Source organism: Gossypium hirsutum, chromosome A13, assembly GCF_007990345.1.
Source record: "Gossypium hirsutum isolate 1008001.06 chromosome A13, Gossypium_hirsutum_v2.1, whole genome shotgun sequence".
Taxonomy (NCBI): Eukaryota; Viridiplantae; Streptophyta; class Magnoliopsida; order Malvales; family Malvaceae; genus Gossypium; species Gossypium hirsutum.
The window spans coordinates 104,394,466-104,536,561 of NC_053436.1; the positions used below are offsets into that span (position 1 = coordinate 104,394,466).

General features: G+C 32.5%; 15 protein-coding genes, 1 long non-coding RNA gene and 1 pseudogene across 22 annotated transcripts; 9 read left to right on the forward strand and 8 right to left on the reverse strand.

The window, feature by feature from the left end:
- The first annotated feature begins 8,798 nt into the window (after positions 1-8,798).
- LOC107893272 (E3 ubiquitin-protein ligase ATL6) lies at positions 8,799-10,297 on the forward strand. The gene has a single exon (XM_016818213.2). It carries the CDS (start codon positions 8,958-8,960, stop codon positions 10,110-10,112), a length of 1,155 nt encoding a protein of 384 aa, XP_016673702.2. The 5' UTR covers positions 8,799-8,957; the 3' UTR covers positions 10,113-10,297.
- A 4,002-nt stretch (positions 10,298-14,299) lies between these two features.
- Positions 14,300-18,624, forward strand: LOC107893275 (DNA excision repair protein ERCC-1). Its single transcript, XM_016818216.2, has 10 exons — positions 14,300-14,592; positions 14,996-15,122; positions 15,571-15,674; positions 16,095-16,194; positions 16,432-16,508; positions 16,822-16,921; positions 17,098-17,169; positions 17,247-17,315; positions 17,471-17,833; positions 18,249-18,624. Exons 1-9 carry the CDS (start codon positions 14,369-14,371, stop codon positions 17,798-17,800), a joined length of 1,203 nt encoding a protein of 400 aa, XP_016673705.1. The 5' UTR covers positions 14,300-14,368; the 3' UTR covers positions 17,801-17,833; positions 18,249-18,624.
- A 307-nt stretch (positions 18,625-18,931) lies between these two features.
- On the reverse strand, positions 18,932-21,440 carry LOC107893274 (probable serine/threonine-protein kinase PBL7). Its single transcript, XM_016818215.2, has 6 exons — positions 20,851-21,440; positions 20,532-20,773; positions 20,036-20,421; positions 19,799-19,931; positions 19,513-19,602; positions 18,932-19,410 (listed from the first exon to the last, which is right to left on the reverse strand). Exons 1-6 carry the CDS (start codon positions 21,158-21,160, stop codon positions 19,282-19,284), a joined length of 1,290 nt encoding a protein of 429 aa, XP_016673704.1. The 5' UTR covers positions 21,161-21,440; the 3' UTR covers positions 18,932-19,281.
- Positions 21,441-26,108: 4,668 nt separating this feature from the next.
- LOC107893276 (protein YIPF1 homolog) lies at positions 26,109-28,642 on the reverse strand. Its single transcript, XM_016818217.2, has 6 exons — positions 28,411-28,642; positions 28,242-28,281; positions 27,890-27,970; positions 27,330-27,528; positions 26,841-27,108; positions 26,109-26,525 (listed from the first exon to the last, which is right to left on the reverse strand). Exons 1-6 carry the CDS (start codon positions 28,465-28,467, stop codon positions 26,319-26,321), a joined length of 852 nt encoding a protein of 283 aa, XP_016673706.1. The 5' UTR covers positions 28,468-28,642; the 3' UTR covers positions 26,109-26,318.
- Positions 28,643-32,182: 3,540 nt separating this feature from the next.
- On the reverse strand, positions 32,183-35,094 carry LOC107893277 (peroxisomal adenine nucleotide carrier 1). 2 transcript variants are annotated; one of them, XM_016818218.2, is made up of 5 exons: positions 34,798-35,094; positions 33,766-33,997; positions 33,018-33,164; positions 32,771-32,928; positions 32,183-32,677 (listed from the first exon to the last, which is right to left on the reverse strand). In XM_016818218.2, exons 1-5 carry the CDS (start codon positions 34,938-34,940, stop codon positions 32,386-32,388), a joined length of 972 nt encoding a protein of 323 aa, XP_016673707.2. In that variant the 5' UTR covers positions 34,941-35,094; the 3' UTR covers positions 32,183-32,385. The 2 variants fall into 2 exon arrangements, with proteins under 2 accessions (XP_016673707.2, XP_016673708.2); XM_016818219.2 differs by having other exon boundaries at positions 33,766-34,040; positions 34,798-35,087.
- Positions 35,095-45,745: 10,651 nt separating this feature from the next.
- On the forward strand, positions 45,746-47,509 carry LOC107894444 (probable linoleate 9S-lipoxygenase 5; annotated as a pseudogene).
- A 300-nt stretch (positions 47,510-47,809) lies between these two features.
- Positions 47,810-48,870, reverse strand: LOC107893279 (40S ribosomal protein S27-2). Its single transcript, XM_016818220.2, has 4 exons — positions 48,695-48,870; positions 48,502-48,603; positions 48,371-48,399; positions 47,810-48,147 (listed from the first exon to the last, which is right to left on the reverse strand). Exons 1-4 carry the CDS (start codon positions 48,695-48,697, stop codon positions 48,021-48,023), a joined length of 261 nt encoding a protein of 86 aa, XP_016673709.1. The 5' UTR covers positions 48,698-48,870; the 3' UTR covers positions 47,810-48,020.
- A 3,459-nt stretch (positions 48,871-52,329) lies between these two features.
- On the forward strand, positions 52,330-56,445 carry LOC107893280 (uncharacterized). Its single transcript, XR_001682783.2, has 3 exons — positions 52,330-52,571; positions 52,744-52,804; positions 55,953-56,445. It is a non-coding gene; the product is annotated as an uncharacterized lncRNA (long non-coding RNA).
- Positions 56,446-58,098: 1,653 nt separating this feature from the next.
- LOC107894793 (nuclear transcription factor Y subunit B-4) lies at positions 58,099-58,865 on the reverse strand. Its single transcript, XM_016820007.2, has one exon. The coding sequence runs from the start codon at positions 58,714-58,716 to the stop codon at positions 58,306-58,308; it is 411 nt and encodes a 136-aa protein (XP_016675496.1). The 5' UTR covers positions 58,717-58,865; the 3' UTR covers positions 58,099-58,305.
- A 5,187-nt stretch (positions 58,866-64,052) lies between these two features.
- LOC107893281 (acyl-CoA-binding domain-containing protein 4) lies at positions 64,053-71,376 on the forward strand. Its single transcript, XM_016818222.2, has 18 exons — positions 64,053-64,374; positions 64,700-64,770; positions 65,259-65,322; positions 65,425-65,496; positions 65,798-65,992; positions 66,082-66,159; positions 66,404-66,514; positions 66,896-66,962; positions 67,066-67,127; positions 67,578-67,717; positions 68,395-68,521; positions 68,602-68,716; positions 68,948-69,036; positions 69,536-69,619; positions 69,696-69,878; positions 70,169-70,324; positions 70,449-70,508; positions 70,891-71,376. Exons 1-18 carry the CDS (start codon positions 64,219-64,221, stop codon positions 71,074-71,076), a joined length of 2,016 nt encoding a protein of 671 aa, XP_016673711.2. The 5' UTR covers positions 64,053-64,218; the 3' UTR covers positions 71,077-71,376.
- Positions 71,377-71,715: 339 nt separating this feature from the next.
- On the reverse strand, positions 71,716-73,062 carry LOC107893282 (40S ribosomal protein S21). The gene is made up of 4 exons (XM_016818223.2): positions 72,884-73,062; positions 72,496-72,590; positions 72,253-72,385; positions 71,716-71,974 (listed from the first exon to the last, which is right to left on the reverse strand). The coding sequence occupies exons 2-4, from the start codon at positions 72,543-72,545 to the stop codon at positions 71,909-71,911; spliced, it is 249 nt and encodes an 82-aa protein (XP_016673712.1). The 5' UTR covers positions 72,546-72,590; positions 72,884-73,062; the 3' UTR covers positions 71,716-71,908.
- Positions 73,063-94,199: 21,137 nt separating this feature from the next.
- Positions 94,200-98,542, forward strand: LOC107893283 (E3 ubiquitin-protein ligase RFI2). Its single transcript, XM_016818224.2, has 6 exons — positions 94,200-94,913; positions 95,541-95,710; positions 96,203-96,258; positions 96,959-96,984; positions 97,077-97,461; positions 97,804-98,542. The coding sequence occupies exons 1-6, from the start codon at positions 94,706-94,708 to the stop codon at positions 98,279-98,281; spliced, it is 1,323 nt and encodes a 440-aa protein (XP_016673713.2). The 5' UTR covers positions 94,200-94,705; the 3' UTR covers positions 98,282-98,542.
- Positions 98,543-98,873: 331 nt separating this feature from the next.
- LOC107893284 (serine/arginine-rich splicing factor SR30) lies at positions 98,874-103,221 on the reverse strand. 5 transcript variants are annotated; one of them, XM_041085552.1, is made up of 14 exons: positions 102,836-103,221; positions 102,479-102,544; positions 102,319-102,393; positions 102,116-102,221; positions 101,985-102,031; positions 101,715-101,772; positions 101,427-101,476; positions 101,236-101,292; positions 101,041-101,156; positions 100,853-100,951; positions 99,648-99,681; positions 99,460-99,549; positions 99,303-99,365; positions 98,874-99,084 (listed from the first exon to the last, which is right to left on the reverse strand). In XM_041085552.1, the coding sequence occupies exons 1-13, from the start codon at positions 102,917-102,919 to the stop codon at positions 99,351-99,353; spliced, it is 897 nt and encodes a 298-aa protein (XP_040941486.1). In that variant the 5' UTR covers positions 102,920-103,221; the 3' UTR covers positions 98,874-99,084; positions 99,303-99,350. The 5 variants fall into 5 exon arrangements, 2 of the variants coding, with proteins under 2 accessions (XP_040941486.1, XP_016673715.1); XR_005907841.1 differs by lacking the exon at positions 98,874-99,084 and adding an exon at positions 100,173-100,261; XR_005907843.1 differs by lacking the exon at positions 98,874-99,084 and adding an exon at positions 99,787-99,853 and having other exon boundaries at positions 99,343-99,365.
- Positions 103,222-108,090: 4,869 nt separating this feature from the next.
- On the forward strand, positions 108,091-110,187 carry LOC107893285 (uncharacterized). Its single transcript, XM_016818228.2, has 3 exons — positions 108,091-108,264; positions 108,372-108,462; positions 109,839-110,187. Exons 1-3 carry the CDS (start codon positions 108,195-108,197, stop codon positions 109,963-109,965), a joined length of 288 nt encoding a protein of 95 aa, XP_016673717.1. The 5' UTR covers positions 108,091-108,194; the 3' UTR covers positions 109,966-110,187.
- A 3,175-nt stretch (positions 110,188-113,362) lies between these two features.
- On the forward strand, positions 113,363-115,087 carry LOC107893286 (dormancy-associated protein homolog 3). Of its 2 annotated transcripts, none has more exons than XM_016818230.2 (3): positions 113,363-113,716; positions 113,974-114,132; positions 114,790-115,087. In XM_016818230.2, exons 1-3 carry the CDS (start codon positions 113,602-113,604, stop codon positions 114,894-114,896), a joined length of 381 nt encoding a protein of 126 aa, XP_016673719.1. In that variant the 5' UTR covers positions 113,363-113,601; the 3' UTR covers positions 114,897-115,087. The 2 variants fall into 2 exon arrangements, with proteins under 2 accessions (XP_016673719.1, XP_016673720.1); XM_016818231.2 differs by having other exon boundaries at positions 113,974-114,116.
- Positions 115,088-122,732: 7,645 nt separating this feature from the next.
- On the reverse strand, positions 122,733-124,313 carry LOC107894794 (bidirectional sugar transporter SWEET17). The gene is made up of 6 exons (XM_016820008.2): positions 124,046-124,313; positions 123,919-123,955; positions 123,627-123,837; positions 123,357-123,518; positions 123,149-123,268; positions 122,733-123,036 (listed from the first exon to the last, which is right to left on the reverse strand). Exons 1-6 carry the CDS (start codon positions 124,077-124,079, stop codon positions 122,863-122,865), a joined length of 738 nt encoding a protein of 245 aa, XP_016675497.1. The 5' UTR covers positions 124,080-124,313; the 3' UTR covers positions 122,733-122,862.
- A 15,692-nt stretch (positions 124,314-140,005) lies between these two features.
- Positions 140,006-141,768, forward strand: LOC107893287 (60S ribosomal protein L18-2). Its single transcript, XM_016818232.2, has 5 exons — positions 140,006-140,164; positions 140,249-140,338; positions 140,428-140,556; positions 140,653-140,835; positions 141,440-141,768. The coding sequence occupies exons 1-5, from the start codon at positions 140,162-140,164 to the stop codon at positions 141,596-141,598; spliced, it is 564 nt and encodes a 187-aa protein (XP_016673721.1). The 5' UTR covers positions 140,006-140,161; the 3' UTR covers positions 141,599-141,768.
- The last annotated feature ends 328 nt before the right edge of the window (positions 141,769-142,096 follow it).

The window sequence follows — 142,096 nt, forward strand, 5'->3', positions numbered from 1 at the left end:
AAAGTACCTGTTCTCACTGAGTGAAGGTGTTCTCATAGGGCCACAAACATCAGAGTGCACCAATTCGAGCTTGTTTTGAGCTCTCCAAGCACTGTCAGCAGGAAAAGGCAGTCTAGCCTGCTTACCAAGCTGACAAACCTCACAAACATTCCCACTAGCTTCAATTTTTGAAATGTCATCAACCAAATTCAGCCTATGTAACAGATCGATGGATCTAAAATTTGCATGGCCTAGTCTCCTATGCCACAAGTCAGTGCTTTCAACAAGGCTGGTGTATGCCTTTCTTTCTATTTGGCTAACATCCAGCATGAAGCACCTATAAGTCATAGAGACTGTGACTAACTCCAGACCATTCATGTCTTGAACAATACAACAACCATCCTTAAAAACCAATGTATAGCCTTTTTCAACTAATTGGCCTACACTAAGCAAATTCTGGTCTAAGTCAGGTACAAAAAACACATCTGAGATCAGCTTGTTACCTGAACTAGTGCTAATCAGCACACTGCCCTTGCCTTTAGCCTCAATCAGCCTACCATCTCCAATTCTAATCCTCGAGTGGAAGCTTCTGTCTAGGCCCTTGAACAGCTTCTCATCTGCTGCCATATGGTGTGAGCAGCCACTGTCTAGTAGCCAATCATTGCTGGCCTTGGTTGTGCCAACAAAACAAGTTGCTGTGAACACTTGCTCTTCCTGAGCTTGAATGTCCTCAGCAGGTCTAGCTTGTTGCAGAGCAGCCTCCCTTGGTTTGCCCTTGCACACCTTCTCCACATGGCCAAACTGCTTGCATTTTCTACACTGAATATCTGGCCTAAACCAGCAATACTTTTCTGAATGTGTTGTCTTCTTGCAATGAACACATGGTGGGAACACCCTTTTTGCTTCATCTCTTCCTGACTTGACCCTTCTATTGTGCCAAGGCTTCTTGCCTTTTGCAGTCACACTCGAGCCTTCACTGGCTTTAGCTTGGAAAGCAGCTTCAGGATTCTCCTCCTGCCTATTTGCCCTCCATTGCTCAAGTGCATACAGGGAGTTTATCAGCTCAGACAATGAAATGGCTGATAAGTCCCTCGAGTCCTCAAGTGAAGAGATTTTAGACTCAAATTTCTCAGGGAGAGTTGTAATAACCTTTTCAACAACTCTGCTCTCTGTGAAGTCCACTCCCAGGAGCCTAATGCTGTTGACAATGGCCATTATCCTGTCTGAGTACTGCTTGATGGTCTCAGACTCCTTCATCCTCAAGTTTTCAAAGTCTCTCATGAGGTTGATTACCTGCTGTTGCCTTGTCTTGTCAGTCCCCATGAACTCCTCCTTCAGCTTCTCCCAGGCCTGTTTTGGTGAGTCACAGGCCATGATACGAGTGAATATCACATCAGAGACTCCATTTTGCAAGCAGGCCATAGCCTTATGCTTCTTGGCTCGCTCATCAGCATGCTGCCTCATCTGTGCAATGGTGGGATTGGCTCTCAATAGAGGTGGTTTAGCATCATTCTCGATCACACTCCAGAGATCATGTGCCTGGAGGTAAGTCTTCATTTTGACTATCCAAATGTGATATTTCTCTCCAGTGAACACAGATGGAGGAGGTGGAGTGAAACTCATCCTGCTAGACTGAATCCAAATGCTTCGATCTTACCAAATTTTGAACTTGCTGTTGGTTTTGATTCGAACACAACAGATTGCATACAAAGGCCCCTCAAAGACTCGGGCTCATGATACCATTTGTTGGAACAATGGCAGCAGCAAGCATCAAACAAAGTTTCAAATCTGTATTTGTAAGACTGAAGCAAGAAGAATCGAAGCAAAGAAAAAGCAAAGCAATGAACAAAATTGAATACTCAGCAAAGTTGTAACTGAACATTGCATTTTTCATTCAAGATTTGAATATATAAAAGAGCTACAAATTTTGGTTCATTTGACAGATACCTAATGACATAACTACTCCCACTTAAACTAAACTAATACAAGCTTAAGTCAAATACAAAATAAGCTGACATATCAGCTTTTACATCATCAATCCAATCACAAACTTAATCCAACTAACTATTAAAGCTAGTTACAATCAAACTGAACTAAGTTACATCAAAACAAAACAGCAATATCAGTTGCTTCATTTGGTCTGAAAACCATTCGTGCACACCAAGCAAAATGAGCTGAGCTCGATAGCTGCTGGTCTCGACAGTAGCAAGCTTCTGGCTCCATGTTGCATTGCAGTCCAGCTTTCAACAAGGTTCTTAAGAGAAAACCTTGAATCCAATGATTCCACAAAAGCATCAATGTCGACTGATGATTGTCTGTGACTATGATATCGTCAACATAAACCAGTACATATATAAGAATGTTACCAGTTTGTTTAATAAACAAATAGGCATCCGTTTTAGACAACAGAAAACCAGAAGTAACAAGATACTCCCTTAATTTTTGAAACCAGGCTCGAGGCACCTGTTTAAGGCCATACAGGGTCTTTTTAAGTTTGCACACCAATGGCTGACCACTACTGTGTTGTTCAAATCCTGGAGGCTGAAGCATATAGATTTCCTCATTTAAATCCCCATTAAGAAACGTATTATTTATATCGACTTGCCTCAAACTCCAATTGAACTTAACCGCAACAGAAAGCACAACTCGAATTGTCGTAGGCTTAAAAACTGGACTGAAGGTCTCATAGAAATCAATCCCAACTTCTTGAAGATACCCTTTGACAACCAACCGTCCTTTATAACAAGCCACAGACCCAACTACATGTCGCTTAACTTTGAACACACATTTGTAACCTACAGCTCTTCTGTTGAGAGGCAAGGATACAAGCTCTCATGTCTGATTATGCATGAGAGCATCATACTCCTATTGTACAGCTTTAGTCCACTCAAGACTCAAAAACGCCTCCTCAATTGTGACAAGCTCATGATATTCTAATTTAGTAGCATAAGCCTTCAGTTTAAAAATATCACACTTAGACCGTGTTTGTATAGGGTGGGTGTTGAACCCACCAGGTGCAGCTGAAATAGGAGGTACAACCCTAGAATGAGCCACAAAACCATAAGAAAAACCCGTATTAAAGTTAGAAGCCTCGTAGGACACTTCAAGAGAACCACTAGACTGACTAACAGATGAAAAAACAGCCAAAAAACCAAGTTAACCAACAGGAGAGGAGGCTAAACCATGCAGTACACCAGCAGCATCAGACAACGGAGTAACAACACTAGCACCAGGGCAGATAATCGAGCAGCTAAAACACTAGCAATATTAGAATGAGCAGCATATACATCAGAACACCGTGCTGTAGGGATTTTTTGTAACAATGGAACATACGACTTGTAATGGTTCATGGACTGATCAAGCTATGCATGCGGGGCTTCTGTTTTGGCAAATGGATAAAAAGCTTTATAAAAAACCACATGCCTTGATACAAAAATTTGACCATTAGCATCCAAACATTTATAGCCTTTATGGTTAGGGTTATATCTAAGATAAGTGCACGCCCGAGATCAGTATTGAAGTTTATGGTTATTGTAAGGTTGAAGATATGGAAAACAATGACAACTAAATACCTTGAGCAACTTATAGTCAGGTAAAGTACGATATAAACGTTCATGAAGAGGCTGCCCTTTAAGAACTGACGTGGGAAGTCTATTGATCAAGTAGACAGCATGTAAAAATGCATGACTCTAAAGATGCATTGGCAAGGAAGCTTGAGCAAGCAGTGAAAAACTTGTCTCAACCAAATGTCAACCTTTCCTCTCAATAATTCCATTTTGTTCAGAAGTGTGAGGAAACTTCAACCGATGTTTGATACCGAGGCGAGAAAAAACAGTAGTTAGTGGCCTGTACTCACCACCCCAGTTGCTTTGAAGCATTTTGATTCTGCACCCAAACTGAACTTCGACAAATTTATAGAATTGAACAAATTTGTCAAGAACTTCACCTTTTGTTTTTAAAATATAAATCTATGTATATCTACTATATGCATCAACAAAGGACAAATAATAAAGACATCTTTCAGAAGAAATAGGTGTTGGTCCCCACAAATTAGACATAACAAGTTGAAAATGGGAAGTATATACAATCTGAGAATTATCAAACACCAGTTTGTGAGACTTTCTTAGCTGACAAGGAGCACACACTCTAGGTGGTGTGAATTTATTCGGTGAAATATTACAACTTCGAAGAACTTGAAAAAGAATTTTTATGCAGGGATGGCCAAGCCTTTTGTGCCATAAGTCGAACTCAGAACATGAGTTATCTCGAGCTTGAATTTTGGCAGTATGTGCATATTGAGACCCTTCCTCAAAACCAACAAAACTTCTTGGTTGTGATGATGTGTTAAATCAATATAATCCTTTATGAATGTGACCCACCAGCAAAACCTTCATTGTCTTGATGTTCATAAAACAACGAAAGAGATAAAATTCGAAAAACACCCAATTATCCCTTACAAACTGTGCTACAAAAATCAATTTTTTGCAGAAATGGGAAACATGTAAAACATGTTTAAGATGTAAGATCCTACTACCAGTACAAATAGAGGAGGTCTCTACATGAGCAATAGGAATAGGAGCACCATTGCCTATCAGAAGTTGCCTCATACCTGTATATTCAGTAGGATAACTGAGTGTCGAGACATCATTGGTAATATGGTTTATGGCACCTAAATCTGGATACCAAAGTTGACTATCATCATTTGGAGAAGATGCTGGAAAATGACAGCTTAGTGGACCATAACGATCTTGAGAAACAGGAGCTTGCTTGCAACAGTGATGCATAACAGACTTTCCTACTGGTCTTGAATCAGAAAGTTAATGACAATTTATAGATTTGGATTGTCCATCAGTAGAAACACCTACAAAATTCTCATCAAACCTATAGTAACATTTTTTAACAATATGGCCAATTTTACCACACAGTTGACAATGAGGACAGTTATAAGAAAATCGACCCCTACGACTCCTACCACCATGAAAACCTCTCTATCATTGAAAACCACCACGGTGTTGTTCTCTGTGATCATAAGAATCAAAATTCTTTGAGGGTCCTGTAACTGCACGAGACTGCTTACTAGCTAAATTAGCTTGGACATGAATATTAGCCAAGAATTTAACTTGTCGAGCTTCACAGTCTAGCAGCATTTTAGTCACTAAATCAAGAGAAAGACAAGTGGCTGAGGCGACCACTCGAACTGACTTATATTCAACCGAAAGCCCAAATATCAAAACTAGTGCAGGCATTAGTAAGATGGATCACGATTTCATCAGAGACAGTCGAAAGCAACCAAGAAGCTAATAGCTTGTCTTGCTGGACATGCAACACATAATTATAATTCTTGACCAACTGCCCATCAGTATCAACAACAAACTGAGCTAGAACACTGATAGTCCCTAAAACAAAATTTTGTACAACATAACCCTCAAGAATCAACATGATTTGGTGTTTCTATAAAAGAAAATTGCCCTCACAAAGTTTAACAGTATCATGCTTAGGAAAATGTTCAACTTTCTTCCCAACAACAGAATGACAGAAATAGGATCAGAACAAGGAATTTTAACCTGTTCTCCAACGCCATTAGATAAAGATGATGACTATCAGTAGCTACCTTTGATGCCATAACACATGAAAAAAAAAACCTTAGCTCAATACCATGTAGAGAAATGCAGCAAAAGAAAGTAATAGGAAAATATATTTCATTTCTTAATATATTTCAAGATGATTATTAGAGACTGAATGTACTATATTTATACATGACTTAAACTGCTTTAACAACTTCTTAACAATAAACTACTAACTACTGTAACTACTAACAACTTAACAATTGTCTGCTTCCTCAGCCCTTAATAGTCTTGGTTTCCACTCGTGGCTTTTTTTTACTATTACATAAAGGGAAATGAGTTACACCTTAACATTTTTCAAAAACCTCTATTTTGTCCAGTTCTCTAATATGTAGGGTTAGTAGGGACTTTACTATTCTCAACAGCATAAATGTGTTGTGTGCCTATAATGGACAAGCCAAACAACTAGCATCAAAACTAATGCAGGTATATTTATGTGGAATACCAATTGGATGTCTTCTCCTTTTTAATGTGTGGAAAGAATATAGAACTCAAAAGTTTATCGAAAGGCCTAATCTAGAAGATAAAGTTGCTATGAGCCAATTCAACCGTTACAAATAGGACTTATATTCTCCATTACCAAGTTATTAATGTTAAACCTTATTCAAGTCTATTGATTAGAGGGGAAGAGTCCTAACAGTGTAGCTTCTACTCATGCTGTGAATTTTAGGGATCTACTAATGAGTTGGGTTAGATGATAGCATGCATAGTAGAGGAGACTGAAGGTCCGCAAAAGATGAATTCTATAAAGAAAAAAAAGGGGTTGTGGATACCCCTACGCAAGGGTTCTATAAACATAAGGATTTAAGTTTTCTAATATACTTTGTTGTAGTTGGTAGATAAAAATGGAACTAACACTCCTATTGAGGTTGCTAATCATAATCTCCTCGATTACCCTTCTAGCCATGTTAGCTATAACCTACGTAATCTCAGTACACTACTTCTAGCCATTGCTAACAATATTACTCTTAATCATAGTCATATTGGTAATAATCACTTTGGCCATACTAGTAGCTTTTATATCCATACTGGTTGTAGTATTGGTCCTATTAATACCGATCATCCTACACATAGTTGACTAATTGACTTGTAATCCCGGGATATTTCAAGCTAGTTGAGCCATAAATTTTCAGTCAGTCCCTACAAACGATGCCAATTGTTATAACTATTAAGTTATATAAGGTGTAGAACAATATAATGGTGGTGGTTCACACCATAAATGGTGAGGAAAATCACTAAAAATGATTGCAAAGTGCACTGTAGATAATGCGAAGAACCGCTAAAAATGATGATGGTTCACACTATAGATGGTGTATAAGGTTGCTAGAAATTGGTGGTGGTTCATCCCATAGATAATGCGAAAAGCAACTAGAAAATGTGGTTTGAGGATGGCGAGGTTGTACTTTAATAGAGTGTGGACATTATATCTAGACTTATCCTTCCTTTTAGAAAGGGGTATGTATAGGCAGAGTAGGGATTGGAGTGAGCCCCTTATCTCATGATTACCTCTTTGGTAAAGTCCAATTTCAACTAGATTAAAAGATGGCTTGGATAGTAACACCTTCAAAGTTAGTGAGCTTAAGAAGTTAGAAACATTAATAAGATCATACATGGTATGATAGCTATCTTTGGTAGTGCTATGGTGATTCTGTTTCCATAAATGCATTCATAATGGTGTGGGATGCTTCGGTGCACGAGACATAGAAGGTAATCAGACGTAGGTATATAACAAATATATAAGGGTGCGTTTGGTTTGTTGAATCTTAAATTACATTTTGAAATAGATTATGGGAATGTAAGATTACATGTGGAATATAAAATTACCTTATTTGGTTTCTTTGGTTGGAATGTAAGATTCATATATTTTGTTGACAAATTATAAAATTACCTATTTTAGTCTTAAATTTTTCATAAAATTATAATAACTTAAGAAATTAATTTTTATTATACCTTGATTTTATCTTATGAATTCAATTTAAAAAGCATGAATCTAATTATGATAGTTTATTTATGGTTTATAATTGTTTATTTTAGAGATTTTGATTTGCTTTTAATATGAAAAGGGATGGTTTGAGTTCTCAACAAGTTTAGGAAGACTGAAGGTTTTATTTGTAATTTTTTTATGTAAAATAAAAAGAAAAATGGAAGATTTTATTTCAAAAAATAGAACAATATAAATAAACTAATAATTAAGATTAATCAAATAATTTCATAAAAATAATTAATTAAATAAACCCAAGTTCGTAATTTGACCTAATATTAAAATTCAAAATTTATATATAAAAAAACTCCGCTCAATATATAATTTATTTTATAAAAATAAAATTCTCTTAATAATTAATACAATAATAAACCATAAAGTTGTATGAAAATAAAGTATACGTAGAGAACAAGTAATATGAAGTTAAAAAGAGTAATTTTATTTAAAATTTTAAATTTCGGACACAAAAAGTTTTGAAAGTTTATATCTGATTAAAGGAATTAAATTTCCAACTAATTAATTGTACTTTTGAGTAAATGGGGTGAAAGTGGAGCTAGTTGAAGTAAACAATTATTTTTATCAATCAAAATCAGATTGTTGAATGGTTTTAGTAAAAAGTACATATTAGAGATAAGGTGGGGTTCATGGATTTGTCGGAGGTTGAATTTATGGAGTTGATTTATGAGTCCTGTTTAAGAGAATGAAGTTCATGAATCTGAATTTAAGAGTAAGTTTGAATAATGATGTGTTTATTTATAATTAATTTAAAAATAATAATAATAATAAATAATAACAGTAAAATTAAATATTATGATGAAATTTTAACATAAAATAAAAAATAAACTAAACACAATACTCATCATCTAAACTCACTCTAATTCACTAAAGCAAACTTTATCATATATTTCCCCCTTCACTTCCTTACATATATATATTCTATTGCCCTAACTTCTACAATTTCCTCGTGCCTCCTTCGCATCTAATCTATATATTATTTACAAGTAAAGAAAGCAAATGGATTATGGAACTCGGTTTATAAATTGCAGATTAATAATAGGCTACTCTACCTAGCATCGAGCAGTCAATGTGTCAATAGGCATGATTAAAACAGTGGCCACGTTTCTGGAGGGTTGTTTATTTATTTATTTATTAGGAAAATATAAAAAAATTCTTATTGCATAAATTAATGAATCATCACTCAGCAGCCCTAATTTAGATAATATTTGTTCTTATTGTTTTATCAATTATATATAATACTCTAGAGCTGGATTCCTCCTTCGCACCTTCTTCCATTCTTTTTTTTTTTTTTTGTTCTTTTCTTTCATTTGAAAGTTTAAAACCCCTTACGCTTCTTAATTTCCTCTCATCTCGCCATGTCGTACACCGCCCACCATGGAATTATCTCCTTCCACTTCCATTTCTTCGTCCTCTTGCTCCTCATGTCTCCGCCACCTTCCACTGCCCAAGTCCAACCCACCAGCCCAAACGACGAACAATACTCTTACGCGCGTTTCAGCCCTTCCTTGGCCATAATCGTCGTCGTTCTAATTGCTGCTTTGTTCTTTTTGGGTATTTTCTCGATTTACATCCGGAACTGCTCCGAATCCAGCGCCAATGGAAGCAGCGTCAATCCTGTTAACGGCGGAGCCGGCCGTTCGCGGCGTGGGGCGCGTGGACTTGAAGCATCGGTGATCGAGACTTTCCCCACCATGATTTACTCTGAAGTTAAGGTTCATAAGATCGGTAAAGGAGCTCTGGAGTGCGCAGTTTGTTTGAATGAATTCGAAGACGACGAAACGCTGCGTTTAATACCGAAATGCGATCACGTTTTTCACCCTGAATGTATTGATGCTTGGTTGGCTTCTCATACGACCTGCCCCGTTTGTAGAGCTAATCTCGCTCCTCAACCAGGTGATTCTGGAGTGAGTCAACCCACTGAGTTGAATGAGACCGCCACCGAGATAGACCTCGAGGCTCCGAACGACAGCAGTGACTCGGAAATGGAAGGAGAAGAAAGGAGAATAAACAATAATAATGTCAGCAGTGACGTTGAAGGTGGTGTTGCTCCGGAGGTTGAAGTAGTTGACTTGAACAAAACTTTGAATAGGAATCGCACACGTGGATCAATATCTAGCCGTACACGTAAATTCTTTTTTCCGCGCTCTCACTCAACTGGCCACTCTTTGGTCCAGCCAGGTGAAAACACCGACCGATTCACCTTACGCTTGCCGGCTGATGTTCGAAACCAGTTAATGAACCGGAAATTGAACCGGGCAACGAGCTTGGTTTTGCCTAAGGAAAAGGGTTCCCGACCCGGGGAAGATGGTGGAAGTAGTAGAGGGAAGTCTTCTATTCGGCTCAATAAGATGGACCGGGGAGTTAAGTCAGACCGGTGGCTTTTTAGTATGTCACGATCATTTTTTAGTAGAGCATCTTCCGTAAGGTCACCAAAGGTGACCAATGATGGTGAAGGAACATCAAGTTTGCCGGCTGGACCCACGGTTGGCTCAAGTCGTCCTCAGGTTTAATGCCTCTCTTTTTTTCCCCAACAAATTTAATAATATGTACATTATCTATGCTATGTTTAGTTTTTCCTAAAAAAATATTTTTTGTTTATTAATTTAATTTGATTTTCTGGAACAATGTATGTAAGATCACATTCACGATAGACCATTTCAATTGGAAAAAAACAAACCTGACGTTTGAGTTTGAATATTCTTTTCGTTCAATGGTTATTTTTATGGGGGTGATGTATCTGTTTTATTATTGTTATTATTATTATTTTTTTAAAATAGATTATTAATAGGAATTCTTAACAATAACAATACAAAACATGACATATAATATAAACTATAAATAAATCTATAAATATTATATCTCAAAAAAAAGGATAATTTGATAATAACTACAACACCTTAAAAACAAATTAGATATGATCAATTTAATTCAAGAAAAAACTGACAAAAACCCTAAGAGGCGCACTCCATCAATGACACACAAAAAACTTAAGTCTTAGATAACTTATACTCCTCCTCATCTTAAATCTATCATTATCACTATGATCTACTATGATAAAGTCCTTCGAAAATAGTTGCTAATAGATCTGACGATATTCTTATATTGACAAATCTCATATATATGTCAAAACATAATTAAAGACTAAAAGCAAAATAAAATAACATTTGCTTTTGAAGAAAATAAACTGGACAAAACAAAAACTACAAAAAAAAATGTGGACAACCATAAAATTATAGACAAAATAAAACCATGAAAATATAAACTAAAATTAAAAATAAAATAAAACTAAGAAAAAAAATAAATGTTAGAAAAAAGATTTAGTTTGAAAAAATTAATGGTTAAAAAGTTTTTATGTAAAAAAAAAAGACAAAGGAAGAAGAGCGTTAAATATTTGTTTTTGACTGCCACCTTATTTCTTTTTCTTTAGAAAATAAACATATTTCCTAGAAGCTACATAGCACTTTGATATGATAAGAAATGAATACGAATAAAAGAGTTAGGAAAAAAATCATGAAAATGGTGGACATCAACTGAACTGGTGTTGTTACCTATATTTTTGGATTCCTGAGTTATAAAATAATCTGATTTATAAATAAATAATAATTTTATTTAAATATAATTAGATCTAAGATATTAAATTCTAAGTTATTAATATTTATTTATAACATTAATGTTTAATTATGTTTCAATAAAACTATTAGTATTTATTTATAAATTCTTTATATTTTTTGTTAATTTAACGATGGTGTATCATATTATTATTCACTGATGGTGCATGAAACTTAAGCACTTATGGTGCATCGATTATTATTATTATTTGATATGGTTATTTAAATTTGATATTATTGTATTTTTGTTTTGTTTGGTGTACATATCTAACAACACGAAAAATTCTGCCAAGGGTAAACTACACTTAGTGTATTAAACTATTAGTAAATTTACGTTTTGGTCACTCGAATTCAAAAAGTTACAAAATGATCACTGAACTATTCAGAAGCTTTCATTCCAGTCACTAAACTATTTAAAAGTTTTTATTTAAGTCACTGGGCTATTAAGTTTTTTTTATTTAGTTCGACTAGTGAGCTCAAAGTGACAATTCAATGATTGGTAAGGTGGATCCATCGATGAGTAAAAGAACATACCTTAAATCCAAGTCGATCTGATGGTTATTGTAGGAGATCGAAGAAGACAACTATTTTGGATTTTGGTTCGTGGATTCATGATATTCAAAGTTGTTTCTTTAAAAAACTGAACTATAGAAGAGAATGGGAATGAAAACTTTCGATTAGTTAAGTCGATCTGACGGTTAGTGCAGGCTGCGCGAACAAAGAAGGCCATACCACAATAATTTTAACAGCTCGGTGATTTAAATGAAAACTTTTAAATAGTTTAGTAATCATTTTATATACCTTTTTGAAGTTAAGTGACAAAACACAAACTTACTAATTATTTAACGACGTTAGATATGAATTAATCTTTCTAATAAAAACTTTTTAATATGAGGTTTCAATGGGTTAGATAAAAATTATCATTATGAGAAATTAAGTAATTTGTAAAACATGAAAACATTTATTAGGTCCAAAATCAGTAATTGCAAGAAAATACTTAGCAATGTCAACTACTTCAAGTACTAGTGAAAAATAGGGCAAAAAAAAATGAATACTCAATATATTCACGTAATTTTATTTTCCTCCGTATGGAGGACCTTACCCGGAGAAATAATCCACCATGTTAACACCTTTTACAACAAATAATAACAAGCACTAACACTCACTAAATTAGTAATCTCACTTTTGCAACTAAGATCTAAATCATTCTCATCTAAGTTTTCCTCTTAAAAACTTAGGCTATCAACTAAGTGACTCACCTTTGTGTTATTATTAATTAGTTTCAAACCATACATTTTATTACTTATTATATGTTATTTTTAAACACATCTTTATGTTTTAAGTATGTATACGTATGTGATAAAATTCTTATTTTTTTTAATAATTAAATTGATTTTACTAGTTACCTAAGAGAAGTGAGTTCATAATACTAGTTAGCACTAAGGCAGTTTTTTTAAAGCAACCTAGTAATTGGATTTTGATATAATTGCTCGTAATTACATAAGGGTGGCATGTTTGAATAACTATTGTGATTAGTGGGTCTTATCGAATTCGGTGTAATCAGAGCACCCCAAGTATACTTTCCAATTCTTAAGGGGGAGGGTGAGAATTGGAGTTACACAAGTAATTACACCTAAATCTAATTTTAAAAATTATCTTTATATAAGTTATACAAATTATATTATAAGCACGAACACGTATGGTTGTTTGGGATGCTTATGGCCAAAAATTTCTCATATTATAAGTCTTAAAATTTTATATTATAAAAATAATTTGTGTATTTTATAAAGTTATAACAAAAAATTATATTATTTAAATCCTAAAAAATTCTAAAGTTATGGCCAAAAAAATTTATTATAAAAAATAATAAAATTTATTATAAAAAATAATTTACATGCTATAAAAATATTATAATATATTTATTTATAAAAATTTATGACCAATACATATAAACATAACTTATTTATCTGACCATGCTATATATTATAAATATAATATACTTATTTATAAAAAAATTGTAATTCTTTTTATAACAACTTATTAAAAAAGAAACTTTCTATGACAAAAAATTGTGTTATTTATAAGTAGCGCTATAAAATGTTTGAACAGTTTATAGAATTCTTTTTTTATAAACGTTACATATCATAAATTTTATATTATTTTTACTTAATTTATGTATTATAAGAATATATATAACTTAACATAAGTTTTTCTCCAAATTAAGTTTATAAAAGTTTTTTATAATTAAAGCTACAGCTTATTTGAATTGTGAACCCGAATACTAAAAGGTCAATATTAGTTATGCAAATTGAAAAGATTTTCTTGTACCATATAATAGGGGTATGATACCATTTGAGAGAATAGTGTCAGACACAAGCACCATAAACAACTTGTAAACCCTTTAATACGAGATATTTAATGTTTCAAAATATGGTTGAGAAGACATTTATTGTTCTAAGAAGATATTTCTCATATTAACAAAATCATTGTAGTATAGTATAAAAAAAAAGGGGTTAGATCGTACTAGTATGTTGCATATTTCATAACTTCAATCATAAGTAGGATTGAGATAATCCATACTTCGGAAAATACATGAAAGAATGGTATCTTGATAATCTTATTGATACAAATTCAAATCTAGATGATGATAAGGAACATATGTTAAATATTAAAAGGGAATAACCCAACAAATATGTACTAGAACAGTTAGATAAAATTGCATGTGATATTTACTTTTCTTACTATTTTTATTAGTAATCGTTTTAGAAACTACTTAGACTAACATAATATATATGATGTTTTGATTTTAATTTTTGTTACTTGTTCATACTAATTTTTTTTATAGTAATTAATACTTTTATAAATATAAATTATATAATTATGTAATTATAATTTTAACTATCAAACATGACACAAAAATTTATAATATAATTAAGCTATGTACGTCTAATACAAAAGAGTTGATTTCATTTACCTCTCTACATGGAAATGGAAACAGTTTTGAAAGTACCCAATCACTAATAAGCCTTTGTTATTGGGCCTAGAAACCACGTAAATGGGCCTCAAAACGAATACCTTAACCTATGGTTTTTCACTTCATCTCTAAACCAAAAGTCAGCAGGAGAAAGAGGAGGAAGAAGAAGAGAAGAAGAAGCAAGATGGAGAAAGATGAAGAAAATCAAAACAAGAAAAAAACACAAATTGTTATAGGAATTCCATCTTATAAGGAAGTAATTGAGAGCTCACAAACAAAATCAACCCCGCCCTCTCTTTTCACTCCTTCTCAATCTTTTTCTCAAGCCTTCAATTTCATTAAATCCTCTGAGTTCTACACTCCACCTCCTCCTCCTCCTGCGCCCAGCTCCCCTCTTTCCACCCCAAGGTGATGTCTTCTTCTTGATTTTAACTTACCCCTTTTGTCAATTTTCACAATTCATTTCAATTTAACCGTAAAGTTTTCTTCTTTCTATTGAAATTGGCTCTATTCTTTCTGGGTGTCTTTTTCTCTTTAGTTTGGTTTGAACCCTTTTGGTCAATTTTCATTTTTTATTCCCATTTATTGGTCTAACTTGTTTGAGTCTCCCATTACTAAGTGCGTTCTTTTTCCTTTTTCTTTTTTCCTAATTGAAATGGTTTGTAGATAATTTTCTGTTTCTTCATTTTAGTTAGACTTTTGGTTTAGCTTGTTGAGTTTGATATGATCAGGAAACTAGAATTCATAAAATTTTGTTCTGTTCAATTGGAATAGCTTGTAATTTTTGTTTGAAACTTTTGGTTTATTTTAGGCCAACTGGTGGAGCCAATGTGCCTTCTTCTTCTTCAGCTGCCTCTACCTCAGCTTCCCCTGCTGCTGCTGCTGCATCATCGACTTCGTCTCAGAGTCGCAATGCTATCCTTGTCAGCCATAGGCAGGTGATGTTCTTCAACTTTGGCGGCATTAATTGTTACATCGTCTTTACTGGTATATTTTTCATTTTCTAATGAGTAAGTTGTCAGCTAATTCTCTGCCATCTCTTGTTTTAACCTGACTACCTTTGATAGGTAATACAGTTCACTTTACAAATGTTTAACCTTATCTGATACGGGTATATATATAACAGTCGTCTTGAAATTTTAGATGTCATGCATCATCTCTTGATTTTTTCTCACTTGGTTTTGATATTGTCATGCTCCTTTGATCCATTTCAGTTCATTATCAATGTAAAAAATTACCTTATAATCATAAACCTCCTGAGGAAGAACCTAGCTTCACCAAAAGTTGTTATTAGAACAGAAATAGCGAGACTTCAATAAATATAACTTCGATTCTTCTACTTTTACTGCATTAGCCTAAATATAGAGGTACTTTCACCTCATGCAGAAGGGTAATCCCTTGCTCAAACATATCAGGAATGTGAGATGGGCTTTTGCAGATGTTGCTTGTGACTACTTGCTTGGTCAGAACACGTGTGCTCTCTATTTAAGGTTTGAACTATTACCATATGGCTTGGTAGCACAATAGCGCTCTTTGTGTGAGTTCAACAAGAAATGTGTTAAGCATTTATTTGAATATGGTTAATTCTTATTATGTGCCTCATAAGATATAGGGTAAGTCTTACTTGCATCCTAGTTTTTGTATCTTTCATAAGATTTCTATATGTACACAACCTTCTAGAAGGAGCAATTTAATAAATTGAAAAGTGGTTTGGGTTTTTGATAAGATTACATGCTCTTTCAAGTTTTTAGTATATTTAAGTGGGAAAAAGGTAACTTTGGTTTCTAGCAAAAGGGATTTTAGGCTATCTTTTATATTCAATGTTTTCTTTCGTAGATCTATTAAATTTTGTGCTTCTGTTGAAATTTTCTCTAATGCATTCAGCTCATTGAGTTGACTACTTGATGCAGTCTTCGGTATCATTTGCTGCACCCTGACTACTTATACTACCGTATAAGGGAACTACAAAAGAACTTCAAGCTTCGCGTTGTGTTATGCCATGTTGATGTGGTAACCTTCCTTCACTTTGAGGATATTCTTATATGCCTTGTTTATGGTTTCCTATAATTCAAGATTTCAAACAATGATTAGGTGCATTCTGGACATTATAAATATGGCATTTTGGTCCTGTCTTGCTTTGTGTGATAAATGAACATCTACTCATTGTTACTTGCTTGTTCACATCTCATGCCAACAAGTAAAAAAGTGAAACCTGGTTGCTCATTGTTTAGAGCTCTCTTTACACAGGAGGATGTTGTTAAGCCTTTGCTTGAAGTTACTAAAACAGCTCTGCTTCATGATTGCACTCTATTATGTGGTTGGAGGTATGATTAAGAATTATGGATGCATTGTATGGTAAATGCAAAATATTCTTTTATGAATCTATGAATGTTTCCATTTGCTACAGTAGTATTATCTAATCATTTAAAGTTCTAACCTAGTTAGGTCTTATTTATTTTGTGAATTTTATGTTAAAAGATAAGTTGTGCTATTTATAAACCTTTTTAAGACTCTGGTTATGCATATTTTTTTTTCCTTCAATTGAGTTGGGATAGTTCTATAGATGAATTTTTTCAATAGATGGCTAAGAAACTATGTCGTTTTCTTGATAAATTTTCTTGCTATTATTTGGTGTAGCTTAGAGGAATGTGGTCGCTACTTGGAGACCATAAAAGTATATGAAAACAAGCCTGCAGACCTCATTCAAGGCCAAATGGATACAGACTACTTATCAAGGGTATCAATTTTCCTTCTTTTGAAGCTTCAGTCTATGAATAAATATACTCACTATGTCATGCCAGACCGTTACGGTTTTTTATTGACTAATTTGCAAAACCCAAATTTAATGTGTAATCATTTGTTTCCATTGTATTTGGTACAATTGATCTGAGACTAGTTTTCTTGTAATTGTAGCTAAATCATGCTCTCACAACTGTTCGGCGTGTTAACAAGACTGATGTGGTCACTCTTGGTTCTACTTTTGGGGTGCGTATGCTGTTTTACATCTAAAATGCAGTGTTTTATTTGTTGATTTATGTGACCTGATTATCATGTTTTTGCAGTCTCTGTCTAGTATCATGGATGCATCCTTGGAAGATCTTGCTCGATGTCCTGGAATAGGAGAACGGAAGGTAATATATATATGTCTGTGTGTATACATATGTATGTATTCGGACGAGCCATCGTATGCCTGTTGATCCAAGTTATTGACTACAAGACTATACAGCCTCTAGTTTCAGCTTAACATACCCTTTTTTTTATTGTTTTCATGATCTTAATGAATCAGGTAAAACGCTTGCACGATACTTTTCATGAGCCCTTCAAGCGCATAGTTTCCAGTAACCCTTCTATTCCAGAAACTCCTGTATGCAAAGATGCTGAACCAAGCTCAGCAAGTGAAGTCATAGAAGCAGACAAATATACTGAAGATACGAGCAAACGTAGGAAAAAGGAAAATGAAATTAACATTAAATCGGCTCTAACTGCTGCATTTGCCAAGTGTGCTGGTAAAAATAGTAAAATGAACAATAAATCCGAGGGTAATAAGGGAGGAGGAACTGCTGCTGCAGTACCAGAACCAGCAACTAAAACTTCTGGGGAAGAGGTCGAAACATGAGCTCTGTTTGCTACTTCAATCTATCTCCAACGGGTAAGCATTGACCAATGCAAATACTCAATGATACGTTGTGCTTATGCTTAGGCATTGAATTTTTGGTGATCTCTTACATAGGTTTGAAATTCATTACTTTCTAGCGTGTATATTTATTTGGAACAGAATCTGTCAATATTTGTCTCAAGTAATACAAGGATTTTAGAAAGTTGCAGAATGAAGTGATCATTTCCCTGGTATTTAAAGTTTAGGTTGAACAATTTCACGCTTCATCTCTTTCAGCATTCATAATCCTTATAGTTGGTATGTTTGAAAGGATCTAATTATGGAACTTTGTTGTGATTAGCTGACAAATTCATAGGAGGACAAATATATTCGTCAAACGTAACTCTTATAGAATAGTTCAAAATTATGCTGAATTTTCTGAAATTTCAGTATCGTGATTGTTCATCAGGTTTGGGTTGAAATGGACAACTACACAAGTCTTTCGGGGTTTCTCTACTTGCCTCGTAGCATCTGACGTAACATAGCCAATATTCTCTTTTATCAAGCTGACAGTCTCAAGTTGTTTAAGGAAACCAAGAAATTTGTGCAGAGACTCGCTCTCAATTTTCGAGGTATTGTTCATTAGTTACACGACATCGGACAAATTGTCCTGGTTGATTATTATGGGTTTTATCATTTATGTGGAGCCAACAAGGCATTGATGAACCTGGTAATAGGCTGTACCTTTTTTAGCCCTTCTCAGATTTTGTTATCTTGTAATTATATTGAAGCTAGGTTCTGAAGTTTGCATTATTTCATTGCAAAATTTTGGTACTCTTTGAATACTACAAATTCTCCTTTCATATTTATTGGCATCTTACGAAATTATACAAAAAAAAAAAGTTTTACGTGGCAAATGAAAGACATTGAACTCAGACCAGGGCTCGATCCGCAAGTTCGTCAATGAGTAGTTTAGTGTGTGCGCGTGGGTGGGTAAGTGTGAGTTTGAACTTTGTATATGTATAAAAAAAAAATTACTATTTTCTAATCTCCAAGACTAACTTATGGCTTCTAAAAAGAGAATGATATTGTCTTTATTAATCATTTTACAACAAATTTATACAATAATATGAATGTAAAGAAGCTTATTTGTGGCCAAGGGAAAATCAACTTATATTCCAGATATGAGTCCGTTACTTAACCGATTGGAGTCTGAAGCTTTTTTGTTTCTCGAAGTACCAATGGCCGACAATTTCAAAAAAGAGTACAAGGATACGAACTTCTAAGCATATTAAAAAAAAAAAAATACCCATGGAGGATATATGCTTGTATTTAACATTTACTTTACCCTTGAATCCGGATAATTTGGATTGATAAGGCTGTTTTTGTCATTCTGACAATGTAGATTATTTTCCTATTTTATGCAACAAGAAGAAAAGGGAAAGGAATATGTGGCTCTGCAATTCTCAAAGGTATTAATAATTCTTGTGACTGGAGGTTTGTCAATGAAACCTAATGGAAGCAGAAGAGTTAAAATTTTTAACTAAAGGGATCAGTGACTGCACAACATCCACCATTAGAGGTCGATAATCAGCTGCTGGTTGCACACACATAGCAGCAATGGCAGCCACCTGTGGAAATATTGTAAGTTTCATCAGCAGCTTGGTGAAGGCATTCATTTGATGATATGTTGATTTAAAAACATTAATAAATATCATAGAAGTAAACCTTACCTGAATTAGATCCTTCTTTGAATACTGTCCTTGTATAGCTGGATCAACCATTTCGTCAATTTTCTCTCTGTTTGTTAACCTTGGAAGTGCCTGTTAAATTATCAACAATATCTAAGCTATTTATGGCATTGAAATTAGAGACTTATTTTAATTTCAAAAAGTTGATCATGTTCTAGTTGTCTTTTAAACCTTGCAGGTGCAAGGTTAAATTGTAAAAAGCTATACATATCCGACAGTTGTGTCCAATACATAAAACTATATAAGAGATTCCGTATCTGACACTAACCCATGAAACAAGGACATGTTCTCCAGGAGGCCTCTTGATGTCAACCGGTACGCGGCCTGTTAAAAGCTGTAAAAGCACCACACCATAGCTGTAGACATCTGATTTTGTGGTAAGTTTGCCTTTGGAAGCGTATCTGCAGTGCCAAAATTGATGGACTGAAAATTCAAGACCAAGTTTGTGCACAAATATTTGCTTATTTATTCTGATAATGAAACAGATGCATGATGGAGCACTCACTCGGGAGCTAGATAGCCGGTGGTTCCCAGCACGCGTGTCAAAATCTGACCATTGATCTTGTCTGAGCCCATTTTGGCCAATCCAAAATTGGAGACCTTGGCTCGAAGGTTTTCATCGAGTAATATATTGCTGCACTTAAAGTCACGGTGGATAACAGTAGGGGAGGCATGTTCATGGAGGAACTCAAGGCCTCTAGCACAATCCAGTGCTATGATTAACCGGTTTCCCCAATCCAATGGCCTATGTTGATTGCTGGGATGATGAAGATGCTGTTGAAGATTACCACTGGGCATGAATTCATATATTAGTATTCTATGGTGCTGGTCAGCACAGTAGCCTAATAGCTTCACTAAGTAAGGACAGCTCAAGCGGCTTAGTAGATCCACCTGCAGCATAAAATGCAGTAATTTGAGTGAGCTCGATCGAGTTTCATTTTTAAAGTTTGAACTCGACCAGAGATAAAAATAAGAATACAAGTGGGGACAAATTAATTCACCTCCATCCTAAAACCACGCTCCCCTTGCTTTCCATCTCTGTGAAGCCTCTTAATGGCTGCCATGGTTCCATCTTCAAGAACTCCTTTATACATTACACCCAACCCTCCATTGCTGATCACGTTTGCCTCACTGAACTTATCAGTTGCTAGCTCCAACTCTTTGTAAGTAAAAACTTGGACCCCACCATACCTACTTGGAGGTGTACGGATGCTTCCTCCATATAGACACCTTGCCTTCACATCTGCTCCATTTTCAGTTGAAATCAACGAACAATGATCAATCTTAGTAATTAAATAAGCTTGGAAAATGGACACTTACCAGGACTACAATTCAAGCTTATAGTAGTATGAGCAATGAACCTGCTACTGGTACCATTGTTAATGCTACCACTTTCATTGCAACTGTCATCATGTTTTCTGACAGATTTAAGTCTACGAAACATTACTATAAGTAGAAAGATTGCGAAAACAACGAGAATCGAGATGATTGACGCGATGATTATGACAAAGGAGTTGAAGGAAAGGTTGGGTTTATGTTGAGGCACGGAATGGAAACGATGATGTGTATGGTTTTTTGGTGTTGACATTGCAGGCGATGTTGCAGTAGCACTAGTTATGCTATCTTCCATGAAAACAGAAAGCAATATAAGAAAAATGAGTTTTAAAAAGGAAAGTGTTGGGAGAAAAATAATAAGAAAACATAAATATGCCAAAATGTATATAATCAATCATGACTGCGAATTATCAGATCATCTGTATGGCCAAAAACAGCTCTTTCTCTGTCTGTCTCTCCCCCGTGATAAAACAAGAGTGCCTTACGTACTTCATTCGTCCATTCTATTGTAATCTTCTAAGGAATTGTCATTGTCTTTGTATCAGTCACTGTCTTATATCCAAATCATATGCAAATAATTTTATAAACTCCACTTCATTCATGTTAACTTTTGGTGTTAAAAACCATGGCTATGTACAGGCCGTAAAAAGCTCAGTTGGACCTGATCTATGGTGGAATTTGTCAGACCCACCAATCAAATTGTAGCTTTGAGCCATGTGTAGGAAATTTAACTGAGCTTTCTTTTACAAAGACAATGCTTACCTTCCAAGTTTCTTACCAGGAATCTGAAATGGAAGTATTTGGGTTTGTTTTGTCATAGGAGTTTACTTTTTGTTTTCATAGGGAAGTGTTGAAGCAAAAATGGTACAAAATACAAAGTTCCTAGATTGTCACACGCTCACATGTGACATTAAAGTTTACTAAACAATCACTGCCTAATTCAATCACGAGACTTTTTTAGATTCCACAATTTAATAATTAAATTTCACTATCTCAATTCCATTCTACATCACTCAATGATTTGATTAGAGTAAACTACTTCGTTTTACTCATTTAATTTAAAAAACATTACGATATCATCACAAAATTATTCAAATTTTTATTTAAATTTTTGAGTTGTTAAAATTGATGTTATATGATTTTCTTTATTCGCGCTGTTTAAATCGAAAGCACTATTTCTTATTCTCTTCTACAGTTTAGTTTTTTTTTTCATGAAACAACTTTGGTTTTCTCCGATCTTCAAAATTGACTGCCAAATTGACTTTGATCTAATCTATGTTCTTCTACTCGTTGATGGATATTGATCTACCAGAATGATCGTCAAATCATCGATTGAAGCTCATCGATGTAACTTTAATTTAAAAAAATACTTGACAATAGAGTGACTTAAATAAAAACTTTCGAATAGTTTAATAATCATTGTAACCAAAACAAAAATTTATCCATAATTCAGTGACTAATAATATAATTTACTGACATTAAATTTTTTTTTTGAATATTAAAACTCGATTATTACCTTTTTAAAAATGATTACCATTCACCAGATAATCCTACTTGGTTGACTTTGAGGCCAATTTTTATTTGGCAAGTTGTTGTTACGAGGTCCCAATTTTACCCTTAAGCAAAGAAGAAGAAAAGACTCATTACATAATTATAACCCACTTAGAATTGATTAATTTCCATAATTATTGTCACAAAAGGACAAAGCAGCAATAAAAAAAATTTAAATCCCGAAATCAGTGGGTCAAGTGTGAAATAAATATTATTGAAATAATCCGAGAGAGTTGATTAAAGTCATTGAAGACGAGTAATTAGCTGTTTCTATTCTAGTTTTAGTTAAAATAATCAAAGAGTTGTTAAAATATGAAAAACAGTTAATTTTAAGTATATTTTCAAGAAGGATAATCGAATTATTGATGGGCTTGTTAAATTGACCACAGATAATAAGAAAAATGTATAGATTTACAATGAAGCTTCTAGTGAGTTATTAATAAATTTATGTTCGGATAAAATAAAAAGTCTATTTATTTCTAGTTTATTTATTTCTAATAGTTTGATGTAATAATTTTGATTTTATTTTTCACCAAAAAATAATAATTTGCAACATTAATTGTGTTGTAGAATAGTTGTACATTTAATCTACTTTGATTCATATGTAAATTTATATCCGTAAGTCAATATGGCCATTATTAATAAAAATTATCTAAAATGTTTGGAATTTAATCTTTAAAATATTAAATATTAAATTCAAAATTCATATATTAAATTTAATATTTATCCCTTAATATTATAATACACGCCTATATCTAATAGTATTATTATATTGTTGCAAGTGATTTTAGGGTGAACTACTTAGTTGTCACCCAATTTTTAAGGTGCTTTTATTTTAATCTAGTTAGTCACCCAATTTTTAAGGTACTTTTATTTTAATCATTAAGCATTAAATCTCTAAAGGTGGTTAACTGTACACGTCATATTATGTTTGCACTTTCATTTTGGTCACCCAACTTTTAGGCCGCTTTCATTTTGGTCACCCAAAAAATATTCTTTTCAAGTATTTATTTGAGTAATAAAAAAAATCAATGGTTAAAGTGAAAAAGTGGTACAAACTAAAATAATACACAAAATTCATCAAATTGTACTTGTTGATCTCATTGTCGAAAATTCTAAATTTGGGTTTCGAAATATAAATTTTTAAATATTAAGATTCAGAATTATATTAACAAATTGATTGACATTATCAATGAATAAAAATGTTTCAACAACTTATTTAATTTATTTCCATATTTTAAAATTATTTTAAAAAATTATCAATGAAAATTATTATCTTTAATAGTTGTCTATGAAACCCAAATTTCTTTTAACTGTATGATCTTAAATCTTTCATACTAAGCTAAAAGTAAAATATATATATATTCTAATTAAATAAATTAATTAATTTTATCTACTGTGCTAAACAAAACTCATAAAAATTTTCATTACTTATTTACCCAAATGAATAACAAGAAGATATTTTTCTTTACTTTTAGCATGGATTCGAATTATATAATAAAAAAAAAATTAAGTTTCTTTTGAGTTGATTTCCTCAATTTAAAATTTGAGTTATTAAATATAAGTTATTTAAGTTGATTTCGTTAATTTTAAAATTTAAAAAGAGATTAAATTAATTATTTTGAATGCTATATTAACAAATCGGTTGACATTATCAATAGATAAAAAAATTTCAACAATTTGTTCAATTTATTTTGATATTTTGAAATTTAAAATTTCAACAAAAAAATTAGAACTTTTGGTAACGGGATAAACAAATACAAATTAATAATTTTTGTGTATTATTTTAGTTCCTATAGTTTTTCCACTTTAATCTTTGTTTTTTTACCCCAATCAATATTTAAAAAAGATATTTTTTTGGATGACCAAAATGAAAGTAACCTAAAAGTTGGATGACCAAAATAAAACCGTAAACATGGTGTGGCGTGTATAGTTAACTGTCGTTAGATATTTAACACTTGGATGGCCAAAATGAAAGCGCCCTAAAAGTTGAGTGACCAAGTTGCAATAATTTCATTTTGAATGGCCAACTAAATAATTTACCCTAAATCTTAAGGTAAGACCACTTGGGTATATTCAATCGCGCTAACAAAAAAAACCATTTAAAAATTGGTTAATTTAAAATTTGGCCCTTAAATTTGGTAATTAGTTTTACTTTGATTCTTGTATTTTTTTTATTTACTTTGGTACTTAAACTTGACAACTAGGTCCACTTTAATATCAAGACTTGAATTTCATAAAACTGCGATAATGTGTCACTTTGAAATTGTGTCATATCACCACCTAAAAATAAAAAAAAAATATTTTTTAAAAATTTCAGGTTATGATGTGGTAAAATTTTAAAATGTTACATCATTATATTTTATGGAATTCAAATTTAGGAACAAATTTAAGAAATATCGTCAAGTTCAAATACTAAAATGGACTTAATTATCAAATTCAAACACAAAAATTTACATTAATCCTTAAAAAAAATCATATTTTAAGTTAAACCAAAACACTTTTTAAAACATCTCAAACAAATTCCAATATATTTCATGAAAATGGTAATTTCACCAAAACACCAATTAGAAAAAGGAAGAGAAAAAAAAAGCAAAAACGAAAAACAAAACAGAGGGTGAAACTGAATGAAAATAAGCGTCTGACATTAATGGTTAAAATGGAAAAAGAAAATTATAATTGGTTTCTCTATTTTTAGAGTGCTTTTGATATTTTTATCTTCAATGGTCTACCCACATTCTTTCTACTCGGATTGGATTATATATCAAGCAGACTTAGATTTTACTTTTTACAAATCTACTTTGATCTCATCATGGTGGGGCCGGATTCAAGCTGAATCGACACAAAATTTTAGACTCATTTTCTAGGTTTGAGTTCGGCCTAGCTTAAAAATAGACTTAAAATTTTGTCTAAATCCAACCCAAATTAAAAATGCTAAACTTGAGTCTGGCATACTTGTATTAACTTTTTTTAGATTATTTTTTTATATAAAAATAAATTTTAAAAAATATAATACATCAAATACACAAAATATTAAAATAAGTGTTTTCCAACAAAGTAAAAATACTTATTCGAATCGTGTCGAGCTAAAAAATCATACCTAAGACTTGGTCCATTTAGAAAAAAAGAGCTTTATTTTTTGTCCCAAATCTATTTTTCTGACTTATATTTTTACTCAAATCCTCTCATTTTTTGAATTAACTTTTGGACATGGATAGATAACCCGGCCAATGATTCAGTCTAAAGGGCCCAAGTTGGTTTAAATTAAAACATAGTTGGAAAATGCATGCTATGCTAGGCTTTTTGAACAAGAGTCTTCACCATTGAAGTATCATGGTGTTTACACATATTAAACAATTTTTATGTTAATGCTAAGGTAAGGAGTTTTTATCTTTCGAGAGATGGAGTAAAAGAATGATGTTATTCTGATCTTACTTTACCTTTGCAGGTAGGTATAAGGGTAACCAAAACCTCTATAACCCTTCTTTCGTAATTGACAAATCCAGCGCACATCTCTTCCAAGCACTTCTCCCCATGCTTACCAACATCATGTCAGAATGTCAAATGAGGAATGGATTCATTGACCTCGACGGATGAGAATGTAGTTACTATTATTTAACTATGTTTACTGATTTATTTACTTACTAAATATAAAAAATATTACTAATATAATATAAATGGTTTTTACCCTCTTAAATTGAAACTATCTCACTAATTTATTTATTAAAGCACAACGCAGTCAACTGTATCTATATTTCACATAGCGTTACAAATGAATGAATACAAGATGTAATTGTTGATCAAGAATAATAGTTAAGCCAAAAATCTTCGTAGCAATTAAAATGCTCTCTCTTTCTCATCTACAATGATAATGAGTTTGCTTCATCAAAGGAAGTTTAATCTTACACTGTAACGGTGAACAAATAGAGTTTGAGTACAACAGCTAGAGCCAACTGCAACAGAAAGATGCCAGTGACGATCAAGAACCATCTTTCTCCAGCTGAATTAATATGAGCTTTGAGATTAAGTGCCACAAAAGTTGCTGACATGAACCCAGCTACACCGGCAATTACCCATCTGAAAATTTCCAAGGGGACAACGGATAGACACTGCAATCAAGTACAAGCAAGAATAAGTTATGTTGTTCGGATAATAGGCCTCACTTTAAAGAAATCTCTAAAAGTCCAGGCATTAGCTTTAACAGTGTTTTTATTCGGATTGTTTTCTCAGCTTTTTCAATGTTTGGAATCTCTTTAAAAGTTGGGGGGCAAGGGAGTTGGGGCGGGGGATCAACTTGGAACTTTAAGAAATAAACTTCCAATAAAGTTTATTGAAATCCAAAAAGTAAAATGATAGAGAGCCAAATGAACTATCTTCGCATTCAGAGGGGAAAAAGAAGAGAAAAAAAAACCTAGAGAGCTTACCAGTGCTGGAATAAAGACAAATAATGAGTATCCATACAGACAAAACAGCTGGACAAGGCCTGATGGTGCTGAAAAGTACTTGAGAATAACATACAAGATAAGAGGAACCACAGTGACATAGCCATAGAACACACCAGCAGACCAAGTCACTAGATTTATGTCATAATCCCATTCTTTTTTCTTGAGCTTGTGTGCTATGTAAGTCACAAAAGTTCCAATAGATGCTGCTACAAATATAAGAGTGGTGCATATCCAGAATGGTCCATATCTGCACAACATAAAATTTTCAATCATGCATGATCAACTCTGTTTTCTCTTGTTTTAGGGTTTTACACACCTATTCTTAAAGCAAATTTTTTTTACCATGTGCAACAGAAAAGAAACTTTCTAGTCTCAAGCTTGAAAATTTTACCATATATCTATGTTAGACAAATATTCGATGCTTAGAACATCATTTAAACATGAATGAGTTACAGGGAGAAAACTCACAAATCAGGGTTGGTAGCCGTTTTCTCTGTAAATGTTCCTCTAAATGGAAAGAGTGACTCCTTAAGTCTATCAATGATGTCAGAAGTGTCAACATCGAAGTATGGCTTGTATGCAGCGATGGTGAATGTACGAAACCAGCCGCTCCCTTGTGGTTCACCAGATCCAGGTTGAGATCCACCACCAGGTTTTGAAAATGTATCTGCCTCAATAGCAAAGTAATAATTTGCCACCAGCATGACACCAACCATTGTTCATGTGAAAATCTAATTAGATTTTTCATTGAACTACAACATTGCAGATACTACATCCGATCTATTTGATCTATTAACTGTTGCTCAACTATTTGTTTTATGCATAGCAGATATTTCAAACATGTGATCAATGACTTGGATCATCTTTCATGCTATAAAAACTTTATAAACCTAATCTTTAGATCACTAATGAATTTATGAAAAATGCCACTGAGATCATGAATCCAAGATATATAAGCACCAGGATAAACAAATCAAAGCATAAGCACCATCACAAAAGGAATTCAAATCAAATGGAATCAGAAATACCATCAGCATCATGAGGAGGTTGAGTTCCACCAGAGATCTTCCCTTGTGCACCCGATGGAGGAAACGTTTGAAGGTTCGAATCTATAAATTTAAGCAAATTAATTAATAAAAGTAGAACTAAATCCACAAATTAGCTACCTTAAAGCACTAAACAACACTTCATTGACTTTACAATTTCATTATACATTAAAACACACATTCAATTCATTCATTTTAAACTCCGATTTCTTTCCCTTTCCTACATTTTCCAGCAATCAATCAACTAATACTACTACATATAAAATAAAATGAAAAGGAGAATTCAAATTCAGATTCAGATTCGCAGTGACAACTGAAAAAAAAAAAAGTTCACCTGTAAATTTAACGGCGACATGACTGGGATCTGAAACCGCCTGTGAAATTAAGGATTAAAAAAGCAATAAGCAAATGAGATCTGGTTAATTTTAGCTTGAAAAAGAAAATTAAAAGCAAAAATTAAGAATAATTAGACAAGATACGATGAATTATGAAACATAACTTACAGGAACAGATCCAGAAACTTTCTGATTATCAATGCTTGTATAACCTCCGGACATCATTTTTTGTTCTCTTTGTTCAAATAGATCTCTCTCTTGCGCGTGTTGAAGTCCAGAGGTTTTAGCTTTTTGTTTACTTCTTCTCTTTTAAGAATTAAGACAGGATTCCAAATAAGAGTGGAAATTTGTCTCGCATTTGTTTTTAAGTTTTTTTTTTAATATATATATTTGGTAAACTACAGTAGAAAGATTTGGCTTTATTTATTTAGTTTTAAAAAGTTAGTATGTGGATATTAAATCATTTAATTATTTTTATTTAAGTCACTGTTTAAATCATCCTTTTATCTTTTTTGTTTGTACCGTTTGTAACAATTGAAAGTTTTTATTTTTTTTTCTATAGTGTAATTTCTTTTTATAAAACAGTTTTGAACTTCACGAATTTGTTAACTAAAATACAAATAGCTTTGAAGATCGAGAATTTACGAACCAAAATCCAAAACAACTTTTTTCTTTAATCTTTTAGTACTGACCGTCAGATTGACTTAGATCTAATGTATATTTTTCTACTCGTCAATGAATACTGATCTGATTATCGTATCATCGCTTGAAGATCGCTGATCCGACTTTAAAAAACTCTTAACAACTCAATAACTTTAAAAAAAAACTTTCAAATAACACAGTGATCATTTTGTGACTTTTAGAAGTCGAGTTACTAAAATGTAAACTTTCTAATAATTTACCATTGTTTTGGTCGAATTTTATTTGTATATAGTTAACCGTGAATTTTAAAATTTTAAATTAAAAATCCATACTATTATTTAAGTCCTTAACTAAGTTGATGTCACGAGTCAATCAGACACTAATTCGATTAGAGAAATTACAAAAATATCTTTTTTATATTTAAAATAAGTTATATTGTCAAATACATTGGTTTAATTTTAAACTTACCACTCAACCAAGCTTTATTTTGTAGTTTTATACATTTTAATTTTATTATGCGTACTTTATTACCTTCATATATATTGAAAATGTTGTTGATTGAGATAGTGTCATAAATTAACTCAACACCAACTTCAGATCGATAAAAATACCATGATAAATAATTATACTCATTTAATATTCTTAATATTATATATTCATGTATTTAAATTTTGTTTTACTTACAGTTTAATTTAATTTTTTATTTTAACATCGTACATATTTCACGTGTTATCATTAATTAGTTACAAATCGTACATTTCATTATTTATTGTATGTTATTTTTAAACACAAATTTGTGCTCTAAATACGTGATTTTCACACGCATACATATGTGATAGATTTTCTTATTAATAATATTGCAGATTAAGTTGGTATCACGATTTAATCTAATTCTTTTTATTTTAGCATCATACATATTTCATGTATTATTATTAAATACTTTCAAACTATATATTTTTATTATTTATTGTATGTTATTTTCAAACACACTTTTGTGTTTTAAATACGTGGTTGTCATAAACATACGTGTGTGATAAAATTTTTAGTATTTGTATATGCATATATATACACACTATAGTAATATAAAGTTTAACAAATGGTCATGTTCACATTACAGTTTTTTGACACGTGACACTTTCTGTTTAAAGCACTTATTTACAATTTAGATAATTACTCTTTTATTCCTTATTTTTTTAATATTTTTAAATTATTCCATGCATTTTGTTTAAATATTTTGTTTATAATTTTTATAGATTAAATATAAAGTTGATGTTAAATACATTATCTTTTTATTTTAATATTTTATTTAATTAAATTAATTTTTAATGATGTATATTAATAAATATTAATTGTTAAAAATATACTTATTAGTAATATTTATTAAATTTATATTTTTCATGATAAAAGTTAATTATATTTATTGATTAAAGTAAAGCAAAGATAAATATAAAATTAAAAAAATGAATATTAATAATTTAACATTAAAGCAAGTTAATTTAATTATATATAATAAATAACTTGTAAGAAATTATTAATAATATTATTTAAATTCTAATATATTAATATTAATATTTAAACCATGATGAATTTTTATATTATTTTAATATTAAATATTTTTAAAATTAATTAACACTAATATAATTAATTTTAAATTTATTAATTAATTTTAAAAATATTTTGTGATTACATCACTTATTCAATTTATTAATGATTTTTCAGAAATTTATTAAAAAAATTTTAAACAAAAACTAATATATTTGTTTAAATATATATATGTTTGTCTAAAAATTATTTGTATACAATAATAATGTTTAATTTTATGACATATTATTTTATTAATCTCGTTTAAATAAATAATTAACTAAACTACATAATATTTGTTATAAATTATTTATACTAAAGTTAATTAAATTATATAGTACTTATTATTAATTATTTTACTTGATTAAAGACCAAACGATGATAGCAAACAGTAAATGTTTAATGTTAGAGAAAACAAAACCTAATCAATATTGAATGCTAGAGTATATGTCAGCATGATAGGTCACTTGAGAAACGCCCGTGACCAATCCTTCGGCTCTACACGGACAGCTCGTTGACTAGCCCTCCCGAATTCCTACCCTCTGTTTGGCTCTTAATCTCAATAAGGGACCTAGGCCACTCGCTTTCTTTTGAAAGACTTGAGCCTACGCTTTCAAGGATAATCCACCTGCTTGACAAACGTTCTTAACAAGAACCTGCTTTTTAGGTGTGAAGTGTAAACATGGCCCTGAAGATTATTAGGCCCCACCTGAACATAACCTCGTATTGTCATAACTCAATCAATAGAGGCAATAAAATGTGCATAATACAATTTAAATGAAAACATTAGATTAAAATACGGTTGATAGTAACATCTTAGAGCTGTGATCGATATATGATTTTTGCAAAAAGGATTGACAACTCAAGTTTCGACATGTTCCACTTGACCATAATATACTGGCAGATTGTATGGTTAAAGCTGTCAATAGTAAGCTTAACAGGTTGTCGATGTTTGATGTTATACCAGCTCATGATCGATCTGTCTTTGAAGATGATTTACACTAAGTGTCGAATGCTATAGGTCTTTAACAGGCACCCTATAACAAGTTACTTTAAACTAATCCCCTTCATTTACCAAAAAATAAAATAAAATATTGGTTTAATGGAAAAGTTAAAGATTTATTGATGTAAATGACATGGGTTAAAATCCTACTATATGTATTTTTTTATATAGGTTTTATAAAAAAACTAAAGTACCATTAAATAATATTACTTATTTTAAATACAGAATAATAGTTTCATAATTTACCTAACCGAATTGGTGTCCAATTGACTTATGTCAACAACTCAGTCAGGGGTTTAAATAGTAGTAAATATCTTAGTTCTTTTAATTACTTTTTCTAAAGAAATTAAAATAACCTAAAGTAAGAGGAATAATATTTGATGCACTGCCGATGTATAAATCTCTTATATCATCGACGAATAATAACATGACACATTATCATTAAATAAAATAAAAAACAATAGAGAATTTATAAATAAATACTAAAACCCTAAACTCAAGACTCTAAACCCTTTAACCCAATATCCTAAATTTGAAAGTTATTAATATTTGTTTATAATAGTTATGATTAATGTTTAATGATATTTAAATAAAATTATTCGTATTTATTTACAAATCCTCATTTTCTTTTTGTTAATTTAATAATAATATGATATATTATGGACTTGATAGGACTGAAATAATTTATCGAAAAATAAGGCTAAAATATCATCGTAACAGAAAAGGCAAGAGTATATTATACAAATATATAACTACAGTGGGTTTCTTTGCATTGCATTCCTGCATCAGATACCAACGTATTATTTGGAAGATAAAGCTTCAAAGAATTCAGAACCTCACTCTATGAAATACAAATGATTTGTGTTCAAATGTTGCATTATTCTTTTATCTCCAAATAACAGCTGATATTATTCTTTTCACACGTTTTTTAATCTCCCATTTCTAAGCAATAGAGACCTTCGGATAGCAAGTATAAGAACCCAAGTGATGGCTGTGATCTTCTCTTTGATCATCAGAAGCAAAGCCGAGCTTAACATGGTCTTCGTGATCTGTGCATCTAATCCCTTGAAAAACCCGAGAATCCCTTCTCTTCTCCAGATAGCACTGACAACTCCTGACACTGTTTTGCGGGATTTCGATTGAGCTCTCTTAGTTTTATCATCGTCATCATCATCTTCAGGATCTGCAGCTTGAATCATTACCTTGCACCTGCATGGAGTATGCATAAATATTGTTACTTCCATCTAGTAAAAAATGCATCATGCTTCTATAATGCAACAATTCGAGAGAGCGGCTATGGACCTGATTGCTGGATAAGTTAAAAAGGTTGCGATACTCTTTGATATTGCACCTAAAAAGAAAGCCGTGAAGGCAGATTGAACTACTGGAGATGAATCATGGTCCGCTTTCTTCAATTTTTGCTTGAGTAGTCGTTGTTTCAGTTGATCAAAAACTGTATACTGCAGTTTAACATATTTCTAGCCTTAGTTATGATAAAGATAACAAGAAAGATTTAAAGGTGAAGGTCTGAGGCAAAACAATGTAGAACCTGAATTGCAGGGTTGGAGGTCAGCAAAAGCGAGATGCCAAGGCCATCAAATGCATCACTCAAAGTGCCTTCTGTGAGGGTTTTCCAGAGTCCTTTCGATTTTCCAAAGGCACTTGTCTGCATCCTTGAGGAGGCTGTATCCAGGGGCTACAAAATCGATAAACCAAGTATTCAACATTGAACTCCACATAATAAAGAAAAATAACTGAAACTGTGATTGCAACATCATCATTATCTTTGCCACCTATTTTCATAAAACAATAATATTATTATTGTTGTTTATGATTTCATATTTAGGTCACCTCTCTTAACTAAAGGAACATTTGTTCTAACTCGTAAAAAGAGGTAAGTCATACCCTTTTGATTTACTAAGCTAATACAATTCTCAGGATCAATAGTTGCATTCTAAAATGCTCAATGGCGTAAAAAGTTTCACCCTCTATTCCTTTCAACATTTACATGGAAATAGTAAAAAAGAGCACAATTTTACTTTGCAACAACCAATGGAAGGAAAGGAGTCCATATTTTTAGACCACATGGAATTCTGCCAGGAGAGTAGAAGTGTAGATGGTACTAGGGCAGTCTCACAATTGCACATTGTCGGAGAGGATTCCACATTTGACATCATAAAATTCAATCTCAATGTACTATGCAATAAACGCGTACAACTTTTGCTTTGATGTATGGAACTTGGAAGCATTTATATATTCAAAATGGAAAATAAGAAACTTGTCAAGCGATGTCCCACCTGAGTGACAATAGCAGTGCAAGCCCCTGCTCCAGCAGCAAGAATCAAGTTTACTTTCGTTCCAATAGACTTGGAACCACTGTTTTCTAGGTACAGTCTTTTGAAGTAGCTATATCCATAGAAGTAGACAAATTGTGCAATGAATGACTGCAGGTTTTTTGTGCCTAGGCCCTGGTATAAGGAAAGAACTTGGCCGGTAGATACTGCTTCCCATAATACATCAGAGAGATTCCTATATAAGATGAGAAATTGAGATCCAAGAACTTCATGATGCACTGCCAATGAGCCGAGAAGTACAGAGGATTCATTGATATGCAGCACATAACAATAAAATAGGAATAAACAGTTTCAATTTCTCAACTCCTCTCGAAAGATCTTAGATGACTTAATACGGACAATTATACTAACAGGAATGATGATAATTCCATTAGATGTCTACTACAACGTTGAACTTATTCCACTACTTCACCATTTCCTTTCTCAGTGATTGACTAGCTCCAAAGAGTTAGGCAGAGTCAACTCTGAACTCTCCTTACTCCATTAGCAGGTCATCATCTGAAACCCACCAGGCCAATTTTCCACATCAACAACTACAAAAATGCAAAGACAAGTATATGACACGGCAAACAGTAAGGTGAAAATGAAATTAAGGTCATATGATCCAATTCAATTAACATATATAACTCATTATGCTAGGATTGTTATATTCTGTCTTAATTAATAAGAAAATCAAATCAAATCCATATTATGAGTAGAAAATTTTAATTCATTCATAAACACAAATACCATGAAAAGTAACAGCTTTAAATTATAAAGAGAAGAGATAACTTTGATCCTTTGAAACCTCACCTATCAATCAACATACCAAATATTCACAAAGAAATTAACTCATGAATTCACACACCGACAAACAAAGAATCCAAATTTACAATTTCCTGGATCATGATCAGTGATCACAACAAAGAAAAATAAACCCAGAATTACAAAACATGTAAAAACAAACAAAGAAAAGAATAATAAGAAATGGGTAACCTGTATTTTCGTTGACCATGGGTTTGAACCTCGGCTTGATACTTGGTTTTGCAGGTATCAAGAGGGTACAAAATCGTTGTGCTTAATAGTGATCCTATGGCACCTGAACTTGCCTCCGATATCGACTCTAAATCAACACCCATATTAAAAATATTCTTTATCTCTGTTCTCTTTTTTACTTGGAATCGGAAACTGAATCTATGAAATCATTTTAGCTGGTCATTATGTATATATAGGAAGAAGAAACTGGAAAAGGAAACAGTAAACAGTAACCCGAGCCACCAAGAATGATATTGACGCCGATGGCGTTTTTCATTGGGATTTGAAAAAACGTGGAGTTCTCCGTCCATTTTAACGGCCAGCCTTAACGTCGTTTATTTGGTTCTTCTAGGCTTAATGCTGTTTGAGCTGTACTTTTTCCACTTTGATGCTTAAATTTATGATTTTAAAAAATATATATAAATGATAAATAATTTAAATAAAAAGTAATTAATATTAATAATAATTTTTATTACTTGTATGGTATATACAAATATAAGTTTTTTAATAAATATTTTTTTGTTATCCCGATTTATGTTTGGTAAATATATAATAGTTTATACCAATTAACTTAAATTAAAAATAATTTATTACTCGTTTATTAAATAAAATGACGAATAATTATATTAATTATGGTTATGGTCAAATTATGACTAATAATTATTATTTTAATTAAGTGATAAAGGATTCTTTATATACTTATCATTTTCAATACTTTTTCGTTGAAAAAAAATGAATTATTAAATATGTTTAAAAAATTAAATTATTAAAAATATTAATTTTAATTGATTTAATATTTTCAATGAATTATCAAAGAAATCCTTAGTTGATCTCATTTCCTTTTTCAATAAAACTTGTTAAATAATGATAATTAAATAATTTTACATAAAATTAATTCAATGAATATATATAATTAAATTAATCATAAATTTAAAATATTTAATTTTAATTAAAGTCAAATATATAATTTTTATTTAAAAAGTCAAATATTTTTTAAAACTTCAAAAATTATTTTATAATGAAGAAAACTAATAAATAACTTGAAAATACATACATAAATAATAAGAGCATAAACTTTTTATTTTAAAATGTTTTTAAGTAAATAGATCTGATTTTTTTTTAAGCCAGATAGGATAAATGGATATTATGATATTTTTTAGCCCAGTGTTCTTTGAATTGGATTGGACTAGTAAGTCGAATCAAAAATTAGTAGGAGATCAATTTGGAAAGTGATTTTAGACCAATTAAATTGAGAATCGATATGAATCAATTGAATTGACTAAAAAACTAGTTAAACTGACAGTTAAATCGAAATTTTTAATATTTTATTTTATTTTTTAATTGAACGAATAAAACTAATAAACCGATGACAGCTGATGGGTAGCGTAGAGAGAAAATAAATGTATTTTTGCAATAAATCTTAAAAGAGAGTAAGTTTGTAAGATAGGAAGTGTTAAAGGAATAAAAAAATTGACGAATTAGTGAGAAAGTAGGTGTCAAAATTTTCAAATAGTTCCAAGATGGACCAATCTTCAAATTAAATTTCGTTTGTTAAGGAAACCAATGACTACGACCTTTACACATTGTATGAAAGGACCTCAACATCCCTGCGTTTGTCATGTAGCATTTCATTATTCATCTGTTTTTGGGTAAACTGCACTATAAGTCATCTAAATATGGATCATTTTCTTTTTTGGTCACTCAGTTCATTTCATATTATGTGTTCGCCAATTTGTTTTTGGGTTAACTACACCATAAGTCATATAATTATGAGTCATTTTCTTTGTTAGTCATTCAATTATGATTTTTTTTTAAATTGGTCACCTAACTAATTGAGATTATTTTTTTAAAATTTCCATTAATTGCACTAATGGGAGGGTGATGTGGTAGTTAAAAAATTAGTATAATAATAAATTTAGCCATTAACTTTTACATATTATATGATTTAATCATAATTTAAAAAAAACTACAAATAATCTCAATTTGATCTTAATTCTAAAAAATTCAAAAAATATATAAATACATCAATATTTTAAAAAAAATATTACTATATTAATATAAAAAAAAAATCCCTCCCCTCTCTCCCTCTCCTTCTCCTTCTCCCTCTCCCTCTCCCCTTACCCTACCATCCCACCACCCCCTCTCCCACATTGCTACTGTTGTAGTAGGAAACATGGATTCTATATACATCCACCAACTTTTTCTTTTCTAAGCCTCAAATAGCAGCTCTTGTTGTATAAAATTTTTTTAGTTAGATCTGAAGTCGATATTTTGTAAAAGCAATGTGTTTCTAAGAATCTATCTGAAGAATAATGTATTTCTCTTATATTATGCAAGACATTCAGAAAACACAATTCTCAAGATATAATACATTTCATCTTAAGTTAGAACAATGTGATTGCAATCAATTGTTGCAAGAGATTAAAATAAACCTAGAGAACACTCAAAAGTAAAGAAAGAAATATTTACTCGAAATTAATTAACTCAATTCCACCACCAATTTTCGATCATTGTGTCTATGTATAGAATATCAAAAGGTACAGATGTGTCTCTTCTTTTCTTTAAAAAAAATTATAAATGAATAGTTGCGTCCACTAAAATATAGATACTTCTATTTAATTTTATATCATATTTTTTCTTTCTTTTTCACAATATATACACATTATATATATATTATAAATAATATAAAACTTTAATTATATACAACAATCCCTCACTTATTTTCAAATAAAACCCAAAATTTTCTTTGGATATCTAAGCGGCACATATTCAAAAGTGACCAAGGCTTGAACTTTTGAATTGAAAGAAGACCACAAAGTAAATCTTTTGTACCACAGAGTCATTCCAATTTCTACATGATAGGTACTGGTAGGATTCAACGAGTCAAATCCGTAAGAAGCAGCATTCCACTTCTCCACTTGGAAAGCAAGTTCATCAAAAGTGTTTAGAACAGTCACTTTACTTATATATTATATGTTATGAGTCTAGTTAAGGACTATAAATCCAAACTACCCGTTGTGAAAAGGAGTGCATCGACCAAGTAGAATAGTCTTTTCCCCAGTTATTCTAAATATATTTGTCAATTGCATTGATATATTCACACAAGATAATCTTTAATAAAACATCTTTGAATTCTAATACATACGTCTTTAATCAACATCAGCATTTAGACAAGATTATTTTCACTAACAATCTTATTTATTTTTCCACTAAATAATGGCTTGATTATGAGCTTTATTCCGTTGGAACTAATTGACAGTGGCTCATGCTTACCAACCATGCCTTTCCTCATTTATTTATTTCTTTTATTCAAAATCACGCATTAACGAATATAATCACATATCTATTTTCTAGAAATGTACTATTAATTAAAATCACATCATTATTATCAATCCTATTGATAATATCACATCTTTTGGCATAAAAATAGTAATTATTTGTACTCTTAACAGGAAAATGTAGGTTCAAATTTTGAAGATAATATTATTAGGAGGGACTTCCACGAACCTCGAACATGAATCATAAAATAAATTTGTAATATCAATAAAATAATAATTATTTGCATGGTCAATTTAAATCAAAATTTAAAAATTAAATTCGAATAACTGTTCAAAATGGCTAGTTTACAAATTATTTTTGTTTTCAAATTAATTCTTTCTTTCAAATAAGGTCCAAGTCCAGGTCGCATAGCCGCAACCCGATTAAGCCCTATTGATGGATACGCACAAGCTTTACAGTGAGAAGTCAATAACGAGAGCTCGCTATTTCAACTCACACATGCCACAGGGTGCTTGCAAAGGGAGCTCGCAGTCTTAACTCGCATATACCTAAGGAGTTTGCATGTGGGGGCCACGAAGTCCAACAGGCATCCCAAAACAGTATACGTGTCTACCATGCATAGAGTCTATTAAAAATGCCAATTTTATGAACAGTAACCATGTATATAAATATTTGATTGTCTCCTTTAATGAGACACGACGGAAAATTATTTGTTTGATTGTCTTCTTCTATCAAGGTCTCCAGCAAAATCAGCATCAATATACCCAATGACTCAATCTCTAGTTCTTCCAAACTGTAAGCAAACATAAGTAGTACCTCGTAAGTATCTTAAAATCCACTGAACTGCTTTCCAATGTTCTTTACCAGGATTCGTCATATATCTGCTAACTGCACTAACTGCATATGATAAATCTGGACGTGAACAAACCATAGCATACATGAGAGATCCCACTACACTAGAGTATGGAACATGTGACATGTACTCAATCTCATTATCTGATTGTGGAGACAACGCTGATGAAAGTATGAAATAGGCTGCTAAAGGAGTACTAACAGGCTTAGCACTCTGCATATTGAACCTGCAAAGAACTTTCTCAATGTACCCCTTTTGACTTAGGTACAATTTACTTGCTTTTCTATCTCTAAGAATCTCCATACCAAGTATTTTCTTTGCTGGTCCCAAATTTTTCATCTCAGATCCTTCACTTAGTTGGGCTTTGACCTTTCTTATCTCCCCTTTATCTTTTGCTGCTATCAACATGTCATCAACATAAAGATGTAGATACACAAAAGAACCATCACTGTTTTTTTTAAATTAAACACAACTGTCAAAACTACTTTTTTTGAAATCATGAGAAGTCATAAAGGAATCAAACCTCTTGTACCACTGCCTTGGTGACTGTTTCAAACCGTAAAGGGACTTTTTCAGCAAGCAAACATAGTCCTCTTTTTCTAAGACTATAAAACCCTCTGGTTGTTGCATGTAAATATCCTCTTCAAGTTCTCCATGCAAAAATACAGTTTTTACATCTAACTGCTTAAGCTCCAAATCATGCATGGCCACAATACCAAGCAAAACTCGAATCGAACTATGCTTCACAACTAGGGAGAACATATCTGTGAAGTCCACTCCTGGAATTTGACTGTAACCCTTTGCAACAAGTCTTGCTTTATATCTAGGTTCTTCAACTCCTGGAGTCCCTTCTTTCTTTTTAAACACCCATTTACAACGAACAGTCTTCTTACCTTTAGGAAGTTTTACAATATCCTATGTTTTGTTTTTGTGGAGTGATTCCATCTCCTCTTGCATAGCAAATATCCATTTTTCTGAGTCTTCACAGCTAATCGCCTCAGAATAATTAGATGGCTCTTGATTTGCATATATATCTTCAGCCACATTTAAAGCATAAGTAACTAAATCAGCTTCGGCATACTTCTTTAGAGGTTTAATTTCTCTTCTAGTTTTATTTTTGGCGATAGAGTATTGTGGTGAATAAGCAACTCTATTCTCAATTTTTGTACTGGCTTAAGGAGTTGACTCTGTATTAATCTGATGCTCCACCTACTCTTGATTTTCTTTATTTGAAGAGTCTTTAAGAGATAAGTTAGGTAGCATAGCAGTTTCATCAAAAACATCTCTGCTAATCACAACTTTTCTATTTTCAGGACACCATAACTTATACCCTTTGACACCAGTTTTATAACTAAGAAAAACGCATTTCATGGATCTCGGTTCCAATTTTCCATTATCAACATGAGCATACACAGGACACCTAAAAATCTTTAAATCAGAATAATTAGCAGGATTACCAGACCATACCTCTTGTGGAGTCTTTTTCTCAATGGCAACGGATGAAGATCAGTTGATTAAAAAACATGCAGTAGAGGCTGCTTCTGCCCAAAGCGACTTTGGTAAGTTGGCATTTGACAACATACTGCGAACCTTCTCCATGATCATTCTGTTTATTCGTTCTGCAACGCCATTTTGCTGTACAGTATAGCGAACTGTCAAGTGTCTCACGATCCCTTCTGACTTGCACAATCTATTAAACTCATCAGATCAAAACTCTAAACCATTGTCTGTGCGGAGGTATTTATTTGTTTTCCCGTTTGTTTTTCAACCATAATTTTCCAAGACTTAAATGCGGAAAACACATCGCTTTTCTTCTTCAGAAAGAACGCCCAAACTTTTCTGGAAAAATCATCAATAAAGGTTAGCATATAATTAGCTCCACCTCTCAAAGGCACTCTGGATGGCCCCCACAGATCAGAATGAATATACTCCAATGTTCCCTTCGTGTTATGGATTCCTCTGGTGAATCGAACTCTCTTTTGCTTCCCAAAAACACAGTGCTTACAAAAATTCAGTTTGCAAATTCCTTGCCCATCAAGAAGTCCGCTTTTACTTAATTCTGTCATGCCATTCTCACTCATATGCCCTAGGCGCATATGCCAAAGTTTAGTAATATCATCATCTGACAATGAAGAGGAAGCGACAATTGCATCACCAATAACAGTAGAACCCTGCAAAACATATAACTTAGCAATCTTTCTCTGCCATTTCATTACAACAAGGGAACCTTTGGAAATATTTAAAACCCCACTTTCAGCTGTGTATCTGTACCCTTTTAAATCAAGAGTACTCAACGAAATTAAATTTCTTTTCAATTTTGGAACATGTTGTACGTCACTAAGTGTTTTGACAACTCCATCAAACATCTTAACTTTAATTGTTCCAATACCTGTGATTTTACATGAAACATTATTTCTCATCAAAACAACACCTTCAGACACTGTTTCGTAAGTTGTAAACCAATCCCGATTGGGACTTATGTGGAAAATGCAGCCTGAATCAAGTATCCACTCCTCGCTTACTTTAGAATCGTTGACAGAAGCGACTAGAAGTTCACCATCGATGTAGTCTTCTACAACATCAGCTTCACCGAAATTTTCTGGTTGTTTTTCCTTTTGATTCGTAGCCTCCCTTTTAATCTTATTTTGTAGCTTATAGCATTCAGATTTAATGTGCCCTTTCTTCTTGCAGAAGTTACAAGTTTTACCTCTATTTGAAGACTTTGATCTACCCTTAAATTTACCGCGAGGATTCCGTTCCTGTGTCCTTCCACGATCATTATCAGCATTATGATCTTGTCTCCCACGAACAATAAGACCCTCTCCTTGAGAGTCGATTTTAATCACAAGATGTTTTATCTTATCATACGAGGTTAAAGAATCATAAACCTCATCAACTGTGAGAGACTCGCGGCTATATAAAATTGTGTCTCTAAAGGTTGAATAAGACGGAGGCAACGAACAAAGTAGAATCAACCCTAGATCTTCCTTATCATACTAAACATCATCATATCTTGAAAAATTTTGTTAGACAAATGCAGATGTAATTGTGTTAATGTCTTTCGATCTTTACGCTTCTTCTCTTCCTCTGTCAATGTCGAAGGCATCTTATCTATCCCTTACAGGGCTTTCTCTAGATCCATCTGCGCAAGAACTGCTTGCATCTTAATCTGCCACAACGCAAATCTGGTATTGCCATCCAACAGCGGAATTTCATACTTTAAAGACGCCATTACGTGATCGAGATAAATAACCCGGAAGCTCTGATATTAGTTTGTGAAAAATAAAATAAAATAAAATATAAAAAACACAAAGATTTTTACGTGAAAACCCTTTCGGGAAAAAACCACGGGTAGAGGAGAAGAAAATTTACTATGTCGAATTCCAATTGTTACAAGAGGAATAGAATATGTCTATTTATAGGCTTGTAAAGATTGAAACACCTTATTCTAATCAATATCAAATAGATAGAATTTAATAAGATTTAAAAAACCTTATTCTAAAATAAAATAAAAGAAGTGTAATTCTATATGGATTCTTCTTTTGTTTTATGTTACCACTGTATTTTATTTAAATAAGGATTCGGGTCACTTAATTCTAACATCAACTTAATGCAATTTGGTGAGTAGGTAAGCAGATTAAATAACCACAAAATTGAATAAATAATTAAAAAGATCGAAACAATTAAAGAGGAAATAAATTAATTAACTAAGAAATAAGATTCATCATTGTTCCAAGAAAATAGAGTTTAGTTCATAAAGAGTTGATAAAACCACACAAAAAGAGATTCAAAACAAACTTGCATCAATAAAAAAATAAAATCTAGAGAAAAAAATAGTTATAAAATTTACGTGGAGCGCTCCAGGTATCATTTTCTTCTTATCTTTACGAGTTTTTCTTGATGTAGGAGATTTGTTCTTTAGCCTTCAAACGATTTCTCCCTCTTTTCATCATTTTCTTTCTCTTAAATCCTATCACCGTTTTTTTAGGGGTTTTAATCGTGCTGCTCCACCACACGCAAAAATTGTAGTGGAGCAAACTTGCTTGTTGTCAAATTTTCTAAATTTAAGAGCATGCTCCACCGCACTTAATTAAATCTAGTGGAGCAGAAGATTTCTCTTCACTACTTAAAATGCTTAACCCTACCCCATATGTGTTTGTTATATGGCTAGCCCCTTTCCATCTTACTTTAATGGAATCATACCAAAAATTTACCCTGTCAAGGCCTATCACTTTGCTATTGATAGGAATCCTACTGTGTATTATTTGTCACTTGTGAAGTATACTAATCCATCATGAAAGGATATGTGGCTTAAGAACTGAATCTTAACACGTGAAAATAAGATCCTATGGCTCATTCCTCGCGTATTGGCAGAAAAACACTTGTTCAAGAAACATGTGATATATATATATTCATTCTATACACAATGATTTATTTTCGTCCCATATTCATTCCCCTTCTTTAGTTCCCTTCAACTCTACATCAACAATACATATGCACACGCTTTCAAAACATCAATTTCTTTAAGAAATCAATCATAGAAACTCTCAAAAACTTTAACAATTTTTTAAATTGATACATGAGCTAGCTAAATCAAATTCTCACGACCTCAAAAATATAAAAATTACAAAAAAAAGAGGGCTTAAATAGTTGACCAATTTGAGGACTGAAAGTTTAAGCTCTCAAAAGGTTTTCTCTTTTCTTTCCTTAGCAAATTTTGGTCATGGAAGATGAAAAGATGATAAAATTCTCTTTCTTTCCACAAATTTAACTATATATAGAAGTTTTGATCATTAATTAACTTAATTAATTATTAATCAAGCCTTAGTGCACAATCTATCATCATCTACTAACCCAATATGTAAAATGATTTGATTTCCATTTTAAACCTTTGGCTAATTGCAATTTAAATTTTTAAGTCTTTGCCTAATTAAAAATCTATAGGGATTGAACTTTTACAATTTAGTCCTTATACCTTAATTAACCACCAATTTAACAAAATTATTGGACCAAACTTTAATATATTTTTATAATAGGCTCGTAAATATCAAATACTAATATTTACTGGCCCAGTTTACGAAAATGGGATTCTAAAATCGTATTTTTTAGCATCACTGAAAATTAAGTTGTTACAACTCAATTCTAAACTTAAATCAAACAAGAATCCAACTCAAAAACATAAAGAATCCTAGGATCAAAGCTTTCTCCCTCTAGTTTGAAAATTGCTGAAAATGCAAGATTAAGGTTTGAAAACAATTTACTTTTATGAAAAAACAAAGATTGATTCAAGAAATCAAAAGTTCATCTCCTACTCCTTCTTCTTCCCTCCAAAACCAACATCAAAGTTAAAGAAAAATGTTGATTTCTTGATTGAGATATCTTGTTTATTGAAATTATTTCATGAAAAATGAACTCACCAATCTATAATCTTGTAGAGAAAATCAAGAGTTGATGAAAAGAGTTCAAAGAAATTTGAGAGAAATATTGGTATGGAAAAGAAAATGAAATCATAAAATAAACTAATTCTAATCATTCCCTTCATAGTGCTCAATTTACTATCTTGGGCTTCGTTTCTTTACCAATAAGGACCTTTCCTCATCTAAATCATTTTTATTAATTTTCATGCATTGGTCCCACTAATTTTACTAACCATACAATTTAGTCCATAGGTTTTAATTAGTAAACTCTCTATATTAATCTATTAATAATTCTAATTAATGCCTAATTAATAAAACTCTATTCCATTTATCCATTCTCAGAAACATTTTGGTTAAACTTCTCAAAATAGCTTGATTTAAGAAATCTGACCCAAAAATGAAATTCTCTGACATTAGTGAAACTCGGGGTATTACAAAGTGTCTAGCTCTAACACAAAATTAAAGTTCGTTGAGTTTGCCTATCAAATATTTGTTTGGTTGCAACAAGACATAGCAACTAGTAGTAGGAAAATAAAGTTGGACACCAAAAAATTATTCACGTAGTTCGAAAACTTCCTACATCTATAGTACTTTGCCAGAAAGTAATTACTATAACAAACAAATACAAGCTGTGGTTTAGGTTTAACTCTCTCACTAAATTGTAACCTCACTCTTATGCTTCGAACTAGATTACTCTCCCTCTAAGACTATTCTCTTGAACACTTAGTTGTAAATTGAAAAAACTCGTCAATTTCCTTACAATTTTGCACTCAAAGAAACAATTCCTATTTGAACAATTAAAGTGTTTTTCAATTCATACTTCTAACCTAAACAAGCTGTCTAATATATAAGAATAAAAGGCATGTTGAAATACAATCATTTAATTCCTCTAAAATAACCATTTAAATAGGTCTTTAATTGAAGAGTGTGGTCAAGAAATCTTCTTGTCATCGAACTCCTTTGAAGGATCAAATCTTCTATTTAAGGGAATTTCGATTGTTTGAAATTTTAAATTTAATCCTCACTTGATTTGATTCTTCCACATAAAGGCTTCACTAATGAGCTGATAACAGTTTACAAAAGTTAGCAATTAATGATCCAAACAATTTTAGCCAAAATATGCGAATCAAATAAGGCAAGTCACAATGTTGTCCAGCTTTTACTCAAGTTGCACCTTGCATCGTAACCGGCGCTAATACAATCACTAAGAAAAACACTAGAAACCACTTAAAGATGCAAGATAGTTGCTGAGCACAAGAAATTTCTCAATTCTGATTAACCTTGATATCATGCGCCGAGAGGATTTCTTTGACCCCTCCCGGTTGACTCCAGTTTTTGACATTTGATGTTAGAAGAGGTGATGTTTTGTAGATCCTATATCTTAATCCATACTACTTGGATTCCAGATTCAGATATAAGTGCTAGATGTTCTTATATGTACTACACGAGTATGTTCAGTCCTTTAAAGCTTGTCCATGTATTTGAAGAGTCGTTAGATAGTAATATCATTACACTCTTATTTTAATAAGTATTGACCATGGATACTTAAAGAAAAATGAAGATTGTACTTCCATTCAAAGAATAGTATACAAAATTAGTGCTTCAAGAATGTTTTGACATTTGAAAAGATTCGGTTGAACAGGCACTGGAAACCAACAGATTGTTCAAATTGGATCATCATGATTGACTAATGCCATATCTCAGAAGGATAAACTCTACTTCCGTAAAGACTTACGTGTCCAGTACCGTGTTGGCTTTGAGTGATGATGGAACTTTGAAGCCATTGGCGATTGAATTAAGTTTGCCACATCCAAAGGGGGATCAACATGGTGCTGTGAGCAAGGTTTATACACCTGCACAACATGGAGTTGAAGGCTCTTTATGGCAGCTAGCTAAAACCTACGTAGCTGTAAATGATTCTGGTGTTCATCAGCTCATAAGCCATTGGTAATGTATACCCGCCACTGAAGGCCAAGTATTATACGTTGGTTAACATTAAATTTGAGAAGTGGCGGTTCATGCATATGGCTTTAATTTGATTACAGGTTGAAAAACTCGTAGTAATTGAGCCATTTGTGATTGCAACAATCGGCAGCTCAGTGTGGTTCATCCAATTCATAAGCTTCTCCACCCTCACTTCCGTCACAATGTATATAAATGCAATAGTCCGGGGCATTCTGATTGATGCAGATGGATTTATTGAGTGCTCAGTATTCCCTGAAAAATATTGCATGGAATTAACGTCATTAAATTACAAGGATTGGAATTTGGTTGACCAGGCCCTCCACAGAGATCTCAAGAAAAGGTAAATCTAATAAATTCTGATAAATCCATTGGATATTGAAATGATATTCTTCCATTTTGCTTTATTCAGAAGGGTTGCAGTCGATGACAAGGATTCACCAAATGATCTGCGACTAGTGATAAAAGACTATCCATATGCTGTTGATGGATTAGAGATTTTATTTGCAATTGAAAATTGGGTAAGAGATTACTGTTCATTTTACTACAAGAACGATGAAATGGTTTAACAAGACCCTGAACTTCAAGCCTGGTGGAAGGAAGTCCAAAACGAGGGTCACGATGACAAGAAACATGAGCCATGGTGGCCTCAAATGCAGACACGCGAAGACCTCATAGATTCATGCACCATTATCATATGGATGGCTTCAGCTCTCCATGTTGCTATTGACTACGGCCAATATGCTTATGCAGGCCACCACCCTAACCATCCTACCATAACCCGCAGGTTCGTGCCTGAGAAGGGCACTCCCGAATACAACAAACTCAAGTCAAATCCTGACAAGGTTTACCTTCAAAGAATCACTGCTCAGGGGAAGACAGTGATCGCAACTTCTCTGATTTAACTTTTGTCAAGGCATTCGTCGGATGAGGCTTATCTAGGACAAAGAGACGCACCTGAATGGACATCTGATGGAACACCGTTTAAAGCTTGGAACTCGGAAACAAGCTTTTGGAGATTGAGGAAAGAATTGTGCAGATGAACAATGACAAGAAAAATAAGAATTGCATCCGTCCTGTTAATGTGCCCTACACGTTGCTCTATCCTACAAGTGAAGCTCGAATTACAGGCAAGGGAATTCCAAACAATGTCACAATCTAATGATTTAAATGCAACCAATTAGTTCTATTTAAGGTGATTGATACTTGTGATTAGTTTGTATTGCACGTGAATTTATCAAATCCTTATACCGTAAATTGTCATGTGAAACAGAGGATCTACTACCACAAAAGATGCAACCTGCCTGCAACAATATGCCACGCATAGAGCTTTGAAGAGATTAAGAAATGAATTCAAAAACAACCCAAAATACTCCGGATTAAAGCATCGACCTACATAAAAATGAAGCCTAGAACTTGGAGAAGTTGAAAGTGAATATACATAGACATGATATCAATCGAATGAACTCAAAACATTAATTGTAATAACATCCATACTTGATCAAAACCATTAAGTAACAAGCTTAGCATCAAATCCTTAAACTTACAAGAAAAACCAACTCATCTTGAAGCACAAAGACAAAAAAGAAAAAGAAAAAAAAAGATGAAATTCAGACCAATATCTCAAAGATAAAAAAAAAAAGAACCCATATTCAAAGCAATTGTGTAGCAAATCAATCACCCTTCTTCCTGAAAGAGCATCCCTCAGTGAGTCTAGCTCGACCTCCAGTCGGCTGGCAAAGGACAGTCTGACAGTTACCACATACCACCACAGTTTGAGAGTGGCTAAACACAGTTGTTCTGTCGAAAAACAAGAATGTAAATGTAATGAATTCCATCTATATTAATGTACTCTCGTTCCAAAGCATGTGCTCCATACATATTTGGACATAAGTATAAAAATATGATACACTAAAATACTAAATATATAATAAAAAAATTATAAACCATTCTCATTTCCAAAACTTAACAGACTAAATATTGTTACATGAATAAAGAAGAATCAAATTATACAAAGACTTACATGTTGAAGCAGCCTTGGCATTTGACATCCTTCACAGAGAGTGAAAGAACAAAGTTAACCCCCCCGACATAACATATTTATATGAAAAAGATAAGACATAGATCACAAAGAAAAAGGTTTTAACAAATTACCATGAAGAAAGAATTGGGGGACTGAACGAGACGCTTGAGCTTGTGCTTCTTCTTCTCAAGTTCTGCTGGAGGATTCAACAAATCGATATCGTTTTGGAGAACCTAATAATTTCAAACATCCGCGAATCAGGTTCTATTATAAAAACAACAAAACAATATAGTCAGAAGAAACCAAGCAAGAGCTTTAACAGACCATTTTCGCTTGGCTTGCTAGATGTTTCAAGTGCAACGTGTAAACCCTCGAAGCTTGCTAGGCGGCAGAGGTGAAGGAGGAGGCAACCAACTGCCTATGTGATGTTTTATATGTAGATTGGTTGACCTAAGTCGGTTAAGACAGAAAACCCAGTAAAACCCAAGGTTTAAAACATTAGCCCAAATTTTTTCCAACACTAATTTCGGATTTATGTTTCAGCCCAGTCTTGTTCTAGCAATTGGGTTTTCGGCCTTGGGGAACTCTGAGAGATGGATTGGATTCATCATCTTAATTATGATCATGTTTAATTTTTTGTAAATACTTCTTAATTCTTTGTTAATTTTGAAGTTAAGAAATTAGTCCTCTTAAAAAATAAATAGTAGTTTAGCCTAGCATTTAATTACGTTAACAATTTTTTTAAAATTTATCATAATTTAACAATAATAAAATTAAATTTAAATAGCGTGTCAACTATTTAGATAATTTTTTCGCTTAATTACTATCTAAAAAAAATTTTGAGTTCATTTGAATTAAAACCTAGGAAAAATATCATCGATATCCTTCCATAGTAGAAGTAATTAAAAAAGACATGTGTTTCATATGTAGATATGTCTAAAAGCAATTAATGCAGTGGTTAGTCTAGTAGCAATTGGTTAGACCACTTCAAATAGTTGTATCAATTGGTAGAACATGAGGCGACCTATCAATGACTCTCTATTGGGAACAACCCATAAGCAATCTTTTGTTAGATACCCTTTGTAGTGACCCTTCCCATAATCATCTGGAGTTAACCTTCCGAGTATCCTACATGATCCACTTTAGAAACGATTCGCTATTGATCCTTCATGGGAACCATTGAGAGACCAATAAGGCACAACAACCTCATACAGATCCAGTAAGGAGAATGTCAAAGTAAGACTGTATACTACCACATATGACAACAATTGACCTATAAGGACCTTGCCACCTAACTGACCATAGAGGCAAACCTACCATTCGTATTATCGATTACGTGGCACACCATACAGGAGGACACTCTCCTATATATACCCAAAGTAGGGCCAAGTCAAGTTTAAATACTGTCAAACTCGAGCTTGAGCTCGACTCAAAATTTGGAATACTTAACTCGAGCTTAATTGAATGTCTATGTTTAAGCTCGAGCTCAACTCAAGATATAATCGAGGTACTCAAGCTCGAACTCATTAACCTCATTTACCAATATTTGTACTCAAGCTTGATCTTGGGCTTGACTTAATAATTAAGCTTAGGGTTAATAATATATATTAAGGGCAATAACATAATTTAGTCATATAAAATATGAAAAGCTCAATAAGACTTGCAACCCGTTCGAGTCAAGTATTACTAGGCTCAAATTCCACTCGATCGGTAGCTCGAGCTACTCAAGCTCAAGCTCAAGCTCAGCTCAATAATTACTGAATTGAGTTCGAATATTTTTTTAGCTGAACTCAAGCAGCTTAGGAGAATCAATGTCTCATTTACACCCCTACCCAGAACACAAAAGGCAAATGATCTCTTTCCTCTCAAGAAAACCTAAGTACCTTACCTTATTGCTTAATTATCGTATTCTTAATTTTCCCCATCTACAACCTCTTATTCTAGCTCGTTGCTTATCCTAGGTGAATTGGCCACCCTATCTCCACCATCATCTCCTTATTGTAAACTCTCTTGTTGAAATCTTGTACCAAAAATTGGTGCTATAAGTATGAACCAAACTACCATTGCATATTCTTCTATTGTTGTCCTTGAAAATGTTGCAAACCAAAACCCAAGCACAAAAATAACAGCCTCCCCAAGTCACTCAACAACCACTTCTTAACCTTATCTAGCAACAAAGTACGCAGCACTAATTCAACCTTTATCGGGCATCTCCTCCACTACCTCACGTGATAACCCACACTAATCCTTCATATTACCAATTCCCACTTCCACCCTAATGGTATGCCCAACCTCCTCAAGGCAACATTAGTGTCCCTCCCAATGAGGAAACCTCCCAAAACCCCAACTTCAACTCCCAATAGTTCATTAAGATGCAAGAGAAAATAAGGCTTCTTAAAATTCAATTTTTAGAGCAACAATAGATTTATCAGAAACAATAAGAGCTTCAACGCCTATTGAGCTAAAAGAATTCAAGGAATAAGCATATTACAAAAAAAGCTCAAATCTAGTAGAAACCCTTCTAGAACCAACCACCCGGCCTAGGAGGAGGAAACCGCCAGTCCTTCCTCTAAAGGCATAGGAACTAACGCTTACCAAACAACCCTCAAGGTAACCTCCACCTAGCAGACTCTCAAAGCGAGGCCCCTCATAACCAAGATGTTTCCTTGGAGGAGCAAATGCTAGCACTAAGAAGAGAGTTATTATAGGAATTTTGAAGTGTTAAATCTAATGAAACCTCTTAGAGTTATGCCAGTGAACCCCTTTCAATGCAAGTCTTAACCCACAACTTATCATCAACCTTCAAGTTCCCCAAAGCTTCTTATGGGTCAAAGAGACCTTGAGGACCACTTGACTCACTACAATAACCATATGAACATTTTGGGGGCCTTAGATGCAATCAAGTGTAGGGTGTTCTCTATGACCCCTACCCATACAACCCGGACTTAGTATTTGTCTTTACCGAAGGGTACCGTTCACATATTTGACCAACTAACCAATCTATTCATGAATAGATTTTTAGCCAACAAATCCCTTCAACAATCCTTAGAAAACTTCTTCTTGATCCGCAAGATAGTTAAGTTTTTATTGAATATTGCTATTCAATTTTAATTTAAAATAATTTAAAGACAAATAGAAAATACAATTTTATATTTTACTTTAACATTTAACAAGAATAAGTTATTTAATATAATATTAAAATTAAATAACAATGGTTATTTTATAAAAGTAAACTTTTTTATTATAAATCTATTTTAATTTTTCAAGTTTTTAAATTTTTAATTAAATTTATTAATTTTTCATATTATAGGTTAAATTATTGTTAATTATTAAAATAAAATATTTAATTTTTTTTATTAAATTATGTTTTTCAAATCATCAAAATTAATACCAATAAACTAGGAATATGCAGTCTGAGGCCGCAGCTGCTGGTGGTGTTGTGAGCATACGGGCACTTGGTTAGCTGATTTTCTGCGAAATATACACTTGTTCGATCCTTACTGCTGAGGTAAGGGGGGCGCATGATGGGCTTCTGCAGGCGTAGGAGTTGGGGGCTATGTGAGTTACTCTAGTGATGGACTGCAAAGCAACAGTTCAGTTGCTGCAAGAACCGACAGCGGAAAAATCGTGTTTCGCCACTGTCCGAGAGGTTCAACGGTTGTTGCGATGACAATGGGAGGTAAAGATTCAACATGTCTATAGGGAGGGCAACAGGACAGCGGATGCTTTGGCTGCACATGCACTTCATTGCCCAGTTGGTTTCTGTAATTGGATACAACCGTCAGCTAAGATTTTATCTTTTTTACATGGCGACTTGGATGGTATACGGCATTCACGTTTGGATGCTGTGTGAATTGTATTGTTTTTCTCTCTATTATAAATAATAATAATATTGAATTATAACTTTTTTAATATATAATGAAAAAATAAACTGAGAAATTTCACAAGCGTACAACAAACACAAAAAAAAAAAAAAAGAAGAAGCAAAACTCTACAGTAATCGGACTAGCTGATGATACTACCTCATCCTGATGCTTTTTCTTTTCTTATTCGTTCTTCTTTGGGAGCATTGTTTTTCTTCAGCCTTAATGGCTTAAACCCAGAAGCCTCTCTAATTATTTCTTCCACTGGAACTTCAATGCCGAGCTTCCTTTCCTAAAGCTTCTCAATTCCTCTCCATTCTCTCCAAAACCCACTTAAGGTAAGTCCCTCCACGAAACCCCAAATCCCTTTCTTCAAAATTCTCTCCCTCAAACCGTTTTTGTGATCAGCTAAATAATTCTAGAAGAGTAGTCTTTTATTAAGATCACATTTTAATATTTTTATTTCTTTTGTGGGTTGGATGTTTGATTTCTTCTTCAACTTTTATTCAGGGTAGATATGCAAATAAATCAGCTTCCTCTAGACTTCCAGGCCTCGCAACCACCAAAACAGGTTACTTTTTTTTTCCTACTTATCTTTCTTTTTTGTGTAATTCTCAGCCATTTTTGTTAGAGTAAAATAGTGGTGAAAACAAGTTAAAATTAAGTGAATTAAATGTCGGGTTTTAGGCTAGAATTTAGTTACCATTGAAATGGATGGATTGTCAACTGTGGTTTTTCTTTGAATGTTGAATTGTTGCTGATTGATGAAATTCTTTCTTTTTGAATTCATAATAGTGGAAATCTTTGTTCCGATGACAACTTGAATTATGTACCCTTGTTTATGAAATTGAAACTTTCAAACTAGCTTTTAGAATCAAAGGTACAGTAATAATATTCATCAAGCAGTAAGTTACTCTCTTCTTCTCATCATCATCAGCCCATTTTAAATGTATGCTACAAGTTAACAAGCCTTTCCTTTTGGGAGTTTCAATGTAAGCCGTAAGGTTGCCAAGAGAATTTCAGGAAAATGATTAAAGGGTAATATGGGAAAGTGAAAATGAAACCTTTATCCGTAAGGTAGATGAGAATGTGTCCAAGTGATTGACATTTTTGGAACAGATATTTGCATTACCGCTTTGATTTGCAAGAACAACTGAATCAAGCTATGTTACTCAGATTTTGATGTGAGTGTCCAGTTTAGGCATGTGTTCAACATTTGTATTTTATGTTCATTTTGTCTAAGTTCTTCAATGTGTTTGGAGGGTCATATCCCCATAAATACTTCATAAAGATGTTTGGATACAGAACCTGGACACGGGTATGGCCATAAAATTGAAGAGTCAAAGCAACATAGGTGTCAAGAGCGACACAAAACTTGGTAAAAGCCAAAGATTAACACTGTGAACAGATTCTCTTTTTGCTATGTTCAAAATCAAAATACAAAATAGTATATTTGGTTATACGGTTGGTGTTTGTTTTGGTCATTCCCTTGCCAGTGTGTGCTTTTGTAAGCTGATATTGTAAGTTCCTACATGCAGCATCAGCTCCCTGCATCTCAAATAAAGGCATATGTTCTGTCAATGGTGAACATCATCTGATTAGCCCAACAAAGCATTCTAAAGATATTGATTCATGTAGTTTGAATGTAAGTCCTTGTACTTCCAATTGTAATAATGGGTTATTGGGTAGGACCAGATATCGATGATGGTTGGGGATTGTAGAAGCTTGTGTCTACCAAAGTAGGTGATTCTTTTTAAAATTGCATCAATGATTTTTTGCATGCTTCTTCTGGTAGCTGGAATATTAAGGATAAAAAGTATAAGTCATCCATTGTCAGTATATGAATCTGGTAATTTCCAAATTGTTCTCTAAGGAAACTTTTTTTTGTAAAGAGAAATTTCTTTACCCTTGGAAGACATAGTTATTGAAAATTACATATGATTCTGATTTTCCAGTCTCTTTACGTCTATAGTCATTAGCATATTTAATGCAAGGAAAAATTGTTGTGGAAGGTTATCTTATCCAGGGTCTTTAATTTCCTTAAAACACTCTTGTCAAAATACATATTCGGAGATGAGTACGGAGTATGATCCTCAAAATATATAGATAAAAAGTTAGAAAAAATTGAGCATACTCTATTAGATGCATATTTGTGTCCGTACTCACCTCTAATCTAGGTACCATTAATTGAAGGGATGGGTGAATGCATGGTTTAGAAAACAAAAAATAGTGAAGAAATGTTTGTTATCCTCTATGGAGTTTCCTAATTGAAGGGATGGGTGAATGCATGATTTAGAAAACAAAAAATAGTGAAGAAATGTTTGTTCTCCTCTACGGAGTTTCCTTCTGTTCTCATTCCGGTTTCCTTCTATGCATGTCACATGTATATAAGATGGTGGCCTAGAGGCTTACCTGACGAAACTCTTAAAACTATAATTTGTTAGATTGTGGCCAGAGGTTTACCTTACCTGCTCCCCAGTACTAACTTCTAAATAGATAATCACCATGGTTCTTGGCTTCTGAAAGGGAATCAAGCTCACAGGAACTAGTTCGTGGGCTCCTACTACGTTCTTTTTAGGTCAGCTGGCGCTCACCTTGACCCAATCCTCAGTTAATAAAACTTGGGTTTTCAGCTCTCTAGTTCTTTTTTTGGGGTCATTCAAGTTCTCCAGTTCAATGGTTTATTTTAGGTTGAGTAACCATTTTTCCTTTTGGACAATGGTTTAGTCAGATGGGTTGCAGTCACTTTTGGGTTTGGGCTCACAACAATTGATAAATCTTCAATAGAAGGTTTATATTTTATAACTTTTTATGTGTATATACCTAATAATTACATTAATTACAACCCAAATTGTTACATCTTATATCAGAAAATTTTATAATACTTAAAAAATAAATAACCTTAAAGTAAATATTTAATTTTAAGGGTGTTTTAAGTTTTAATTGGCAAACTGATTGTGTATATATCGTTTATAAACGTATAGTTCATCAAATATAAATCAAATAGATAGGATTAAATTATCACCAAAAAATTCGACAAGTCATAATAATTTATCCTTATTTTTGTATGACATGTCAAATCAAAATTAAAAAATAATGCCTAAAACAAAAATTAATAGGAAAACGAAATTGCAATATATTCTAACATTAGACATCAATATTTCAGGAAAAATGAAAATAAAGGAAAGAAACACTTATTGTTGAACCAAATGAGTGAAATATTATCAGAAAAGGGTGATTGCTGTTTCTTATACTTCTTGTATGTTTGGATTTAGCTGGTTTAGATAATTCTTTTAATGGTGGTTGAATATTTACTCTTATCTAGACCTTTGTCTTCATTACCTTTAAGTTAATGAACAATCATACCTTCAGAAACTAGGACTAACTGGTTAAACTAGCAAGGTAAACATTTGCTTGTCATTGCCTTTGAATGAACTTTACACAGTTTTCTGTTGATTCAAATGCTATGGTAGATATTTGAGGTATGTGAAAGTTATATTGATAAAATTCAAAGTATTGATATAATTAAAAATAAGCATTGGTTTCCTAGTATTCATTATATGCATGGAGCAAATGAACATCTATGTATGCATATTCTTAGACCATTGTAATGTCATTACATGCATCAACTTTGTTGTGGACCATCAGCATTTCTCATTGATCATATATTATATCAAACTTTTAATACGATCAATGCATCTCTTGCTATGCATCTGAAGGCACATTGCAATTTGCAACAATGTTGCACTTGCCTACTCTGAGTTGCTGAAGCTCACATGGACTATTCATGAGCCTCCTGCTTTCTGTCCTGAAAAATGGGCGCACTGAATGCAATTACAACACCAGATTGCTTTAATTTATTGACATTCACCATTGCCAAAGTTCCAGACAGCACTCACAGACAAGGGATGCAGGCCCTTCAGGAGTTCAGGTTATGGAGCTCAATACCGCAATTCCGTGGTCGGAGCCAGCGGCAACAACATTTATCCTTAAATCATTATATCAAGAAAACTTCACATAATACCACATTGATATAGTTGGTCCCTGAGTTTTGAGGTTTTCAAAATCATCCTGTACTCAAGAATACTGCTGCAGATTAGTACATTGGTATAGTTAGACTCAAAGCATTGAGGCTTTCAAAATCACTGTGTAACCATCACACAAAATTCTGCAATGGTTATGGTTTGATGCAAAAAGTTTGGGATTTAATCAGCTTTTGTCTCCTGTACTACCTCATTTATGTATTATTCTTCTCCTTTTGAAAGCGGAAACATTTTGAGTTGGAGTTTCTTTCACCCCTTTTGGATGGAAAGAGAGTGGCAACATGCCATAGTTGAGAAGTGGTCCCAAGAGCTTATAAAAGCCCTAGGATTGATGCCCTAAGGCCTTGACAGATATTCTAGATTTATTAATTAGGGTTCAAGCAATCATCTTTTATGGGAAAACAGCCTGAACCAATTGTATATATAGTAAAAAAAAAAAAACAAACAAGCATGCCTGAAGATTTAAATTGCAATTTTCACGATTACTCATGTAATGTGAAGCTACAGTTTCAGTGGTCCCCGTTTCTAGGGTTTAGGGAATCCTTAACCTAGTATATTTTAGCCTGTTTTTGACTATTCTTTTGCTGGAGATCTATGTGGAACATGGCAACAGTGCTTGCCAATGCTAACACAAACATCCAGAAAGGGTATTCATTGTTTCAAGTCCGGATTTACTGAAAATTTTACGTTTGGACTTTGGAAAAGAAATGGGAAAATGTGCTTGGGCTCTTGTTTTCACCAAGACTACTAGAGAAATGATGCCAATAGTGAAGAAATGTGATTTGCACCTTTGTTTCACTTGTTTATTTTTAATTTTTCTCTTGCTTTTTCTTTTATTGGATATCCTTTTTCTTCCTTACAAAGGAGGCCAGGGAATGGATTAGCTGCAGATGGGATCTAAGTTAAGGGTGCCAACTAGGATAAGCCTTTTTTTTCCTTTTCCCCCGTTTTTCTTCTTTTATATTTCCCTCTTTTGGAAGGGATAAGAAGATTAGCAAAACGAAAAAAAGGGATAAGGATTGAAATCTTAGAACCCCCCCCCCCAAAAAAAAAATTAATTAAAGAACTGATATGACTTATCATGTGTTTTGATTTCGGATTGTTAAAGATCAATGGTCCTTGTTCTATACATCTATAGCCACATTCTCCACCTAAAGAGCCTTGTATAGGTTAGTGAAGCATACAGCTGAATACTACTACTATAAATGGTGCCATACACAGTACAATTAATATTCAACTTTATTTTTCAGATGGTGCTTTGATTGCAGACCCTAAACCTAAGTGGAAATCAACTACTGTACATTATGATTTATAATTGTATAACTCAATGATAATTACACAATACTCATGACATGTTCTGAACAAATCATTTGATGCATCATCAAGGAAATATGCAGGAAAAACAGCTTTCTTATTAGAGTGACAATTGTAAGAAAACAGTTAATCTGACAAATTCTGATCTCATTTCTCCAAAATTGTATCTTTAGGTTCTAAAATTACAAAGAGATTAAGATTCTAATTATCAATTCAAAGAAATCTAATTTCTCCCTTTGGTGTATCTAACATGTTTATGCAAAAAATCCACTGACTAATTAATATTCAGCAGTCTTCTCTAAGCACTCAGCTCAAACTTGAGCTGCATCAAACTCAAGTACAGATAAAGCAAAATATCAATAAATTCCATTGAAGTCTCATTTCTAGCTAATATAAAAAGAAACAGACAAAATACGGATCATTCATTTCATAATTAACTTCACAGAAGTTTCCCTTTGCTGCAAAATGTAGGGAACCAGAGAGAGAAGAGAGAAGGAAAGAGTATGTAAAGGAGCATAAATCAAAGAAATTAAGCTACAAATTAACCTTATAGTGTAGTAAGAAAAAGCTAGAGAAGATCGAAATCAATTGATTACAACCTGTCGTCCTTGATCTTGCTCATTCATATCCCACCATTAATTCACCACACACACACACACACACACGCATACATACTATATATGTTTGTTCAGGCCTTTTGTCTCAATTCTCAACTCTAAACTCTTGTGCTTGGAGCTTCAGCCTGTTGATGAGGTGGTTGGTTACTTTTATCTTCTGATGATTCTTCATCTTTGTCTTGAGAGCTTATGCAGGTAGCTTTGTTTTGGGTAGCTTTGTCTCTTTCAACCTCCCTATATTTATGTAAATACCTTACTATAGCATCAGCATAGTTGTCAAACCCTAGAGCACCCAAAGCCCAACAGATGTCATCTCCATTGACAGTCTTACGATTCTCTTTGCGACACTTGTCAGATGCCTCGCCAGTGACAAAGCTTATAAACTCTGTTGCACATTCTTGCAGTGTTTGTTTAGCCTCTTTTGAAACCTTGGCACTTGGTGGCAGGATTTGTTTCATAATCCTGCCCACGTTGGCAATTGGCAGCAATCTCTCTTGTCCATCTACCATGCTTGCAACTCAAAAATCTGATGATGAACTTTATGTTCTCAAGCTTAGACACGTAGCTCTTTCTGATCCGTAGCCTTTCTTATATTATATATAAATGAGGATCTGCACATTTATGTATGTATACATGCATGTGTATATGTACTATGAGCTAGGATGCAACATCATCATTTGATGACATCCTGTTTTCACGATCATCACATTCACTCCATTGTATTCAAATCACTCTTAATCTCCAATATGCGTATATGTATCTTATACATAAAAGGTAATTAAAAGGTCTTGAAACAGCCTCGGGGACTTATCTATTCTAAATATTCTTTTAAAAGTTAAGAGTTCGAGTGGATTTAAGCGCGATCTGAATATTAATTATTAATCAAGTATTTTGAGGATAGGTTAGATAATGAAGAAAAAAAAATCTTCACTTTTTATATTTCAAATCTGCTAAGCGAATGAGATTAAGGATATTCGTTCTTACTTATTTACTTCAGATTTTCTTTTTGTCTATTGAGCAAGTACTAACTCAAGCATCAAAACACTTACCTAATCAAAGATATGAAAATTTTGAACACCCTAGCAAATCCTAATCAATTTTAAACATGAAATACTGTCCCAATATCATGCCATTAAGACCTTCATTCAGGTGGTTTTATCAGATGACATCTCAAGAAACCTTCAAACTTTCACCTTAAGTAGCATCTTAATTAGGTAAAATGAACACAACTTAGGTATAAAACAATGCCAAGTGGAAGCTTTTATGTCAACTTTACTAATTAATGGTCAGTATTATCCTTAATCCAAATCAAGCTAGATTATACAACTAATGCAAAATTCTTAAAGTTCTGAACTATTTAAGCTATCAACATGACCAATCAAAGTTCAAGCAAAAGTGATCAAGTGGGCTTTTTCTACATAGAAAATCTTGATATATCTACAGACCATTTGCAGCAGGTTCTCCAAAAAAAAAACCTCAAACCCTAAAAAGACTTAACTATGGTCCCCCCATTACATTCCCCCCACTATCACCTTAAATGGCTTCAACTCTACCCTCAAAAACTGCAACTTTTTTATCCATTTTGCTCTCCAAATATCTCCATCTTTAGCTTAAAATATTATTTATAGACAATATATTCAAAATAAGCAGAGGATATTTTCGCACGTTTGCATGTTTTAGTATTTATTATACTTTATATCATATAACAGCACACCTAAAAATAATTTGATTCATGCGGATTGAGTATTAATTCATTCTACTTATAATATTGTAAAATCTTAAAAATTGTGGGTTCGGGTAGACTTAAAATTGTAATGTTCTTTTCAAGTAAACATAATTAGTTAAGGGTTGGGAGGGTAAGAATAGATTAGAAAATATATCACCAAAAAAAATTGATTTATAAACTTAGTGTTTGAAACCCTCATATTAGCTCATAAATTATAGATTAAATTCAGATTTTGTCACTATTTGGCTGCAAAGAATTCCTTTTTTTCATAAAATCAGTTTTGTTAGGTTTTGGTCAACTTTAGATAATAACTCTTAGTGTAGAAGTTAACATATGAGGCCATATACACTCCATATTGAGTACTTTTTGGCAGATATTTACATTTAAAAATACTAGTTATCTCATTGTGGGAATTCTTGTGGGGTTCTACATGCATCAATCTTATAGCTGGCTCCACTAACAATTCCCACTAAGCTTGAAAAAGTTCTCTGCAACCATAATATATACTATATATTACGGAATTTTGCAGCAGGTTTTTCATTTGGCTAGTAGTTCACATTATAATTAGTGTCACTTATGCATAATATTGTTCAAGAATAACCAGTCTTAGTCTTTAGAGTTTGATTTTCAGTAGATATCAGTGCTTCCACTACCTCTTAATCTTTCCCACTCAACAAAAGGTCACTTCTATGTTAAGCTTATCCATTTTCTAATGCATTTAAAACAAAACACTGTTAAAGAGGCATGACTAACTAAAATCAGTTCAATTTGCCTCAACAATTTATTGGATTTAGTTAATGGACTGTACTTACTACTTAAAGCTTCGAGAGTAATATTGCAAGCAAGTCTCAGACCGAGATTTAAGTCCAATTGATTCAAGTAGTCACCTAAAAGGATTAATATATCTAAATCCTAAATTGAAAGTATACATCTTTAAATTAAAGACTGTAAAACAGAACAATCAGATTCCATCTTTTTGAAAGCAAGAGACATCCTCATATGCCATATAACACACATTTGACATTAAAAGTTAATCATATATAGTTTAATATATTAATTGAGCTAAAGGATACATTTTCTTATCAAGCTAGTTGCCTGTTACAGCAAAAGATGCTTAGAATAATATAAATGCAAAAGCTGCCCAAACCTTTCACCCAGTCACTTGCATCAAGGGTTTTCAAACTTTATTATTATAATCTAGCTGGGGTTCCATCCATAAGGGATTAAACAAAAGGGCATTAACAGTAGAACCATGGAAAAGGGGGAAAACCCTAGAATGTTGGAACTTTTTTTAGTCTTTAATTGCGGTAATAATAAAATATACAATATTTTTCCTGGTTTCATCTTGTTAATTAGGCCATAACCTAACTTTGGTATGAATTCCTTTCACTGTGTCTGCAATGCACTTAATAATCTAGAATCTGATTTGATTTAATCTAGTTTTGTCTGAAAATGACATGTTTAATTAATATATAAAAGAAGAAGTGTATAATTAACTTTCTAGAGTTAGGGTTTTATAGCCTTGGTTAATAGGATAGCTCAGAACTTGACGCTTTTCTTGTTGTTGAAGAAGGTCAATTTTTGTAGCTTTATTATCTCATTACTCATTGGTTATTTGTGCAGAAACTTTTGTGGAAATTCATGTCACATTGGTTAACCTGTTTTCTTGAAAACACATTAAAGCTTCTTTGTTTTTTTTTGCTAAACCAAAAGGTTACAAAACTAAGAAAGGCAACAGAAAAAACCCAACACACCAAAAGGACTAAAATATACTTAAAAAGACACCTGAAAACTCAAATATATACATTTCAAGGACCTTACAGAAATCACCTAAAACATGGATACACATCACTTAAAAAACACTTCACACTCACTAAAACCAAATGTCAAAACACTTAACATTGTATACATAAAGCTCTTGCAAATTAAACCAGTCAATGCCAATCTCACCTGGTCCGTTGCTTGTAATGGCATAATTCCTTCCATCACAACAGCATGGTTATTAGCTAGCAATCAAAACCAAGAAGGAAACGCATAATCATCAACTCCCGGAGTTAGTAGGAAACCAAATGGTCTCCATCAGTATTCAACTTTTATAGAGTAATTGGCACCAACTCCTATAATCCACCCCTGCAAATCACCATGGATTGAACTTTAACACCCATATCACCACATGGATCAATTCACCACCAAGACACAAAGCTTAATTAGGGGTAATTAAGTACAGTGATTATGTAATATGGTCAGCAAGCTGTTGTAAAGCGATTTGGACATGTATAGAATCAAAAGTACTTCAACAAAATGGATGAGTGTCAAACGGTTTGGTTAGTTCTATGACTTTTGGTCTAGGTTATATACATGAAAAACTTGAAAGGAACGGAATATATATGCCCCAGTTGATGACTTGATATACACATATACATTTACAACTCTGACACCCGAATCTGAATTTTATAGCTTTTCTACCTTTTCCTTTTCTTGAATGAATAGAAGCCATTGAACATAGCATACAATTTATATGGCAAATTAGCTAAGATTGCAATGCTGTTTAACAGATCGAGAGTAACACAATTTTTTTTAGAATGGTCATTTTCTTAATATCACTAACAGTGTATTACATGTATATACATATATTATATATTTGAAGTCCAAACATGAATAAAATCTAATACTCAAGTTCAAGCTTCTTTCACGTTCCACTAGGCTTTCTTTGTTTTGAGAAGATATAAAGATGCCACCAAGGGAGATTTAGCCAGTTTCATCTACTCACCAATGGGCTTCTCACTTAAAAGAGCCCGTAACTTTTGCCACTGAATTACCAAAATTCTAAATACCAAGATGATGCTTTTGAACCGTAAGTCATGGCCCATGGGCCTTATGGCATCTTCTATTTATTTATTTTGGGTTAAAACATATTTCGAATCCGGTACGCTTTGTAGATCTGAATTTGTCTTTTTATTTTTATTTGAAATAGTTAAATTATTTTATTTTTTGAATTTAGAAATGTAAGTTTAATTGTTAATACGGTTAAAATTATTTTATTAAATTTAAATAAACTATAACATCAATTTTTGTTTTGATATGGGTACTAATTATTTTTTTTATTTTAAAATCTATACTATTATTTAAGCTTTTAACTGAGTTGGTGTCATGAATCGACTGGATACCACTCGATTGGATAAATTACATAAATGTCTTTTCGTAATTAAAATAAGTTATATTATTTGATGATATTTTAATCTTTTTCATTTTAACAAAAACTAATAAAATTATACATATAGTGAAATTTGAATGCACACTAATTAAATTAATAAAACCTTAATTTTACCACTCAATCAAAGTTTTGTTTTGATATGTTTTATATGCACGATTTATTATCTTCACTAGTTGTATATTTATTAATAATGTTATTAATTGAGTTGATGTCGACATTAACTCACAATTGATGACAATACCATGATAAATATTTTTAGTGCATTTAGTATTATTTATCTAATCTATTTATGCGTTTAAATTTATTTTTACTCATAATTTAATTTAATTTTTTATTTGAATATTATACATATTTTGTGTGTTATTATGATTAATTAGTTTCAAACTATATGTTTCATTATATATCAACTTTAAAGACACATTTATGTTCTAAATCCATAAGTTTCACATGTATACGTGTAATAAGGTTTTTAGTGTAAATAATTTTTTTTGTCAACAAATGAATTTGCTGAAAATAAAAAGTAAATGGCATACTAACTTTTTTGTTCTTTAATTTAAAAAATAAATTATTTTAGTTATTCATTTAATTTTATATCTATTTTAACCTTTAAATTTCTATTTTTTTGTTAAATTATCTTAATATAAAAGATTTTAATTTTACTTACACGAAATACACATAGGTTACTGCATAAATAACATGTAAATATTTAATATTTTAAAAAAATTAATTAAATGTTGATATATTATGACAATCCACGTTATCAGAGTTAACAATTTTTTTCCTTTCACAAAAATTAAATAAAAAATTAAATATATTCTTCTGTAAGTTGGAGGGAAAAAAATAATTATGCTAAAGTAAAAAGGGAATAGTAACTTGAAGACAAGGCGCAAGTGCCAAACCAAACAAAGCTAACATATCCGAACACCTCTCAATAAAACTACGTTACATTTTTAAACATTTCGTCGCTAAAAAACATTTCTCAAGTCTTAAAACTGGTACGTATATAAATCTCGGGTCAAATTCAAATCTCCGAGACGAACACAGAGGATAGTCAATAAAAAATTGGCGACGATGGCGAGGGCAAGCTCTGGCCTCGCGTACCCGGAACGATTCTATGCGGCGGCTGCTTACGTTGGCTTCGACGGATCTCCCAATTCCAACGACAAGGACATTGGCTCCAGGTTCTCCAATGACGTCGCTTTGATCCTGTACGCCTTATACCAGCAGGTAATTTCACCGTTCTCAATTCCTTCTCTCTTATTTCATTGGATCCCGCCTTCTTCAATACGAAAGCGACTTGTTTTTGCTAATTTCCGGCAATGTGATGTTTATCTTATTTCGGATAAGGATTTCGTGTATTAGGATTGCTTTTGTATATAATATTTTTGGAGCATTTGAAGTGTAATTATTGTAGATCTGGCTTTATACTCTGAATTCAAGACAATTCGGATGTTGATCTACCGAATAATTGAATGAATATTTATGTAGTACTTGAATATGAAGCTCGTGTTTTGTTAGGTTACTAATTTTCCGAATTGCTATGTGATTACAGGCTACTGTAGGCCCTTGTAATGTTCCAAAACCGAGTTTGTGGAATCCTGTCGAACAAGGCAAATGGAAAAGGTCTGCATGCTCATTTACTTCTATTTATAATTTTACATTTGTAGTCTTGTTGTTGTTGTGTTGTAACGGTCATTTTAATTTTGTTATGGTTTTTCCTAGGGTGATACTTTTTTGATCCATTTACTCAAAGTGGTGCTGATGATAGCAATGTTTATTCAGAGAGATGTGAATGGATAGTCACTTATATGTGGGATGGATTTTTTTTGGTTGTTTCAACATTTGGTGGCATTGTGGCATGGTGCATAGTTTTTATTGCCTGCTTCTACTGGAAAAAGCATGGAGATGTACTTCTGTGTTATTTATATTTATCAGATCTAGATTGTTCCAATTTTCTCTCTGCCATATGCTTGTTTTTTATGTTTGTTTATTATGTAACTCGAGAATTAGAAGCAATTTATTATATGTCAGATGGATGTTGTCCATGATTTTTTTTCCTTCTTTCTTTTTGATAATCGTTCTTCTGGTAAAGCTTTTTTTTATTTATACAGCTGGAAGCAGCTTGGAAATATGGTGTCTGCAGAAGCTATGCGTCTCTTTGTGAAAATTTTGGAGGTACAGGCCATAACTTTTTTGATATTTTGCGTTTATATGAATCATTTTAGTTTGACATAATTGTTTTCTATTTTGTTCCTTATTCTTTGACTCATTGTTCAGGAAGAAGAACCAGGATGGTATTCACGGGCATCTAACTCTGTTTTGGAGCCTGTTACAGATGTACAAATGAATGTGAGTAATCTGTTATTTTCTCAGTTTTGGGTTTCTGATTTTAACATTTCCCATTGTCTCTTATTTTCACAATTTAGGTTGGGCATGTACCTCTGTTACAGGTCTTGTTCTCAACTTTTAGAGAAGTCTGAGTTTGCATAATTGCTCTGTTCAGTCAGTAGTTAAAATTTGAATGAGAGAAGCGAAGTTGCTTATTGGGAGGTGCTTTTAGTTGGGGCCTGTGGTTCTCTTTACTTACTTTTTGGGGCCTGTGGTTCTCTTTACTTACTTTCACATTCTCAACTTGTATGCATGTTCACAGCATAATGCGATTGTTGAGCCTATCATCGAAAACCGGAATTCTTTTGCTGAGAGAAAGACCATTTCTGCTGAAAATGGAGGCCTGATAGAAACTCAGGATATAGATGTTGTATCAGAAGGCCTTGGCTCAGTTGTTGTATATGATCAGTGGACTTCACCTCCAATAACTGGTCAATGTCCCAAAGGCCGATATGAGGTATTGACACCTCTATCATTTAGAAACAAGTCCTTCTTCTTCTTCTTGCCGTCTTCCTCATCTAAAGAATGTTTACTCTTACTTGTCAGCATGCAGCAGCAGTTGTCGAGGACAAGATGTATATATATGGTGGAAACCACAATGGTCGTTACCTTAGTGATCTTCATGTAATTTATTTACCTTAACATGCAATACACATGTATTTTTGTAACATCCTATTTTTTCTAGTACAATTCAGTTTACTGTATAGTTTTGGTATTGGAATGAAGTATTACCAAATTATAATTCTCACTTTCCAGGCCATTGCTTGAAAATTCTAATTTAATATGTAGTCTTGCTAAGCTTTAATTTATTGTTTGTAGACTATAACTACACATGACAGTTTTCACCATAATGAAAAGTTTGATGCAGGTTTTAGATTTGAGAAGTTGTACTTGGTCAAAGGTTGAAGCTAAGGTTGAATCTAAGTCTGTGGAAAGGCCATCTCCTGTAAATATAACCCCATCTGCTGGTCATTCATTGGTTAGTAGAGAACTGAGTTTCTTTATATTTTCCTTTGGTTTCTTAAAAGCAATGTTCTCTAAGTAAATATGCACATTTCTTTGGAATTTGGCTAAAAATTCTTGTATTCATGCTTAATTCTCTGTCCCTTCTAGTGTTTCCCCTAGGCACCTTGGGAGAATCAGTTTCTTTAATTTCTGGTCATATAGAACCGACCAACTTCTTTCTTTTTCATTTTTTCATTTTTTCCTTTTACCTTTTATTTCTCAAAAGCAAAATTTTCTAATGGAAAAACTTACATTTCTTTAGAATCTGTTCGCTAAAAGTTCTTGTATTAATGCTAATTGTCTTTCTGCAGTCATATCATTTGACTCTCTCCCCTCTCCTATTTTTTCCCCATAGATACCTTGGGAGAACAAGCTTCTTTCAATTGCTGGCCATACAAAGGATCCTTCTGAAACCTTCCAGGGTACTTGTTTTATCCCCTTATTAACAAATTAAAAAATTTGAGGACTATTTTTCTTCTCCGTATTTCAATTATTATCTTATTCTGTACTGTATTCTTATGGCAGTGAAGGCATTTGATCTACAAATTGGCACATGGTCAATGTTGAATACTTATGGAAAACCACCGGTATTCATATTTTCTTCATGTTAACTCTCTTTCTGCTGTACCAACTTGAAAATTATAGCACTATATTTAGAAATTTTAGCAGGTTCGTGATTGTTGTACTATGCACAAATAATTAGACCAGCCTTTGGTTTTTCTTAATGACTTTGAGATAGTGATCACTGGTAGAATTAACCTTTCTTTGTTAATTGAATATGGTATTTAAGAAACTTAAAACTAGATTATTGTATGTTGATTTCTGGCTATACTTAGCTGAAAGTTTATTAGCATATAGGTATGCTTGAACATAGGCTGAAGTTAAACCTTGGCAAATAAAAAATGTATTGAATATGTGTGCTTATACGTTCTTGTGCCCCTTTATTTTCCTCATGGTGGATTCTTTTATTTTATTTTTTTCTGAAAATTTCATTTCGAACTGTTAACACTTCCTTTCCTAATTTGAGTGCCTTACAGGTCTCTCGTGGAGGTCAGTCTGTGACCCTTGTTGGAACAACCTTAGTGATATTTGGCGGACAGGACGCAAAGCAAACACTCTTGAATGATTTACATATACTTGACCTAGAAACCTTGACCTGGGATGAAATTGATGCTGTGTAAGATTACTTTTGGCAATCTGATTAATGGATTTCTGAATTCTTTTGTTAAATATGTGCTACTGGTACTTCTATAGCCTTTAACATGGAAAATGTAAATGAATTTTCACTTGCCAGCTTCCACTTATCAAGGGCTGACTTGAACATGGGTCTGGCTGCATAGTGCAAGCAGCCTGGTCCATTGTTGGTTTTGACCTAATTAAGGTTCAGTTATCATGACAGCTAAGAATCTGACGTTTGAATTTCAATCCGGTTCCTAAGACTAGCTTGCGACCGAAATTGAATTCATAATTAGGTCTGCTTCGTTATGGTAAAGAACTTAATATTTAAATTTCCAAAACTGTTATATAAAACTGATACTGAGGTTGTGGTCCAAGATTACTTCACATGCTTAAATTCTTCTTTTGCTTTTGGTGTATTGACATTTTGACATGCATCATACTTGAATTCAAATTCTACTTTCTAGTACTATATCTGAGCTTCATTTCTACAACATTAAAATAGAATCTAACCTGTTTACCAAGGTACATTTTATGTAACAGCATGATATAATCCTTTTTTTGCACTTCTATTTTGAGCAATCCCTTGAACCCAATTAGTTTATAGATTTGAAGTGTCATTTGAATTTTATATTCCTTGGTAACTCTTAATATTTGTTTATTCTCATTGTCATGCAGGGGGGTGCCTCCCTCACCGCGGTCTGGTCATGCTGCTGCAGTGCATGCAGAGCGTTACCTTCTTATTTTTGGTGGGGGTTCACATGCTACTTGCTTCAATGATTTGCATGTCCTTGACTTGCAAACTGTAAGATGATTACTCTTTTGTGTTTTTGCATGGCCTTTTGAGGAATTAGTATATGTATCTTTATGTACTTGGATTTGTAGATGGAATGGTCAAGACCCACGCAGCAAGGTGAGATACCAGTTCCTAGGGCTGGTCATGCAGGTGTGACTGTTGGGGAGAACTGGTTTATTGTTGGAGGTGGAGACAATAAAAGTGGTAAATGTCTCACTCCAAAATCTAATAGAAGATCGCTATTGCAGATTGTTCCTTGGATGACTTTCCCATTCCATGCTTAGTTTTAGTATTATTATAGTTATACCATCAAGTGTCTCCATTTCATATGAAGATAAGAAAGGGCTTTGGTAGGATATTTTGATTGCGTGAAAATGTTTACTTTTTTATTACTGCCCCCTAGTCTTCATTGCTTGTCCTATTCTTGTCTTCCAGGGGCATCAGAAACTGTTGTCCTTAACATGTCAACCCTCGCTTGGTCAGTCGTGACATCAGTTGAAGGGCGCGTTCCTCTTGCTAGTGAGGTATTTTACATTTTACAAATGCTTGTTACCTGTAAAATGTTTACAGGTGGGATGTGGAAAATCTTTGTTTGGATTACTGCAACTTATGTATATTGGTTTAACTGTAACTGCTAAATGTGGATCAATAAGGAATGGTAGAGATGATGCATGGACTCTCTACATTTGATTTCGTGCTTCTCTGTAATTACTATGACGATTTTACTGGATTTCTTTAGTAACATGTTCATCATTTTCATTCTCATCAATTAATATCATTGGCGTTTAGACTTAAGAAACAATTATTCCATGAAAATGATTGGAACTTTGGAAGCTGTGCTTCTGCAAGAGTAATGTAATATTTTAATAGGTCATGAGTAGAGTTTCTTTCTCAGTTGTATGTAATGCACGTGTTAACATTGAATGGTATATATAGTTGTGTTATGTTGGTCTTTATATAGGAGATAACTCAGTGTCAGTGATCTAAGATGCAAAGTTTCTATTTAATTGTCTATTATTGTAGGGTTTAAGTCTGGTTGTGGGCTCTCTTAATGGGGAAGATATACTTATATCTTTTGGTGGATATAATGGACACTACAACAGTGAGGTATAGGTGGTTTTGACCTCTTTGTATATGACTTTGTCTTTTTGTTACTATATAATCATTTATGGTTCCCCATCAGGTTAATGTTCTTAAGCCTAGTCACAAGTCAACCTTGCAATCAAAGATAATGGAGGGTCCTGTTCCTGACAGTGTCTCTGCTGTGCATAATGCTACAAATCCTACCAGAGATTTAGAATCCGAGTTTGAAGTTGGTCAAGAAGGAAAGATACGAGAAACTGCTATAGATAATTTTGAGCCCATGGTATGTGAGTATTTTGAGAGACAATATCACCATTTTACCTTTATTTGAAACCTGCTGGTTGAAATCTTCTGATACAAAAAACCATTCTAGCTCCATTTATGTGTTGCTGCCTCTGTTGCAAACATATGATTTTGTGGTTCTAGTTTACATCATAACATTCATACACAAGATCAAAAGTTTTATAACAGTAAAACCAGTCCATACAGTACTGAAGTTTTAAGGAGTTCAGAATGTCTTATTTAATTTATCATCAATTCTATTTCTTTCACTTAAATTTAGAGTACACGCAGAAATCCAAAGGTGGGGAGACTAGTGAGCACATTCTAGCAATGCTCAAGGCGGAGAAGGAAGAACTAGAATCATCACTCAATAATGAGAAATTGCTGTCTCTCCAGCTAAAGCAAGAACTAGCAGATGCCGAGGCTCGAAACACAGACCTATACAAGGTAGTTTTTTATCTGTATAATAGCAGGTCATGTAGTTCTTCATTGTTCCAGTTGCGTAAGTTCGGAAAACACTGGTGTTTATTAGCTTAAACATTTTTCTCACCAAGTTTCATTTACATCTTAGGAGCTCCAATCTGTACGTGGTCAACTTGCGTCCGAGCAGTCAAGATGTTTCAAATTAGAGGTATTTTTGAATCAAGAGACCCATGATATGGCATATTATGTACTTGATCTGTTTTCTCCATATTGAATGGGCATCCAAACTATGATTTCCTTTAATACTACTGTTACCTCACACTTTACAACAAGAATTTAAAATCAGGCTCACAAATACGGAGCATGCCAAATGAATTTGAAATATTTCTCAACTTTGCTATTTGTATGAAATTTACTTGGAAAATGGGGTTATTATGGTTTGCTTTGCGACCTTTATTGCTGACCATTTTAGCTACCATACTAATTAAAATTTGGTTCATACGAGGACTCATACACCTCCAAAGTACAGAACTCTATTTGTTGAAGGGAAAAAAACCTCTAATTGTCTTTTTATACTCTTGAATCAACAGGTTGATGTAGCAGAACTACGACAGAAGCAACAGACAATGGAAACACTACAAAGGGAACTTGAACTCTTGCAGCGACAAAAAGCCACATCTGAACAAGTTGCCATAAATGCAAAGCAGCGGCAGGGCTCCGGTGGCGTATGGGGTTGGCTTGCAGGAAGAACTCCACAAAATGCTGATGATGCTTGAAAACCTAATTAAATAGTGCTTGCAGGGAAGTCATACCCGGTGCAATGTTCTATTCACTTGATCAAGAGCTCAAACCATGGATACAGCCTCTTCTTGCAAAGCCGGGGGGAGGTTGCGGACATTAGGACCTTCTGCAAATCCTTGTTTTAGTAGGAACCTAACGCATTGGGCACTCTCTTTTTGTCAAAATTTTGGGTAAAATATACATATATTTCCTGTTCTACTTAAACCAGTTCTTTCTATGATCAGAATAATAAATCTAGTTAACTCAAATGAATGCCTTCGAGAATTTTGGTTGAATACATACCTAAGGAAAATTGTTTCAGTTTTATTTAGTTACATATGGCTCTGGACGCAAGGTATACGTAACCTGATGCGTGAAAATATAGGTTTCAAACCGTTTACCATTAAAGTTTTTTAAAATGGTTTTGTATGTATTACTTTGGTAACCCTTTATTAGAAGGCAATGTTGTTTCACGAACATTTTAGCTTCTCGGAATTCATGACAGACTTAATTTTAAGGCAGTGTTCAAATTTGGCCTTTTTCCCAACAAAAATAGTTTAGGACAGCCCTCATCTTCAACCGACGTTTTGAACCTTTGACATTTCCTCCGAATACAAGATTTAATGCAAAATTAATAAGCCAACAAAAAGATAATATATTAGGTTCAATGCAAGCAAATTAGGTACGAAACATCATCAGATCAAATTCAACATAATCCATTTTAAAAAAACCAAGATAGAACTTAAAGGTCACTGATTTAAAAAAAAAACACATTTTCCCTCCAAAATTCAGAGACCAAGCAAGTAGTAAAAAGCAATCCAACTCCCACTACTGCTGTCGGACTTCAGCTTTCTTCTTCTGCCAAAGCCTGTCAAGTGCACTGTCAGCATCACCCTACAAACATGAACAAATCAATCAGCACTTGACTTATGACACAACTCAACATCCTCACAGACCTAAAGTTTGTCTATAAACAATCACCTAGAAACACCAAAAATGCCCGAATTCTGATCTAACACGATTACAAGGATATAATATTTCAAATATATCGAAGAATTTCCAAGTTCCGCATATACCACAGAAATATGATCCAACACTTAAACAGCACGAAAATAATAATTAAGACCTACAACCCAATATAACCAATTTGGTAATAGAGATCCAACACGGACCTGGGCACGGACAAAACCACAAAGAGCAAAAGTGGAGAAAGTTCCAGTGTATCTGCCAAGCTCATCCAAATGCCCAACATTAATCTGAACAGAAGCATGATCCTTCGAGGTGATCAGCCTATTAGTGGCCGAACTGCAACAACAAACAAACATACACACCACATATAAGCTTCCGACATAAACAACGTGGTGAAAGGGAAAGAAACTAACATTATGAAACATAGGCCAAGTAAAATTAAATACCATTTTCTGGGGATGTAAAGATCCATGTTTTGACCCTCTTCGTTCTGCATCTTGGCGAATTGCTTAACCCAACACAAACACGAAGCTCAAATCACCTAATACAATACCAGATTCATTAATTTTTAAAAAAAAAAGCTAACCCGAATTCAACTTCAATACTCTGTAGATCACATTCTAATTCGAATACCATGAATAATGAAACAATATTTTGGAGAAAACCCAAATCCAAATTTAACTATTGCTATTTAAGAAAACATTAACAGTTACGTTAATATTAAGAAATAAGAGTAAAACGAATGCTTATTAGAAAATCCAAATAACATAAACTTTAGATAAACTTAAAGCTACGAAACATGAATATGGAATCCAGATAGAGAGAGTAGCGTACAAGATGAGAAAGAGAGGCTGCTGCTGCAAATGAGATTTATGGCTCTCGTTTGCTGAATTTATATGCGAAGAAGAAGAAAAAAAACCCTAATTTCCTTCCAGATTGACCAGGGCAAAAATGCCCACCTGTGACGTGGTTTACTCCCAATCTGAGCCCGTTTTGTTCTTGAAATATGGCTCAGTCCATTGAGCCCAGCTGAAGCCCACAGTTTAAAAGCATAAAAGTCAAAACCCTTGTCATATTCATTTTTATAATTAAAATCTAAATTTCAAATATTAGCTTCCAAAAAAAGAAAAAAAAAACCTTGGTTTGGATCTTGACTAAGGGCCAGTTCTGCATTGTTTTTCAAAAGCACTTCTAGCTCTAAAAGTATTTCTGGAAGAAAAGCTGTGTAGAACAAGCTGCTTTTGACTGCAATTTTTAACTTTTCAGAAGTGCTTTTGAAAAGTACTTCTGAAAATGGAAAGTTAAAATTTTTAGTTTTTTCTCTCCCAAAAGCACTTTTAATGCTTAATTACATTTTCACCCCTCCAATAACATAGTACTTTCTCTTTTTTTCTTGGTACTTAATTACAAATGTGTTAAAATCATTAATTAAAAATAAAAAAATATTTTTTAAAATACTAATTACAAATATTCAATAGTTATATATAAATATTTAAAATATAGTTTATATATTCTACTTAAATTTTTTAAATAATTAATATTTATTGCTTAAAAATATTTTGAAATTTACATTTTATATATTAAAATATTAACAAGAAGTTATAATAATTTTTTTATATTCTTACTAAAATATAATAATATTAATTAATTTAAATATTATTTAAATACATATTTGTTACTTGATAATAACATGTCTAAAATAGACATTTTATTTCTCAAAAGCACTTTTTGACACTTTTGACAGCAATGCTAAACAGTCAAATTTTAAACCAAACTTTTCAAAAGCACTGTAATAGCCTAAATTTTCAGTGGTGTCGAAACAGTGATTCAATATCACTAAATCCGACAAATGAGTAGAAAAATATTAATAATTTAGTGAATATAAGTTAAATGTGAAGTTAGGAAAATTTTTGAAATAGCGAATAGTGTACTCGAAATAAATATTAAAAAAAATTAGAATCGAAAATGAGGTATCGAGAGTTTGAAATTTTTAAAACGAGCCATAAATATTTTTATAAATATTTATGGAGTGTTAATAAGTTAGTATTAAAGTTTCGTCAAGAAATTTTAAAGTTTCGATGGTTAATTGAATAAAAAGAACTAAATTGTAACAAATATAAAATTATGAAGAATGATTAAATAGCTTAAATGATAAAAGAAAGAGGGTTTAAAAGGCAAATAGACCTAAGGTCTATTTGGGCTGGACGGTAAGGGGTTTGAAATCAGCAGGAAAACTGATGAATTAAGGGTAAAATTGGAATATTGCAAAATTAACTAAATAAAGCTAGGACTAAATAGGAAATATCTAGATTTCTCTTCATTTCTCTTCAATTCCAGCAGCTAAAAACGCCATAGGAGGGTTATCTAAGCTGGTATTTCATAATTTTTGCACCAAGTGAGTTAATCCTTGCCTTTTTCTTGTAATTTTTGTGTTTCTAAGACTTTTACAACTAGGTCCTACTATTAAATTCATTAGTTTTTGATTTCATGGATGAAATTGAAAGTCACCATGGTTGAGTGCTGTAAGTTTATGATGAAATAGAATGAAATTAAAGTATTAATTTGTTTATGAGATGATTCTATTAGGTAATTTCAATAGAAATTGATTTTTAGGACCTAATTCTGAAAATGTTTGGAATTAAAGTATATTTCTGAAATTTTGATTTCTAAAGGTTGTAAACTAGTTAAAGGTGATAGAATAAAGTGTTAATTGAGAAAAATCAGCTCAATTGAGAGGCTAATTGAATAGGGACGAAATTGTTATTTATTAAAAGCTTAGGGGAAAAATGGTAATAAACAGCTTGCACTAAAACAGTTTGGACAGCAGCAGTAGACTAACTTTTAAAAATCACCATAAATTGTAGGAATAGAATTAGAAGGTGAACAAAAATGAAATTAAAGCTTATTGAGTCTAGTTTCTCATAGAAGAAACGGTGTAAGTAAAGGATTTGTAAATCATGAGATATAATTAATTTTGTGAGACAAGGTCATAATGAATTTGAGTTCCCCTGTTCTGACTTTGAAAAATCATAAAAAATTGAATAAAAATAATTAGGGACTTAAATTTATATGTCCAGAATTCTGAATGAGTCTATTTTCAAAAGAAACAAACGGGAATATCATCCGAATTCTGTATGAAGAGATAATTAATTTTTAGTGAAGAAGGGTTAGAACTGTCAGACAGCAGAACAGGGGTGACTTTAAAGAATAAACTGTAATTATTTACTAAACCAAAAATTCTGAAAATTTTATGATAAGAAGATATGTGAGTCTAGTTTCAGTGAAAATTAGCGGATCCTAATTTGGAGTTCTGTAGCTCAATATAAAAATAATTTAGTGACTATGACATGGATGGACAGCATTGAATATACATAGGTAAATAGTAAAATTTCAGATAATGTTACTTGTAAGCGGGTTATAAACATTAAGGATGTAAAATAGAATGAATGTGAAGTCAAAACTGATAAGTGAAAATTTTATATTATAGATCAAGAAATTGAGGATAAACGAGGAAAAGAGAAAATTCCGGAATAGTTCAAAAAATCTCTACAACTATTGCAAATTTTTCCGGGTAAGTTCGTACGGTTAAATTATTAAATTTCAATGTTATTTTATGAATGGTGATTAATATTTATGTATGTTAATTGTTGAAAATAATTAAATCATGTACAAAAGTTACGAAATTGAACTGAGTAATTCGGAGGAACGGAACACAGGAAATGAGTACGATCGTTTGGTAAAAAAGATGAATTGACGGTAAATTACCCAAGTAAACCGAGATTCAGCATTTGTTGCGAACTCTTGTGTTTGCTTTCTGTTTAGCTCTTACGAGCTTCCGTTAACTCATATGAGTTTCAGTTAACCCTTTTAGGGTTTCAGTTCAGCTCTGATGAGCTTCAGTTAGCCTTCGGGCTTCCGTTTAGCACTTTTGTGCTTTAGTTAGATTTCGGGTTTCAGATCATGATGTACTCAAGTCCGTAAGTCGTTCCTTAAATTGACAAGTCAGTAAGTCGTAATTGTAATGTGTGGAAAAAGAAATGTAAATAATGTTATCATTATTTTTTAGCTCAATTAAGTAAATTATTTTAAAAAGAAATGTAAATAATGTTATCATTATTTTTGAGCTCAATTAAGTAAATTATTTTTAAAATGAGATTATAATTTACAGGATGAAAGTAACTTACTTGAAATGTCCATATGATTTGAATTTTTGAAACTAATATTGGTAAGGTTTATGGTTTAGGCCGACGAACTTACTAAGCTATAGTTAGCTTACCTGTAATGTTTATTGCTCTTTGTAGATTAACGGGAGGGTCAGAGGATCAGATCATCATGCTCAAATCACACTATCTTGATTTTCCGGTAGATTTTGTTATAAATACTTTAAATGGTTTATATGGCATGTATAGGAGCTGATGTGACTATGTTTTGTATCAACTCATGAATATATTAGTTAAGTTAATATAAGTTGATATATGATATGAATGGAAATTAATTAAGATGTTTAAATACTACTTGAAAGTATGAATGAATATAATGTTAGATAAAATAAGGATTAATGATATTGTTATAAGACGAATATGATTTGGATGAAGATTGTATTTGTTGAGTTGTTGTTGTGTTGAGTTAGTTGCAAATTTGAAATTGCAGGGAAGGTTAGATGTTTCTAAAAGGGTTATATTGAATTTTTTTTTAAATAATAATTATTATTATATTACGAAAAATTTTCGGAGTACTTGAATAAGTCCCTATTCATTTATAATATATGATTTAGGCCTCGAGAGTTCATAAAAGAGACTTAATAATTTAATTTTAATATATTTGTTGTTTATTCATAAAATTTTTTGTAAATTAACCAATATGTTCGGTAATGCCTCGTAACCCTATTCCGGTGACGGTTTGAGATTAGGGGGTGTTACAAGGACTTCTCAAAAGTATTATTTCACAGCACTTTTTAAAAATATTACCAAACTAGCCCTAATTACAGTGGACAATCTTCCTACCTCTGGTCGAACTCTCATGAGTTGAAACCTGGTTATTTTGTTAACTATTGAGGTTAGTAAGGACAGCTACTTGTTATTTAATATTAGATTTTCGGATTGCATTTTAACATTTTATTTAAAAATGGATAAATTAGTTCTTGTAAATTAGAGCACAAAGCAAGTTAGTCTTTTTTATTAAAATTTTCATCTATTTTTTAATTAAAAATTGACATAATTAACAGAATAATCAAATTGTGACACGTGGCGTGCAGCATATACCTCATGCTAACATAAAAAGACTAGTTTTTAATAGTAGAAATGAGTGAATTTTTTAATAAAAAAGACCAATTTACTTCTTGATTAACATACAGGAACTAATTTACCATTTTTTTAGTAGAGGGAGAAAATGCAATCTAATGCTTAAGATAAGGCTCTCCATGGTATCTTTACCATATTTTGAGGTAAGTATATTTTATTTTTGGCAAAAATACATTGAAGGTCACTAAATTATTAATAAATTTACACTTTAATTATTCAACATTATAAAATTATAAAATGATCATTAAACTATTTAAAAATATCCATTTTAAGTACTTGAGTTATTAAATCTTTTAACGGAGAATTAATGTCCCTTTGAGAAAACTATTTATTATATATAATGATAGATATTGCTTTAAAAAAATGTTTTGTGTGTTTTTTTCTACCCTTTAAAGAATTAACCTAACCTAAACTACTATGTTTTAGGTTTTTTTAGGAGCGTATTTAAGTTAAAGTTTATTATTTTCAGAGAAAATAGGTTAAGTTTTTTTTAGATTCAAAAACCTTGTAAAAATAACGTGGTAATATATATATATATTATAATAAGCAGTGATTTAACAGCTATATCAGCTTTACGTTAAAGATTTCATAGTATAGTGATTTAATTAAGTTTAAATAATTTAGACTATTTTATAACTTTTTAAAGTTAAGTGATTAAAATGTAGACTTTTAAATAATTTAATAATTATTTTATAACTTTTTAAAGTTATTAAAGTGTAAACTTATTAATAATTCAATAATTTTAAGTATAATTTACTCTTTTTTTTTACGTATTCAAAAGGCAGTACTCTACCGTCTACACTTGGACGTATAGTTTTTGTGTCGTCTGTTTGATAAAAATATAAGTGATTTTATTCTTTTGTTCATGCACACACATATAAATACAAGGATGAATAACAAGGCAGCTAACTTTATATGGTATTTTATAGCGGGAAAATCAAGGGGGTAGAGTAGTAAATTAGCTAAAATAGATAGCTCCCTAAAGCCTTTTAACAGTGAGGTAACTTGTCTGGTAAAAAAAAAAGAGGGGTAAATTTCGATGACATCAATAGATTCTTCTTAATTCCTTGGACACGTGGAGGACAGCTGATGCTATCCTTTTTTTCGTACTTTAGTTTTATAACCGCAACTGGTTTCAGAGACAGAACACAACTCTGGTGTTGTGCGCTTTGCTTTTGCCGCAATTCCGACATTTCTTGTCCTCATCTAGGTCCCACCATATCTAAGTTCTAACCCTTTTCTTTTAAGGAAAAACTGTAAAAATAGTTACTCATATTTACAATGTTACGTTTTAGTTATTTATGTTAATATGTTGTAAAATTTTAGTCACTGAGCTATTAATTTTCATAAATGGTATAACAATAAGTTGATGTGGCATATTCAATCATCATTTCAAATAAAAATTTTAGGTTAAATTATACAATTAGTCGTCATATTTTTTTTTATTTTGAGCAATTTATTTTTTTCTTTCATGTTCTTTTAACTTTCTTTTTTTTCTTTATTTTTTATTCTCTTCTTCTTCTTCTCCCTCTATTTTTCTCCCTTATCCATCTCTTTTAATGTAAAAGAAAAAATTAAATTACTTAAAACAAAAAATATATAGGGACCAATTGTATAATTTAACTTAAAATTTTCGTTTGAAATGATGATTTAATGTGCTACGCCAGCTTACTGTTACGCCGTTAATGGAAATTAATACTTAGTGTGTAATATCCTGATTTTGGGCCTAGTCGGAATAGTGGTTTCGTGACCACAAAATCTGAAATAGAAATAATGATTTTATGATTATTTTGAGGTCTATGATATGATTGCATGATTGTGTGAAAATTTCGTGAAGAAATTTTATGCATAAAGTGCTTAAATTGAAATTAGGGACTAAATCGAATAATTTGCAAAACTTGCATTCTAGAAGTTTCTAGTATGAAATTGTTTTGAAATATTAATTAGGAGGTCTTAAATAACAATTTTACCAATTTCTAAGTCTATGGACAAAAATTGGACATGGATGGAATTTTTGGAAAGTTTAGTAGTAAGGGCATTTTGGTCATTTAGGGGTAAAATGAATTAAAATACAAAATTAAAAGCCAATTTTGCTCATCTTCAACCCCATGGCCGAATGTAGCAAGGAGAAACCATGGCTAGGGTTTTTCAAGCTTCCAAGCTCGATTGTAAGTTCGTTCTAGCCTCGTTTTTAATGATTTTTACATTTTTTGAGTCCCGGTAGCTCGATTAAGCTTATGCTAGCAATAATTCAACCTAGGGTTCATATTTGGAAAAATACCCATAGGTGAAATTTGTGTATTTTGGTGTTTTATGATAGAATATGAGGTTTTAAATTATGTTAGACAACTTGTACTACTCGGTTTTAAGCGAAAATGAGCAAAAGGGCTTAATCGGTAAAAACACCTAATAGTCATAAGTACATGTTAGAGTGAGAATTTTATGTTGCCATAGAAGGGAAAAATGATCAGCATGTCATAAAACATAAGAAAATAAGCTGAAGTTTAATTTACGAGCTTTGGGGCAAAAGTGTAAATATGTGAAAGTTTAGGGGCAAAACTGTAATTTTTGCAAAATATGAGTTTGGGTCAATTTGAATAATGTGAGTCCTAATTAGACTATATTTTAAATGATAGAGCAAGGAAAACTAAAATTCGGGCTAAAATTGGGAAAATACCAAGTTGTGGACGAAATGGTAAAAGTAGCCATTTTCGCATACGAGGTAAGTTCATGTGTAAATAATGTAGTATAATTGTTATTTTTAAGTTATTGATGTCAATTATATGATATGCTGATTTTTATCATGAAAATATGCTTTGTGGTTATTTTCGAATAAAATGCAAATTATGTGAATTATTTGTTAAATATAAAGTGCTACCGAGTATTGGTTTTGGTATTTTACGGAAGATGGCATGGAGATGTGTTCGAGGAAAATCCCGTTTGAACCTTAGGCATAGATTAGGATACAAGTGACATGTCACTAGGATATTTGGGCATCCGAACTCGTTGAGTTGAGCCCGAGTTCACTTATAGATGCGAATGTCCGAACTCGTTGAGTTGAGTCCGAATTCGAGAGATGTAACTAGGCATCCGAGCTCGTTGAGTTGAGTCCGAGTTCACTTATGGATGCGAATTTTCGAACTCGTTGAGTTGAGTCCGAGTTCGAGAGATGTAACTAGGCGTCCGAGCTCGTTGAGTTGAGTCCGAGTTCACTTATGGATGTGAACACCCGAGCTCATTGAGTTGAGTCTGAGTTCACTTATGGGCGGGTTACATGGTAGCTTGGCTACATATGTGGCACTTATGTGCAAACTTTCCATGTATCCGAATTATATTCCGATGTGTTCAACGGGTAAAATTCTACTCAAATGAAGGAAAACTCGAGATGAAAGGGATGTATTGGTAAGTGTTGTGAAATGAATACTTTGAACAGGTATGTCCTTAACCCTCGGGTTGAAAACTCGATATAACAACAATATGGTAAGATGATAAATGAAAATGTGATATGAATGTCTCGGTGATGATTATGCAAATGATGTTTTATGTTTGCTTATATAGTTGTGTTACTTGCTATTTGCATGTGAGCTTACTAAGCATTTATGCTTACTTCCTCCTTTTCATTCCTTGTAGTGTTGACAAGCCAGCTCGGAAATCGGGAACGATCGGAGGCATGCTCACACTATCCGTATACCATCTTGGCATAATGGCTTGCATATTTTGAGTATGGCATGTATAGCATTATAATCATTTTGTATATATGGTCTTATGATATGGTTATTGAGTGGTATGGAAATGCTTGGTAATTATTGGCCATTGGAATGGCTAATCATGATCATATTTGGTGTTATGTATGCTAAATTGCTAGCTAATTCATGGAAACCATGAAATAGGTAAAATTTACCATAAAATAGATTCAGACAGCAGCAGTGACGTGAGTTTGAAAAATCATTAAAAATAGTAGAGATACAATTAGATGATGAATAAATATGGAATTGAAGAATTATGAGTCTATTTTCATATGGATGGAACAAAACAGGTATATGAGTTATATTTTATGAGATGTTTAAATTTTTGTGAAACAGGGCCAGAACGATTTCTGGATCCCCTGTTCTGACTTTGGAAATTCACCATAAATTGTTCAAAGATAATTAGAAGTCATGATTTATATGTACAGATTCCTTCTAGTTTTATTAGAAACAAACGGCATAGTCATTGAAACTCTGTACAGGGAGATATCTGATTCGTAATACACAGAGGTCAAAGCAGTCGAACCCTGAAACAGGGGAGATTTTAACTAATAAACTGTACTAATTTGCTCAACCAAAAATTCTAGAAAAAAATTAGTAAATAGATATATGAGTCTAGTTTCAGGAAAAATTTACGGAATTGGATTTAGAGTTTTGGAACTCAAGATATGAATTTTTAAGCGACTGTGATGCAGATTGCTAGCTTGACTGAAAATTTTAAAAATAAATTGTTTGAGCTGTTTAAGTAATGAATTGAGTCTGTTAACACCTCGTGTTCGACTCCGGCGACGGTCTCAGGTACAGGGCATTACATTTGGTGGTATCAGAGCAGGTTTAGTCGGTTCTCAGACTAACCTAGCATGTGTAAAAGTTTAGCTATACATGCCACTGATCTGTGATAGTGTGATGTCTTCCGACGCGTATGAGTACCGTCTTATTTAGACAGGGTACTCTCCAACCGAGCTGCGCCGACCATGTTCAATGTTATGTGAAGGTATTTGAGCAAAATTATGATTATGATAAGTCTCGGTTCAGAAAAGTATGAATAAAATTTTATGTTACATATGTGATAAATATTCATATTTGCTTAATGCTCATATGATGTAGTGTATGTGGCTTACTTGATAAGATGAACGAAATAAATAGAAAGTAGTAGAGGTATGAATAAAAGTCATAATATTATGATACGAATGAAAATGTCCTTGTCTTGATTTGGATGTCTAATGTTGATGAATGCTAATGATATATAATTTTTATGAGATAAAGGATTATAATGAAATGAACTTATCTATGTTAATTAAATTGTTGGATTGAATTATATGATTGTAATGATATGTACATGATGATGCACAAAATGAAAGTTGTGATTGTGATGCAAATATCTATGTTTGTTTGGCCTTATATGATGTCATGAGCCTGAATTAATTTAATTAAATGAATGGATAAGTAAAGCTATCTAGAAAACATAGAATGTATGCATAAGTATATTGACTAAATGGGACAATAGGAAAATTTGTGTAAGCCAACATGAATGTTGCATTGCCTGAATGAATGACATGATTTTGATGATGTTGCTATGATGATGGAAGTTGTGTCATATGTGTATGTATAAGAAAGTCGAGTCAGAGGTCTTACAACCCTTTCCCCTTACCGAAATGGTACTTATAATGGAATTTCATGAGATTTGTATTGAATAAGCTTCCGGTTGAGAACCCAAAGAGTTCAGTGATAGAATAATTATAAGTATGATCAGAGATTGAAAATGAGCTGATAAGTAAAGTCAGAGTCAGTAAAGTATCGGATTGATATAAAGATTATTGGAATTATACACTGTCCCAATTAGAGAAGGAATTCTCTTTGGTAAATCGAATTACTCAGGTGCAAGGTCGAGAAAAGTGTAAATCGAAATTTATTCAGAACTGGCCTTCTTTAGTGAATGGTTTAATATGAAATTTGTGATGGCAGAACTAGTTGGGGAAATGATATTTGAAATGTGAACTATCTGAGTATGACAGTTATGACTGGACAGATTTAGCAGTCTCTTTTGAGATGTTCTATGTGTTTACCCGTTCTCAGAAATATTTCTATGGCTATTGATCTTCTGAAGAAATTCTTGTTATATAGGAATGTCTTCTAATTCTGGTGTTGGATGAAAGCATTGGTAGTCTGACTGGTTTATAATTTATATTGCTCTATTTCATCGGGGTATTTTGTATTTTGTCTATGAGTTTGGTTTTCGATTTTCTGGCATAATATCGTATCTTGGGTTTCTTTATCCTGGATCTCTTTAATCTAGATTTCTTTATTCTGGGTTTCTCTATCTTGGATTTCTTTATTCGGTTTTCTTATTATCTTTGTTCCATAATTTGTCAATTATGACTCATGTTCGAAGTACGTTCTTTAGCTCGTGATAATCATGTCAAATATGACTATACTTCTAATTTGATCTTGGTAATGTGGTGATTTTAGTATTGGGATTTTTTCTAATTTCTGTGTAAGGATTTGACATCAGTAAAGACATAGGTGATAAAAGCGCGAGTTTCAGTCGGTATGGTGAATTATTTATTTGAAAGATTTCATGTGATAATTATGTCAGGATTATTTTTCTCAAGTCTGATAATATAATTTCATTTTTGTACTGATAAAAGAGTAAATAGTCTGAACGAGAAGTGTATATTTATTAGAAAGAGTTGGATATTAGTTAAAGTCACTACGAATGATAAGGTTTTCGTTTTGTGAAAGCTGAAAAGTTTATTACATGTTGACAAAGTTTGGATAGATGAGAATATTGGTAACCGAAGCGTCTGAACTAGACTAGTCTACATTGAGTAAAGACTTCCTAACTTTCAGTAATGTACTGTTGTATGAATTGTGATGTGTTTCAAGACAGTGAGGTAATGTGATAGTTTAGAGCATTCGATGTTACATAAAATCGGAGTTGTTAAAGGGGTTAAAGCCGAGCATTGGGATCTATCAAAATTATCCTTGTCAGTGTTGATATTGGGATAGAAATGAGAAGGATTATTCTTGAGGCCATATCAAAATTATTTCCATAGCGGAAATAGGAAAATGTGATGTATCCTATTGTTAAATGTTTGGCGAGATCTATAAATCATATTTATATTGAATGAATTCCTACTTATCAGATTCATGGAATTTCAGGTCTCTTTGATTGTTGGATTTCTTGGAATTTCGGTCTCCATTAATCAAGTTAAGATCCGGGTTTTATGTCATGATATCATGGGAAACTGAGAAGGGTTGAAAATTTAAGAACAGTTGAGAGTTGAGACTTTAAGCTTTCAGATCATATGAGAAATTAAAGAGATGTATTGGAGGTACAGCCTAAGTGAAAGTTCTTCGGCACCGAATATGAGATTAAAAGTGAAGACCACTTTTCTGGTAAGATTTTCGGGGACGAAAATCCCTAAAGGGGGGAGAGTTGTAATATCCTAATTTTGGGCCTAGTTGGAATAGTGGTTTCGTGACCACAAAATCTGAGATAGAAATAATGATTTTATGATTATTTTGAGGTCTATGATATGATTGCATGATTGTGTGAAAATTTCGTGAAGAAATTTTATGCATAAAGTGCTTAAATTGAAATTAGGGACTAAATCGAATAATTTGCAAAACTTGCATTCTAGAAGTTTCTAGTATGAAATTGTTTTGAAATATTAATTAGGATGTCTTAAATAGCAATTTTACCAATTTCTAAGTCTATGGACAAAAATTGGACATGGATGGAATTTTTGGAAAGTTTAGTAGTATGGGCATTTTGGTCATTTAGGGGTAAAATGAATTAAAATACAAAATTAAAAACCAATTTTGCTCATCTTCAACCCCATGGCCGAATGTAGCAAGGAGAAACCATGGCTAAGGTTTTTCAAGCTTCCAAGCTCGATTGTAAGTTCGTTCTAGCCTCGTTTTTAACGATTTTTACGTTTTTGGAGTCCCGGTAGCTCGATTAAGCTTATGCTAGCAATAATTCAACCAAGGGTTCATATTTGGAAAAATACCCATAGGTGAAATTTGTGTATTTTGGTGTTTTATGATAAAATATGAGGTTTTAAATTATGTTAGACAACTTGTACTACTCGGTTTTAAGCGAAAACGAGCAAAAGGGCTTAATCGGTAAAAATACCTAATAGTCATAAGTACATGTTAGAGTGAGAATTTTATGTTGCCATAGAAGGGAAAAATGATCAGCATGTCATAAAACATAAGAAAATAGGCTGAAGTTTAATTTACGAGCTTTGGAGCAAAAGTGTAAATATGTGAAAGTTTAGGGGCAAAACTGTAATTTTTGCAAAATATGAGTTTGGTTCAATTTGAATAATGTGAGTCCTAATTAGACTATATTTTAAATGATAGAGCAAGGAAAACTAAAATTCGGGCTAAAATTGGGAAAATACCAAGTTGTGGACGAAATGGTAAAAGTAGCCATTTTCGCATACGAGGTAAGTTCATGTGTAAATAATGTAGTATAATTGTTATTTTTAAGTTATTGATGTTAATTATATGATATGCTGATTTTTATCATGAAATATATGCTTTGTGGTTATTTTCGAATAAAATGCAAATTATGTGAATTATTTGTTAAATATAAAGTGCTACCGAGTATTGGTTTCGGTATTTTACGGAAGATGGCATGGAGATGTGTTCGAGGAAAATCCCGTTTGAACCTTAGGCATAGATTAGGATACAAGTGACATGTCACTAGGATATTTGGGCATCCGAACTCGTTGAGTTGAGTCCGAGTTCACTTATGGATGCGAATGTCCGAACTCGTTGAGTTGAGTCCGAGTTCGAGAGATGTAACTAGGCATCCGAGCTCGTTGAGTTGAGTCCGAGTTCACTTATGGATGCGAATGTCCGAACTCGTTGAGTTGAGTCCGAGTTCGAGAGATGTAACTAGGCATCCGAGCTCGTTGAGTTGAGTCCGAGTTCACTTATGGATGCGAACGCCCGAGCTCATTGAGTTGAGTCTGAGTTCACTTATGGGCGGGTTACATGGTAGCTTGGCTACATATGTGGCACTTATGTGCAAACTTTCCATGTATCCGAATTATATTCCGATGTGTTCAACGGGTAAAATTCTACTCAAATGGAGGAAAACTCGAGATGAAAGGGATGTATTGGTAAGTGTTGTGAAATGAATACTTTGAACAGGTATGTACTTAACCCTCGGGTTGAAAACTCGATATAACAACAATATGGTAAGATGATAAATGAAAATGTGATATGAATGTCTCGGTGATGATTATGCAAATGATGTTTTATGTTTGCTTATATAGTTGTGTTACTTGCTATTTGCATGTGAGCTTACTAAGCATTTATGCTTACTTCCTCCTTTTCATTCCTTGTAGTGTTGACAAGCCAGCTCGGAAATCGGGAACGATCGGAGGCATGCTCACACTATCCGTATACCATCTTGGCATAATGGCTTGCATATTTTGAGTATGGCATGTATAGCATTATAATCATTTTGTATATATGGTCTTATGATATGGTTATTGAGTGGTATGGAAATGCTTGGTAATTATTGGCCATTGGAATGGCTAATCATGATCATATTTGGTGTTATGTATGCTAAATTGCTAGCTAATTCATGGAAACCATGAAATAGGTAAAATTTACCATAAAATAGATTCAGACAGCAGCAGTGACGTGAGTTTGAAAAATCATTAAAAATAGTAGAGATACAATTAGATGATGAATAAATATGGAATTGAAGAATTATGAGTCTATTTTCATATGGATGGAACAAAACAGGTATATGAGTTATATTTTATGAGATGTTTAAATTTTTGTGAAACAGGGCCAGAGCGATTTCTGGATCCCCTGTTCTGACTTTGGAAATTCACCATAAATTGTTCAAAGATAATTAAAAGTCATGATTTATATGTACAGATTCTTTCTAGTTTTATTAGAAACAAACGGCATAGTCATTGAAACTCTGTACAGGGAGATATCTGATTCGTAATACACAGAGGTCAGAGCAGTCGAACCCTGAAACAGGGGAGATTTTAACTAATAAACTGTACTAATTTGCTCAACCAAAAATTCTAGAAAAAATTAGTAAATAGATATATGAGTCTAGTTTCAGGAAAAATTTACGGAATTGGATTTAGAGTTTTGGAACTCGAGATATGAATTTTTAAGCGACTGTGATGCAGATTGCTAGCTTGACTGAAAATTTTAAAAATAAATTGTTTGAGCTGTTTAAGTAATAAATTAAGTCTGTTAACACCTCGTGTTCGACTTCGGCGACGGTCTCAGGTACGGGGCGTTACATAGTGACTAAAATATTACAACACAATAATATAAGTGACTAAAAGATAACATTTCAAATATAAGTGACTAAAATGTAACATGAGGAAAACAAACCCATTTCTTTTAATTATTAAACTCATATTGAATTTTTCTTTTTCACTAGAAAACTATTCAACAGGAGGAACAATCACCAATCACCGGTGACAGACGCCGGAAGCAAAAATGGGCATAACCCATCAAGAAATCACCGTCACAAACGGTGTAACAACATCATCGTAACTTCTTCAAGTTTACGGAAAAAGATTTGACGGAAATCTTGTAAACTCTTTTGATATTATTTATTTATTTTTAATTATATACTAATAAAATTTTAGTTACCATTAATGAAAAAAAATCATTAAAATATAAAAGTAAAACAAATAATCTCAAAGTTGATATTAAAATTAAATATTTAAATATTTAACATATTCAAGTTTTTTCCTTAAAATATTATGTTGAATACGTATATGGAGTACAAATTAAATACTTTAGAGAAAGTGAAGAATTGTGAAGTCAGGAGTAAAATAAAATTAATGTAGAATAGCTGAAATAAAAGTATTAGTAATGGGTAGGGATCAAAAGAATAGTGATTCCATTTACCCAGAAGACTGTGGTGTAGCACTTGGTGAACGAGGAAGGGTTGATGTGGTTATGATTTTCATAGCATCACATTGGGTATAAACCACAAAGAAAGAAATGCTTTTACCATGAAACTAAAATGTTGATGGCGTCCAAAAATGAATATGGAATCCGACAGAAGCCGTGCAAGCAAAGCATGGCTGGCTTCCTTTCCTATTCTCCACTTAGGTTACGTACAATTTATATATTTTTGAAATGGGAAAAATGGAGGAAGGCGGAAGAGTAATCAAACATCATTCCATTCCATAATTATGATTACGTAAAACAGAAATATGGTACCAATATATATATATAAAAGTTATAGAGATATTAAATCTTGTATTACTTTGTAAGGAAAAGATTGTATAAAACAATGACGCCACGTCATTTGTATCTATTTCCAATAGTTTTATGCCACATCAATATTCTTATCCTGAATTTCAAGAGTTTATCCTGAATTTCAATATTTTAATTTGAATTTGATTTTTTTCAAGATAAAATCTTGAAATTCAGGATAAGAATACTGATGTGGCATAAAACTATTAGAAAGGGATATAGATAATATGGCGTCACTGTTTCATATAATCATTTCTCTAATTTATAAATCTTAAATATAAACACAATCCTAAAAAATTATATAAATTTTTTAAATGTTGATGGTAACATGGAAATGTTTTTGTGGGGGGTGCCTTACGGGATTAGCATGGATTTACATATTGAGGTTTAATCATTATTTGAGAAATGCACAATTTTGTAGGTTTGACTATAAGGCAGGCCGGTTTTTGACAATTTTAGGGCTTTAGTCAAAACAATAAAATGGAGTTTTAGGTTATTTAAAAATTAGAGAAAAAATTTTTTTAGGTCCCTTAAAAGTTGATGAAAGAATTTTTTGGATCCTTAAAATTTAAATTTTTTTGGGCCCCTTAAAAGTTGGTATTTTTTTTGGACTTTTAAAAGTTAAAAAAAAATATTTGCGCCCCTTAAAACTTGAAAAATAATATTTTGATCCCTTTCAATCTTTGGTCCTGGGCGACCGCACCTCCAAACGACCCCTAGGGCCGGGCTTGTTATAAGGCATTTTAGATGGATTTCTCATGTTGCTTAGTACAAGTTTCAAAAGAGTCACAATTCAGATTGATAATATAGAGGTGGTTAGAGGCTTAAAGCCTTACAAGACAATATAATGGCGGATTTAGGAATTACAGTGCTTAGAATGGCCCAACAAATTTCGAAAGTTGAAGGACAATGGTAGATGCGATATGTCTCTAGAAAAAGTAATCTTGTTGTTAACTGTTTAGTTAAGTTGAATTTAGCACGAAGGATAAGTATATAGATTTTTGATGATGCACCCAATAAAATTTTAAAATATTACAACAAGAAAAAGCTAGGGACACCTTTGCTGATATAATTTGATGTTTCTTATAACAAAATTATTGATGTTAACTCTGCAATTAATATATGTTTGTCATTGTTGTATGCCTTAGATATTTATAAGTCAACTCGTCATTTCATTTAAATTAATATGGCGGCTGGTAGTTTTCTGTTCTTACACCAATCAACTCCATAAATGTATTTACAATTAATTTATGCTTTATATTGCTTTTAAATCTATAGTTTATTTTAGATTTTGATTTTTCTAATTTAATCGTAAAGTTATGTTTTTTTTAAGGTGAATAGTAAAATTATTAAAAACCTTTTTTTCTTTATAAGGGTAGATATTGTTTTTGTTGGAGAAATATGACTTCAAAGTAAAATTGTTAGTATCAATTGGAAATAAACCAAACGTAAATAAAAGAAAGAATCAATATACTGTGGAAGAATTATTGCCTTAAAAACAAATTCATTCTAGTCAGTATAATCGTGTAGTGGACGTTACTTTCAAGGTTAATACAGAACTTCAATATTCGTACACCTGAATAAGAAAAATGAAACACAATTGGTATTGCTCTTCTTCGAGGAATCAGGAAATAAGATAAAAATAAAGCTTTAAATCTAGTTGGAAAAACTTGGTCAGAAAAATCACATTAGATTCAATTCACATGAAAGGTTGGAGGAGTTATAGATAGTCTTAGATAGAATTTCCTTTAATGTAATTGTAGTAAGATACCAATATTTTAGAGAAAAGACTGTCATTTTTGTTACTTGTAAAAATGAGGAAAAATTTCTCCTATTTATAAGATTCTCAAAGGGGTAAAGTGGTAAAAAAAATTCAACAGCCATATCGCAATAGCCATATTGTGATGATTAGATTCCAACGGTCATTTTATAAAGGTCAAATTTTTTGCATTACCAACAGTTTTGAGCACAAACTTATCTTTTCATATAAAATTTTAAAAAAACTTGTACATGATAAAATTTAAATACAAAACATCATATTTTTAATATCTCAATTTTACCATTTCAACCAAAATCATGTTTAATTTCATCTTTTTTTAAAAAGAAAATTGTTACTTTAAATTTTCACTTGCATCTTGAGTGTGTCATAATCTCGTATTATTTTATGAAATTAATTTACTTACATCCATTTAAACTTGAAGTGAATTATTTTTAAAATTTTAAATTAACCATTTTAACTAAAACTTTCACGAGTTTTAATATAAATTATCTATAAATATACCTTTACATAAATTGTTTTATTATTATTATTATTTACAACTTGAGTATGGCATAAAACTAGTATTTATTTTGAAGTAGTAGTTATATATAATATTTTTGTTAGTCAGAAATCAATTTTTTATTAAAATATGGAAAGAATATCTTCCAAATTTGTATAAGGCATGTTTAAGCAACAATAAGATTTTATTCCATTTTTATTGAGATTGTTGACAATATTTAATGCAAAGATAATCATTAGTCAAGAATAGAGAATTCTTCCAGAACCATCCTTATATCCAAATTAAGCATATTCTTTCAACCAACATAAATTAATGTTTGTTAGAATGATTTTTTAAAGGGAAAAGAACAAAATAAATTGCAAGGAAAAAAAGAGTGTATTTGTTAAACTACAGCATTATATTTGTTTTTTAAGTCTTGAAATATTAGTAGGTTTTAGGAAACAGAAATTAACTTTGTTTTCATTTTCCTATAAACGTTAACACAAAACCTTCCAATAAACAGTAGGTTTGCTCTACCTTGAATGTGGATTATCTCTTAATGATGGGAGATATTTAGGGTTTCCTTCTCTTATCGGAAGAAACAAAAAACAGATATTTTTTCTTTTATTAAAGAAAGATTGGCGAAGAGGCTATTTAGCTGGAATAAGAGCTCGTTGTCAAAGCCAGGTAAAGATGCAGTCTTGAAGACCATTGCTCAAGCTATTCATGTTTACTGTATAAGTGTATTTATGTGGTCATTGAATAATTTAGTGGGGTTCTAACAGTGACGTTTCTCAAAAATTGCACTGGGCTTCGTGGGAGGCTCTTAGTGCACAAAAAAAAATATGGTGGCATGGGTTTTCGTGGGAAGCAAGGGTAGAGAGTTTTATCGGACGACGACTCCTTTCGTTGAAGATTTTCAAACTGAGATATTTTTATCTCTCATTTATTTGGATGAATATTATTGCATCGAAAAGTTTGTTCTAGGTGGAGATTAGTTGATGGTGCCACAATAAACGTTTTTAAGGACCCTTGGCTGTGTGATTCTAGTAACTTTTTTATTCACACAGTTCCCTTGCCCGGTTTGGAGGATATGAAAGTTTGCAAGTTATTCTTTGTTGATGGACAGTCTTGGGATAAAGAAATGGTGGAAGGGGTACTTGCGCCTTATGTTGCTGATAGAGTCTTTAGGCAACTAATTTCGGTCACGAATGGGCCGGATAGCTATGTGTGGCATTATAGTTCGAATAAAACTATACAGTGGAGTCTGCTTATATTGTTGCACACTCTTACATGTCGGCTCGGCTGGTTATCCATTGGAGGACGCGTGGCAACGTATCTAGCATAGCTCATTGCCACTGAAAGTGAAAGATTCCAGTTGGAGAGGTGTATGAAACGTTTCCTTCCTTGCAAAGGGAGTTAATGTAACGGCCTAGTGTTGCAGATGTGGGGGAATAGAAGATCTAAATCATGTCTTTTTCAAATATTGTTTCTCTTTTGCTGGCGTCAATGACGTGCATGGTCCCTTGGAGATAAACTATATTGAGTCTATCTTGTTCAGTCAGGGCAATCCCAATAAGGAGCGCGCGTTAATGCTTCTTTGATCTGCTGGAAATCAAAAGAGGTTTTAAGTTCTCACATTGTTTACTTCGTTAATTCGTATATCAATAGGACTGGCGTGATTCCTAGTAGGATTTTGGTAGATTGCTAGCTGCTAATGATGCTTTAACAGTTGCTGCTAAGCAGTGGAAGAACCCACCAAGGGGAAGACTAAAATGCAACGTTGATGCATTAGTTTTTGAAAGTGAGAACGTAACGTCCTGGGCAGCGGTCGTGCATGATTTCGGAAGCTGTTCTGTCCGTAACCGTTCAAGTTCTCAATTAACCGAAGGGATAGTGATGCGGGAAGCGCTTTATCATAGCTTAAATTGGTTAGTTTGGATGACGTTATTACGGGAACCGACTATTTTGCGTTCTGCTAATGCTTTGAATCATAAAGTGTTCTACAACTCAAAGTTCGAGTTGGTCGACTCAGGTTGTTTGGATACTAAAAGGAGCTAAAAAAATAAAATTTCAGATTTTAATATGAAAAATGAATTCCAAAAGAAATAATTTTTTAGATTTTAACATGAGAAAAAAATTTTAGACTAAAATAAATTAATTAAATGTCTAAGATCTTTAATTTTTTAGATAAATATTTACTCATAATTTTTTTAATTTTTATTGTATTACATTTTATAATTTTTTTTAAAAATGACTCTTAGGCATAAATTACTCCTTCAGAATTGTATTGAGTTAAAGGCTCATTTTCAGTCTCTTGATAGGGTAATCTTATTGTCGGCTTAACTATTTTGATTGTAAAATTACTCCTAGGTGCATTGTTGATGTTTTAAATAATAAAAATTTTAATATAAATTTCAATATTGATAAAAAAATAGAATATAAATTTGGGTGTAATAGATAAATTTATTGGCTCGAGTTAAGAAATCCTCTAGTTTTATTAGTTTAATTATTCTTATTTTATCTAATCGTAATAATGCAACTTTCCCTTCAAAAAATAATTATTAGATTTAAATTTCTTATCATGTATTAAACTTCACAATACAAACCTTTTATGTGTTTATAGCTTTTTCTTTTCTTTTCTTTAACACAATCGGTGCATTTGTATAAATTAAAATTACACCACTAAGATTTCATTAATATAAAGAAACTACTTTATAGTTAAATATGTCTTCATATATATCCAATACACAAAACAAAAACAATAAAAATTATATCATATATGTATAGGGATGACACGGAAGAGGAACAAATGTTGCTAAATCTATTATTACTTTGTACTTAACACACTTTGCTTTATCACCTCTCATTCGATTATCAATGTATGCATCCATCCTTATCTCACTATAACTTAATTTTTACTATTTTTAAAATCTTTAAACTAAATAAATAATTAAATATAAAATATATAAATTTTTTATAACACGTCATTACATTTTTAAAGGTAAGTGATAATTTCATTTAGTGGAGTAGGACAGAGTCGGATAAGTAATTATCACAACCGTTAAAAAAATCCCACTCTACCTTTACTTTCCAAAAGAAAAAAAGCACTTCATTTAGAGTAGGTCGGTTCAAAATCAATAGAATGGTTAAGGTTTTGCTATCCTTATATATCACATATATATAACACAATTGCTTAGTAAAAATAACATACAATCAATAATGAAATGTATAAATAATATAAATTAATCTAATATATTATTATTATTAAATACAACAAACTATAATTTAATTTAACTTAATATATTTTAATAATTAAATACAATAAACTTGTATGATATGTAAATTAGTATATTAAATATTTTGTATGAATTACATATCATACTTATAAAATTATTTTATATTAATTATTATTTTTACATAATACTCATAAGTTATCCGATTTTATATCCTGTTTAAAATTATGAATTAACTAAATACAACTAGACCTAATTCTAAAATTTGGTAGCCCAATTTCCACCCACTGATTTTGTGAAAAAAGGGATATTAAATTAATTTATTTGGCAATAACAAATGTCATGAAAAGCAATCCAATCCGTTGAACAAAACGTTGAAAAGGAATCTAAACCTTCGGATGATTGTTTTTCAGACAGCAGTTATTTTGTAATCCAACCCCTTCATCGCTTAAGATAAAAAGGAAATTGAAAGAAAAAGACAAGGAATAAAAAACATTTTTTTTTTATTTTTTTAAAAAAAAGGCAAAACAAAAGATAAAAGAAAGGGATTTTTCAATTTTCAGTTCGTTTCTCATTTTCTTTGAAAAATATCTAATTTCGCTGTTTTTGTTTGGTCAATCAGAAAACGAATTTAAGGCTAGAGTTCGGTTTTTGTTTTTGTTTTTGTAAATTTATCCGATTGGAATCTGAGGTTGAGTACGTAATAAGGGGGGGAGAGGAGGTGAAGGGAGAAGAGGAAGAGGACGTTGATTTATACGGTGTCCTATTGTCTTTTAAAGGAATTTAGGTTTTGCGATATTGGGGTTGGATTAATTTTAATTTTAATTTTAAGTTTATAACTGTTTTGATTATGGGATTAGGGAGTAATGGTGGGGAGGATGTGGTGGTGGACGACAGTGATGGAGGAGGTGGTGGTGGTGATGGAGGCGATGGTGTTGATTGCGAAAATGGAGGGAAGTCTTTCGGCTCGGTTTCATGCTCGATTTGCCTCGAAACGGTTACTGATAATGGGGATCGGTCTTGGGCTAAGCTTCAATGTGGGCATCAATTTCATTTGGGTAAGTCAAAATTGTCAAGATTCGGAACTGATTTTTGTCAATGAATTTTTTTTTCTAGAACTGGGCTGGAAAGATCTGAGCTCTGGTTTGCTCATTTGATTTATTGGGTGTGTTTAGTTTTGGTTTGATTGATGATGGAAATGAGGAAATCATAAGGATTAAACCATTTTTATCGCTTATGCTATTTTATAAGCTGAAAAATGAAAATTTAGCTTTATAAACAGTGATGATTAATTTTATCAGGATCAGTTCAATGGAGCTTTGATATTTCAAATAAGTTGCTCTTTCTTTCTTCTTCTTTTTGTTTTTTTCCTGTCAATTGCTATGGCTGATTAACTTTAAGATGTAATTAGTTTTTGCCTTTCTTAGAGACAATTAGTAACCAGGACTCAAATTAGAAGCTAAAGTTTATCTTTGCTTGGATTAGCTATATTATATATTTTGGATGAGCTGCAGCCTGGGAAATGGCTACTGGCAGGACATTAGTTGAATTTTGAAAGGATTTGAGAGTAGGTTGTATGTTATTTTTGTTGGTTTGGTTGGGAGATAATGTTAGAAAATGATTGTTTAAAATCTGTTTTAAAGGTTCTAATTGATTACTATACTGTTTGTAATGATTGTCATCAGACTGCATTGGTTCAGCATTCAACGTAAAGGGTGCGATGCAATGCCCTAATTGCAGGAAAATTGAGAAAGGTCAATGGCTTTATGCCAATGGTTGCCGTTCATATCCAGAATTTAACGTGGATGATTTGACACATGATGAGGACCTTTATGATCTAAGTTACTCTGAAATGGTAATGGTTTATATTGCCTTGTTTGGATTTACATTTCTTTTCTGCATCTCGAAATGTTTAACCATCTCATCACTCATCCCTTCCCTTCCACTCCATATCAATTTAAATGAACATCAATTTTGTTGGTTATTTAGTGAGTGAACTTGATTTTTGAAGCCTGTAGTTAATGAACCAAATTTCTTTTTACTGAAGCCGAGTCGGTCTTCTTCATTTGTGTTCCTTAAGTGCAATAATTTCTGCCTAAATGGGAATTTTAACAGATTATGGTTTGAATCACACTGCCTCTATTCACAGCTTTGCAAACCTATACAATCCTGTCTCCATGTTAGTGTTTGCTTTTTGCCTTCTTTGGCTTTACATGTGCATTCACTTTAGACTTGCAGATAAGTCAAATTGAAAGCTATTTGCTGCTTACTAAAAATAAGTCAAATTGAAATCTATTTGCTGTTTACTGATTTAGTGTTTTTTTTTTTTTTAATATTCTTTTTGCAGTCATTTGGAGTTCACTGGTGTCCATTTGGAAGCTTAGCACGACTTCCTTCATTCGAGTAAGCATGCACCCATTAGACGTTAAATCTGCGTAGTTTGCTGGTTCAATTTTTCATAGCTGAAATGTGGTGGTTCTTTATCTCTTCTTCAACATCGAATATCTGCCATCTTTTATTTTTTGCATGTAATCTTTGTGACAATAACTGCAAGAGAGAGAGAGTATGGTGGAAAGCTGGTATCTTCTTAGTTAAATACTGATTTTTGGTGGCAAAATGGCATTGGAGATCAAGAAAGTTGTGGATCTGCCTTTCACCCTAACAAAATTCAACATAATAGCAGCTTGAGTGTAATGCAAGTATTGACAATTTAAAATCTGAAACTGATGCGAGCCAACTTCAAAAACTTATGTTGATGATTTTCTCTTTCAGTTGCGAATTCACTCTGTATAAGATACTACCAATGTTTAAGAGGTTTAAGCACCAGACTCATCTTTGGGCTGGAAGTATTTCCTGATCTTAAAGTTAATGGAGTATAGAGTATCATGACATAACTACAGCCTATTGTTTATTTCATTGGAAGTTACAAAGTGCTTATTACTCTAGGTTGGAAAAGCTGCTGTAGTATAATGTTCCCATTTATTCCTTTAACACGCATCATTGCAGTTTTTTTTGCCTAAATTCTTGCCTTGTTCAAGTTTCAATCATGTTCTCTCCTTAACATATCTTTTTTTCTCTCATTTTTTTCTTGTTTTTTTTTCAGGGTAGGAGAGTTTTCATCAACCTCATGTAAGATTTTTCCTTGTTTTTCAAGTAGTGCTTGTCTGTTGTGGGTTTTAGTGGGGCCTGATTTGCTGATTATAAGTTACACTGGAATGCAGATCATGAGTTACTGGGACAGCAAGCCATCTTTGCTGAACATTCAGCATCTGCTGGTCATCCATGTCCGTATGTAGCTTACTTTGGACCAACGGTTCATCCCTCATCCTCAAATTCCGGTGGAAGTGTTTCAGATAGTTCTAGTTTCAACGGTCACTGGAATGGTCCATCAGTGCCTAGTGAGATGCCTACATCTTATGCTTTTCCTGCGATGGATCTCCATTATCATAGTTGGGAGCATCAGTCCACTCCATTCTCCACATTTAGCAGCCGAATTGGTAGTTCTGATCAACCTCCAAATCCGCCTATAAATCAAAGGTCCACCAGGAGCAGTTCTGATACACCAAGATCAGCATCTTTTATGCATCCGTTTGTTGTTGGCCACAGGTATTCCTCAACATGACTGACATTTGTGATTCAATTGAGTTTTTACCATTCTTTATGGAAAATAGAACATCTGTAGAAAATTTCACCATTTTGTTCAGCAACAGAGCAACCATTTTCTAGAATAACAGCATCGATCTCTCCCCTTCAAGGGTCAACTCCTTCAAAAAAATTGCTTAAATGAGACACATAGGGAGCATAGAGCTTGATTTTATGTCTGCTGCTTCCTGTTGTAGACTTAAATATCTTTCAGAAAACAAAACTTTTGTTGCATGGTCTCATTTTTGTATGGAAGCTTTTTTATCTGCTGCTGATTATTTTAATCCAATTGCTGTATTGCTGCAGTTCTGGTGCAAGAGCAGGGAGTTCAGTTGCTCCGTCATTGATCCCCCCTTACCCAGGTAGCAATGCTCGGGCCCGTGATAGAGTTCAGGCTCTCCAGGCATACTATCAACAACATCCCAGCACTTCGCCAACCATACGGACACCCATTGTTTCTGGCTCCAGAAGATCAAGCGGTCATAGAAGTCATGCTCAAGCTGGACCCGCAGCCTCATCATCTGACCAAGTGGGTGGCTTCTATTTTATTCCGTCTGGTACATCAGGCCGTAACTTTCAAGAGGCAGAAAATCGCCTATCAACTCGGTTCCATCCTTGGGAAAGAGATCATCTTTCTCCGTTTTCGCTAAACCAGGTTGACACAGAATTGGGTTGGAATAGATTCCATCAATCTGCTACTGGTGCACCAGATCCCGGCATAAGATCCAGCAGTTTCCGCCAGAGGCACAGATCTGAGAGAATGCAATCACAAAATCATTCGTAGCTTATATCTTCGTCCTTTACACCCTTATTGGGTGAAGCAAACTACCCTACTATGAATGAAACCAAAAATGTTTTATGTATGCTTAGAGAGACGATATATCGTGCTTGAGACTGTCAATCTTGGCAGGCTAGAAAACTGAGGTGGCCCCCGAAAAGAAAACAATCATTTGGGTAGGCCCATGGTGTTTGTGCTGGATTTGGCTTCCCTTTGGCTTTGAGGATATATCTAATAAAATCTCAGGAAATCGATTATTTGATAGTATAACTGGATTGCACATTAATAATTGAACCGAATGAATCCAGGGTGGATCCGGCCAACCGCTAGCCACATCCTTAGCTTACAGTGAAATTACGATATTCGTTTATAAGTAGGCTGGCTCTAGGCTTAAGCAAATTGGCAAAAGTTCTGATTCAGGTGTTCATTGGCAAAATTAAAAACCAAAATTTCAGCGCATTTCTTAAACTCTTTACCGGCATAGGTGTGTGAACAGGACGAATTTACTTGGGTTTAGTTCACTGGAACCAGTTGAACTCAAAAAGTATCCAAGCCACTACTAATCCAATTAGAATCATAAGTCGAGAGCTATTTTTAAAAAAAAATTTATTTAATATTAAAAAGCATCAATTCGGACTGAAATTTGAAAAGAAAAATGAACCCACATTGCCAATGCCGTGACCTAGTTGATTCATAAAGAAACTCCTCTAACAGGCACAGCTAAAGGATGATTCAACTTTACAATCACTGGAACATACTCTCTTATTTCCTAAAAGAAGAAAGACCATTCAAGCCATTCCTTGTATCTCCTGAAAATAAGCAGTAAAAACCGGGTGGATATTGAGGGTTTAAAAAAGAAGATCCATACAAATGGTTATAAATTCAAGGATTCAATTATGAAGTACATGCCATAATAATGAATCATGATGCAGCAGTTGATGTTATAATCCAGCTCAAGTTCAAAACTACCATGCATGATTGGTCAAAATATGAATATAAACTCTAGTTCATGCAAAGAAAATATTACAATCAGCTGAAAGAGATGATCTTGTGATCCTCGCAGCTCAATCCAACTTCAATCAGATTTCACCTGTCAACCACACCGCATTTATCAGAATCAAGCAGGGATAAATCATTGATGGGAAATCTATAGGAAATTGAAATTAAGATTCAAAGTAACCTACCGATGGTGAACGAGAACGAGATAATCTGCAACTCCGGCTCCAGCTAGGGCTGCGGTTTGGTGGAGTTCTGCTTTCATGTTTACTGCGAGGCTGCATGTGAAGTAATTGCAAAAAACCAAGCTTTCAGAACAATGATAATATCTCCCTAACAAATCGAAATAACAACAACTGAATTAGATTCAACTTACAGATGGAGTTGGTGATCTGGATATGGAGCGAGATCTGCAAAAATTTCCACAAACAATTAAGTAAACACCCAAAACAATCTCTAGTTTCAATGCCACTTCCACCTCAGAGTAGGCATAATTGTAAAAATGGAATATATACCATTGATATTAAGCAGCAACCAGCAGAAGAAATTAATCCACTACATCTTTACAGGAGGTCATGACAACTAAAAACAAGAGAGAAAACCAGTAGAACAATGAAAGAAATACTAAAAGCAATGGAGAACATCATCTAATTTTCTATCGTCAAACACAAAAGATATTCCTGAGCACAAATTAGACAAATGTTGGAGTCCCAAGTTTCTGTCATATTCCCTGATTGAGGAAAACAGAGTAGCAAAACTAAAAGAACTTAATTCAAGACGGTCCATCTAACCCCATGCATTATATGCTGTTCCAGTCAAGCTCTCTTTGTGTTCTATACATCAGAACATATTAGAATTTTTAACGGTTTCCATAGGTGCTCGACAACAACAATAGAATTACCTCAACAAGAAAAGAATTGCAGGCATTCGAGCACCACATGCCATCAAGTTCCTAACATCCAATCCCCAGATTGCCGCAAATTGCCAGATCTAGCAAGGAAACAAGGCAGCCCTTATGAAAAAGGAATGAAAGCTGGCGAACTAAGTAATCCTTTTTCTCAATTACCCCCCCCCCAAGTTTGGGTTCTTTTTCTTTTTTTAATTTTAATCTGATAAAAGATGCTTTTATCTCCCATTCGATGTGACAATAGGTAGCTGAAGCATCCCTATAGGACATGCTCTAGGACTTCTAAAAGCAGTAGCATGAAATCTGATAAAGACTTGGCTACTTTTAAGGAAGCTTAGATTCATGTAGTGGTATAAGCAATTCAATGTCTACACAATATCTAAGGTTTCTAATCCTTTCTTTCTCAAAGCCAAAAGCTAGCATCCAGTAAAACACCAAACAAATTATAAAAAGTTGACACCATGCACAAAGAGCATGAAAAATGCACCTCAAAATTATCAATGAAGTACTCCAATTATATAAAAGGGCCAAAAGAAAAAGAACCGAATGGCAAATAGTCCAATTTCTTCGGTATAAAAGAAATTTTTGCTTTTAGCAGTAGAGAAAATGCCAATAAAAACCAGTTGAGAATAAAAGCATCAACAACACAATGAAATAATAAACTTACGCAATACCTTGAATTGGAGCGGGCTGGTGACACTGAATGGGAACATGGCGAAACCGATCTAGATACAGATGGAGACTGACTGGTGTATCGGGCCCGAGGAGACTTGCTGTAGGATAGGTCACATAAAGTAACGCGAATATGGTGAGAAACATAAATATCCAAACATTTATTTTCACAAAATGATGAAAAACTAACCTCCTGCTCCTGCTCCTACTACTATAACTGCAGCTACGACTGGGGCTTCGACTATACGGGCTACGACTTCTAGAGTAGCTGCGCCTAGAATCATATTTTGAATCATATTCCTTCACCTAAATAAAACAATTAGATACATGATCAAGCAGTGTAGCACAAGCATCAACCAAGAATTAAATATACAACATAGCATACCCGTATGTAAGCCCGGCTAAAAGCATTCCGAAACTCAGAGTCATCAAGCTTCCTTATCTGCAGCACAATAGAAATCATTTAAAAAAGTATCCCCATTCATTGTTAAGAAGGTTAAAACACTACGCAAAACCCAATTCCAGATAAAAGAAGTTAAAACTTAAAAGTGACAAGGTTAAAGCACAGCAGCTTACAGCATATTTCATGTCATCATAATTTGTGTAATCTACAATCCCTGTCATGCCTGCAAAGAAATTGCTATAATATTTAGGAAACGGCCACATAACTTTCAAGATTAACATGCAGGTTCAGCTTGCAATGCATTATGTTGATATAAATACAAAGAATCTAATTTGTATAGCCCTATGACTCTCACACGACCAATTCAGTGTGATGCTACAGAAATCTGAGCTTTTTCAACTAATAGTAATGGAATGAGGTGATGATGCAATAAATAGCATGATAAGGATTATTCCTCTTACCTCCACGATCACGAAACACTTGAGAGAAACAAACATCCCCCGCTTTGCGCATGTGATCCTGATCATAGGGCAAAAACCATATAACAAGTACAAACCAGATCAAATGACCTACTTCTATGCCTTTAAAAAACCTTAAGCAAAGTTACTTTAGTACTCCAGATGGAGGATAATTAAAGAATTCTACCAAAATTTTATTATCATTCACCATATTATTATTTATGCACTTGTAATCAAAACAACTGAAGAAGAAACATTAGTTAAACAACTCACCTTTAGGTCTTGCCATGAGGCAGAAGAAGGCAAACCAGTCACCAGAACTGCAGATAAAGGGATAATAAGATTAACTTGAACAGCAAGCAATTTTGCAAACGACAAAGACAGTGTTGAAGGCTATAACATACCACGATAGTCAGTGCGTCTGGAAGGTCCGCGGCTACTGCTACCACTGTAACTGCTATGGCGATCCACAGATGATGACGGCCTTCGACCACCATGAGCAAGTTCAACCTAAAAACAGAATACACATGGTTAGAGGGGAAAGTTTTTAAACTAAAAAGAGACTATAACCTGAAAAAAAAAAACAAGGAAAGATTTAACTACTAACCCGTAAATAATACCCATCAAAGTCATAGCCATCTCGACCACGGATTGCATCTTCTGCATCATGAGGATCCTCAAACTGCAATTATCCATTAAGAATACTAAAACCCGAAAATTGATTTCTTCTTTCCTTTGCCTCGCAATAATAAAATATGAAAACTCACCTCAACAAAAGCATAACCAGGTGGCCTTGGTGGGATCTTCAAGTCAATATCAACAATGGGCCCATACTGCAATATTGAAAACACAAAAGAAGCAACAAAAACAAATTAAACAAACAAGAGAAAAGAAAATGCATTGAACAGTTATGGAAACCCATTATTGTAGCTTTAAGCTAAAATTGTCGAATATAAAGAAACCTTCTATTATTTTCTTCACCCTCACTACCCACAAATAAACCTATAAAAACAATTCAAGACAATTTTTACAGTACAGTACTGTTTGCATAGATCCAGTAAACAGTGAAGAATTAAAAATATAGCTTAAATTAAGAAAACGGAAACAAGAAAAGAAATTAAAACCTTGTAAAATAAATCTTCGACTTCTCTCAAACGAGTGTCACCAGGCAGATTGCCCACATAGAGCGTACGGCTTGAGCGGCCCATTTTCCCTGCAACAAAACTCAATTTATTATAATATAAAATTAATTTTTATTCTCAGCTAATTTTAATTGCAAAAAAGTTATATGAAGAGCTTTTCAATCACCATTAAACAAATACTAAAGAAAGCTAAATACACACAGAAAATAAATATAGTAAGAGAAAAAAGAGTTAACTTGGAAGAGAGAGTTGAGCGAGAATGGTGTAAGATTAAGGGAAGTTTTGGTTTCAAAGGTGATTAGATTATTCTGGAAGGCTTTCGTGGCTTTGGAGGAGTTGATATTAAAAGCGCTACTAAAGAAGGAAGAGAGACGGGATTCTAGTTTCTTCTTACGTTGTTGTCACGTGTTTTTTTTTTTTTCTTTTGTCTCAACAGTTTCAGATTCGCAACCGTTGGATTTCCAGATATAGCTAAATTACGGTTTTACCCTCCACTTTTTTATGAAAATTACCTATTGCCTTACTCCTGGCCCAGTTCATGTTGGCCCATTGAAGTCCCCTCTGTGTATACTAACAATGTTGTTGAAATCAGATTAAATTATCTTATTCAATATAATAAGAGTAAATTTAGATAGACATTATGTTTACCTACAGCTATCGCACTATGCTGCTATTCTATAGATGTTGGATGGATTTATCCAATGGTGAATTTAAAAAATATTTTAGAAAGTTAAAATTAAATTGTAATTTTTACGATAGTAAAAATATAATTTTACTATTTGAATAGATTGTATTTTTATAAATTTTAAAAGATTAAATTAAATTTTTATCATTTTTAGAGAAGATAAAGTGTAATTTTATCTTTACTTGTAAAGACCCAAAATTTAAGGTCATTGGAAAAGTGAATTTTCGGGTTTTCGATTTTGAAAATTAGATTCGTAAATATTTCTAATAAATATTTACGAAGTTAAGTGAGAGGTTAATTAGATTCTAATTAAGTAAATTTAGCTTAATTAAAGTTAATTTAGTGAAAGGACTAAATTGAATAAAGTGTAAAAGTTTAATTATAAATTATAAAAAAGTTAAGGAACTAAGAATAAACCTTAAGTGACAAGTGTGTGGTAAGTATAAATACATATATATTATTTTAATTGGTACAAATGTATGAATATAGTAAATTATATTATATAATTAATATATTAATTAAATAAAGAATGAATAAAGAAAATAAAAGAAATAAAATATAAAGAAAAAGAGAAAGAAAGTCACGAATAGCAGGGAAAGAAAAAAAAAGGAAAAAGGGAAAGAAAAAGGAAAGGAAAATTTAGGGTTTTGAAGTTTCAAGTTTGATTGGTAAGTCAATTTAATCCCTTTTCTTGTAATTTTGGTGTTTATGGAATCTTAGGAAGAAATACTATTTGAATTATGTTGAAATTTAGGAAGATGGTGAATTTTTAGATGTTGATTAAGTTGAATTATTGAGCAAATTATGAGATAAAATGATAGAAAATTCAAGTTAGAAGTGGGAGAAGGATTAAATTGTAATGAGAGATATAAGTTTTGAAATAGTAGGGATTGAATTGAGAGAATTCTATAATTAATGTTTTATGCCGTAAAATTTAAGAGTTGAATAGTCTAAAGTGATAATTGAATGAAAATATAGAATTTATTTTGAAGAAAAAGAATTATTATGGTGGAAGGACTAAATTGGAATTTATGTAAAAGCTACTTGGAAATAAAAGAGTGTGTTATTAAATAACATACATTGATAATTTTAAATATTAAATTTTATGTAGCCAACATAGTACCGAAAACGTCATCAAAAAAAGGGAAGGAGAGAGTGAACGAGGATATCGAGTAAACTCGAGAATTACGGTTTGTATTTCTATAAACTATGCTTAATAATTTAATAAATGTAATTGTTATTTCTTTTTAATTGATTAGTATGTATGATAAATACTGTGATAGAAAATTGTTACTGTTTCTGTATTAAAATGAAATGATTCAAATACCCTATTAACAATGTCAGGCTAAGTCGGATATAGTTGGCATGCCATAGGATTGGAAGTGTTTAGGGATATTTCGACTGTGTGTTGATGAGACACTATATGTGTCGACTACTGTTACTGTTTCGAATTCGTTCCGAAGAGGTACTCTGTACCTGACTATTACTATTACTGTTACTATTACCCTTATGGTGTATTTCGGCTTCGGCCGATGAAACACTGTATAATATCCCGGTGTGTGGGTTGGATCCGTGTATTTGTCCAGGTCCGAGTTATGTTAATAGGGGTAAATGAAAGTACTAAAGACAAAGATTGACTGCTATTGATTATGTGACTGTGACTGTTATATGATTATTAAAAAGGTATCAAATGATATGAAATATATATAAAGAATTGCTTAACTACATTTAAGATCTATAAGATGAAAACCAGAGATTAAGATTATGAAAGTAAATGTTTTGAGTTACAATACATATAGATGGCTTATTATTGTTCTAAGCATTAATTTATAGAAATACCACTAAGTGTATACTCAGCGTACGGCTTGTTTCCGTGCCCAGGTTAGGTATAGTAGAAACTAGCGTCTCAGCATCCAAGCCAACTCCCGAACTCAAATACTTGGTGATATATCTTATCTCGAGAAATGGCATGTACCTAAGTTATTTTTAAAGTTATTTTGTTTATAAGTGATGTTGGTGAAGAATGTTAATAGATAGTTAATTAATGTAATATGTGTGTTATAATATAGTTCATTTTTATTGATTTGAATGGTATTTATGTACAAATTTTGAAGTTGCTTTGTTTAATGGTTATTGAATACATGTGTTAGATTATTGTATTGATGGTTTCAATGAGTATTAGGTGTGTTTTATCATGTTCTGGATTGGTTGAAAGATTGTATTTAAATTGTTTACTATTCAAGGTTTGCAGGGTTGGTAAATTTGAACTATAAAGTTCAATTTGAGTCCACACGGCATGTCACACGGGTGTGTGATCAGACCGTGTGAGACACACGGCTTGCATACGGGCATGTTGATAGGCCGTGTGTCCCTTGCATCATTAAATGTGAAGTCAGGATAGTACATGGGCATATGACACGGCCGTGTGTCTTGGTCATATGTAAGACACGGGTTTCAAGTATGGTTGTGTGTCAAAAACATGTGAAAATGGCCTAAAAATGGTGAAAAATCAGATTACCACACGGCCTAGCCACATGGGCGTGTGCCCAGGCCGTGTGCTCATCTGATGCCTAAGAATTTGCAAATCAGATCTGCCCACGGGCTGGCCACACAGGCGTGTGACCCTATCTTCAAGGTAAAAATTTCAAAGTTACCGGTTTGGTCCCAAACCATTTCCAAAGCATGTATTAGGCTCTGTAGGCCCATATTAGGGACTTTATGGTGAAATTGGAAAAGAATTGATCTAAAATGCAAAATTTATGACTCGATTTTGTATAAATGTTAGTGTATAAGTTTGCTAATGCCTCGTAACCCTATTCTGGTGACGGATACGAGTTAAGGGTGTTATATTACTAATTTAATATTTTAAATTTTTTAAAGAGCTTAAATAGAAAATTTTTCATTTTAGGGGGATCACGGATCTTGCCAACTCCCCTAGCTATACCCCTAGATCCATCCCTGTTCTGTTTCAATCTAATTTTTGCTACTTATCTTTAATATTTAAATTTTTTTAAAATTAGCTAAAATATTATACATAATGCTTAAAAAATATTTTAACATAAAATATATAACTTGTTTTTTATATCATGTTATTACACTTTTACCATTTTAATAGTTTATATATATATACAAGAGTACAATAGTAATTTTATATAGCAGGGTGGATCAAGGTGAGATAAACAATTATTGTAATCGCTCTATACTATATAAAAAAAAAATCCACTCTCCCTTACCCTACATCTACTTTTCAAACAATAAAATTCATTCCATTAGAAACAATTCGATTCAAAATCCATCCATACATAATATCCTTCATCACCATTTTATTTGATTTTTCATCGCTAGTTAAAATATATAATGCTAAACATTTTAAATAATTTTTATTTTGGAAATATTAATGCAAACAACATTTTTGGTAATGATAAATGAGATTTGTAATCTAAAATTTTATGCTCAATTTGTTTATATATTTTTTAGGGTAAACTATAAAAATGGTTACTTTTGTTTACTTCAGATATTTTAGTCAATTATATTTGAAATATTATATTTTAGTCATTTATATTATCGTTTTGTTAGAAGTGGTCGCTCTATCGTTACTTCCCTAACAATGGTCCTACATGGTAGTCCAAATGGGTTTTAAATGCCAACTTAGAAATCTTACATGACAGACCAAATTAAAATTATTTAATTAAAAACCTATTTTCATCCCAGCTGAACATCCAAGTTGGCATTTAAAACCCATTTGGACTGTCACGTAGGACTGCCGTTAGAGATGTAACGGAGTTTAACGGTAGAGTGACCACTTTGTAACAAAACGATAACGTAAATAACTAAAACGTAACATCTTAAACATAAATAACTAAAATATAATCTGAGGCAAACAAAAGTAACTATTTTCATAGTTTACCTTATTTTTTATTTTTATGGTAAAAAATTATTTTTATTTTTAATTAAAAAATATAAGAACATGTTTATTTCATATTTTTATTAAATAGAAATACGATGAATAAAATAAATTTTTTACATTTATATCGATCTAAATTAGGATATTAAATATAATATTTGAAAAAAGTATATATATATATGTTTGTGTTAAGATGGTTTTGAACCATAATCAATTCATTTAAAATTAGAAATTATTGTTTTCTTAGTTTTGAGTTAAGTTGATACATAATTTAGTACTTGTATTTGAATTTAACACTTTTTTTCTCAATGTGATAATTGTACTTAACAAAAATTATAAATTTTAATACTTGAGAGTTTTTAATGTCTAATTTAGGTTTCCATCAAATCAACTTAAAATCAAATTAAATTATCAAAATATATTTGATAAATTAAACATAAAATTAAATAAATTTACAACCACACTCAATTTATTTTATTAATACAATTATGAAATTTTTAAACATAATAATATTAATTTTTTTACATTAAAAAATTCCCACGTGGCACAGTCAACCTCGTAGGAAAATTAGTCAACATTTGGTAACACGCAAGATTTTTGACCACCCACATCTTTATTTTCTTTCGTCGCCAATTTCGCTTTCGCTTCTCGCTTTCTATATAAACAGTAATAAAAGGAAAATACTTCCACTTGTTTCCCTCTTTTTGTTTGTATCCGTGTCTCTCGGGAAGGCTTATTTTCTCTCCACAATAATGGCGGAATCCAAGAGCAAGTTTGAATCCATAAGGGAATGGGTTGTCGATCACAAGCTTAGAACTGTTGGTAATTATTTACGTTTTCAATTTCACATTTTTTATTGCAAAAAAAATATATTATGAGTTTCTTTTGTTAGGATCTTAAGTTTTCTGGGGTTTGTTTCCAAACAAAAGGTTGTTTGTGGCTTAGCGGGATTGGGGGTTCCATTGCTTACAACTGGTCTCAACCTCACATGAAACCCAGCGTTAAGATCATTCACGCTAGGTAAATATGTTATTCTTTTATCCTTTTTCATTTAATTTTGTTTGGTTATTGGGATTTATATGTCTTTCTTTGTATTCATGCAAAATAGTATTAGAGGGATAGTGTTATAAAAATTATTGCCTTTTGTCTTGTGTGTTTGAAAATTTTATAATGCTTTTTCTTTTTGGGTATATTACAAATTGTGGGAAGGGATGTCATTGCCAGGGACTTCGTATGCGAACATAGAGCTCCTAACCTAAGCATCCTCTATTCCTCTTGTGTCATAAATGGTTTGTATTTTAGTGTTTCTAGATGTTGTTTTCAATTAGACAGAGCAAATATATCAACCATCTCTGCTAGGTAATGAAATAATGCCATGTTTGGTGCCTTATTTTGATTGTTACTACTTGCATGATATGAATTTGGTATTAGGAAGGTTGTATCGCAGAATGGTTCATACACCTCCTTGAAGAGCTGGGTTCAATCCCCTAGTCCCCCCTCCCCAATATCTTCCTAGGTCTTGGGCTCCTGTATACCCAAAAAGAAGTTTTGAGAACATTTTAGGGTCTCTCTTTCAACATTTTTATTACCGCTATGGTAATTTGTTATGTTAGGATCTTTTTGTAGAAATTTATGATATTTGATTAAATGAACTTTAAAGACTACTAGAAAACTATTTTTTGTAAATCATGAAAGAATTTGAATTGTTGGAGTGATTTTCGTTAGTTTATTGTGAGGAGATTCTTGTAAGTTATTTTGAATATACTACGAGATGTTATTTTGCTTGAGCTTTATGTGATACTGTTTGTTTCATTTTGCAAGTTTGCTTGAATGTTTACCACCATTATTGACTTGAAAGTTCAAAGCCTTTGCTAGTCTTTATCTAGCATTTGCCTACGTTTTTATATAAATGGGTCCAGGAAAAGCAATGCTATAAAGAAGTGGCCCTCACTTTACTAGGACAAAACATTTTCCCCGTTTTCAAAAAGGAAAGGATAAAGTGAAAGAATAAGGACTTAGTCTTTTACGCTTAAAAGATGACAAGAATGGTTAAGTTTTTATTTTGGCGGGGGTTCAAGGGTTTACGAGCATAGTAGTTCTGTCTTTTTTACATTTACAAGATTGAAAAGCTGGTTTACTCTTCTTTAAACTTTTGAAAAGCACACCCTTAGCTCAAAAATGGTTTTTTTTGGGGGAGGGTTTGAAGGTGTTATGAATTCTGTGTCTTACATGTGCAAGATGACATCTTCATGTTGCTTAGACACAAACCTTAATGTTCGCTTAATCCTTCTTGTTTGAGCTGGACTTTCATTGTGTCTACCCGAGTTTTTGATTTCTATACCTTTATTTACTTACTGTCCCTCATTGGTAACTCATTGGTATCTGCCTTCATTCAGGTTGCATGCACAAGCCCTTACATTGGCTGCATTAGCTGGTGCTGCAGTAGTCGAATACTATGATCACAGGAGCAAGCCGAAAGGCGATCCATATGCGAAGTACCTTCCACACTCACACAAAGAGTAGGTTTGTCTTGATAGATTAAGCAACATTCTCATCACATTCTTTTCAACTGTTTACCTTATTTACATAAACATAAATGCGGGGCTTGCAAGTGGATTGATATTAAGTTTTTATCTGAGAATTTAAACAAAACACGTGTTGTTTTCATCATCCATTGATGGATGGCTAATTCCTATTTGTATTAAATATTGATTATGGAAATTGATTGATTGAATTTTTAACCAATTGGCAAATGAAAGTTCAGTTTCACCATCTAATTTATAGGATAAAACTTTATTTTGTTTCATTACCAGCTTAGGTAAAATGCTGTTAATTTATACATTTTGCAATGCTTATGTTCTTGTCTTGCAATTATTGATATTTATGTTGGATGGAGTTAAGTATAAAATTTTGAGTCAAACACTTATGTGGGTCTAAAGTCTAAACAAAAGGCAAAGGATGATGCATAACAGGCCAAGACTTGGTCAAGTCTTGACCCTTTTGTTATTATCCTTTCGGCCAACCTTCCTTGACTTCTTCCATTGCCACAATTATGGCAGCCAAGTGGAAACAAGTTTTTAAACTAGAAAAGATATTTAAGGGATGTAACATGGATTATTAGCATACTAATGGTGGAGTTTTTAACTTCTGAAATTTGTTTTTATTTTTATTTTTTCACTATTAAATCAGGACACGTGGCTTGAGGAAAAAAAACTTCATAAAAGTATCAAATAATCATAGACACAATATTTAGATTTTATGTTGATAGTTAAGTTATTAGTGGATCAAATAATTACATGGAATATACAAAAGACTAATTAAACATGGTACAAAACAAAAGAAAACATGTTTTGACACAAATTTACATGAAATTACGCAAATAATAAAAGCAGAATACAGATAATATCCATTTTTAATCGTTTTATTAACTATATAATTTAAATACGTATATATAAATGAAAATTGTTGTGGTTCTAATGAAAACCACTTGAATTAAATTTAAAGGAAGATAAATGTTTTTTGGGTAAAGCTATGGGGTGTTTGTGGTTAGGGAAAGAATTTGACTTCATATCTTTCCTGACAGAGTCAGGAGGAAGAAACTAAAAGAAATAGAGCAGGCCACCTAATTTCTTAATCACCCTAATTTTGTCCATCAAACTTCCTTAATCAATGAAATAATCACTATTTTAATTCAACATGACTGATAAAATCTTAAATGTAGGTGTTAATTATATTTTTTTATTCTAATGTTATAAATATTTAATTTATTTTCAAGGAGTCGTGATTTAAAGTATTGAAACTAATAAGATTATATCTCATGAGATATAATAAGATGAGTTGTAAATATGTTGAACCTTGCATTGACTCAAGTCAATCACAATTAAAGCTACCCCTCAACTTTTTTTCCTGATATAGAACAAATGAAAACATTAATATTGTAAAAGTACAACCACATAAACAAATTTTAAAAACACCGTACTTTTTGCTTAGCTGAAAAGTTCAATCTTGTACCTCTTTTGAGGGTTTACTAGTATAATTACAATTAAAATTAGAAATAATACATGCTGCCGATTATAATTAAAACCAATTTAGTACAAAGTTTAAATACATTTAAACGGACTTGCGTATAGGTTAAGTATGCAAATTCGAACTAAACTTTTTATAACCTACTTAAAAACAGCCAAACCTTTTAAAATTGTTAAATGCAATTAAACACTTTTTTTATACAATATTAAGGGTGGGAATAAGAGTAATAATCGAATATGTGTCAAACCGATGTCTGATCAGAATTTTAACTATTGTTTCATATAAATTAAGACATAATTAAATAATTTTTTGATGTGGTTAAATAAAGAGTTTAACATTTTAAAAGGACAAGAGTGAGTTTGGATGAGCAGTTGGGTGCGGTGCATTTAGCTTATTTTTTATTTCACGCTACAGTATAGTTACATTATTTAATTTCACTGCTATCGTTATTTTTACACTAATCATAGATAAACACATCACCCATCTAAATCCACCTTAAAACAATAACACATTTTTTAAACAGCTTAAAAATAAAAATTTTTGAATGCCTTAAAAAATTAATCCCAAATTGAGTATTTAGATAATGAGACTTACTTTAAAATATATTAAAAAACAAATATATATTTATGATTGTTAGACTCAAAAAAGAAAAAAAATCATTACCAAAACCTTATCCTTATCACTAAACCAAAATCTTATTAGCTATGAATTACACTTAGGAAGATAGTTTATGCCAAATAATCAATCCTAAACAAAAACACTTGTCACAACATGAAATCACTTTAACAATTAGCAAAAATCTATTATTGTGTTGTAGATATTTATTTATTTTTGTCTGAAACATTTTTGTATCAAATAAACTTACTACTATCTAATGAATTAATTTATTATTATTATTTTCTCCATTCACAATATTTAAATTTAACAAAATGGATAGATCATTGTTTCAAGAGTCATTACAGGGCAGCTAAGGATCTAACTTTAAAATATAGATTAAAATATGTCAATTTAATTTTTTTAATTTTATTTTTAGAAATTTAATCTTTTTAATTTTTTAAATTTCAAAATTTAGGTCCAACTATTACAATTATTAAAATTTTTTATTAAATTCAAATTTATTGTAACATTATTTTTTTAATTATATTATTTATTAAGTAAGTATTTTTTTTAATTTTACAGAAAAAAACTTAATAGGAAATACCAACTCAAATTTTGAAATATAAAAATAAGAATATATTAAATAAATTTTAAATTTCCAAAAAGTATAATATATTTTAACCAAAAATATGTTGGAGTAAATTCCTCCGACAGTCAGTCCTGACCGTATACAATCTGAATGGATAGAACCTAAGGGTATTTTCGATTTTTTCTGTCTTGAATTAAATGATTACCTAGTCACGTGAGAGTGGTATGCCCTACTCTAATTCCCTAAATGAACACTCCAGGTTTTGTTAGGCATGCTCAATTATCAAATTGAATTAAATGATTAATAAAGAAAATATATTCGTTTATTAAAAAATAAAATTTATATTTAATTTTTTTAATTTAATCGAAAAAATCATTGGTAAGCTTTGTAAAATTTAATTATTATTCAATTATAATAAATTTAACAACACTATTTTCGTGTTCCACTTTATTTATGTAAAAAAATAATTTGAATGTTTGCCTAATAACATGTTGGTTAGATATTTTTGTCGTAAACATATGTTTAATTACACAATAAGCATATTATTCTAAATAAATTAGATATTTTGATAGTCGAAAAAAGGAATTAATTTAAATTAATTAAATAAAACACATAATTTTAAATAATATGAATTTACTAAATGAAGTAAAACAGACATCTATAAGCTGGGTTCATTTAAAGCGACCTTTTTTTTTTTTCTTTTGGTCCCACCTGATCTTATCCCCAACCTCAACTACGTGCCCTCCTTCCATTTGCCATGTCACTACTTTTTCTCCGATCTAAATCAACGGCCTTGATTTATCCTAACTTGTTCGACCTTTACTCCTCCCCTTCATTTCATTTCGTCGTTAAATATCTTCCTTCACTCACTGCTTGTTCCCGGCTATCGAGTTATTTTTTTAAACAAAGATCCCCGATCTCCTGCTTAGAGTTAGTTTCTCATATTTATGGGGCTACTTGACCAGTTGTGGGACGACACCGTTGCGGGTCCTCGACCCGATAATGGTCTCGGCAAGCTCCGAAAGCACTCCACTTTCACTTTCCGCTCTAACTCCTCCAAGGGTACGACGCTAGACCACTTCTCTTCCTTCTCCGGGGACACACTTTACTACTTTATCCGTGCATAAAAAACCGATAATTTTTCAGTAAAAACAACGAAAATTGTCACCAAAAGTAAATTGAACTGGCGAGCAGCTACCAATAAAGAAAAGAAAGCGTTATAGAATTGAAACTTTATTGTCTTCCTCAACACGTTTGATGTTTTATTGTTTAACTTGTCTTTTTTTTTTCCTAATCTGGTTCGACGATGTAATGATCAGAAACCGATGGCGGGAGTGTGAGATCGTACAATGATGAGACGCCGGAGGAAACAACGAAAGTGACACGTACGATTATGATCGTAAAATCGCCGCGTTACCAGAGCGGATCGCCTCCGGTTTCGCCGGCCGAATCGACTCCTCCGGTATCTCCTTTTTCTGGTAATATATACACAAATAATTTCCTCACTGATTGTCGAATTTGTCCCTGGTTTAGTTCTTGAACCCCAAAACTATCCTCCCCGGAAAGGTTGGAATGGGGTTGTGTAAGGTAACTAGAGGTGGGACTATTGAAGGTTTGAAGGGTAGATCGGTCAATGTAATTCGTGCTATATGATAAGCGGACTTTAGGAGGGTAATTATGTCATTTGATAACTTTGTATGTTTCTTAAATGGATAAAGATAAATGAAATATTAGGTGGATGGCAAGCGTGTTTTTTGTCCTAGTGTTGAGAAATGACAAAAAGGTCCTCGTTGACGTGCAATAATGCATGAATATGATATAAACTTGGAAAGAAATACATCTGCCTAGTTTGGTCCATTTAGTATGCTATAAATTTATTTATTTATTTTTGTGGGGTATAATGTCTCAACAAAGTACATCTATTGATGTCAAATATCAAAGCTACATATAACAAGGCTTTTATTTTATGTAGCAGATTTCTGTGAAGCATCGTTTTTTTTTTTTGATGGATGTCGTCGTTGTACGATTATTAAAGTTCCCAATGTACTTGCCCTAAATTTAGTGCATTTGTCCCACGTCGACTATTCCAGCATATTTCATAAAAGCTTTACTTATGACGGGTTAATGTGGTATAGGAGGAAGCAGAGAGTCGTATCGGTTTCGGAGAAGGTCAACATCAGATGCATACGAGAAGGGGAAGGAGGGTGGAGGTAGGAGCCTTGCTCCTCCTTACGACGTGTGAGATGTGAACCTCTCCTCTCCTCTCTGCTGATCCCCCAATTCGCCGACAAGTCAATATTAATTTGCATAGTTTCTACGTTTATACAGCTGAACTTTATAATGTTAATTAGAGTTTGCCCACTTTGTTTTTTTTGCATGCATGTATGTATGTATTTATGTGTACTTGTTTTGGCAATGTAACTACTTTTATCATCATGGTATATTATATATAATGTGCAGACGGCGCTGAAAAGCTGCAAATCATATATGTAGAGAGGGTATAACTATAATGTCCCAACATGGTTTGCTACACCTTGTATGCTTTTTCTTTCTTTTCTCTCTATCTCCTAATTTGTTAAAATGAGATAAGTTAGCCGTAGAAGTTGAATTATAAAATGTTAAGGGATCAAAATATAATTTATCATATATTAATTTATAATTTTATTATTTTTGAAGGGTTACATAATTTTTTTTCATATTTAATTAGGAGGGAAATATATAATGTAATTTTATCATAAATTAATTTATAATTTTACTATTTCTAAAAGGATTAAACTACACTTTTTCATTTTTAGGAGAGATGGGGCAAAGCCTCTACTAGCCCTCTAGCTTCGCCCTTGGTGTCCTTTTTCTCTTAAGGTGATGTTTGGATTTAATAGTGCTTGTATTGCTAATGGTAGAACAAATAAGTTGTTGGTGATGGTTGATGGAAATGAGGTTATCAACCAAATGTTTATGGAATATATGTAAATGTTGGAATATTTTTAAATTTATTAATTTATTTATCAATTTGATTGCATAATAAGACATGTTTGGTCTTAATTTAGTTGAAACAAAGACATAAATTCATCCTAAATCAATAGATATGAAAATCCTAACTTTGGAGATTTCATCAATATGCAAGTGTCACAAGGCTAAAACTTAAGTCTCACAAACAGAGTGGCTTTAGGTAGAAACTTAGCTTTAAACTTGCCTAAGTCAACCTAACTTTTGAAAATAAGAATTCATAAAAGAAATTCTCTAAGGCATTGAAATAAAGTGAAAACAAACTCAAAGTGAAGAAGCAACGAAAGAATTGAAAAAGTACAAGAAAGCAATGCACACAAGGTATTTGAGTAAATGCTTTTGAATATATTCAATAACTTTGAATGGAATTATTACATATAAGGGGGAAGGCCTCTATTTATAGTTGAACTCTCACAAATCCAACGGTACAATTTAAATTACATCAATAATCAAGATTAAAACCTATCTACAAGATGAAAGTCCTAAGGTATTTAAACTCTATACAACCTTATCCATTAGGATTTACAATATTCAATGGTAACTCTAATTTTATTTGAATGTTTCACTGGCCATTAAGGCTTTAAGTAGATGGGTTTCTCTGCATGTTCTATGAGTCGGGCCAGTTCAAGTGGGTCAAATGAGCCTCATTTAATCAGTTGATCTCCATGGGACGCTCTATGTGTATTTGTCATTGACTTTGATCTATGGCCAATGATGTTCTCCCCCACCCATTTTCACGACACCCTCGTGCGTCCTTAGAATGATATTGATCTAGCTCATTTTGGAATTGCCACGACGCCTTAGTTGATTCCAACCATTCTTTTTGTTGGGTAATTTTACCCATCGAAACATTTGCCTCTGCTTATGTTTTTGTCATCATCTAACTCGAATTGTTTTTCTCTTTTGTACATCTTGATCATAAAAGGTCACCGCTTTTACTTGCCCCTATTGTGACTTGCCTCGATTAGGATCCATTTGATCCTCACAAATAGGCTTCGACACACCTATATTGAACATCGGGTTAACTTTGACTATTGCCGCTAACTCTAGTTTATAAGCCCCTTGACTTACCCGCTTCATAACTTTAAAAAGGCCTTTGTGTCTTTGCAATCCAACAGTAAGTCATAATGAAAAACACTAAGAAATTGTTTAAGATTTACCTTGTAACACACCTAACCCGTGTCTGTCACCCGAATAAGGTTACAAGGCATTATCGGATTTATACACTAACATTTATACAAAATCGAGTTATAAATATGCATTTCAAATCAATTCTTTTCAAATATTCAACTTAAAGTCCTTAATATGGGCCCATGGGGCCCAATACATGCTTTGGAAATGGTTCGGGACTAAACCAACAACTTTGAAAATTTTTCCTTGAAGATAGGGGCACACGCCTGTGTGGCCTAGGACATGGCCGTGTGGCCAGCCTGTGGGGATGCCATGACCGTGTGGCCAGCCCGTGTGGAATTCTGACTTGCAATTTCTTAAGTATTAGAGGGGCACACGGCCTGGGCACACGCCCATGTGGCTAGGCCATGTGGTACACTGATTTTTCACCATTTTTAAGCCATTTTTACACGGTTTTGACACACGGCCGTGTTTTCTGCCCATGTACTATCCTGACTTCATATTTAAAGATGCAGGGGACACACGGTTATTTCACACGCCCGTGGGCTGTCCGTGTGTCACACACGGTCTAGACACACGCTCGTGTGTCTTATCTGTGTGGATGAAATAAGGCCATTTCCTAGCCCTATTTCTCACCCAAGCTTAACCATTTTCCTGCATGAAAACTTATAAATATATACCATTCATTTCAACCAATTTCCATAATTCAATCTAACATTTCCAACTTTTAAACATACTTTAAAGCTTACCTTTACATTGGTTTGTAAATCAAGTTTTATGACAGGTGATTTGTATCTTGTTGAACATGAACATACCACATTACCACAAAATATATATTACTAGCCATTCCAATGGCTAAGTTGTAAACAAACATATTACATCATCATTTGGCCTCATTAGCCTATACATGTCATTATATCAAAATGAGTTTATCGTTTATACCAATATTAAGGAGTTGATAGTGTGATGATACTCCGACCCGATCCAACCTTCACGAGCTTCGAGCACTATAAAACAAGGAAAAATAAACCTAGTAAGCATTATATGCTTAGCAAGTCCATATAACCAAACTACACTTACCACTTATATATCACAAGTAAATCACACATAAAGCAATTTATCCATCAATTTAGCAAACTAGCAAATATGACCTATACACAATCATTCAATCAAAATTGGTTAGCACAAAAACATTATTATGTATAGATGAGCTCATCATATCATTTCTTATTATTTCACTTGTTAATACATTTCCGTTGAATTTTTGAATTTTCGATGGACTTTTCTTTTTCTAGTTGTACACTCGAGGTGCACATTCCCTTTTCAAGTGGTACACACGAAGTGTAGATACCCTTTTCAATTTGTACATTCAATGTGCACATAACATTTTCAAGTGTACACATATAGTGTACCTTTCCTTTTCAAGTGGTATACACCAAGTATACCTTTTCTTTTCATATGGTATACACAAAGTATACCGTTCCTTTCCAAGTGTACACATAAAGTGTACATAACCTTTTCAAGTTGTACCATTTGGGTACATAAATCCTTTTCAAGTATCACCCTTTCGGGTTACATTCCTTTTCATAATGAGATCAAAAGATTATCCCTTTCGAAACAACCTTTACTGCAACATATGCAGGATCTCATATACACGGTAATCACATGTCCAATCGGAAATCAATATTCAAACTGATTCATGTAATATTTCATCATTTACATGTAAATCACAAATCAAGATTGATTTATTACATGTACATACTAATTAAAAATCATAATGCACAATATTCAATAATCAATTCAACACATTTACATGTTTAATTTAGTTATACGAACTTACCTCGACAATTGATCGTATCTACTAATCCGAAACTTTTTCTTTCCCTCGATCTTTTTCTTTGTTCGACACTTCCGGATCTATATAAATAAATTTAATCATCAATTCTATGATTTTTACATTCACTCAAGCCCACTTCACATTTTAGGAAAAAGTACCATTTTGCCCCTAAACTTTTGATTAATTCCAATTTCCTCCCTAGGCTTGGAAATTGAAATTCATGCAATTTACTCCTTATTCCAAGCTTATTCAAAATTTCAATATAACTTTTACAGCACATGTATTTCATAATTTTCAGAAATTTTTCAAGAATTTCACTACCTTGCAATTTAGTCCCTACACTTGTTTTCACTAAAAATCACCTTGTAAAAGTGATTTATCTATCAAAAACTTTCAATTTACAGCATATTCATCCATGGGTAATTTTATAAACTTTGATTTTCTTTCAATTTAATCCCCAAAATAAAGAAATTAAGCTTTCCCGATCTCAAAAATATAAAAATCACTAAAAATGAGACATAGAACTTACCAAATTAAGCTTGAGAAATTTCCTTTTTCTCTCCTAGGGTTTCCATGTATTTTATGAAGAAGAAGAAGATATAAAATGGATTTAATTCTATTTAATCATTTATCATACTTTATTTAATTCAATTTCCGATTTAGTCTTTAACCTTTTTCAATTTTTCCATGAATGACTCATTAAAAATATCTACATGTTTTTCATCAATGGTCTAATTACCATATAAGGAGTTCTCATTTTTAATTCTATAGCTATTTAATCCTTATAACTACTAGAATTCAACTTTGAATTTTTATTCAATTTAGTCCTTTTTATAATTAGACACATAATTGATAAAATTTTTCGATAAAAATTTTCATGCAATATTCCTATCATAATACCTATCATTTTATGAAATTTAAATAATTTCATTTTTCGGACTCGGATTTGTGGTCCCGAAACCACTATTCCGATTTCACTAAAATTGGGTTGTTACATACCTCGCTCATAGCATTTACTCTGTTTAACTACCCAGTTTGCATTACCACTTTTCCCATAAAGTTTGATGCATAACCCACCTCTCTTATAGCTGGTAATCCCCAATGATAATTCAACAGGCTTCACATTGGTTTGTCGTACCTCTAACATTTTTAAGGAGGTCTCCTTAGCACTCCAATCTACCAAGTCAACGTTCTTACTTTGATACCTTATAATTGACTCAATTGTTGGATCTGAATATAAAATGCCACATTTCGTTGCCGAAGCAACTCACTTTTCCATTTTATCTTCTTTATTTTTTGAAAAGGAAATGTAGTGGTAAAATTATTTCATAAAAATTTCGACAGCATTTCTGCCTATTTTATGTAAAACCTCTTGCAAAAATTTAGATTTCACAATGTAATCACATTCAATTTATCTCCCAAATCAATTTCTCACACTTCGATTTCTGAAAACATACCAATAAACTAGATTTCTATGATTTACTATTTCATCCAAAACATTAGTTATAAAGTACTAGCAAAGAAAACATAATGAAAATATTTAAGTTCAGTTTATGACATATTATTTATATTTACACCTAGGTACATGCCATTTATATCAACTATAAAGTAAACTTTTCACCAATATTATTTGAGTTGATCTTCGGTTCTTCGGATGCTGTTAAAACAACCTATCGAAACTAACTACCTGCGCACGGAAAAATAGATAAATTGTATGCTTAGCAATTTTTATGCTTAGTGGTGCTAATATCATATAAATCATTACATAAGTATTGAACATAAATTAAATGATAGAAATAAATTAAAACATGATTATAAATATTATTAATAACATCACAATAAAAGAAAATTATAATATTAATAAAATTTAATATTTTGATATTGACAAACTGAATAAAGAAAATAAACTTTTTAATTAAGGTCAAAATCGCGTAAATAAATTAATTTGCACAATATGGAAATTCAGATAAATTCAAATTTTATTTTTGCTTTTCTTTCAATTTAGATCTCGTACTAAAGTTTAGACTCATAACCAGATACACAAATCCGCCACCCCGAGTTGTTCGACAACGGTGGCTTTCAGAATAGTCCACGACCCTTTGGGAATTGGGACTATCCACGACCCTTTAGGAATTGGGGCTAACAATAATAACAACTGACCAATTTGGCATTTTCTCCCTCGACCCTCTGGGAATTGGGGAGATCTAAATTCTATGATATAAAGACTCTATGACATGTCAATTATATCTGGTTTAGTCTAACATAGTGTAACAGGGTAAAAACCAAGTTTCATGATCCGTTTCAATTCAATTCTATTTTCATATCATTCTCATTTCAATTTCATTTAATGTTCAAATTATATATCGCCTAATTTAAAATTAAGCTTCTAATACAAATTTACTATACATTTGCTTGTTCAACCATTTGAAATCTTAATATTCAAATTCAACTTAAAATCATGAATTTACTCATTTTTTTCGCCACATAATAGAAGTAATTCAATACGAAATAATATCATTTATCTATTTTAAAACTAAAATTAATAAAAACAAACTTAAATATGCATTATTATTTTTATCGGTAGCTTAAATTTTCTAATCCGAGCATATCTTTCTAAATTCACTTTGTGATGCTTTCTCTGCATCTACACAGCCATGTTTCAAATCTAACCGGTGGACTTTTAGAACAAAGACAAAGAAGACAAGACAAGCGGGAAACTATCCAACTGTTTCCTTCAACAAATGACACCAACATTCTGCAAAATGTAATCTAGTAAAGGCTATATAGATTTGAGTGGATACTGGGTATTGAGTTTGGGTTAAATTTTTGTAGCATTTCAAATGTTGGGGCTCATGGTGGGGTTGGGTTCCGATGGATTCTATGTAAGGTATTTAGATAATTTTTTAAGTTTAGATCTGGTTTGAAAAATAGATGTATTTTTTTATTCAAACCTAACTTGATTTTACAAAAATAAATGTGGATCCAACCTGATCCACTCATATTTAATATTTTTAGATTAATTTTTATTTAAATTTAATTTTTTTAAAAATTAATACACTAAATGCACTAAAAAAATTAAAATAAAAATTTTCTAACACATTAAAAAGTATTTATATTTAAAAAATACAAATAAATATAATAAATATTTTATTATATTAAAGAACACAAATAAATATAGTAAATATTTTATTTTATTAATATAAATTTTAAAATTTTATATTTTAAGTTGAGTTACTTAGTTGAGTAAGTATTTTTTATGTACTGGATAATAAATTTAATTGTTAGTGAATTAGCAATTTAATATAAATATAAATATAAATATATGTAATAATTATTTAACATATATAATTAATATAATATTATTTTATAATATAATGTTGGGGTCGGGCGGGACCAAACCGTCCAATATTTAGAAAGACCTCTAGGCCTTGAGACGGAACTCATGAGCAGATTTAGCTAGCAGTTATATATTGTCAATTTTAGCTCAAGAGCCCTGATATGGAGTAGCCATTTTTGTTTTGGTGAACTGGATTCTCCGTCACTGGTGCACCATTTGATGAATCGATCATAAGTAAGATAGCATTAAACGCTTTCAATTGGAATTTGTGAAAACATGGACATCCTTAAAAAATTATTTAATGCGGATTATTAATATATTTGTTGATATAAAAAGTCTGGAGGTAAAACTGAGAGTGATGGATGCGAGATCAATTCAGTGGATTAGGGTGTTGGGTGTCCTTAGTGAACTAGTTGCGAAAGGGATAAAGAGGGAGATTGGAAAGGATGGTTTACTTACCTCTATCTTCGTTGGGGTGGGATCCATTTATATAGGAATACGTCTATAGATGCATATGGTAATTTTTGATTGGTTCATTGCTTCACTTAAAAGGATCAAAATAAGTGGATGATATGACATTGTAGGGTATGCAGGTAATAGGGGAAAAGGGTTCCGTTAATATAAATAGTGATAACTCGATGTCCCCATAATCTGAGTAAACAATGCCTCTGAAAGAAATTTGTTGGCAAAGTACTCGTTGTCCGACGAAAGTGTTTGATGACTAAAGTGTCATGTCTAATAATATTAAATATATAAAAGATAAAATATCTCAAACATAATTATAATAATGATAAAATACACAAACATGACACTGAAACTCGAATGGAAAATGCATTTTGATTAAGTGGAAAACCCTGCATTTTGGGATTGTTATTTTCGTTAAGAAGCTAAATGAAATTAAGCCTCAGCTCTGCTCTCATTTTTGTCTAACAGTGGAGCAGAATGGGCTATGAGGTTCTCAGTTTGGCATCCATCATCAGATGAAGTTCTCTTTGATTTCTCAGGTTTCCAGTACATTGCATAGAGTACCAACTGAGCTGTTCCAAGCACAAATCCACTCCCATTTGGTATCTATAACCAAAATCAGAAATCGTTAAGTCTCCCCTATTAGTATCTAAATATATATAAATTAAAGAGACTTATCTCAAATCCGTTAACTATTAAAGAAGCGATGGGAACTCACTCCAATAAACCAGTCTCTAGTAAGCACAGCATAGACAGTCCAAGTTAGTCCATTGATGAAAAGGATGAAAGATAGGAGGAAAGGCATGTAGTCCACACTCTTTGTTCTCACTACTGTTTTCTGCACTTCACAACTACAAGCGTTATTGATTGTAGGAAAACCATAATAACCATATAATACAAGCATTACTGGTGAAAATTATTGTTACCATGATAGAAAGAGGTGAACCATAGGTAAGTACACTGAAAAGCAGAGACAAGAAGCCTGCAATAGTTATCTGCATTTCTCTATTACAGGACATCTGAGTTATCAACACAGCTGCTATTGGGAACACCACATCCAAAACACCAAAAAGTACGGCAGTTATGGCCTGAAATTTTCATAACAAAGGTGTTAGTGATTCCATTCATTTAAGTAAATATAATATGCATTTGACTTAATAATATCATCTATCTAGCTAAGGATTAATGGCTCTTACTCTCGCTCTGGGAGGTGCAAAGATTAGGAAGATGATGACATATACAAGCTCAAGGACAGCACCAAAGCCATTAACAGTGGCTACCAGAATACTATTGGGCTTCACAACTCCATAATAAACCCACATGTAACCATTTAATAGCTTCACCACATACGGAAGACTCTCGAATTCTTCGGTCGATCCACGTTGTACGATGTGCCAAAACGTTTTCCTGAACGACAGCAAATCAAATGATTCAATGAAACAAACACATGGTTCCGATCTTAAGTTGTGTAATGAATCCTCAGCTTACACTGGAGCAAGGTAAACCAGACCTGTTGTTATGTTCCCTGAAAAACATGTAATAACAAATCATTCATACTATGCATGCAAGAGATTTTGATGCAGCAAAAGATGAAAATGGAGTTTTTGGGATTTACCTAGCAACCCAAAAATGGTGATTAAACTAAGCATTTTGATTGGAATTCAGATCCAAAAGACAAGGAAAAAACAACTCAACTCCTCGATCGACAGATGGAATCGCTGATAAAATATATAAATATGTATATATCAGTCAGGTTAGTTAATGACATAGTATGGATCGTGCTATATTTATTGCATACATACATACATACTTATAGTTGTATTATTTATATATAGCATTAAAATCAGTGATGTATACTCCAGACATGATTGGAAGAAGAAAAGTCGTCGATTTGGCCGGCGTTAATTTTAGATATTTTATTGATGTGGAGGGACCGCTTTCAGTGAGACATGATTGGATGACGAAAAGTCGTCGATTTGACCTGTGTTAATTTTAGATATTTTTATTGGTTAATATAAAGAAGGTGGAGGGGCCAATTCAAAGCCGCAAAGGGGTTTTTTAGAAATTAATAATTTTGTTTAGAGTTGTTTAGCGTAAATGTTTTTACGTAAACCTCCAATAATTTATATTTATGTAATGCTATTTCCCGTTACGGATCTGAAATCTGAACTAAAATTTGAACTATTGACCCGTGACTCAAGAGGAGGGTTTTAAGCCCAGTTTGGGAGCCTTACAAGGGGCTCACGAGTCCACTTGCATATCTCTAAGTGTTCAAGGTAAATGTTACGAAGTCAAGCAAGTAGATCAATGAACGCATTAAGTCTAGAACAATATAAGTATTAATGTCACTTCGTTAAACAGTAATCATATATTATAAATACCCGATTCTCCCAACCTAAAAACACCAATCATAATACTCAACAATTTCCACTCTCACAAAAAATAATTCTTGCATATAAAAAATGATGGTGATTTGAATAAAGGATGAGCCATGAAAGAGCAGCGATGGGTGGACAAGATATCTGTTGAAATGCAGATAATTTAATTTTGGATAGTGTTTGAAGATAAAACTGTCCAAATATTATCTGTGGTCTGTATTTGCGATATTAGTATCTTGCAAAATCTTCTCAATTTATTTTTTATTTCTTTCATTTATTAACTAGATATTGCACACCGTGACAATTAAGAAAATAAAAATAAAATTATTTTTAAAACAATTGATTTTGACTATATAATATTTTTTGGTATTTTTTTAAAGTAAATTACATAAGGATATCCTTAATTACATTTAATATATTATATAACTCAATTTGATTCATTTTTTTGTTGATAAAAACATAATTAAGGAATGAATCAAACAATTTAAGTTCATTGTCATAGCTACAAGCTATTTTCGTTAGATATCTGTAACTTTATTTTTTTTCTCTAGAAATATATTGGACTCGTCCCCTTGCCAATAGTTGATGAATACGTTTGATCAAAGTAGAATTTGAGTCCCTTAATGAATTATCTCGATTTTTTTACATTTTCGTCTTATCAACTCAACTCAATTAGCTATTTGATAATGTACCCAAAAAAAGATTTTAACAACAACATAATTCTTTTTAGTAAAAATTTGACTAAAGCTTAGAAATATTTTTATAAAATGTCTAATGTGGTATTTGTATTTTGAAAATGTTCAATGTGGTACTTGAATTATAAATATGTATTTTTGTTATGGTATCTATACTTTCATAAAATGTCCAATATGTATATGTATTTTATAAATGTCCAATGTGGTACTTGAACTTTCAATATGTGTTTTATTTTGGTACATGGTGCTAACAATGTTAGTAAATTGTTGAATCGACCAATGAAAATTCAACATGTAGAATGTTTTTCTAAATCATCAAGTTCACATGGATAATATTATGTGAAAAACTAAACATATTAAACCTATATAAAAAAGAAGAAGTAAATATTAAACTTATATAAGCAAAAATGACATCTCCTCCATTTAAGCAAATGGTATCACCTTCTCAATTTTTTTCCATTTGAAGTAATATCTTTAATTGATTTTTAAATAATATTTTTTATTATCCATGAAAATACAAGTATTTTAATGTAAATTTAGTATTTACTTCTTTTTTTTTATTAACCATATGTTTAGTTATTTATTTTTTAATTCTTTTTTTTTGTTTATTTAGTTTTTCACACAATATTATATCATCCATGTGAACTTCATGATTTAAAAAAAAAATTCTACATGTCAAATTTTCATTGGTCAATTTAGCAATTTACTAATATTGATAACACCATGTACCATAATAAAACATATATTAAATATTTTATTAAAATATAAATATCATAATAAAATATATATTAAAAATTCAAATATTACATTAGATATTTTCAAAATGCAAATATGACACTAAACATTTTATAAAAGTAAATATAGTGAATGTTAGATTTCATTTTTATAACAATACCCATAAGAGTTATGGGCAGCTAAGCTAGTAGATATCCTACTCATAGTAGCTTTCCTCACCCATTACATTCACCTAATATAAAATATATATATACGTAATATAAAATTTAAAATATATCTAATATATTAAAAGAATATATATAATATAATATTAAAAAATATAATAATAACAAAAAAAGAGAGGGAGAGGGTGGGTGATTTTCGGCCACAAGGCCGGCCATCGTCCGGTTGCCGGACCGCCGCCGGCGCCACCGTACACGGCAGCCGGACCTCAAAAAAACTTTTTCGGTAAAAATGGGTAAGCTTCCTCCTTTTATTTTTTACTTTCATATAAAAGAAACAAAATAAGATTGAAAGGAAAACAATAAGTAAACAAAGAACTTAAAATGAGAATAGACAAAGAAACCTCTTTTGCTTTGATCTTTGATTAATCTCCAAAAAAACTAGCCTTCACAATAACTCTTCTCCTTAATTACTTTAAAAAGAAACCTCTCCAAAAATCCTTTACAATAACTTTCTCTCCCAAAAACTCTCCAAAAAAATCCCCCCTCCTTTTACAAAATATGAGAAGGCTTATATAGCCATTTACAAAATATTTTTTTTATTGTTTATGTCTTCATTTGTAGGTACAAGTGGTGGTGGAGCAAGTGTGGTTAGTGGAGTAGGTAATGGAGCAAGTGTGGCTAGTGGATTTGGTGGTGGAGAAGGTGTGGCTAGTGGAGTTGGTGGTGGAAAATGAGTGGCTAGTTGAGAAAAGTTTAAGTTGTGGGCTAGGTTTTTTATTTTGATTTGGGCTTAGGGTTTGGGCCATTGGGGTTTTGATGTAAATTGAGCTTTGGGTAGTTAAGATTTTGGGTTTTGGGTTTAATTTTGGTGTGGCAGAACCTGTTTATCCTCTTGTTCCACCATTCTTAACAATTCAGGAGACGAGACATAATCTTCAGCATTTTCTTCGGCTTCAAATTCTCCTAAGCAAACAGCCTTCTCAAAATCAATTTCAAGATTCGTAACGGGCTTATTCATGTCGTCAATATCTGAGCACCTGAAAGTTGAATGGAAAAGGAAGCTATCGGGGGACATCCAAGTATTGGAAACAACAAACAAAATGTTATATCATGGCAATGAGGCAAATGTAAGGATAGGCTATGAAATGAGAAAATGATTATGAAATTAGTGATAATGCGAAAAATCGTGACAAAATGCATCTTCATTGATATTCACTTAAATGATAAAGAGCGAATGCAAGCTCCTACAAAAGAATTCCATTATATCTAAGGACACAATAGAAGGTTGATGTTTAGCATTACTCTGAAGGCTTATAAATTACAAGAAGCTCCTCAGCAATCCAATTGTTCAACATGAAACCAGGAGGGCAAGGGCGTATCCTTGAGACATCTTTACTTGCACCAGCTTCTTTGTCAATGACATTTATACTGACATTCTGAAAATCCCTTTCAATTAATCCCAGCATGTTTCGTGGATCATCTTGTCCAGGGTACATCATTCCCGCAGATGTAAATGTTTTTGACAAAGGAGGGTACTCTATTGGTTCCCATTCTGGTTCTCGGCCCAAAGTTCTTGCAATTCTTCTCTCTTGATCCTTCTTTCACTGTCTTCTTCTTTGGCGCATGTCAGGCTGGAACCCCAAACCGTATCGGGCCTTGTGGTGCACTGGCTTTAAAGCCCTCACTATTCCTTGCAGATGTCTCCCTAAACCTCTTCTCGCACGAGCTCCCCTTCCTACGGTCAACTTGACACCCATTCTGGTATTTCTCGACAGTTTTGGCATCGGAATTCTATTTCCCTCAGCGACGAAAGTGGCATTGATGAATTCAAGGGATCGAAAGGAACATTCCACTGCGTCTTTGCTTACTTCCAGGTATGGCGCATCAGCAGAGATAGATGCGACAATGTCTTCTTCGCCCTCGACTGTGACCAAACAGCCATCGATGATAAATTTCAACTTTTGATGGAGGGATGATGGGACTGCTCCAGCAGAATGGATCCAGGGTCTTCCCAAAAGGCAGTTATATGAGGATGTAATATCCATGACTTGGAACTCGACATCATATATGTAGGGACCCACCTCCAGAGGGATCTCAATTTTTTCCATGACTTCACGCCTTGTCCTGTCGAATGCCCTTAACATAGAATGACAGGGCCTTAAATGGGATAGATCCATCGAAATTCTGGAAAGCGTGGCCAAAGGCATAACGTTGAGTGCCGAACCATTATCGATGAGCACGTTTGGTATTATGTAGCCCTTGCAACGGGTTGTGATATGCAATGCTTTCACTGAGCCTCTACCATTGGGCGGTATTTCATCATCACTAAAAGAAATGAAATTATCCGCATTCAAGTTGTTCATCCACCTATCCATTTTTTCAACGGATACATTGTTTGCCACATAAGCTTGATTTAACACTTTCAGCAGAGCGTTTCGGTGTGGTTCTGAATTCAACAGCAGAGATAATACCGAGATTCGCGCTGGCTGCTTACTCAATTGTTCTACCACGTTTACGGACGGCCTTGGTTCCATGATATCTTAGAATATACCAAGAATCAAAGGTATCCCGAACAAGCGAATGAGAACGATAAAAGAACAATTAGAAGAATGGCAGCGGGATTTGTTCTTGATGGGGATATCCTGTATAAAAGAGGAAAGGATCAGATGCTTTTGAGATGTGTGGATGATGTTGAAGCCAAAAAAATACTTGAAGAGGTCCATGGGGGAATTTGCGGAACGCATGCCAATGGTTTCAATATGGCCAGAAAGACCATGAGACTCGGTTATTATTGGCTGACAATGGAAAGTGACTGCATCAATTTTGCCAGAAAATGCCACAGATGTCAAATCTACGGCGATAAAATTCATGTAGCCCCTTCACCCCTTCATGTCATGACTTCTCCATGGCCTTTTTCTATGTGGGGCATGGATGTCATAGGGCCAATTTCTCCAAAAGCTTCAAATGGACATCGATTTATTTTTGTGGTTATCGATTACTTCACAAAATGGATTGAAGCCGCTTCGTTTGCCAATGTGACGAAGACTGCAGTGTGCAAGTTTTTGAAAAAGGAAATCATTTGCCGATATGGTTTGCCTGAAAGAATCATCTCAGATAATGCCACGAATCTGAACAATAAGATGATGAAAGAAGTGTGCGAGCAGTTCCAAATAAAGCATCATAATTCCTCGCCCTATCGCCCAAAGATGAACGGGGCTGTTGAAGCAGCTAACAAGAACATTAAGAGGATCATTGGGAAAATGACTGAGACATATAAAGATTGGCACGAGAAACTTCAGGTCATACGGTCTGGCACCATATCCGATACATGCTTGTACTGCTCGCAAAATGCTGACGCCAAGTCCTTCCAAGATCGAATCTTTTCTCTACTAAGTTGATTGTACCACCGAAGAGCTGACCCTGTTAGACTATCTTGAAAGCAATGCATGAGTAGTTTATCCTCGTTCACATAACCGGTCATTTTCCGACAGAACATAATGAGATGTGCTTTTGGGCACATTGTCCCATCATACTTCTCAAAATCAGGCACTTTGAACTTCGGGGGCAAAATTAGATCAGGTACCAAACTGAGTTCCTTGGCACCTAGTGCGGAGAAGACTTCAGTGCCTTCTATTGCTTTGAGTCTTTCCTCTAGACTCCTATATTTTGTGTCATGGTTATCCAATTTCAACTTGGCTACCTCTGCTGGGTCATCCAGATCTGGAACTAGTAGATCAGCAGGACTAGCCCCTAGATTCGACGCGAATATTCCTTGCCCTAAATTAGTGGGTGGAGTAGGTGGCATAGGTCAATGTTCCAAGCCAGTGGGTTCCTCTTGAGTATACCCTCTTTGTGTTGTATATGCGGGCGGTGGAGTGAATCCCGGGGGATAGAGTGGATCCTGATCGTGGGGAAAATGACTGAAACATATAAAGATTGGCACGAGAAACTTCCATTTGCTTTGTTTGCATATCGCACATCAGTGCGAACATCTACGGGAGCAACTCGTTTCTCTCTAGTCTATGGAATGGAAGCTGTGCTACCTATCGAGGTTGAGATCCCCTCTCTGCGAGTATTGATGGAATCAAAGTTAGAAGAAGCAGAATGGGTTCGAGCTCGATATGATCAGTTGAACCTCATTGAAGAAAAACGTCTAAGGGCAATTTGTCATGGGCAAATGTACCAAAAGAGAATGATCGCAGCCCATGACAAGAAGGTACGACCAAGAGAGTTCCATGAAGGAGAACTCGTTCTGAGAAAGATTCTCCCAATACAAAAAGACCTGCGAGGAAAATGGGCACCAAATTGGGAAGGACCATACGTTGTAAAAAAGGCATTCTCAGGAGGAGCTTTAATCCTTACCGAGATGGATGGGAAGGAGTTACCGAATCCGGTGAATTCAGATGCGGTGAAGAATATTATGCTTAAGATGAAAACCCGAAAAGGGCATCCTAAAAAAAAAGGATCAGGGCGAAAACCCGAAAATGGCGTCTTGATTAGTACAAAAAGATTAGGATGAAAACCCGAGAGGGCGTCCTAATGAAACAAACCTAGCGGTCGAACGATAGGTCAAGTAGTGAGACTACAGTATTTGAAGCACTTCTGAAAGCTCGAAATTTTCTACGCAAGAAGCCATGCTCGAAAAGATTATTGATTGAGGAACGTGGAAGAGTTCATGTGTTGAATATCTAGAGCATTTGTATCCGTTGAATACGACCTTTTCTTTCTTTTTGACATTTTTACTCTCATTGGTTAACTTTCTTTGTTTGCCACATTTGAAATAAAGGAATATGAGATATCCAAAACAAAATAAGATTGAAAGGAAAACAATAAGTAAATAAAGAACTTAAAATGAGAATAGACAAAGAAACCTCTTTTGCTTTGATCTTTGATTAATCTCCAAAAAAACTAGCTTCTCCAAAAACTAGCTTTCACAATAACTCTTCTCCTTAATTACTTTAAAAAGAAACCTCTCCAAAAATCCTTTACAATAACTTTCTCTCCCAAAAACTCTCCAAAAAAATCCCCCCTCCTTTTACAAAATATGAGAAGGCTTATATAGCCATTTACAAAATATTTTTTATTGTTTATGTCTTCATTTGTAGGTACAAGTGGTGGTGGAGCAAGTGTGGTTAGTGGAGTAGGTAATGGAGCAAGTGTGGCTAGTGGATTTAGTGGTGGAGAAGGTGTGGCTAATGGAGTTGGTGGTGAAAAATGAGTGGCTAGTTGAGAAAAGTTTAAGTTGTGGGCTAGGTTTTTTATTTTGATTTGGGCTTAGGGTTTGGGCCATTGGGGTTTTGATGTAAATTGGGCTTTGGGTAGTTAAGATTTTGGGTATTGGGTTTAATTTTGGTGGGTTAGGTAAGGCTAAATTGAATTTTGATGTAAATAGGCTAAAATTGGCCTACAACACATATATTGTAAAATTTAGTGTACCTTTGAATGGAGGATGTTTGTTTAATTTTATCGAAAGTAAATGTACCGTTCATGTACTTTAAACTATTGAGACCAAAAAAAAAGATAGCACGTACTAATAAAAAGCATTCTACAGTGCAGCTTGGAGTCCCCATTTATCATTCACCATGTTACTATTTGGCTCCAATGTTTGTCTTTCGAAGAGTTGCTCCACCTGTTAGTCCAGATGATCTGTTGACTGTTAGAAACCACTGAAACAATCATTCACCATTTTCATTGCCAACAACACAAGTAAGGCAGATTGCCATGTGCATTGCATATTTAAGAACTGAACCCAGTTTTGATCTTTTTTTTTTAGGGTTTCTTATTCTGTTGGTGAAAAAAAAAAAAGAAAATAAAAGGGTTTGTTGAAGGCCAAAGTCCTGCAAAACAATGTTATTGCTTGCAGACAGGATTCGGACCACAGAAGACAAGCCTCCCCAACAGCTTGAACTTAAGTTTGATCTTTAAAAGCTTCCAAAATGTGCATTTTTAATAAACTGAATTAAGTTTATAATAATAAAATATTAGAATTCTAGATATAAGGAAATACTAAAATAAAGACAAATTTAGCTTAAAACTAGTGAGCTTATTAAGAAAAAAAATTATATATGCATTACTATGAAATTAACAATATTTAAAATTTAAAGAGTTTTAAGTAAATTTTATTTTATTTTTTTAAAATTTATGGTGAATTCATTATATTCATCTTCAATTATCACAAAATATTTTCATAAAAGTAAGTGTTTAATCGAGAATAAATGAAAAATCTTAGACTTAGGCTTGTTTTAGATCTATTGAAATAAAAAATAGAGGTGACGTTGAGATTTGTTACTAAAATGATAAGATTAAGGTCAATAATGATATATTTGTGATGAGACCTTATCAAAATGAATAAGTGTATATACAATAAAAATATTAAAAATTAAAAAAATTAAAATCATATTTATATTTAAAATAAATATAAAATAAAACAATATTATTGTGTACAATTTTACTGGTTAACAAGATTTGAACTTACTCTTATCGATTTATAGTTTTGATGAAGGTCAACATTATTCTAATAAAAAGATTGTTGACTATTTCAATGAAGCTGGACAACTTTACAAGAAGAGGCGAAGCTAGAAAATATTTTTTGAATTGGAATTAAATTATATATTTACATGATAGTAAATATATAATTTCATCATTTTAATAGCTTATATCTTTCTTTATAATTTTTAAAAAAGTTAAATCAAATTTTTATCATTTTTGAGAGGCCAAAATATAATTTTACGATTACTAATTTAAAATTTTATAAATTATAAAAGGCCTAATTTAAAATTTTATGGACATCCCTGAGTCTCTACTACGCTACTGTCTACAAGATTAAAATGAAAAATTACCAGAAGCTTAAAAACGATAATACCAATAGGAAACGTTTTTACAAACCAATTTAATAGTGTTGCGGATAATTGCAATGAAGTACCTCCACGATTTTGTCATTGCATAAAAGGTGTTCTGCATGAAAGAATTGTAATTTTAGTCATTAAAGATCACAAATCATTTTTAAATTGAACCAAATATTGATTACAATTTATTCATTACATCCTTTTTTTTTCTTTTTTTTTAAGAATTGACATTATTTGTCCCCAAACTTTTTTTATAATTTATTTGTTTATAATTAAATTTTATATTATTCCAAAAAAAATTCATTAGTAGTTTAAATATATCAATACATAATAATCTATCATGTGCATTTTTATACAAATAATACAGAGCACGCCATGTAAACCATGCTCGTCCGACACATGTGCTCGCCACTCATTTTAGCCAATGAGGCTCGCTAAACCATGATGGGCTTGCCACTCATTCTACCCCAATGACTGGTCCATAGTTTGGTGAGTCATTTATTTTAGGACACGTACAACTCTTAAAGGGTAATGTGTCACCACACATGTAGCCTACCTACCCCTAACACGTCATGTAAATAGACCGTGCCTTAAATATATATATCAATGAATAACTCAGTGGAAAAGGACTAGAAAACCAACACTCAACATGTATAATTTACTTCAAAGAATTAATGCATTAAATTTGTAACAACTCGATAGTCAATGGTGTCAGAAAATGCATTCTCGAGACTCTGTTCACGTAAATCGAACTCGTAAATATTTATTAAAAATATTTACGAAGTTAGTTGTGTAGTTAATTAGGTTTTGGTTAAGTAAATTTGCATGAATTAAGAGTAATTAGGTATAATGACTAAATTACCTATAGGGTGAAAGTTAAATTATAGAGTAAAAATATTAAAAGGACTAAAGAAAAATAATAAAAGGACTAAAGAAGCAATTAAACCTTATTTCAACAAGTGGATGATATTAGTAATTACACGTGTAAATATTACAGATATGTATATATTACACATATGTATATATTAATAAAATAGGTTTACATGATATTTAAGTATATATATTATATTATTATAATAATAAGTAAAAAAAAAGGCAAGCCAGGAAGGCTAAACGAAATAGAAAGAAAAAGAAAAAGGGGAAGAAAGAAAGAAGAAAGACAAGGCTAGAGTTTCAAACTTTTCCAGTTCAATTGGTTAGGTATTTGACTTTTGATTGTTGGTTCAGTATCCAACAATGATCTCGAACTCAAATATGGTGATGTTTATCCTTTTGTGTCGGTATGTACCTAGGGTGTCTAAATAATAGTTATTTTGTGGTTTGATTGTAAATGAGGTTATAAGTTTAATACATATGAATATGTGTTTGTGTTTATATTATGGCATGTTAAATTGATGTTTAAGTCGTCGAAAACTAGGCAAAATGAATTAAATTAGGTATGTTTATAATTTGAACTTGAATAACGCTTTAATGATATAATTTGATGATATAATTGTGGTACCAATGAGGGTACATTGGTTAAACACTTAGGATGATTGTTTTGACATGATTTGAATGTGTTTGATTGTGTTTTGAATTGGTTAAACGAATGATTTTTGAATTACTTAGTGTCCATGTAACACCCTTAACCCCGTCCCGTTACCGGAACAGGATTACAGAGTATTACCAGTCATTACAGTACATTTGCACATAAACAAGTATAAATGCAATATTATCCATCTAAATATAACTTTAATGGGTCCACAGTACTTTACAAGTATAATTAAAACAAACCAGGATTCGATCGGAAGTTTAGGAAATTTTTTCGTGAAATTTTAAATTTTCTTCTTTTGAATAGTACCACACGTCCGTGTGGCTAGTTTAACATGCACGTGCGGCTTGGGACATGCCCGTAACACTGACTTTTAAACACAGCCATGACACATGTCCGTGTGGTCTGCCCGTGTACTAAATTGACTTTAAGACACGGCCGTGGCAACCAAGGCACACGCCCGTGTACTAACTTGGTTGTAACAATTTAAGCGCAGGGGACACACGGCCTAACAATATGCCCATGTGCAAGTCGTGTGTCTCACACGGCCTGGTCACACGCCCAAGTAACAAACCATGTGAACTCAAAATAAACCTTGTATTTTAAAATTTACCAATCTTGCAAATTGTAGACAACAAGCATTTCAAATTTCTCCATTCAATCAGTCCAAACATGATTAAACATACTTAAGACATCCTAGGTACATGCCATTTTCAACAATTAACATACTTTACCTTATTGAGTTCGGAATCGGCCTGCGATGCTGATTCAACGATCTGACTTTAACTTAACCTGCGCACGGAAACAAACCGTACGCTGAGTATGAACTCAGTGGTATTTCTATAATCCGAACATTTAAAACATAACATACACTAATTGTTCTATAATAATTATAAATATTATTTTATTCATTTCATAAGTAATTTCTTTATAACTCATTCAACCTTCATCATCTAATAACCTGATTAGTTTTTTTTCATTTAATTCACAACAATAATATTATATTCTCCATTCATATGTCTTACTCATGTTTCTGTTCACTATTCAATGTCAGTAAACATATTTCAGTATCGATTAATTTATCAGTTTCTTTCAGTAACATTTAGTCATTTGATAACAATTAGTTATCCAGTAACGATTATTCGTTCAGTAACAATCCTTTACTTAGTAGCAATCAATTATTCGATGACAGTCAGTATTTTTCAATATCAATCATTTAATAATTATTATTCAGTATCAGTCAATCATTTATTTAGTAACAGCCAAATATTCGGTAGCAGTCAATTTTTCAGTACCTTTATTTGCCCCTATTAACATGACTCGGACCTGAACGGATACACGGATCCAACCCACACACCGAGGATAGTATATAGTGTTTCATCGGCCGAAGCCGGAATACACCGTAACAGTAACAGTAACAGTAACAGTAGCAGTAACAGTAACAGTCAGGTACAGAGTACCTCTTCGGAACAAATTCGGAACAGTCACAGTAGTCGACACATATAGTGTCTCATCGACACACAGTCGGAATATCCCTGAACACTTCCAATCTTATGGCATGCCAATTATATCCGACTAGCCCGATACAGTTAATAGGGTATTCAGGGAGCTTTCAAATTTTCAATTTCATTTGTAATTTAATTTCAATTCAATTTAATACGTTTTTCCATATCAATCCACATGCAATTTAATTGCAATACAATATACATTTTGATTCATTTCAATAATCATAAAACACAATAATGCTTACCTTAATTACTTACCATAACATTCAATCAAAATATAATAATTAACAATTAATTTTCACTTTTCAATGCATCAACCTACACATTAAATAATAAATTCAACAATTAAATATTAAGTTCGGATTATAGAAACACAAACCGTGATTTCCGAGCTAACCCTCGTTGACCTCATCTTTTCCTTTCTTAACCGAGGATTTTTCGACACCCCGTTAGCTACGAAATTAATACAATTTATAATCATTAATACAGTACAATTTTCATATTGAATGTTTCAATTTTTATTCAACTTTTGTCTAAATTCCAATTTAGTCCTAAACCGAGACTAACTTTTATTTTTCACCTTTAACTCAATATTTTCATTCAATTTTCACTTTAAACTAATTTCAGCTCTCTAATTTCAGCATAAAACCATAATATCGAAATTCTTTCAATTTAGTCCCTACTATTCAAAACTTATGAATTACTTTACAATTCAATCATTTAATCAATTCTAACTTGAATTTCTATCAATTTAGCCCTTAATTCATCTTTTTGTTCAACATGAACAATGTCTAATAATTAACTATATTTCAAAATATCAACTTAACTTCATCAAAACCTTGTTCTAAGGTTTCTAAAACATCAAAATTAAGTAAAAAGGGCTAAATTGACTTACCTATTAAACTTTCAAGCTTCAAACCTTGAATTTTTCCTTTCTTCTTTCTTTCTCCTTTCCTTCCCCCAATGTCGTTTAAACATCCTGTTTCTTTCATTCTCTTTTTCTTTTCTTTATTTCTTTTGTTTCATTTACTTTTATGTTTTAATTATATTATAATATAATATTATTCTTAAATAATGAGTAACTATACATATATATTACAAATATATATATATCATTGGTATACATATAAATTATTATTATCACACACTTGTCTTTATTTAATTATTTATTTTAATTAATTAATTATAAAATATATGTATTACAAATGTATGTACAATATTTATTACACATGTATTTTATTTTTATCACACACTTGACATTCACTTTGGTTTATTTACTCATTTAGTCCATTCAATTTTTTTATTCTATAATTAAACTTTCACATTATATTCAATTTAGTCCTTTTTCCTAATCACTCTTAATTAAATTAAATTCACTTAATTAAACTCTAATTAACCGCTCATTTTACTTCGTAAATATTTTTAATAAATATTTACGAATCCATTTTTCAGAAACGGAGACCCGAAAATACACTTTTCTGGTAACAGTAAAATTCGGGTCATTACAGTCCAAGCTTGCAGGGAATGGTAAATTTATTGTTTAAGGTACATTCTGAGTCTACACGTCTAGCACACGAGTGTGTGAGGCCATTACGAAAGGGCACACAGTCTGGCACACGGGCGTGTGACTTGACCGTGTGACCCAAGTCAGAGAGTTATACGGGCACAGACATGGGCTGAGACACGGCCGTGTGTCTCTATTTCGAATGCCCATACGGTCTAAGATATGGGCGTGTCTCCTGGCAGTGTGAACCCTACAACTTTGAAAATTTTTAATATTTTTCCAAAAGTTCCCTAAGTTTCCGAATTAGTCCTGATTTGTTTCTAACGCGTATATTGGGCCTCGATGGCTCGAATAGGGGACAATATGTATGGATTTAATTAATTTCTAACCTAAATATTATATGATACAAAATGTTTTGAAATTTATGTTTGTTTGATCGTTAAACTTCGATAATACTCTAAAACCCTATTCCAGGGACGAATATGGGTTAGGAGTGTTACAAATTTAAACTACCTAGGATAAAGTAATACTATTAAAGATATAGTAAAATATAATTTAAGGATTAATATTTAGTACATTGATTGTGTATTTTTTTTCTTTCACAAGCAGTCTTAAAAAATTATCATATGTTTGTTTTTTTTAAACTATTGTTTTTAATACTATACTATACCACTATAGGGCACTTGTTAACTCCTAACCTTGTGGAGTTTAAAAACTCGAATTGATAGCATACCCAATATTATTCCTTAATTTAATAAATATACTAAACTATTGGCAAAATTAGTGAAAATTGGGAAGAAAAATGTTCCCATTTATCTGAAAGCACTTTATACCAAAAATGCTTTCTTTTGACTACACAGCTACTTTGGTTAAATACTTGCATTTTCACATAGCTATCCTAAGTTCAGTTCCTTACTATGTTTATTTGGGATTTTTTATGAACCTTTTTTTAAGTTTTTTTTTTAAATTTTCAATTAATATTTTTGATAATAAGTATGTTATTTTTAAATTTTTGATTAAGAAACATGTTTTTAAGTTTTTTATTTAGTAACTTCTTTATTTATATAGACAAAATAATAATTACAATGAAAATATTTTTTGATATATCAATATGTTTAAATATATATATTTTAAATATCAACTAATTTTTTTATATATTTTTCTTTATATATAATTTTTATACATTAATATTTTTCATATTAAAATCTAATATTATAAATATAATTATTTCAAATATCCTTATTTTTAGTAAATATAATTTTATATGTGAAATATTTTTTTTTGCTTAAATTATGGGTATTATAAATTCTAATATTATAATATCAAATATAATTTCACTTGCATATTGGGCATGGTAAATTCTAATATTATAATATAATTATTTCAAATATCATTATTTTTATATGTGAAATATTCTAAATACACATATAAAAATATATAATACTAAAATTTGTCACACCTATGATGTGGTTCGAAAAATAAATATTTCACATATAAAAATTATATTTACTAAAAATAATGATATTTGAAATAATTATATCTATAATATTAAAATTTACCATACTGATAATGTATGTGAAAAAAATAAATATTTGACATATAAAAATTATATAAAAAGAAAAATATATAAAAATAGTTGATATTTTTAAAAAATAAAATATAGTTAAATTAATGATATATATAATTATTTTCGTTATTTAATTACATATTTATTATTTTGTCTATATAAATAAGTTATTAATTAAAGATAAAATAAAAATAAAGCAAAAAAACTTAAAACTTTGTTAATTAAAAAATTGAAAATAACATGCTTATTAATGAAAAACATTAATTAAAAAAAATTCAAATAATATTTATTTGGAAAAGGAAATCCCAAATGCTTAGAACTATAAGTTTGGATTATATCTATTCTTTTTGACATAATGCCTAGAATTATTTATGGTTTCTTCCCAATTCATAAATAGGAGGATAATGTGGTTTATCGCACTTAAACTTACGTTTTTCTGCATTGGCAATAATATTCATACCAATTGAATTTTAATTCAATTGACAGTTTTATTATTATTGTTAGAGGAATAAAAAAAGATATTTTTTTAAATATTTGAAAAATCATCCACCGAGTACAAAAAAGAGAAAGAGAGAGATTTCAAGACAATTCAAAGCCCTAAATTCAAACAATAATTGGGGCAAACCTATTTATTTGGACCGCAGCCCATTGATCAATACCCAACATCACTGAAACAAATCCCATAATCCCAATCTCACTAAATAAAAAGCCGTTCAAAACCCTAACTCTTCTTTTCATTTTCGTATCCCATCGGTCGCGGCGCCTCTTCCATTTCACCACCACCACCATCATCACCAAGCTTTACCAATGGTCTGCTTCAAGAACTCTTCTTTGTCTTGAAAACAACAAGAAGTTTTAATTTATTTTTTGTTTGTTTTGTCTTTGCATTAACAGGGGATCGATTTAGTCGCAGGAGGTAAGAGCAAGAAGACCAAAAGGACTGCTCCCAAATCCGATGATATTTACCTCAAACTTCTCGTCAAGGTACCACATTTGTTTTCATTTCCTGCATAAAATTGTCGTATTTTGTTTCTGTTTTGAATAAATGATCTGATTTTTGTCTTGGGTTATAGCTTTACCGTTTTCTTGTAAGAAGAACTGGGAGCAAATTCAATGCTGTAATATTGAAACGCTTGTTTATGAGCAAAGTTAACAAGCCTCCGCTATCTCTCTCTAGGCTTATTGAGTTCATGGAAGGAAAGGTATTTTATTTCTTTATATTGTGAATTTTTATGGGTTTTTGTTTAGGATCTTTATATTGTTACTTGTTTCTGATTTAATCCATATATATGTTGTAGGAGGAAAAGATTGCTGTGGTAGTGGGGACTGTGACAGATGATATAAGGGTTTATGACGTTCCAGCTTTGAAGGTTACAGCTCTTAGGTTTACTGAGACTGCTAGAGCTAGGATTGAGAAGGCTGGTGGAGAATGTTTAACTTTTGACCAACTTGCTTTGAGGGCTCCTTTGGGTCAGAACACGGTATGCATTTCTTCCAACAATTGTTAACCTTTGGTACATTTTTTTCCTGGTTCAAATTATGTATTTTTGTTAATTTTTGTTCTCGTTTGAGTTCTGTTTTTATCAAATTCAAATTTCTGCTTATGGTACTTTCATGCTACACTTGAAAGCACTGATGTCTAGAGAACATAATATGCCAAAACTTAGATCTTTGCAATGTAAATTTAATGTGAAAGTTAGATTTGAGGATATTGAATGCTCTGATGGATATATATGATTATGTTAATTTACTTGTTTTACGCATTTATTTGATTCTATAGCAAACTTATTCCTTCATTCGAAAGGTAACTTTATATAGTTGAAGTTTTCTCCTCCTTTACGAACATAGAAATCTATGCAGTATGCACCATTTTGACTTGAATTCTAGAAATGAAATATGTTCTGCTGTGTGATTTTCTAGCCTGTCAAATTATTTTTCATTTAATTTTGAATGGGAAGTGAAGCCTGTTAGTGTTGCTTGCCTTAAAGTCGGATTTTCTGCATTCTTCCGTGAATCATTTTTTCTTCTGAAAGAAGTAAATGTTGTGTATGGCTTTCTTAAGATGTACTTTGGGTTGAATTGCAGGTTCTCCTCAGAGGTCCGAAGAATGCACGTGAAGCAGTCAAACACTTTGGGCCGGCTCCTGGTGTGCCTCACAGCCACACTAAGCCATATGTGCGCTCAAGGGGCCGGAAGTTTGAGAGGGCCAGAGGACGAAGGAACAGCAAGGGGTTTAGGGTTTAAGATGACTTCAGTGTTTGTTCTGAGGCTTGTTTTTCATTTATTACTGCAAACAAAATTTTGCTATGCATTAGGTTTCTCTGGCATTTGTTTACTTCATGTTGGATTTTGTTTACTTATGGAGTAGTTTTCTGGTTGACATTGACTATTAATTGAGAGTGTAGTTAAGTTAATCTAGTCTGCCTGTTTACAACCATCTGTAAGGTTGATACATGTTAGAAAAGGTAGCATTTTTCAATAAATGTTGCTATGATTAAAAATGATTGTAACATCTAATAACATTCAAAACGATCAAGTTAGGAGAGTCTGGCATTTGCACGAAATAGGTAGAGTTATCCACAGACATCTCCGACGGAAACAGAATATGTTTTGGAAGGAAACAGAATGTCTTGGATTCTTTTACAATTAAATACGATAATGAGTGGAGGGAAATATGATCAGGGTTCCATAAAAGTACCTAGAAAAGTGGAGACATGGGAGCGAAATTTAGAGAAATATGTC

Bases quoted from the DNA above. Each gene is read 5' to 3' on its own strand.
- LOC107893272 (XM_016818213.2), top strand. From the start codon at position 8,958: ATGTCGTACACCGCCCACCATGGAATTATCTCCTTCCACTTCCATTTC.
- LOC107893275 (XM_016818216.2), top strand. From the start codon at position 14,369: ATGGAGAAAGATGAAGAAAATCAAAACAAGAAAAAAACACAAATTGTT. The intron at 15,123-15,570 runs GTGATGTTCTTC...CACCTCATGCAG, and splicing joins TCCTTGTCAGCCATAGGCAG to AAGGGTAATCCCTTGCTCAA. The intron at 17,170-17,246 runs GTGCGTATGCTG...ATGTTTTTGCAG, and splicing joins CTCTTGGTTCTACTTTTGGG to TCTCTGTCTAGTATCATGGA.
- LOC107893274 (XM_016818215.2), bottom strand. From the start codon at position 21,160: ATGGAAGATAGCATAACTAGTGCTACTGCAACATCGCCTGCAATGTCA. The intron at 20,422-20,531 runs GTGAATTAATTT...TTTATGCTGCAG, and splicing joins AGCGTGGTTTTAGGATGGAG to GTGGATCTACTAAGCCGCTT. The intron at 19,411-19,512 runs GTAAGGTTTACT...ATATTTCCACAG, and splicing joins CAAAGAAGGATCTAATTCAG to GTGGCTGCCATTGCTGCTAT.
- LOC107893276 (XM_016818217.2), bottom strand. From the start codon at position 28,467: ATGATGTCCGGAGGTTATACAAGCATTGATAATCAGAAAGTTTCTGGA. The intron at 27,971-28,241 runs GTGAACTTTTTT...TTAAATTTATAG, and splicing joins TGTCGCCGTTAAATTTACAG to ATTCGAACCTTCAAACGTTT. The intron at 27,109-27,329 runs GTGAGTTTTCTC...TATGTTGTGCAG, and splicing joins ACGGCTACCAACCCTGATTT to ATATGGACCATTCTGGATAT.
- LOC107893277 (XM_016818218.2), bottom strand. From the start codon at position 34,940: ATGGGTGTTGATTTAGAGTCGATATCGGAGGCAAGTTCAGGTGCCATA. The intron at 33,998-34,797 runs GTTACCCATTTC...CATCTTATATAG, and splicing joins CATGGTCAACGAAAATACAG to GAATCTCTCTGATGTATTAT. The intron at 32,929-33,017 runs GTTCTACATTGT...GTTAAACTGCAG, and splicing joins CCTCCAACCCTGCAATTCAG to TATACAGTTTTTGATCAACT.
- LOC107893279 (XM_016818220.2), bottom strand. The intron at 48,400-48,501 runs GTAATTTGTTAA...CTCTCTGTGAAG, and splicing joins CCCCCAATTCTTTCTTCATG to GATGTCAAATGCCAAGGCTG. The intron at 48,148-48,370 runs GTAAGTCTTTGT...GTTTTTCGACAG, and splicing joins TGCCAAGGCTGCTTCAACAT to AACAACTGTGTTTAGCCACT.
- LOC107894793 (XM_016820007.2), bottom strand. From the start codon at position 58,716: ATGGTAGATGGACAAGAGAGATTGCTGCCAATTGCCAACGTGGGCAGG.
- LOC107893281 (XM_016818222.2), top strand. From the start codon at position 64,219: ATGGCGAGGGCAAGCTCTGGCCTCGCGTACCCGGAACGATTCTATGCG. The intron at 65,497-65,797 runs GTGAGTAATCTG...GCATGTTCACAG, and splicing joins TTACAGATGTACAAATGAAT to CATAATGCGATTGTTGAGCC. The intron at 66,515-66,895 runs GTTAGTAGAGAA...TTTTCCCCATAG, and splicing joins CATCTGCTGGTCATTCATTG to ATACCTTGGGAGAACAAGCT.
- LOC107893282 (XM_016818223.2), bottom strand. From the start codon at position 72,545: ATGCAGAACGAAGAGGGTCAAAACATGGATCTTTACATCCCCAGAAAA. The intron at 72,386-72,495 runs GTATTTAATTTT...TTGTTGTTGCAG, and splicing joins CTTTACATCCCCAGAAAATG to TTCGGCCACTAATAGGCTGA. The intron at 71,975-72,252 runs GTCCGTGTTGGA...TCATGTTTGTAG, and splicing joins GTGGTTTTGTCCGTGCCCAG to GGTGATGCTGACAGTGCACT.
- LOC107893283 (XM_016818224.2), top strand. From the start codon at position 94,706: ATGGGATTAGGGAGTAATGGTGGGGAGGATGTGGTGGTGGACGACAGT. The intron at 96,259-96,958 runs GTAAGCATGCAC...TTTTTTTTTCAG, and splicing joins GCACGACTTCCTTCATTCGA to GGTAGGAGAGTTTTCATCAA. The intron at 96,985-97,076 runs GTAAGATTTTTC...ACTGGAATGCAG, and splicing joins AGAGTTTTCATCAACCTCAT to ATCATGAGTTACTGGGACAG.
- LOC107893284 (XM_041085552.1), bottom strand. From the start codon at position 102,919: ATGGGCCGCTCAAGCCGTACGCTCTATGTGGGCAATCTGCCTGGTGAC. The intron at 102,545-102,835 runs GTTTTAATTTCT...TCAATATTGCAG, and splicing joins TCGAAGATTTATTTTACAAG to TATGGGCCCATTGTTGATAT. The intron at 102,394-102,478 runs GTGAGTTTTCAT...GGATAATTGCAG, and splicing joins CTGGTTATGCTTTTGTTGAG to TTTGAGGATCCTCATGATGC.
- LOC107893285 (XM_016818228.2), top strand. From the start codon at position 108,195: ATGGCGGAATCCAAGAGCAAGTTTGAATCCATAAGGGAATGGGTTGTC. The intron at 108,265-108,371 runs GTAATTATTTAC...TCCAAACAAAAG, and splicing joins TCACAAGCTTAGAACTGTTG to GTTGTTTGTGGCTTAGCGGG. The intron at 108,463-109,838 runs GTAAATATGTTA...GCCTTCATTCAG, and splicing joins GTTAAGATCATTCACGCTAG to GTTGCATGCACAAGCCCTTA.
- LOC107893286 (XM_016818230.2), top strand. From the start codon at position 113,602: ATGGGGCTACTTGACCAGTTGTGGGACGACACCGTTGCGGGTCCTCGA. The intron at 113,717-113,973 runs GTACGACGCTAG...TGTAATGATCAG, and splicing joins CCGCTCTAACTCCTCCAAGG to AAACCGATGGCGGGAGTGTG. The intron at 114,133-114,789 runs GTAATATATACA...AATGTGGTATAG, and splicing joins TCCGGTATCTCCTTTTTCTG to GAGGAAGCAGAGAGTCGTAT.
- LOC107894794 (XM_016820008.2), bottom strand. From the start codon at position 124,079: ATGCTTAGTTTAATCACCATTTTTGGGTTGCTAG. The intron at 123,956-124,045 runs GTAAATCCCAAA...CATGTTTTTCAG, and splicing joins CACCATTTTTGGGTTGCTAG to GGAACATAACAACAGGTCTG. The intron at 123,838-123,918 runs GTAAGCTGAGGA...GCTGTCGTTCAG, and splicing joins CTGGTTTACCTTGCTCCAGT to GAAAACGTTTTGGCACATCG.
- LOC107893287 (XM_016818232.2), top strand. The intron at 140,557-140,652 runs GTATTTTATTTC...TATATGTTGTAG, and splicing joins TTGAGTTCATGGAAGGAAAG to GAGGAAAAGATTGCTGTGGT. The intron at 140,836-141,439 runs GTATGCATTTCT...GTTGAATTGCAG, and splicing joins CTCCTTTGGGTCAGAACACG to GTTCTCCTCAGAGGTCCGAA.